The sequence below is a fragment of the Lampetra fluviatilis genome, chromosome 4, assembly GCF_964198595.1.
Source record: "Lampetra fluviatilis chromosome 4, kcLamFluv1.1, whole genome shotgun sequence".
NCBI classification, from domain to species: Eukaryota; Metazoa; Chordata; class Hyperoartia; order Petromyzontiformes; family Petromyzontidae; genus Lampetra; species Lampetra fluviatilis.
Window position 1 is genome coordinate 31,600,798 of NC_136278.1, and position 114,978 is coordinate 31,715,775.

General features: G+C 55.8%; 6 protein-coding genes across 10 annotated transcripts; 1 reads left to right on the forward strand and 5 right to left on the reverse strand.

The window, feature by feature from the left end:
* Positions 1 to 17,963: 17,963 nt before the first annotated feature.
* Positions 17,964 to 23,189, reverse strand: LOC144931359 (uncharacterized). The gene is made up of 3 exons (XM_078855163.1): positions 22,835 to 23,189; positions 18,985 to 20,170; positions 17,964 to 18,181 (listed from the first exon to the last, which is right to left on the reverse strand). The coding sequence occupies exons 1-2, from the start codon at positions 22,993 to 22,995 to the stop codon at positions 19,765 to 19,767; spliced, it is 567 nt and encodes a 188-aa protein (XP_078711289.1). The 5' UTR covers positions 22,996 to 23,189; the 3' UTR covers positions 17,964 to 18,181; positions 18,985 to 19,764.
* A 3,574-nt stretch (positions 23,190 to 26,763) lies between these two features.
* On the reverse strand, positions 26,764 to 38,557 carry LOC144931360 (retinol dehydrogenase 10-A-like). Its single transcript, XM_078855165.1, has 5 exons — positions 37,392 to 38,557; positions 35,936 to 36,034; positions 34,611 to 34,756; positions 34,130 to 34,264; positions 26,764 to 27,320 (listed from the first exon to the last, which is right to left on the reverse strand). The coding sequence occupies exons 1-5, from the start codon at positions 37,845 to 37,847 to the stop codon at positions 27,143 to 27,145; spliced, it is 1,014 nt and encodes a 337-aa protein (XP_078711291.1). The 5' UTR covers positions 37,848 to 38,557; the 3' UTR covers positions 26,764 to 27,142.
* A 12,989-nt stretch (positions 38,558 to 51,546) lies between these two features.
* On the reverse strand, positions 51,547 to 63,237 carry LOC144931776 (phospholipase ABHD3-like). Of its 2 annotated transcripts, XM_078856059.1 has the most exons (10): positions 62,964 to 63,237; positions 58,735 to 58,895; positions 58,047 to 58,229; positions 57,324 to 57,369; positions 56,439 to 56,551; positions 55,616 to 55,789; positions 54,458 to 54,506; positions 53,503 to 53,668; positions 52,137 to 52,358; positions 51,547 to 52,097 (listed from the first exon to the last, which is right to left on the reverse strand). In XM_078856059.1, the coding sequence occupies exons 1-10, from the start codon at positions 63,156 to 63,158 to the stop codon at positions 52,036 to 52,038; spliced, it is 1,371 nt and encodes a 456-aa protein (XP_078712185.1). In that variant the 5' UTR covers positions 63,159 to 63,237; the 3' UTR covers positions 51,547 to 52,035. The 2 variants fall into 2 exon arrangements, with proteins under 2 accessions (XP_078712185.1, XP_078712184.1); XM_078856058.1 differs by having other exon boundaries at positions 51,547 to 52,358; positions 62,964 to 63,236.
* A 1,994-nt stretch (positions 63,238 to 65,231) lies between these two features.
* On the reverse strand, positions 65,232 to 76,683 carry LOC144931332 (L-gulonolactone oxidase-like). Its single transcript, XM_078855134.1, has 12 exons — positions 76,675 to 76,683; positions 73,078 to 73,209; positions 72,374 to 72,499; positions 71,171 to 71,265; positions 69,448 to 69,538; positions 68,968 to 69,153; positions 68,729 to 68,836; positions 68,034 to 68,110; positions 66,672 to 66,821; positions 66,172 to 66,336; positions 65,731 to 65,821; positions 65,232 to 65,590 (listed from the first exon to the last, which is right to left on the reverse strand). Exons 1-12 carry the CDS (start codon positions 76,681 to 76,683, stop codon positions 65,402 to 65,404), a joined length of 1,419 nt encoding a protein of 472 aa, XP_078711260.1. The 3' UTR covers positions 65,232 to 65,401.
* An 897-nt stretch (positions 76,684 to 77,580) lies between these two features.
* Positions 77,581 to 96,398, reverse strand: LOC144931767 (solute carrier family 45 member 4-like). Of its 2 annotated transcripts, none has more exons than XM_078856033.1 (9): positions 96,298 to 96,398; positions 86,625 to 87,450; positions 84,706 to 84,894; positions 83,996 to 84,175; positions 82,230 to 83,250; positions 81,397 to 81,622; positions 80,227 to 80,326; positions 79,655 to 79,866; positions 77,581 to 79,319 (listed from the first exon to the last, which is right to left on the reverse strand). In XM_078856033.1, exons 2-9 carry the CDS (start codon positions 87,088 to 87,090, stop codon positions 78,867 to 78,869), a joined length of 2,847 nt encoding a protein of 948 aa, XP_078712159.1. In that variant the 5' UTR covers positions 87,091 to 87,450; positions 96,298 to 96,398; the 3' UTR covers positions 77,581 to 78,866. The 2 variants fall into 2 exon arrangements, with proteins under 2 accessions (XP_078712159.1, XP_078712160.1); XM_078856034.1 differs by lacking the exon at positions 96,298 to 96,398 and adding an exon at positions 87,947 to 88,202.
* A 10,140-nt stretch (positions 96,399 to 106,538) lies between these two features.
* On the forward strand, positions 106,539 to 114,420 carry LOC144931361 (uncharacterized). 3 transcript variants are annotated; one of them, XM_078855166.1, is made up of 3 exons: positions 106,539 to 107,040; positions 113,021 to 113,123; positions 113,638 to 114,420. In XM_078855166.1, exons 2-3 carry the CDS (start codon positions 113,037 to 113,039, stop codon positions 114,187 to 114,189), a joined length of 639 nt encoding a protein of 212 aa, XP_078711292.1. In that variant the 5' UTR covers positions 106,539 to 107,040; positions 113,021 to 113,036; the 3' UTR covers positions 114,190 to 114,420. The 3 variants fall into 3 exon arrangements, 1 of the variants encoding a protein (XP_078711292.1); XR_013636563.1 differs by lacking the exons at positions 113,021 to 113,123; positions 113,638 to 114,420 and adding an exon at positions 112,404 to 113,012; XR_013636564.1 differs by lacking the exons at positions 106,539 to 107,040; positions 113,021 to 113,123; positions 113,638 to 114,420 and adding exons at positions 108,990 to 109,084; positions 112,404 to 113,012.
* Positions 114,421 to 114,978: the final 558 nt, after the last annotated feature.

Genomic DNA, 114,978 nt, shown 5'->3' on the forward strand with positions numbered 1-114,978 from the left:
CCACTGCCCCCCCTCCCGCAGGGGTCATGAGCTGCTTGACTGCTGCCGCTCTGACTCTCTCAGGGATGATGATGGTGGTGATGTTGGTGGTGATGTTGGTGATGTTGTTGGTGATGTTGTTGGTGATGTTGTTGGCGATGTTCGTGATCAAGACGGTCAGCCCTGATTCTCATCCCCTCGTGAAGATGACGGCGGTGACAATGATGGTGGTTGTGATGATGATGATGGTGGTGGTGCCTGTGGTTATGGAGCCAGTGGTGATGATGATGATGATGGTGACAATGGTGGTGAACGAGATGATGAAGATGCCGGCGAGGAAGAGGCTCACGCCTGCTCCTCAATCCACCCGTGAAGATGCAGCTGGTGACGACGATGATGACGACGATGAAGACGACCATGAAAATGATAATGTTGGTGGTGATGGGACCCCAAAAAGAGAGAGGGGGGAGGAGGGTGTAGCTTGCAGAGCCGAGGGCAGCATGGAGGACTCGTGGACAATCAGCCTCCTGCCCCCCCTCCACCTCACCACCTTGACACGGCCTTCATGTTCACTGTAGAGGGACTGAGGTCACTGTGAATTCCACTGCCCCTCCCCATGGACATATTCTTCACTGTCACTCCGCTACACAGATGTCCCCCGTGTAGCCCACACGCGCTGTCGGCGCAAGGGCAGTCTGCGAGCACCTATTAAGGCCCGAAGGGCACACAGAGGGAGATGTGTCCAGTGTCTGGCGATCTGACGTCTGTGTTCGATTAATATGATATCAGTTGGTGAGTGATAACTGAACCGGTCCTCGGGCCTCCCCTAGGTCGACTCAGCCTTACATGGGTACCCGGAGTCGTGTTTAAGCGTCAGAAATAGGGGAGACAAAGGCGGCCTGGGATTGGTGTTGGCCACACCACTGCCATCGAGAAGGTGCTCGCGAACAGCACTTGCCTCAACAGGCTGTGTCGGCTACACGGGGGATCTTTGTCTTACATGTTTTTCTGTGTGTATAAATGTATGTGGGTGTTTATACGGTATGAATGCTCGTGTGGATCCTCGTGGGGAGCGGTGGCGCAGTGGTTAGCACCCCGAGTTCGTTTCCCGCTCTCGGCCAACATCGGTGACGATCATTTCAACCGGTCCTGGGCCTCCCCTAGGTTGATTCAGCCTCGAATGAGTAGCTGGTGCGGTGTGTGAGCATCGCCACTGCAGAGACAAAGGCGGCCGGGCGTGGTGTTGGCCACCCACCCCCTCGTGCCCCAAAAGTCTGTTGAGGCTACATGCGGAGTCTTTGTAGTTTCCTATCAACTTTCTCAGCAAACTATTTCAGGTCTGTATCGTTTTATGCCGGTTGTTCCGATTCAATTCAACGTCCCTTATTCAGCCAGGTGAGATCCCCTTTTGAGACATACGCTCACTGCAAGGGGGACCTGGGATCCAAAGGGCAGACGCCCTGGTGGCTAGGAGATGTTAACTACCTCGCCTGGTATGCAGGAGGTCGTGGGTTCTATTCCGACACTGACGCCTGCTGCTGCTGCTGTATATTTGGAGTTTGCATTTCTCTCCCTCTCCTGTGGTCGCGTGGATTTGATTCCCTCCACATTTAGAAGCACGCCTTTCGAGTACTCGCCTGCTATAAATGTCAACGTGACGATAAGCCACTTCACTTGTGGCCAGGTCGCTTCTGAAAAAAATGAGCTACGTGGCTCAGTGGGCCTTACCCGGTAAAACAAACATCGTTTATAGTTTTAGTTTTAATTTAGGCAGGGATTGAGATGCCTAACCACGACACGTAAATTAAGTGCCGTTGCCGAATCGTTGCTGATGATTGATTTGTCTTCTCTTAATGCCATAACACACAGACGCCTTGTTGTTGTTGACGATTGTGTTGCGCCGTGTGTGTGTCGTGTGTGTGTGTGCGTCGTGTGTGTGTCGTGTGTGTCGTGTGTGTGATGTGTTTTATACCCAACCCGAGTCGGATTTTGCTTCGCAGTGGAAAATCGTCGTCATGTTTTTTTTATGTTGCAGGCGCCGCCAATGTAATGTGCACGTTATACATTTAATAATAAAAAAAACTTTTCAGAATAAACCATCAAAAAGTCAGATTTTTGTCAGCGACGCAAATGTTGCGAGTTTTTATTCGCCAGCGGTTCTCTGATTGAAACAGAAACGCGAAGCATCACGACGGGGGAGAAACAAAGGCGTCCGGGTGTTGTGCTAACCCACAACACTCCCTAGTAGTGCGCCCTACCGCCCTTAATAGGCGCTCGCAAACAGCATTTACCCCAACAGTCTGTTAAAGCTGTGGAGGTGGCGCTTGCCTATGTGTCCGTCTGGAATAATGTGTGTCGATAATTGGGTGCGTGTGTGTGTGTGGTGAGGAATGTGTGTGTGTGTACGGAGGTTCGTGAAGGACGCTGCTGCTGCTGCTGGGCAGTTGGAGGCAGTCGCCCTCCAACAACAACAGCGGAGGGCAGAAGAGCGACGGTCACAACAACGAGCGGAGCGCGGGGCGGTTAAAACGCAGCGAGTTGGCACATTTGGGGGTACAGTTGGTGCATCTGCCAGTCGTCTTAGTCAGTCACCTCATGGCACCTGCTGGGTCTGATCCGTAGCCGCCTGCCGGAGAGTCTTCGACACGTCACGTGGCCTCAAAGTGCACCTAGCCGGGCACAACCACTGTAGTGACATCACCGCTACTTCGTGGAGAATGGCGGCTGTTTTTGTCGTGTGTGGGGAGCGGTGGTGGAGCGATCAGCGCGCTCCGATTTTGATTCCCGATCACGCCAACACCAAGGACGATTATTATCTGGACCAGCCTTAAAACGAGTCTCTGGCGCGGTGGGTAATCACCAGCTTTGAGGAGACAAAGGCGGGCGGGACGTGGTTCTGACCACCCACTCCTTTGTGAACAATGCGAGCCTTAATAGGCGCTCGCTAACAGTACTTGCCCCGAAGGCTATAAGGGGGACCTTTGTCTTTGTCCAAGAATGTGTGTAGGTGTGTATCGGGGGTGGGTGGGTGTGTGTGCTGTACGTTTATATTTGAGAAGCCGATAGCATCAGTACCAAGCAATATCTGATCCGGTCCTGGGCATCCGCCAGGTCTACTCGGCCTTAAATGAGTACCTCGTGCGGTGTGACAAGTACCGGCAGTGTGCGTGGCCATACCGCCCACTCGTGTGACGTGTTGGCTTTAATAGGTGCTCGCTAACAGCACTTGCCCTACTTTCTACGTGTCTATATGGGGGATCTTTATCTTTGTGTGTGCAGTGTTGCGTGTGCGGTGTGGGTGAGATGGGTGAGGTGTGGGTGGTGGGGGAGGGGTGTGTGGTGGGGGAGGGGTGAGTGGATGGGTGAGGTGTGGATGGATGGGTGAGGTGTGAGTGGTGGGGGAGGGGTTAGTGGATGGGTGAGGTGTGGATGGATGGGTGAGGTGTGGGTGGTGGGGGAGGGGTGAGTGGTGGGGGAGGGGTGAGTGGATGGGTGAGGTGTGGATGGATGGGTGAGGTGTGGATGGATGGGTGAGGTGTGAGTGGTGGGGGAGGGGTTAGTGGATGGGTGAGGTGTGGATGGATGGGTGAGGTGTGGGTGGTGGGGGAGGGGTGAGTGGTGGGGGAGGGGTGAGTGGATGGGTGAGGTGTGGATGGATGGGTGAGGTGTGGATGGATGGGTGAGGTGTGAGTGGTGGGGGAGGGGTTAGTGGATGGGTGAGGTGTGGATGGATGGGTGAGGTGTGGGTGGTGGGGGAGGGGTGAGTGGTGGGGGAGGGGTTAGTGGATGGGTGAGGTGTGGATGGATGGGTGAGGTGTGAGTGGTGGGGGAGGGGTGAGTGGTGGGGGAGGGGTTAGTGGATGGGTGAGGTGTGGATGGATGGGTGAGGTGTGAGTGGTGGGGGAGGGGTTAGTGGATGGGTGAGGTGTGGTTGGATGGGTGAGGTGTGAGTGGTGGGGGAGGGGTGAGTGGTGGGGGAGGGGTTAGTGGATGGGTGAGGTGTGGATGGATGGGTGAGATGTGAGTGGTGGGGGAGGGGTGAGTGGTGGGGGAGGGGTGAGTGGATGGGTGAGGTGTGGATGGATGGGTGAGGTGTGGATGGATGGGTGAGGTGTGAGTGGTGGGGGAGGGGTTAGTGGATGGGTGAGGTGTGGATGGATGGGTGAGGTGTGAGTGGTGGGGGAGGGGTGAGTGGATGGCTGAGGGGTTAGTGGATGGGTGAGGTGTGGTTGGATGGGTGAGGTGTGAGTGGTGGGGGAGGGGTGAGTGGTGGGGGAGGGGTTAGTGGATGGGTGAGGTGTGGATGGATGGGTGAGGTGTGAGTGGTGGGGGAGGGGTGAGTGGTGGGGGAGGGGTTAGTGGATGGGTGAGGTGTGAGTGGTGGGGGAGGGGTGAGTGGATGGCTGAGGGGTGGATGGGGGCGAGTTGGACCCCCTCCCCTCGCATTCCTGTGACGTCACTAATTGCACTCTCAGATCGGATCTCGAACTGCGCGAGAAATTTCAAAGTAAATGAGGCGCGTGGCGCGCCTTCACCACACGCGACTCAAGCCCCATCAAAGACAAAGATCCCCCGTGTAGCCTTAGCAGACTGTTGGGGCAAGTGCTGTTAGCGAGCAGCAATGAAGGCCGGAACGGTACACGAGGGGGTGGGTGGCCAACACCACGCCCGGCCGCCTTTGTCTCCCCAGTGGCGATGCTTACACACCCACCAGGTACTCATTTGAGGCTGAGTCGACCTAGGGGAGGCCCAGGACCGGTTCAAATATTTGCCGCTGTTTATTTGTCGTGAGCGGGAATCGAACTCGGGTGTCGCAGTGCAGCGCTCACCACGACCCCAAAACACTGTAACGTCAACGGCTCGTCTCGAACCATTCTCCAACGAGAACCACGCGCATGGAAAGGCAGAGTCACGCGTATGGAGAGTCAGAGGTGCAGAGATCTAGATCATGAAAAATAGGAATAGAGGTTTTACCCTTTATGGCACTAAAACATAGTTGTTAAGATGTTCGAACACCAAACAGATACCTTTTGCAAAGAATTACGTCTGCATTAACCACTTATGGCAAAACATGATACTGGCATAATTTTTTTTACCATCAAGATCTCGATTGAAACTTCATTTCTTTAGAGCTGATCCGAGTGTTTCGTTTGTTGCACCCCCCCCCACACCTCCGATTAGCACGGTTTGGCTACGTACGGTGCGAAATAAGTTCAACATGCAGCACATACATAGATGGAAAGGTCACCTTTCAAAGGTGACTACCAGATTTGCTACTGCAGTGAGATTTCAGCGAGGTGAGTTCAAGTATCGGCCCGAATAGACAGCCATCCAACACCGAGGTTCAAGTAAACATCTTTGCGTTTTAGTTTGAGCCGAGCTCGAGGAAGTGCACGTTGAGAGGCCCAGACGGGCAACTGAGGAACGAGGCGGTCTTGATTTTACCGGACAAATCCCACACCGCCAGGACTCTCGGCGCGACGAGCGAAGCGTCCCTTGACAGCTGCACGCGTGGACAACACGCGACCTCTGACCCCAAATGCCAGTGGGAGTGCGGGGTGGGGGGTCGTGGAGAGGGTGTAGAGGCGAGTAGGTCTCGAGCAGAGGTCGGCAAGCAACATGACAAGAAGAGTCGCCCCCTTTTTGTTTGTTTCGAATTCGGTAATAAAGTCAACATTGGCAAGGGCCGCAGTGCAACGTGAATATCGTCACGAAGCCGCAGTCCTTAAAGAGCCGCAGGGTGCCGACCCCTGGTCTAGAGGGGGTTACGGATGGAGGAGGCATATCGGGGGTAAAGAAGGGAGTGGATTTATAGGGGAGTGGGGGTCGGGGGTAGAGGGAGCAGGGGGTAAATCGGTCCTCTCGGTCACGGGAATACCCCTCCCCCCTTCTTTTAGAGTGACCGAATTCCGGGCATTGATGGGGCGACTCGAGTCGCGTGCCGCACTCTATCGACCGTGATTGATGATGAGGCGGGGGGAGCAGGAGGTGTGTGGCGAGACGGGGCCGCGTGGACTTCGTGGCAGGGCTCCCACCGACTGACTCGCCGAGCGCTGCCCTGGGACACGGACTCCGCAGGCCGCCGACGACTTTGTTGATAGATTTGAGTTGGGATCACGCGCGCACAGCAGCAGCAGCGAACCTCGCCCACTCCCTGCTACTGGCGGCAGACTGACGCCGCGGGAGTGACTCACCTCGTGCATGGTGTCTTGAGTCCTCACCGCCAACTGGTGAAAGAAAAATCAACGTGGAATTTATCATCGTTCGAAAAAGGTCAACTGTTCCTTGGAGCAGTCATCAGCCATTGTTTTTCCACTGCTGGATTAAGGAAGGCCGCCTCCCCCCCCCCCTCTCTCCCCTTGCCCCTCTCACCCTCTCCACTACTGCCCCTGCCTGATCACGTTCTTGCCAATAAATATCTGGAAAATTCCCCGTTGCAGAAGCGTTGAGACAAGCAAGGGAGCCCGACTCTGCTGTCTGAACGTCGAAACCATTCTGGAGTGGTGCACGTGTTGAACCAATGCTGCTGAAATTACAGCACTCCGAGAAAGAGCCGCGTGGCTGATGGGATACGTCAAAAACATAGTTTCACATTCGTGTTACGTGGAGGAAGCGATGATGGGATGGAGGCGCGGTGTCTGCTGACGTAGGCGTGTGCAGGTGTGTCCCGTGCGGGTTTTGGAGAGTCGGGGGGTTCGTGACCTCTCTCTCTCTCTCTCGGGGGCTGGAATTCGCGGCGAGGGTTGTGAGATGCGGAGAGCGCGCGTGGATCGAGCGGCCTCGGTGCGGTTTCAGAGCGGATTGAGGCCAGCTTCGGACGAGACGCGAAACGTGGAGGAGCGAGTGTGAGAGTGTGTGTGTGTGAGACTGTGTGTGTGTGAGACTGTGTGTGTGTGAGACTGTGTGTGTGTGAGACTGTGTGAGAGACTGTGTGTGAGAGCGTGTGTGTGTGAGACTGTGTTTAAGAGAGTGTGTGTGACAGTGTGTGAGAGCGTGTGTGTGAGAGAGTGTGTGTGTGTGAGACTGTGTGTGTGTGAGAGTGTGTGAGAGACTGTGTGTGTGAGAGTGTGTGTGTGAGAGTGTGTTTAAGAGAGTGTGTGTAAGAGTGTGTGAGAGCGTGTGTGTGTGTGAGAGTGTGTGCGAGTGTGAGAGACTTTGTGTGAGTGTGCGTGAACCGGTCCTGGGCCTCCCCTAGGTCGACTCAACCTCAAATGAGTAGCTGGTGCGGTGTGTGAACATCGCCACTGGGGAGACAAAGGCGGCCGGACGTGGTGCTGGCCACCCACCCCCTCGTGTGCCGTGCCGGCCTCCATAGGCGTTACTCGCTAACAGCACTTGCCGCAAAAGTCTGTGAGGGCTATCCGGAGGATCTTTGTCTTGTCTGTGAGATGGTCAGGGGAGCCCAAGTCACATTGATCCATGAGGTCACACAGGTGGTGGGCGGGGTGGGGGGCCCCCACCGTGGCCTCCCTTGCCCCGAGAGCCGCAGAGTCCGGGTTGGACCGGGACGGCGCTGAGTCTGGTTCGGTCCGGGTCTGTACCACCTGCTCCACCTCTCCCAACATCAACAAAAGTCCGGCTCCACCTGGGCCAAGCCAGCCCCCCCACCCTCCTCACCCCCCTCCCTCACCTGGCCCCGCCCCCCCTGGGCCCACACTCTCTCTGTCTGTCGCTCGTGTTTTGGCAACAGGATTGGGAGGCTCTGGCACGCGACGGGGAGATGTTATCTGTCGACGGGCGGGGAGATAAGAGAGACGAGCTACCCGCTCCGCAGAGGCATCCGTCACCCAACCCCCAGTCGCACAGCTCCCTTTAATCATCACTCATCACGCATCGGCCATTACGCATCACCCTTCACATGTCTTCGGGTGAGTCTCCAGATTTCTCCAAGTGAGTGTCTCCAGGTGAGTGTCTCCAGGTATTGATGTGTACACACCTCACCAGGTACTCATTTGAGGTTGAGTCGACGCAACCACACGCACTCACGACCACCACGAGGCCCGTACGCCGCTGCGTTGTGATCCCTCCCGCCTTGCCCCCACCTCCAGTACCCCCCCACCCCCCATCCCCCACTCCCCCTGCTCCCACCCCGCTTGGCTTCACATCTCAGTCCAGGATTCGAGTACGAGTACAGCACTCACCTGCTCGGGCGGGTGCGGGGTTGAGCTCTGATAGTGAAATGACAGAACGTCAACCACCACAACCACCACCACAACAACAACCACCACAACAACCACCACCACAACAACCACCACAACCACCACCACCACAACAACCACCACCATAACCACCATCACCATCACAACAACCACCACCACAACAACCACCACAACCACCACCACAACAACAACCACCACCACAACAACCACCACCACAACCACCACAACCACCACCACAACAACCACAACAACAACCACCACAACCACCACAACAACCACCACCACAACCACCACAACAACCACAACAACTACCACCCGAACCACCACAACAACCACCACCACAACCACCACGCCAACTCGTAGCATTAGTGGCGGCGGCTTTTTGGCTCAACCGTCGGACAAAGACGGCGGTCACCGCATCGCGCTGCGCTTTCGGATGCGCTTATGCGGCCGTCTGGAACGCTCTTCCCTTCCGATATTAGAGAGCCACTGGAGCTACGCACTTTTATATCATCTAGGATGACATACGCATTTCTTTAAACCAGTTTTTTTGTGTTCAGTGTTGTTGTCTTTCCCCCGCACCTCCGCTTAGCACGGTTTGGCTACGTACGGTGCGAAAGAAGTTCAACGTGCGTACTTAAATACCCGGGCCGATGCACGTTGAACTTCTTTTGCACCGCACGTAGCCAGCCGTGCTCATCGGAGGTGCGATGGCGGTGGGCACGCTGCTGCTGCTGCGCTCTGATCCAGCGCCGTGGAGGCAGCAGCGAGGGTTGGTGGATCACGCACAGACACACACAGCCACACAGACACACACACAGACACACAGACACACACAGCCACACAGACACACACACAGACACACACAGACACACACACAGACACACACAGCCACACAGACACACACAGCCACACAGACACACACAGCCACACAGACACACACAGCCACACAGACACACACAGCCACACAGACACACACAGCCACACAGACACACACAGCCACACAGACACACACAGACACACACACAGACACACACACTCACACAGACACACAGACACACACACGCAGACACACACACGCAGACACACACACGCAGACACACACACGCAGACACACACACAGACACACACACAGACACATACACAGACACATACACAGACAGACACACACAGACACACACAGACACACACAGACACGCAGACACACACACAGACACACACAGACACACAGCCACACACACAGACACAGACACACACAGACACACATACACACACAGACACACACACAGACACACACACAGACACGCACAGACACACAGACACACACAAACGTGTTGCGAAACTCCCTTCCCATAGGCACCTCGGATTCGCGCGGTTAGCCACGTGCGGTCCTCTCTCTCTCCGAGAGCATCGGATACCGTGCTGCGGTGGCGGAGCAGCGTTACGAGTCGTCATCATCATCGTCATTATAACTCGTCTCAATATTCTCATGATTTCCGCATTCTCATGTTGCTATTTGTTTGAGACCTGTGGCTCACTCGTCCGTCTGAGTTTACCATCCGCACGAGGGGGATTGAAGATTCTAGAGATGGGAGGGTGGTGCTGGCGGATTGGAGTGTGTGTGGGAGTGTGTGTGTGGGAGTGTGTGTGTGGGTGTGTGTGTGTGTGGGTGTGTGTGTGTGTGTGGGAGTGTGTGTGTGGGTGTGTGGGAGTGTGTGTGTGGGAGTGTGTGTGTGGGAGTGTGTGTGTGGGAGTGTGTGTGTGGGAGTGTGTGTGTGTGTGGGTGTGTGTTTGTGGGAGTGTGTGTGTGTGTGGGAGTGTGTGTGTGGGAGTGTGTGTGTGGGTGTGTGGGAGTGTGTGTGTGGGAGTGTGTGTGTGGGTGTGTGGGAGTGTGTGTGTGGGAGTGTGTGTGTGGGAGTGTGTGTGTGGGAGTGTGTGTGTGGGAGTGTGTGTGTGGGAGTGTGTGTGGGAGTGTGTGTGTGGGTGTGGGTGTGTGTGTGTGGGAGTGTGTGTGTGGGTGTGTGTGTGTGGGAGTGTGTGTGTGGGAGTGTGTGTGTGGGTGTGTGGGAGTGTGTGTGTGGGAGTGTGTGTGTGGGAGTGTGTGTGTGGGAGTGTGTTTGTGGGAGTGTGTGGGTGTGTGTGTGGGAGTGTGTGTGGGAGTGTGTGTGTGGGAGTGTGTGTGTGGGTGTGTGTAGGAGTGTGTGGGTGGGTGTGTGTGGGAGTGTGATTGTGGGAGTGTGTGGGAGTGTGTGTGTGTGTGTGTTAGTGTGGGTGTGGGTGTGTGTGTGGGAGTGTGTGTGTGGGAGTGTGTTTGTGGGAGTGTGTGTGTGGGAGTGTGTGTGTGGGAGTGTGTGTGTGGGTGTGTGTGTGGGTGTGTGTGTGTGTGGGAGTGTGTGTGTGGGAGTGTGTGTGTGGGTGTGTGTTTGTGGGAGTGTGTGTGTGTGTGGGAGTGTGTGTGGAAGTGTGTGTGTGGGAGTGTGTGTGTGGGTGTGTGTAGGAGTGTGTGGGTGTGTGTGGGAGTGTGATTGTGGGAGTGTGTGGGAGTGTGTGTGTGTGGGAGTGTGTGTGTGGGAGTGTGTTTGTGGGAGTGTGTGTGTGGGAGTGTGTGTGTGGGTGTGTGTGTGGGTGTGTGTGTGTGGGAGTGTGTGTGTGTGTGGGTGTGTGTGTGTGGGAGTGTGTGGGTGGGGAGTTCATAATGACCATGTTGTGGAAGACCCTAACCCGGTACAGCTCGGTTCGAATCCGGGTTCCAGCAGTCGAGCCAAATGAAAACCGGTGTTCTTAACCGGGTGTGGCGAGTTGGTGCTATTTGCCGCTGGCCGTTTGACGTTTTGGGGCCTTGAGGCCTGTGTTCAACAGTTGTTTTAAAATAAAAAATAGACAGGTCAAAAGTGGCTCACATAGAGACCCATAGACTCACACAGAGACACACATACTCACATAAAGATAGATTCACATAGAGACACATACACACAAATACACGTAGACTCACACAGAGACACGTAGACTCACACAGAGACACACAGACTCACACATAGACACATAGACTCACATAGAGATACATGCATTCACACAGAGACCCACCGACTCACACAGAGACACATAGACTCACAGAGATACACATACACACAGAGACACGTAGACTCACATAGAGACACGTAGACTCACACAGAGACACATAGACTCACATATAACTCCATAGGCTCACACAGAGACGCACAGACTCACAAAGAGAAAAATACATTCACATAGAGACACATACACACAGAGACACGTAGACTCACATCGAGCTCCATAGGCTCACACACAGAGACGTTCATGGGGGGGTGGAGCAGGGGGAGGGTGGGAGTCGCGGGGGAGGCCGCGCGCGATGGGAGAGTGGTGGCAGCAGCTGCAGCAACAGCTGCCGCGTCACTGCGTGAGTGTGCACGCACGCGCCTGGTGTAAGGGCGAGTGCGTTAAAGTTTGTGTGTAAGCGTGAGTGTGCACGCGTGCCTGTGTAAGCGTGGGTGTGATCTGCATGCATAACAGTTGGGAGCGGTGGCGCAGTGGTTAGCGTGCCGCGCTACGAACCCAGCGATCCGAGTTTGATTCCTCCTTACGACAGTGATGATTATCTGAACCAGTCCTGGGCCTCCCCTAGGCCGACTCGGCCTAAAATGAGTACCTGGTGCGGTGTGTAAAGATCACCACTGGTGGAGACAAATGCGTGGTGCTGGCCACCCACTCCCTCGTGTGCCGTGTCATCCTTCATAGGTGCTACTCGCCAACAACACTTTCCCCAAAAGTATGTCAAGGCTATACGGGGGATTATTTATCTTTGTTGCGTAAGAGTGAGTGTGCATTTACATTCACCTTCCCACCGCTCCACTCACGACTCTGCTCCAAACTGAGACAGAGAGACAGAGGAGAGACTTTTTTTGACTTTTTAACAACTTTTATTGCCACCAGCAGCAAAAGCACTGGAGGCGATTTCAAAATGAAATACACAAAGTCACCAGCAAACAAAAGAAAATAAACGCTACAAATCGACGCGCTGTGGCGCTGAAAGCACCGCGCACAATACAAGAGAAAAGTCACGTGGTTGTGGTGTCATCGCGCACGCCACGGTGACGAGCGAGCGCTTCAGAGGAGAGAGACAGAGACATGGAGAGACAGAGAGAGACAGAGACATGGAGAGACGCGCGCGGAGGCTGGAGGAGACACGGGGAGACAGGGGAAAAGGCACGGGGAGAATTAATTCCGCTCACAGATCCTGATCATGTGAAGTTTACACAGAACGTCGGCAGGTTGTTTGGTCGTGTGCAGATGCACACGTGGGCGTGTGTGATTGTGTGTAGGTGATTGTTTGGGTAGATACGCGTATGTGGGTATGCGATTGTGTGGCTGTTTATGTGGGTATGTGTGTAGATATGTGTGTGTGTGGATCGGTATGTGATTATTCCCGTGTCTTGCTTGAGCAGTGTACCCATAACCTACTCCGGTTTGGCAGCGGAGGTCTCACTCCGAATCTTTTCATCGGCTGCGTAACGCTGCGTGGAATCCGCCTTTCTTTCCCTACCTCCGTCCACACGAAGGCTGCGGGTTTTCTCCAACTCTCGTTGCCCTCCGTCTCCTCCCTACGCTTGCGAAACGTGATGCCATTTACATAACCGTCTGCGCCCGTCAACGATCTCCATCCTGCATGTTTTATTTTTTCACCACCAGACTGCACTGATACAGCCGGAGGAGCGCGCGTGCCCTTGAAAGTTCTGGACGGGGCCCCGTCGTAAGTGAGCTCCTCCGGCAGGCGAGGAGGCTGCGCTTGGCTTGGGCCATGCAGCCCGCATGCCGCCAGACAACAACCCGGTGCCAAAGCAGATTTTTTTGTGTTTGGCCGGATAGACGGGGGGGGGGGGGGGCTAAACGGGCCCGGCAAGGGGCTAGAGGAGAGATGGGGCTGGAGGTTCTCGCACGTGCGCACATCCAGGTATCATTCATAATCATCATCGTCAGTCATGAACTGTCTGTCTAGCCACTGCTGGATGAATGTGTCCGCAATCTTTCAGCAGTCACTCGCGGTCTCGCGAGGGTCTGTCATTGTGTATGGGTGACACTACTGTGTGTTGAACTTCTTTCAAACCGTACGCAGCCTATATCCACAGTGGACGTTCCTCTTCTCACCTCGGGCGGGGTTCCGTAACATTTTTGGATATCAACTCTATCCACATCGCCACTTTCCTTACCGGTCGAGGTGATGTCCCCTCGTCACTTGGGTACAAAGTATCTGGTGATGCGGCTACCGCTGCTGCTAATGCTGCTGCTACTACTGCTACTACTGCTGCTGCTGCTGTTGCTGCCATTACTGCTGCTACTACTGCTGCTTCTGCTGCTGCTACTACTGCTGCTGCTACTACTGCAGCTACCGCTGCTGCTACTACTACTGCTGCTACTGCTGCTACTACTGCTGCTACTGCTGCTGCTACTACTGCTACTACTGCTGCTGTTGCTGCCATTACTGCTGCTACTACTGCTGCTGCTTCTGCTGCTGCTGCTACTACTGCTGCTACTGCTGCTGCTACTACTGCCGCTACCGCTGCTGCTACTACTACTGCTGCTACTGCTGCTACTACTGCTGCTGCTACTGCTGCTGCTACTACTGCTGCCACTGCTACTACTGCTGCCACTGCTACTACTGCTGCTACTACTGCTGCCACTGCTACTACTGCTACTACTACTGCTGCCACTGCTAGGGGCGAGGTGGGTTGCTAGGGGCGAGATGGGTTGCTAAGGGGCGAGTTGGGTTGCTAGGGGCGAGTTGGGTTGCTAAGGGGCGAGGTGGGTTGCTAGGGGGCGAGATGGGTTGCTAGGGGCGAGGTGGATTGCTAAGGGGCGAGGCGGGTTGCTAGGGGGCGAGATGGGTTGCTAGGGGCGAGGTGGGTTGCTAGGGGCGAGGTGGGTTGCTACGGGGCGAGATGGGTTGCTAGGGGGCGAAGTGGGTTGCTACGGGGCGAGGTGGGTTGCTAAGGGGCGAGGTGGGTTGCTACGGGGCGAGGTGGGTTGCTAATGGGCGAGGTGGGTTTCTACGGCGCGAGGTGGGTTGCTAGGGGCGAGGTGGGTTGCTAGGGGGCGAGATGGGTTGCTAGGGGCGATGTGGGTTGCTAGGGGCGAGGTGGGTTGCTAAGGGGCGAGGTGGGTTGCTAGGGGCGGGGTGGGTTGCTAACGGACGAGGTGGGTTGCTAAGGGGCGAGATGGGTTGCTAAGGGCGAGGTGGGTTGCTAAGGGGCGAGGTGGGTTGCTAAGGGGCGAGGTGGGTTGCTAGGGGCGAGGTGGGTTGCTAGGGGCGAGATGGGTTGCTAGGGGCGAGATGGGTTGCTAGGGGCGAGGCGGGTTGCTAGAGACGAGGTGGGTTGCTAGGGGCGAGATGGGTTGCTAAGGGGCGAGATGGGTTGCTAGAGGGCGAGATGGATTGCTAAGGGGCGAGATGGGTTGCTAGGGGCGAGGCGCGTTGCTAGGGACGGCAGGGCAATGTCAACACGAGTTGGTGTTCCACTCAGCTGGGCGCGATTCCGGCAGGAAGCGAAGTAATTGGATCACGGGCGGGGGGAGGGGGTTGGGGGGGGCGGGGGGAGGGGGTTGGGGGGGGCGGGGGGAGGGGGTTTGGGGGGTGCGGGGGATAACTCACCTCGACCCCCTCCCCCCCGCCTCTCTCGTCGGCGGTGAGAGGTGACGTGAGCCACGCATCGCCGTCTTCGGTTTTTAGTCTCAATCGGTTACCGGTTTTCCGCGCGTTCGTCCCGGGGGTTTTGCCGGCCACGCGTCGCGAGCGCCACCGCGTGGCCAGGACCGCCTCGTCACGCGCATCGCCACGGCATCGAGACCGAGGGGCTGTTCCCACTTCTCTACCACCCCACCGAGTCGCAAGACTCATCCAGCAGGTGGTGTGTTCACGTGTAGGTGTGTTCATGTGTAGGTGTGTTCACGTGTAGGTGTGTTCACGTGTAGGTGTGTTCACGTGTAATTGTGTTCACGTGTACCTGTGTTCACGTGTAGGTGTGTTCACGTGTAGATGTGTTCACGTGTAATTGTGTTCACGTGTAACTGTGTTCACGTGGAGGTGTGTTCACGTGTAATTGTGTTCACGTGTAACTGTGTTCACGTGGAGGTGTGTTCACGTGTATCTATGTTCACCTGTAGGTGTGTTCACGTGTAGGTGTGTTCACGTGTAACTGTGTTCACGTGTTACTGTGTTCACGTGTACATCAAGTGTCGAGTTTTCGTTGTTCAATATAAACCCGTCCAGCAGGAGGTGGGAGAGTCGCAGCCGAGACTCAAACTCCCCCCCCGTGCCCCTCCCCTCTTCCCCCTCCCCCACCACCCATCAATGGCATTGCTCATCGCTGCTATTAAACAATTACATCGCATCGACCCCCGATGAATACAGTGGGGAGGAGGGGAGGAGGGGGGGAGGTGGAGGAGGGGGGAGAAGGGAGGAGGAGGGAGGGGGGAGGAGAAGGGGGGAGGAGGAGGGGGGAGAAGGGGGGAGTAAGGGGGATGAGGGAGACCACTGGGAGGGATTGAAGAGGGGAGCGGATTGGAGGCAGGAGGAGGAGAGTGGAGGGAGAGGTGAGATGTTGGTGAAAGCGGAGAGAGAGAAGTACAGAGGCCGTGCAGGGAGACATGGCGACTCACAGAGACTCACGGAGACTCACAGAGACTCACGGCGACTCACGGAGACTCAGGGTCTTGAGCCTCCGGGCTGGGACCATGGCTCAGAGCAGTGCCGGATTAAGCTAGCGCGAGGCCTGTAGCATATGTTATAAAGGAGCCTTAAATAAATAAATAAACACATAAATATTAAAACACAAATTCTTAACTTGCAAAGTAAAGTAATTGTGTTTTTTTCATTTGCTATACAGCCAGATAATACGATAAATCGCTAACTTTAAACACCCAGTCGTTCATAAAAGTTGAAGGCGGTATAGTACTATAGTAAATAGTAGTAGCTACTACACATGTAGTATTTACTACACATGTAGTAGCTACTACACGTGTAGCAGCTACTACACATGTGTAGCTACACATGTGTAGTAGCTACTACACATGTGTAGCTACACATGTGTAGTAGCTGCTACACATGTGTAGCTACTTGTGCTACTAGGATCATCCGGCACCAGCTCAGAGCTTTGAGCCACGGCTCACTTGAGCCAGAGCCGAGCCTGAGTCGAGTCGTGACTGAGGACCTCAGGGAGAGAGGAGAGCGACGGCAGGTGACGAGGTGAGCCGCTCGTTATTTCACAAACTATCTCATCAGTCACGACTCCCCTAACACACCCTTCCCTCTCCGTTAACAAACAAAAGGTGTCTTTTTACGCGTCCCATCAACCGCACCACTTGGGCGTGCATGAGTGCAGCATCATTGACTCAATACAAGCAAAACTCTGGACCGGTTTTGACACACAGTGACTCATCAGCAGTGTCAGGGTTTCTTGAAACCAATGCCTGTAAACATCTGCAAGGACTGGTTTTGACACACACAGTGGACTCATCGGCAGCGTCTATCTCGCTTGAATAAATGCTTGGCAACAACCGCCGCCCGCTGTGTACAGGCAAGCACGTGCCTGTGGCGAGTTTGCGTTCATGTCGAATGATCCCGCGGGCTGTGTTCGAGAGCCGGAGAGCGAGAGAGTGTTTATTTGAAGGTCCAAATTGTATTGTCAGGTGAGACAAAGCTCCCCGCTCGTGGCGTGAAGCCACCACAGCTGCGGCGTGCGCCTTGTTTATATTTCTATGGGGAGCGGTGGCGCAATGGTGAGCGCACTGCGCTACGAACTCGGCGACGATTCCCGCTCACCACCAATAACAGTGGCGAATATTTGAACCGGCCGTGGGCCTCCCCGTAGATCGACTCGGCCTCAAATGAGTGGCTGGCGCGGTGTGTGGTAAACATCGGCACTGGTGCTGGTCACCCGCTCTCCGTCGTGTGTCCAGTCGGCCTTGAACGTGAGGCTCTCGCTCACGGCACTTGTCCCGAGAGGCTGTGGAAGGCAGCTATACGGGGCATCTTTGTATTTTCGTCTATGTAGAGAGTACGGGATGTATTTAAGCAGAAACCTTGATTTGATCGACACTTAAAATAGTCACGGACGCGCGGATAACGAGACCCTGTGTGACCTTGGGGTCTGTGACCAAACCAAGGGCACCCCCCCTCCACCCCTCCCTCCATCCCCCCCAACACCCCCTCCTCCCCAACCCCTCCCCCTGCCTCTCCCAGCATCATCATCAGCTTCTCTCGCGCCTTCCCCAGCCCCCCAGCATCGCCATCATCCATCCACAGTTGTTGCTGACCCCGTGCCCCTAATGGACATCTGTGACAAAGCGCTTCATAGCTCATCGGATTCCTCCTCCAGTCTTCGTCGATATTCCCATTCTGACATCCTCATCACCGAGCCTCCCCACATCCCATGATCGTCATAGTTTCAACAATTATCATTCTACTATCCCCTCTTCTCTCGCTCTGACGAGCATCATCATCACCACCACCGCCACCATCATCGCATATTCTATGATCACCAAGCCTCCTCACTCCTCTTCTTACCGGCATTCCATCAGAATTTTTATTTAGGCTGGAATCCGATGAGCTATGCAGCTCTTTTTCACAGATATCTGTCACCGTCATCCCAACATTTCCCCTCGTTCTAACCCCATCATCACCACCACCTCCTCCTCTCCTTCTCGCTCTTTTCACCTCATTACATCTTCGCCCATCTTCTACTTCCTGGAGGGGTTTAAGATGAAGGTGGAGCCGGTGGGAGTGCTGTGTCATAAATGAAATCGACAATGAGACACGGTCTGTAAAACACAAAACTTTATTTAGCTGAGGTCCATTCAATCCCTGCACGTGCTGCGTGTGTCTCAGATGCCATCTGGTGCCACCCCACGTGATGCGGTGTGTGTCCGATGTCAACTCCTGCCACACCACGTGATGCGGTGTGTGTGTCTCCGATGTCATCTGGTGCCACACCATCATCAGAAGCCCGGTGTCATGCTTGGTCCACGCTCACCTGCCGTTTGCACAACACAGGTGCGCGCGTGAACACAAAGACAAATATCCTCCGAATAGCCTTAACAGGCTGTTGGGGCAAGTGCTGTTAGCGAGTGGTAGCACCTATGTTAGCCGGCCCGGCACACGAGTGGGTGGGTGGTCAGCACCACGCCCGGCCACCTTTGTCTCCCCAGTGGCGATGTTTTACACACCGCAGCAGATACTCATTTGAGGCTGAGTCGACCTAGGGGAGGCCCAGGACCGGCTAAAATAATCGTCACTGGTGATGGCGGTGAGCGGGAATCAAACTCGGGTTGCCGGGTTCGCAGCTCAGCACGCTAACGGCAGCACTACCGCTCTCCACATGCACACATAGACACACACCTAGACACACACCTTCACACACACACCTTCACACACACACCTTCACACACACAAAGACAAAAGTCCCACTTATAACTTTTTATAGACTGTTAGGGCAAGTGCTGTTAGCGAGCACCTATGAAGGCCGTCTAGGCGCGCGAGGTTGTGGGTGGAAAAAACCCCACGCTCAGACCCACACACGCACACACGCGCGCACCCACACACGCACCCACACACGCACCCACACACGCACCCACACACACACACGCGCACACAAACACACGCACACACACACACACACGCGCACACACGCACGCACACACGCACGCACACACGCACACACGCACCCACACACACACGCGCACACAAACACACGCACACACACACACACACACGCGCACGCACACACGCACACACACATACACACGCACACACACCCACACACACGCACACACACACCTGTCTGTGCGGTGGTTCTGTAACCGCAGCTGCTTCTGCTGCTGGAGTTGCATCAGCTGCTGCTGCTGCTGCTCTTGTTGCTGTAGATACTGGTCCTGCTGCTGCTGTTGTTGCTGCTGCTGCTGGTTCTGCTGACGGTGCTGAAGCTGCTGCTGTTGCAAGGGCTGCTGCTGCTACAGGTGCTGTGGCTGGTTCTGTTGAGGCTTCTGCTGATGGTGCTGACGCTGCTACTGGCGCTGCTGCTGCTGCTGCTGTTGCTGGTGCAGTGACTGCTGCTGCTTCTGGATGTGCTGCTCCTGGTGCTGATGCTGTTACTACAGGTGCTGCTGCTGCTGTTGGTGCTGGTCAGGCTCCTGCTGTTAGCAGGTGCTCCTGCTGCTGCTGATCCTGCTACTGCTGCTGCTGTTGATGCTGCTGCTACTGCTGCTACTGCTGCTGTTGCTACTGCTGCTGATGCTGCTGATCCTGCTGCTGCTGGTGCTGCTGTTGCTGGTGCGGCTGTTGATGCTGCCGGTGCTGCTGATGCTGCTGATGTTGGTGCTGCTGCTGCTGGTGCTGATGCTGGTGCTAATGCTGCTGCTGTTGATGCTGCTGCTGCTGGTGCTGATGCTGGTGCTGATGCTGCTGATGCTGTTGCTGCTGCTGCTGCTGGTGCTGGTGCTGATGCTGGTGCTAATGCTGCTGCTGCTGTTGATGCTGCTGCTGCTGGTGCTGATGCTGGTGCTGATGCTGCTGATGCTGTTGATGCTGCTGCTGCTGGTGCTGGTGTTGATGCTGGTGCTAATGCTGCTGCTGCTGTTGATGCTGCTGCTGGTGCTGATGCTGGTGCTGATGCTGCTGCTGGTGCTGATGCTGGTGCTGATGCTGCTGCTGCTGTTGCTGCTGCTCTGGCTCGCCGTGCAGCGCCAGCTGCAGCGCCGCGATGTGGTCGATCACGCGGCGCAGGAGCTCCGCCTCGCCCAGCAGCTGCTCCCGCGAGATGCCGGGCAGCAGCTGCCGCAGGCGGCTGTAGCAGCAGCCCACGCTGCCCAGCTGGTGCAGCGGCAGCACAGGGCTCTCCTCGCTCGGGGTCTCGGGGGCCTCCTCGGGGGTCAAAGGGTTCCCCGCCGGACCCAGCGCCTCCCCAGCCGCTCGCATCGTTGCTTCGCCCACAGCGCCCGTCCCGCCGTGTTCCACCAACCCCTGGCTGGAGCGATGAAGAGAGGAGAGACGGGGGAGAGAGTGGAGCGCGTGTGTCTCTCTCTGTCTGTGTATCTGTGTCCCCTCTCTCGGTGTCTCTGTGTCTCTCTGTGTCTCCTCTCTCGGTGTCTCCTCTGTCTGTGTCTCTCTGTGTCTCCTGTGTCTCCAGGAGACTGACCGCCTCTGTGAGGGATGGGGCTTTTACAATGAGGGGGGAGGGGGCTGACCGTGGGGGGCCAGGGACCCCCCCCTCCCCCCGCCACCAGCTGTGGGTGGTGACGTCACGAGAAGGTGGGGGGAAGAGGCGGGGCGGGGGGAGGGAGGCAGTACCGAGGGTGCGTGTGTTAGGAGTGGTGGTGCAGTGGTTAGCGCACTGCCCTACGAACCCCGGTGAGCAGAGTTCAATTCCCGACTCACGGCCAGAATTACAAACAAATATCTGAACGAACCGGTCTTAATTGGACCACCCCCTAGGTTGACTCAGCCTTAAAATGAGCACCTGGTGCGGTGTAAAAAAAAACATGAGCACTGGGAAGACAAAAGCGGCCGTGCGTGGTTTGACCCCACCACGCACCCCCTCTTGAACCCTTCTGACCTTAAGAGGAGCTCCACTAACAACACTCGCGGGTGGGGGGGGGGTACAACCCCCCATCTTAAGAGCATGAGAGGGGTGAGTGGGCGAGACGCAGTGGGCGAGCGCTGGCAGGGTGGGTGGTGACCTCGTTAACCCCGCACGGTGCAGACCCCGCGAAGGTCAGCCGGGGTTGGAGGGGGGGGGGGCGAGCCCCCCACCTGCTTAGCCCCCCACCTGCTTAACCCCCCACCTGCTGAATGATTACAATCACCAACAGCAATGTTCTGCAACGGTTGGGGACAGATCATTCAAACGCAGATAAGCAGATCTCCCCCTTCCCACAGCTGTCCCTCCACATACAAAGTAAGAATATTGATTTTGATTTACACATCCCATCAGCCGACCTTCTGGGAGTCGCATCGTGTCAGCAGTTGGTTCAACACCAGCCGAGAGGACTCTGGACCGGTTTCGACATCCGGTGTTTCACCAGCAGTCGGGACATTATTGAAATCAATGGTGGTGAGCAGCCAGATGTTCAGAATCAGCATCTTTATTTAGACCAGAGGAGGAATCCCGTGAGCTCTGGAGGTGTTTTCCACAGATGTACAGTAGGGGCGGGTCAGCAAGTTACACCAACAACAACAACAGCATGCAATACAAACACACGACAGGGAGTACAACATAGAGAAAAGGTAAGTCACAAAAAATAAAAGAATAAAATCAGTATACATTGTATTTTTTTCGATTTAAAGCTTTCGTGACTGCAGGGATTCATATTCTTGGTTCTTTCGGTAAAGTCACGTAGAAGGGAAATAATACAATAATAAAACATAATAAAAGATAAATTAAATAAAAGTATACATTGCGTAAGTACGTAGAGTCCTGTCGATTTTTTTACAAGGCTACACTAAATGCAAGCTTGGGGGAGGCAGCAACACAACAAAACCAGTCCCCGACCCCAGCAAGAGAACAACGCAGCAGTCCCTCGGCTGGGCAGGACCGACCCACCACCACCCCACCACCACCACCACCCCACCACCACCCCACCACCACCCCAACACCACCCCACCCCACCACCACCACCCCACCACCACCACCACACCACCACCACCCCACCACCACCACCCCACCACCACCACCCCAACACCACCACCCCAACACCACCACCCCACCACCCCACCACCACCACCACCCCAACACCACCACCCCAACACCACCACCCCAACACCACCACCACCACCACCCCCACCACCACCCCACCACCACCACCCCACCACCACCCCCACCACCCCACCACCACCACCACCCCACCACCACCACCACCCCACCACCACCACCCCACCACCACCCCACCACCACCACCACCCCACCACCACCACCCCACCACCACCACCACCCCACCACCCCCACCCCACCACCACCCCACCACCACCACACCACCACCCCACCACCACCACACCACCACCACCCCACCACCACCCCCACCACCCCACCACCACCCCCACCACCCCACCACCACCCCCACCACCCCACCACCACCCCCACCACCCCACCACCACCACCACCCCACCACCACCACCCCACCACCACCACCCCACCACCACCACCACCCCACCACCCCCACCCCACCACCACTACACCACCTCACTACCACCACCCCACCACCACCACCTCACCACCACCACCACCTCACCACCACCCCACCACCACCACCTCACCACCACCACCTCACCACCACCTCACCACCACCCCACCACCACCCCACCTCGCCCTTTCTCTTTGCCAGATATCGTGACGTTGTGTTCATGCTGGAGCAATCCGATGAGCTCCAAAGCGCTTTTTCACAGATGCTCAGTATGGGCACGGAGTCAGAACGTCGCCACGACAATTCAAACAACGCGATAGGAGTGCAAAGTGTAATAAAGGTAAACAAATTACTTTAATAAATATATACACATAAAACTAAGCAATTTGTTTAATCTTAGCAGGCTAAGCACAGCACGGTGATACACAGCACGGAATAAACAGGCCCCGTGTCTGTCCATGCCGTCAGCTGCGATTCAATTCGAGGTGCCGGGCGTGGTGCTGGCCACCCACCGGCCCCCTCGTGCGCCACACGCAGCGCCGGCTTTCTTCGTAGGCGCAGCTCGCTCACAGCAACTTGGCCCCAACACTCTGGCGAGGCTACCCGGGTGGGTGGGGGCCCTTTGTCTTTGTGTGCGCGCGGAGTCGTTCGCGGTGGAGCTGCCTCGGCGCATCAGCAGCAGGAGGAGGAGGCCGGCGTCGCTGGCCCTGCCCGGCCTGCCCGGCCTGCAGGGCCCAGCCCGGCCAGGCCTGCCCAGCCTTCGTCGCCACCCCAACAACGACGCCGCCGGTGAGAGGAAGCCGTGGCAACGGCGCACTGGCGCCACTCCACGTTCCCGTGGCAGCGCCCTGGCCGAGGCCCCGTGAAGGTGCAGCACCGCGATTGGTCACTCGTGCTGCTGCTGCTGCTGGCGGGAGAGGCCGCCACCAGAGGGAGCTCTACGCTGTATACGAGTCTGTGGGTCTCTCTGTGTGAGTCTCCCGGTCTCTGTGTGAGTCTATGGGTCTCTGTGTGTCTCTGGGTGTCTGTGTGAGTCTCTGCGTATCTGTGTGTGTCTATGGGTCTCTCTGTCTGAGTCTATGGATCTCTCTGTGTGAGTCTCTGGGTCTCTGTGCGTGTCTCTGGGTCTCTGTGTGTGTCTATGGGTCTCTCTGTGAATCTCTAGATCTCTCTGTGTGTCTATGAGTCTCTCTGTGTCTATGGGTCTCTCTCTCTCTGTGTCTATTGGTCTCTGTGTCTATGGGTCTCTCTGTGTGAGCCTGGTTCTCTCTATGTGTGTCTCTGGGTCTCTCTGTGAGTCTCTGGATCTCTGTGTATGTCTCTGGGTTTCTGTGTCATGGGTCTTTGTGTGTGTCTATGGGTCTCTCTGTCTATGGGTCTCTGTGTGTGAGTCTGGTTCTGTTAAGGCTATACGGGGGATCTTTGTCTTTGGAGTTTGTATGTCCCCCCACCACAGTTTTGCAGTGTGTGTGTGCGTTCACATATCCCATATACACAAATCCTATATACACATTAACATGTACACAAAATGTTATTTGGGTCTTTCGGTAAAGTCACGTAGATAGGTTTAAAGGAAATAACAAAAAATAACAAAGAACTACGACGTTTCGATCGCAACACAAGCGTTCGTCATCAGGAAGAGGGGGTTAGCTTCTAAATATAAACTGTTGATAAAGGTTTAAAATAGGCATATCCCAAGTGTCAGCAGCCAATGATAATGTGAGTGGTGGGCAGTGACCGCGACGGTGGTGGGTTTCCCACCAATCAAAGGGCTGCCCAGTAAAAATTAGCACGATAATGTAAGATCGTTGAGCGGCCTCCACATGGTCGCCCTGAGGTGGCTATGTTAATGTGAGAGATTAGCATGTTAATGGGACATCGCAAAGCAAAAAAAACCTCGAGCTTGTTGAGCAAGGTGGCTGTGAGGGTGAGAATGTTTACCTGTTAATGTAACATCAGAGAGCCGAAAATAACAACGTCGGAAGGTGGTAGGATGGACACATCACAGCCAGTTATGACTTAAACTAGTTGATAACGTACTTCCAATGATTTCTCAGTTTATAACCATCTTCTCGATTGAAATTGTGTCTGTGTCAATATGGATGGCTTCATGAAGAATCTTTGTTGATAGCCGGTGGGTTTGCAAAGTACCTTCGTCTTAGAGAAATCTATTTCGTGTGAGCCCACCGCATTAAAACAATGATCAGCTACGGCCGAGGTATTGGTCCTACCGTGTTTTAGATCTGCCTTGTGTTCACGAACACAGTCCGAGACATGTTGCTTAGTTTCCTCAATGTAAATACTGCCGCAGACACAGCTTAGTTTGTAGACGCCGGGGTATTGCATGTCAGGGATCACATCCTTCACAGATGGGTACAGATCACGAATTTTATGTACTGTGTTGAATCGAACTTGGATCTTGTGCTTGCTCATGATTTTGGAAATATTTTTAGTGACCCCTGCTATGTATGGCAAGGTGATGGTTTTGATTGGGTCCTCAGATGGTTGTTTCCCAACTGTTGTGGTGATAGCTTTACGGATTGTGTAGTCTGAATATCCATTCATCTTGAGGGCGTGGTGTACGTGCTGCAGTTCACTGGCTAGGTGGTGATGGTCGGAAATACATCGAGCTCGGTGGTGTAGAGTTTTGATGAGGGAATTCTTCTGGGAAGGACAGTGGTGGGAGTCAGGTTTTAGATATGCATCCATATGGGTGGCTTTCCTGTAGACAGTGTCCCATTAAGCCATCTGGTCTCCTCTCGATTAAAACATCCAAGAATGGTAGCTTGCCATCCTTTTCCATCTCCATGGTGAATATGATGGATGTACACAAAACCCATCCACGTAATATATATATATTTTTTTTTTATTCAGAGAACCACGCTACTGAGTCACATGACTCACTGCCAGGAGGGTCATGCCGCTGCTGCTGCTCCATTGAGGTGTTTGTTTGTAAGATGTTGTCAGCCGATTACCGACGAGTCGTGAGTATTAATCACGTGGGGAGGAGGAGGAGCCCGGAGCACGCGGAGACAACCCACGCTCTATCCCAACCCCCATACAGATGGACACGGATGGAGATTAGTCCACTTACTGTACTGCCTTCTCCTGGCGAGCCAGGGTACGGCTCCTCCACGACGCCTCCATCCAAGGGAAGGGAGTTTCGAAACAATATTTAAGCGATTAACCAACCCTTGCTGCTGCTGCTGCTGCCTCCACACAGCGCTGGGTCACACTCGGACACACGTGCATCAGGTGTGGCCATCCACGGGGGCGGGGGAGGAGTGGGGGTGGAGGAGGGGGAGGAGGAGCGGGGGTGGAGGAGTGGGGGTGGAGGAGTGGGGGTGGAGGAGGGGGAAGAGTGGGGGTGGAGGAGTGGGGGTGGAGGAGTGGGGGTGGAGGAGGGGGAAGAGTGGGGGTGGAGGAGTGGGGGTGGAGGAGTGGGGGTGGAGGAGTGGGGGTGGAGGAGTGGGGGTGGAGGAGGGGGGTGGAGAGGGAGAGGGGCCAACATGTTGTGAGTACCCACGAGGCAGTCTGCACGCACGTGAGTTTACTCGCAGTGATACTGAAGGGGCGTATCTGGTACTCAGTGCAACTCCTCAAAAGGCAGCGTAACACGTGGTCGTCAGACGAGGCGTGTGTCATCTTAACTCTCTCGTCAGCCCCCCCACCCCCATCAAGGTGCGTGCGAGGCGCAGTCTCCAACTGCGACCATCCTCTCCGTCTCTCCCCCGGGCGCTCTACGTACGCGTCCTGAACAAGGGCCATCGTCCGAAACGTCACCTATTACATCCTTCACCGTTCAAGGCTACAAAGACAAAGATTCCCCCATATAGCCTCAACATACTGTTGAGGAAAGTGCTTTTCGCGAGTAGCACCGGTGAAGACCGACACGGCACACGAGGGGCTGGCTGGGTGGGTGGCCACAGCACCACGCCCGGCCGCCTTTGTCTCTCGAGTGGTGACGTGTACACACCGCACCAGCTACTCATGTGTCAAGGCTACACACACACACACACAGACACACACAGACACACACACACACAGACACAGACACACACAGACAGACACACAGACACACACAGACACAGACAGACACACACACAAACACAGACACAGACAGACAGACAGACACACAGACACACACAAACACACACAGACACACACACACAGACACACACACAGACACAGACACACACACATACACAGACAGACACACACAAACACACACAGACAGACACAGACACACAGACACACACATACAGACACACAGACACACACAGACAGACAGACACACACACAGACACACACAGACAGACACACAGACACAGACAGACACACACACAAACACACACACACACACAGACACACACACACAGACACACACACACACAGACACACACACATACACAGACAGACACACACAAACACACACAGACAGACACAGACACACAGACACACACATACAGACACACAGACACACACAGACAGACAGACAGACACACACACAGACACACACAGACAGACACACAGACACAGACAGACACACACGCAAACACACACACACAGACAGACACACACACACACAGCCACACACGTGCGGCGTCATTGGCGCGACGCGCTGCAGCTCGCTTGGCGTGAGTAAGACACAGCGACTAAACTTGGCACTGGGGGGGGGCAGGAGGGGGTGGCCGAGCCTGGCGAGTGTTCGTGTTGGGGCTACAGCTGTCCTCGCTCTCCGATTCGCCGTCACTCTGGAACGGCGACGGCGTTGGACAGCGCGCACGATCTCTTCACAGGCGCGGTGGGGGTGCTGGGCTTCACTTCTGCTCGCTCGCTGGCGCGGGATTTGCTCCACCGCCGCCGCCGCCGCCGCTCTCGTTGTCGTCGCTTCCCTGGCTGCTCTGCAGCTGCCTCTGCGCCTCGAGGAAGGGGTACATGCAGCGGTCGGCGCCCAGGAAGCGGTAGAGCGACGAGAGGGCTTCCGAGGGCAGGAAGCTGGCGCGGTGGTGCGTGGCGGGAGGGAGAGGGGGGGCAGCGTGGTGATGTTATTCGTGGTCCACGGTTCGTGCTATCAGCATCATCGTGGCCATCATCGTGGTCACCGTCATCACGGTTGTCATCATCATCGTGGTCATCATCATGGTCAGCATCATGGTTATGATTATCATGTCACCATCGTGGTCATAATCATCATCGTCGTGGTCATTATCTGGGTCATCATCATCACGGTCATCATCATGGTCACCTCATTCCTGCTGACATCATCCTGACCGTGATAGATAAGCGGCCAACGCGCCTGCTGCTGCTGCTGCTCAGCTCCGTCTCTCCACACGAAGCTACAACAGCGTCCTCGACACAGCCCATAGGCCCCACGCTTCTCCACACAACCCATAGGCCCCACGCTTCTCTACACAACCCATAGGCCCCACACTTCTCTACACAACCCATAGGCCCCACACTTCTCTACACAGCCCATAGGCCCCACGCTTCTCTACACAGCCCATAGGCCCCACGCTTCTCTACACAGCCCATAGGCCCCACGCTTCTCTACACAGCCCATAGGCCCCACGCTTCTCCACACAACCCATAGGCCCCACGCTTCTCTACACAGCCCATAGGCCCCACACTTCTCTACACAGCCCATAGGCCCCACACTTCTCTACACAACCCATAGGCCCCACACATCTCTACACAGCCCATAGGCCCCACACATCTCTACACAGCCCATAGGCCCCACACTTCTCTACACAACCCATAGGCCCCACACATCTCTACACAGCCCATAGGCCCCACACATCTCTACACAGCCCATAGGCCCCACACTTCTCCACACAACCCATAGGCCCCACACATCTCTACACAGCCCATAGGCCCCACACATCTCTACACAGCCCATAGGCCCCACACTTCTCTACACAGCCCATAGGCCCCACACTTCTCTACACAACCCATAGGCCCCACGCTTCTCTACACAACCCATAGGCTCCACACTTCTCTACACAGCCCATAGGCCCCACACATCTCTACACAACCCATAGGCCCCACACATCTCTACACAGCCCATAGGCCCCACACATCTCTACACAACCCATAGGCCCCACACTTCTCTACACAGCCCATAGGCCCCACACATCTCTACACAGCCCATAGGCCCCACACATCTCTACACAGCCCATAGGCCCCACACTTCTCTACACAGCCCATAGGCCCCACACTCCTCTACACAGCCCATAGGTTCTACACAGCCCATAGGCCCCACACTTCTCTACACAGCACATAGGCCCCACACATCTCTACACAGCCCATAGGCCCCACACTCCTCTACACAGCCCATAGGTTCTACACAGCCCATAGGCCCCACACTTCTCTACACAGCCCATAGGCCCCACACTTCTCTACACAGCACATAGGCCCCACACTTCTCTACACAGCCCATAGGCCCCACGCTTCTCTACACAGCCCATAGGCCCCACACTTCTCTACACAACCCATAGGCCCCACACATCTCTACACAGCCCATAGGCCCCACACATCTCTACACAGCCCATAGGCCCCACACTTCTCTACACAGCCCATAGGCCCCACACTTCTCTACACAACCCATAGGCCCCACACTTCTCTACACAGCCCATAGGCCCCACACATCTCTACACAGCCCATAGGCCCCACACATCTCTACACAACCCATAGGCCCCACACTTCTCTACATAACCCATAGGCCCCACACATCTCTACACAGCACATAGGCCCCACACTTCTCTACACAGCACATAGGCCCCACACATCTCTACACAGCCCATAGGCCCCACACTTCTCTACACAGCCCATAGGCCCCACACATCTCTACACAGCCCATAGGCCCCACACATCTCTACACAGCCCATAGGCCCCACACATCTCTACACAGCCCATAGGCCCCACACTTCTCTACACAGCCCATAGGCCCCACACTTCTCTACACAGCCCATAGGCCCCACACATCTCTACACAGCCCATAGGCCCCACACATCTCTACACAGCCCATAGGCCCCACACATCTCTACACAGCCCATAGGCCCCACACTTCTCTACACAGCCCATAGGCCCCACACATCTCTACACAGCCCATAGGCCCCACACATCTCTACACAGCCCATAGGCCCCACACATCTCTACACAGCCCATAGGCCCCACACATCTCTACACAGCCCATAGGCTCTACACATCTCTACACAGCCCATAGGCCCCACACATCTCTACACAACCCATAGGCCCCACACATCTCTACACAACCCATAGGCCCCACACATCTCTACACAGCCCATAGGCCCCACACATCTCTACACAACCCATAGGCCCCACGCTTCTCTACACAACCCATAGGCCCCACACATCTCTACACAGCCCATAGGCCCCACACATCTCTACACAACCCATAGGCCCCACGCTTCTCCACACAGCCCATAGGCCCCACGCTTCTCTACACAACCCATAGGCCCCACGCTTCTCCACACAACCCATAGGCCCCACGCTTCTCTACACAACCCATAGGCCCCACGCTTCTCCACACAACCCATAGGCCCCACGCTTCTCTACACAACCCATAGGCCCCACGCTTCTCCACACAACCCATAGGCCCCACGCTTCTCTACACAACCCATAGGCCCCACGCTTCTCTACACAACCCATAGGCCCCACACATCTCTACACAGCCCATAGGCCCCACACATCTCTACACAACCCATAGGCCCCACGCTTCTCCACACAGCCCATAGGCCCCACGCTTCTCTACACAACCCATAGGCCCCACGCTTCTCCACACAGCCCATAGGCCCCACGCTTCTCTACACAACCCATAGGCCCCACGCTTCTCTACACAACCCATAGGCCCCACGCTTCTCCACACAACCCATAGGCCCCACGCTTCTCTACACAACCCATAGGCCCCACGCTTCTCCACACAACCCATAGGCCCCACGCTTCTCTACACAACCCATAGGCCCCACACATCTCTACACAGCCCATAGGCCCCACACATCTCTACACAACCCATAGGCCCCACGCTTCTCTACACAACCCATAGGCCCCACGCTTCTCCACACAACCCATAGGCCCCACGCTTCTCTACACAACCCATAGGCCCCACGCTTCTCTACACAACCCATAGGCCCCACGCTTCTCTACACAACCCATAGGCCCCACGGCCGTCTGGGAGTCTTTACCGTCAGCAGCATTGGTTCAGGACAAGCAAAGCTCTGGCGCGGTGTTGACATGCATTGCTTGCTTGAGTCAATGCTGGTGAACTGCCAGATGTTTATCAGCAAGGACCCGCTCTGCTACATGTGGGTCCTAATTGACGACCAGCGTTACCATGGTGATCGCCATGATTGCGATGATCGGAATAGACTGTGTGGGGGGGGGGGGTTAAAGGTTAGAAATGTTGCATTGGAGGCATGCAGTGGAGGGTACAAAGGGGTGGAGGGATGGTGGGATGGGTGATTGGGATCGTGGAGGGATGGTGGGATGGGTGATTGGGATCGTGGAGGGATGGTGGGATGGGTGATTGGGATCGTGGAGGGATGGTGGGATGGGTGATTGGGATCGTGGAGGGATGGTGGGATGGGTGATTGGGATCGTGGAGGGACGGTGGGATGGGTGATTGGGATCGTGGAGGGATGGTGGGATGGGTGATTGGGATCGTGGAGGGATGGTGGGATGGGTGATTGGGATCGTGGAGGGATGGTGGGATGGGTGATTGGGATCGTGGAGGGATGGTGGGATGGGTGATTGGGATCGTGGAGGGATGGTGGGATGGGTGGTTGGGATCGTGGAGGGATGGTGGGATGGGTGATTGGGATCGTGGAGGGATGGTGGGATGGGTGGTTGGGATCGTGGAGGGATGGTGGGATGGGTGGTTGGGATCGTGGAGGGATGGTGGGATGGGTGATTGGGATCGTGGAGGGATGGTGGGATGGGTGATTGGGATCGTGGAGGGATGGTGGGATGGGTGGTTGGGATCGTGGAGGGATGGTGGGATGGGTGATTGGGATCGTGGAGGGATGGTGGGATGGGTGATTGGGATCGTGGAGGGATGGTGGGATGGGTGGTTGGGATCGTGGAGGGATGGTGGGATGGGTGATTGGGATCGTGGAGGGATGGTGGGATGGGTGGTTGGGATCGTGGAGGGATGGTGGGATGGGTGGTTGGGATCGTGGAGGGATGGTGGGATGGGTGATTGGGATCGTGGAGGGATGGTGGGATGGGTGATTGGGATCGTGGAGGGATGGTGGGATGGGTGGTTGGGATCGTGGAGGGATGGTGGGATGGGTGGTTGGGATCGTGGAGGGATGGTGGGATGGGTGATTGGGATCGTGGAGGGATGGTGGGATGGGTGATTGGGATCGTGGAGGGATGGTGGGATGGGTGGTTGGGATCGTGGAGGGATGGTGGGATGGGTGATTGGGATCGTGGAGGGATGGTGGGATGGGTGATTGGGATCGTGGAGGGATGGTGGGATGGGTGGTTGGGATCGTGGAGGGATGGTGGGATGGGTGATTGGGATCGTGGAGGGATGGTGGGATGGGTGGTTGGGATCGTGGAGGGATGGTGGGATGGGTGGTTGGGATCGTGGAGGGATGGTGGGATGGGTGATTGGGATCGTGGAGGGATGGTGGGATGGGTGATTGGGATCGTGGAGGGATGGTGGGATGGGTGGTTGGGATCGTGGAGGGATGGTGGGATGGGTGATTGGGATCGTGGAGGGATGGTGGGATGGGTGGTTGGGATCGTGGAGGGATGGTGGGATGGGTGGTTGGGATCGTGGAGGGATGGTGGGATGGGTGGTTGGGATCGTGGAGGGATGGTGGGATGGGTGATTGGGATCGTGGAGGGATGGTGGGATGGGTGATTGGGATCGTGGAGGGATGGTGGGATGGGTGGTTGGGATCGTGGAGGGATGGTGGGATGGGTGATTGGGATCGTGGAGGGATGGTGGGATGGGTGGTTGGGATCGTGGAGGGATGGTGGGATGGGTGGTTGGGATCGTGGAGGGATGGTGGGATGGGTGGTTGGGATCGTGGAGGGATGGTGGGATGGGTGATTGGGATCGTGGAGGGATGGTGGGATGGGTGGTTGGGATCGTGGAGGGATGGTGGGATGGGTGGTTGGGATCGTGGAGGGATGGTGGGATGGGTGATTGGGATCGTGGAGGGATGGTGGGATGGGTGGTTGGGATCGTGGAGGGATGGTGGGATGGGTGATTGGGATCGTGGAGGGATGGTGGGATGGGTGATTGGGATCGTGGAGGGATGGTGGGATGGGTGATTGGGATCGTGGAGGGATGGTGGGATGGGTGATTGGGATCGTGGAGGGATGGTGGGATGGGTGATTGGGATCGTGGAGGGATGGTGGGATGGGTGGTTGGGATCGTGGAGGGATGGTGGGATGGGTGGTTGGGATCGTGGAGGGATGGTGGGATGGGTGATTGGGATCGTGGAGGGATGGTGGGATGGGTGATTGGGATCGTGGAGGGATGGTGGGATGGGTGGTTGGGATCGTGGAGGGATGGTGGGATGGGTGATTGGGATCGTGGAGGGATGGTGGGATGGGTGATTGGGATCGTGGAGGGATGGTGGGATGGGTGGTTGGGATCGTGGAGGGATGGTGGGATGGGTGATTGGGATCGTGGAGGGATGGTGGGATGGGTGGTTGGGATCGTGGAGGGATGGTGGGATGGGTGGTTGGGATCGTGGAGGGATGGTGGGATGGGTGATTGGGATCGTGGAGGGATGGTGGGATGGGTGATTGGGATCGTGGAGGGATGGTGGGATGGGTGGTTGGGATCGTGGAGGGATGGTGGGATGGGTGATTGGGATCGTGGAGGGATGGTGGGATGGGTGATTGGGATCGTGGAGGGATGGTGGGATGGGTGGTTGGGATCGTGGAGGGATGGTGGGATGGGTGATTGGGATCGTGGAGGGATGGTGGGATGGGTGATTGGGATCGTGGAGGGATGGTGGGATGGGTGATTGGGATTGTGGAGGGATGGTGGGATGGGTGATTGGGATCGTGGAGGGATGGTGGGATGGGTGATTGGGATCGTGGAGGGATGGTGGGATGGGTGGTTGGGATCGTGGAGGGATGGTGGGATGGGTGATTGGGATCGTGGAGGGATGTACGGGTTAGGGATGGGAGGATGCGGTGCCTCGAAAAGATGAGCTGGGTGGAGGATGAGGAGAGGGTGGAGGATGAGGAGGAGGGTGGAGGATGAGGAGGAGGGTGGAGGATGGGGTGGAGGATGAGGAGGAGGGTGGAGGATGAGGGTGGAGGATGAGGATAGAGGATGGAGAGGGTGGAGGATGAGGAGGAGGGTGGAGGATGAGGGTGGAGGGTGGAGGATGGGGGTGGAGGGTGAGGATGATAGAGGATGGAGAGGGTGGAGGTTGAGGAGGAGGGTGGAGGATGAGGAGGGTGGAGGATGGGGGTGGAGGGTGAGGATGATAGAGGATGGAGAGGGTGGAGGATGAGGAGGGGGGTGGAGGATGAGGAGGAGGGTGGAGGATGGGGGTGGAGGGTGAGGATGATAGAGGATGGAGAGGGTGGAGGGTGAGGAGGAGGGTGGAGGATGGGGTGGAGGATGAGGATGAGGGGGGAGGATGGGGTGGAGGATGAGGCTGAGGGTGGAGGATGAGGGTGGAGGGTGAGGATGGTAGAGGATGGAGAGGGTGGAGGGTGAGGATAAGGGTGGAGGATGAGAGTGGAGGATGAGGGTGGAGGATGAGGGTGGAGGATGAGGTTGGTAGAGGATGGAGAGGGTGGAGGCCCACCTCTTGAGGAACACCACGAGGTACATGAGGCGAGGGATGCAGATGAGGGGCTGGTCCGTGAGGATGGCGCGCACCGCCTCGCTCACACAGCGCTCCGGCCGCAGCGGCGGCAGCAGCAGAGACTCGATCTCACGGCTGAATCGTACGGAGACACCGTGGGGACATGAGGACACGGGGAGACACACGGGGACAAGGGGAGGCACACGGGGACACTGGTGGGCGTGGGGACACCGGGAGGCACACGTGGACACAACCGCCTCTACCTGTACACCTCCTCCCTCTATTCAACCACCTCCACCTGGAGTCAAACACCTCCTCCTGCCCGTGGCGCCGCACCCCACTCACTCCTCGCCCCCCCTCCCCGCATTTGTGTGACCAGGTGGGCCCCAAGTGGGCCCCAGGTGGGCCCCAGGTGGGCCCCAGGTGGGCCCCAGGTGGGCCCCAAGTGGGCCCCACAGTGGCCGCTGCGTTGGCCCCTCACCGGATGTGGCAGCCCCGGAACATGCCCGTGTCCACCAGGTATGGGCACACCAGCGTGGTCTTCACGCCGCCCTTGCCCATCGCTTTGATCTCGTGCGCCAGAGACTCGTGGAAGCCGACTGCCCCGAACTTACTGGCGCAGTAGTCCTGTTGGGAGCGGGCGGGACGCGTCAGTGCAACATCATCACCTGGTATGACGTCTTTGCCATCGCCATCATCACGATCATCATCATCACGGTCATCATCATCACTATCATCATCATTATCACGGTCATCATCATTATTACGGTCATCACGATCATCATCATCACGATCCTAATCGTCATCACGGTCATCATCATCATCACGGTCATCATCATCACGGTCATCATCATCATCACGATCATCATCACGATCATCATTATGACGGTCATCAGCTTCACGGTCATCATCATCACGGTCATGCTATTTCAAGACGCGTGCGCGTTCATTGTGTTGATTCTGTGTAGGCGAGGTTGAGGACTCAAGTGGCCAGGATAGGGGGTTGCCATTCGCAAGAGCGACCTGTGTTCATTTAGTGCAGGGGTCGGCAACGAGAATAATAAGATGTTTTTTTAAGTCGGTAAAAAACCCTCAATATTTCAAGAGGCGCAATGCCACTGTGTGGTGAATACGAGACGGTGGGGTCACCGATAAGCGACGTCACGAAGCAGCAGTCCTTAAAGAGCCGCAGGTTGCCAACCCCCGATTGAGTGGGTGGGTGAGTTGGTGAGTGAGTGAGTGAGTGGGTGAGTGAGTGGGTGAGTGAGTGAGTGGGTGAGTGAGTGGGTGAGTGGGTGGGTGAGTGAGTGGGTGAGTGAGTGAGTGGGTGAGTGAGTGGGTGAGTGGGTGGGTGAGTGAGTGGGTGAGTGAGTGGGTGGGTGAGTGAGTGGGTGAGTGAGTGGGTGAGCGAGTGATAAATGTTTAACGCGGTGAAAACCCAAGAGACCAGGATAGAGTAGCACTTGTCCGAATAGCTTCGAGTGGCCTATACGGTGGATCTTTGTCTTTAATGAGTGTGGGGAGCGGTGGCGAAGTGCTTAGTACACAGCCACCGTCACCAGTGACCATAAGCCGAACAGGTCCTGGGCCTCCGCTAGGTCGACTCAGCCTCAAGTGACTAGCTGGTGTAACGTGTAAAGTGTGGGCACAGTACCGGGGAGACAAAGGCAACCGGGCATGGTGCGGTTCTGACCACACCACGCCCCCCTCGTGCGCCGTGGCGGCCTTCCACAAGCAGCACTTGCCCCAACGGCCTGCCGAGGCTATACGGGGGTGGGGGGCCTTTGTCTGTGTGAGCTCGCTTGCCTCCACCCCCGCGGTGCTGAAGAGGCCGAGGGCGCTGGCGATGGTCACGATGTGTCCATGGTTCTTCTCCACCATGTCCGGCAGGAAGGCCTTGACCGTCTGAGGTCAACCGGTCAGAGAGAGGGAGAGAGGTCATTAGCTCAGGGAGAGGGGTCATTGTGTGAGAGGTCAAGGAGAGGGGTCATTGTGTGAGAGGTCAAGGAGAGGGGTCATTGTGTGAGAGCGAGAGAGGTCAATCGGTCGCGGAGAGAAGCCATTCGGTCGCCGAGCGAGGAGTTCACAGAGCCGCGTGATTTCGGGATCTTGCATCGTCGTCCCAACAGCCCCTCGCGGTCACGTGCGCGGTACCAATTCACTCTCGCGCGCACGCTCGCCTCGCTTGATTAAGCGACGAGGTGGAGGGGTGGTGGTGTATGGGGGTGGATGGGGCTGGTGGTGGATGGGGGTGGTGGTGGATGGGGGTGGTGGGGGTGGTGGGCCAATTAGCGAGCACCACGAGTGAGGGGATAAGCCGGTCCACGTCGATCCGAGTCACGATGCGAGCTGATCCCCGTCACGAGGGCGCGCTCAGGAGGAGGATTAGCGCCTCGCCTGCGGCTCGCCTCCTCCTCCACAACTTCGACTAAGAGCAACGCAACCCTCGCCGTGGTCGGTGGTAGTTGGAGTGTGCCCTTGTTTCAACCCAGGAAGGCATCGCCGAGAAGTCTCACGACCCCTTATCAGGAGGATCCGGCTACGCTGGGATGATTGGCCATGGATTTTGTGATGGGTGGTGGGTCTCTGTGTGAGTCTGTAAGACTGGGTGGGTCTCTGTGTGAGTCTGTAAGACTGTGTGGTTCTGTGGGTCTCTGTGTGAGTCTGTAAGACTGCGGTGGTCTGTGGGTATCTATGTGAGTCTGTAAGATTTTGTGGGTCTTTGGTTCTCTGTGTGAGTCGATCCGTCTCTGTTCCATGGTCAGTGTCAGTGTGCCACTACAAGTGTGCCAGTGAGTGTGCCTCTGTCGGTGTGTGCATGTCATTGTCACAGTGTGTCACTACGTGCGTGCCACAGCGTGTCACTGTCAATGTGTGTCACTGCCCACCATGTGTTACTACGAGTGTGCCAGTGAGCACGTGCCACTGGCACACACTCTCACACACTCTCACACACGCACGCACACACTCTCTCACACACACACACACTCTGTCACTCTCACACATACACAGGCACACACACTCTCTCACACACGCACACTCTCACACTCTCACACACACTCTCTCACACACGCACACTCTCTCTCACACTCTCTCACACACGCACACTTTCACGCACGCACACTCTCACACACGCACGCACACACTCTCTCACACACGCACACTCTGTCACTCTCACACACATACACAGGCACACACACACACACCCTCACCCACGCGCGCACGGACCCATCATCCTCCACGCGCCGTGCACCCCACGCACCCAGAAGTGCGCGGTGCAGTTCACGGACAGAGTCCTCTCGATGAGGTGGTCGGGGCAGTCGAGGAGAGGTCTCCCCGACACCACCCCGGCGTTGTTGATGAGCATTGTCGGGTGGCGGCCCATCTCGTGCCGCACGCTCGCGGCCACGCGGTACACCTCGGCCCTGCGGCTCACGTCGCACGCGAACGCCACGGCGTGGGCCCCCAGCGACTCGCGAAGTTCGCGCGCCGTCACCTCGACCGCGGCGCCGTCGATGTCCCAGAGGGCCACGGCGGCCCCCCGCGAGGCGAGCTCGCGCGCGAAGAGGCGTCCCAGGCCCCCCGCGGCGCCCGTGACGACGCAGAGGTCCTGCGCCACGCTCTTGGGACGAGGGCGCATGACCCAGCGCGAGCCCGCGGCCAGGAGGGCGCGCAGTACGCGGCCCACGGTCAACACGAGGTCCAGTAACACGTGCATGGTGGGTGGAGTGGCTGGGTGGAGTGGGTGGGTTGTGGGTGGGTTGTGGGTGAGTGGGTGAGAGTGAGTGTGGAAGTGTGGGCGAGTGGCTGGGTGGTGAGTGAGTTGGCGAGAGGATGGGTGGGTGAATAGGTGGGTGGATTGTGAGTGAGTGGGTGAGAGTATGGGTGGGCGAGAGGATGGGTGGGTGAGTGGGTGGGTTGTGGGTGAGTGGGTGAGAGTGAGTGTAGAAGTGTGGGCGAGTGGCTGGGGGATGAGTGAGTGGACGAGAGGATGGGTGGGTGAGTGGGTGGGTGGATTGTGAGTGAGTGGGTGAGAGTATGGGTGGGCGAGAGGATGGGTGGGTGAGTGGGTGGGTTGTGGGTGAGTGGGTGAGAGTGAGTGTAGAAGTGTGGGCGAGTGGCTGGGGGATGAGTGAGTGGACGAGAGGATGGGTGGGTGGAGTGGGTGGGTGGATTGTGAGTGGGTGAGAGTATGGGTGGGTGGGTGGATGGGTGGAGTGGGTGGGTGGATTGTGAGTGGGTGAGAGTATGAGTGGGTGGGTGGATGGGTGGAGTGGGTGGATGGGTTGTGAGTGAGTGTGGAAGTGTGGGCGAGTGAGTCTGAGTGAGTGTTAAAGAGAGAGTGTGTGGGGTCAGTGTAATAATAGGTGCTCGCTAACAGCGGTGATCGGTCCAGCAGTGAGAGTACTGAATACGTGGTGATGGACTCTGTCTATGGAGTCTGGTGAAACAGACCCTGGGTATGACGCCTCCTCTATCACCTCCTCTATCACCTCCTCTATCACCTCCTCTATCACCTCACTGCTCCGGGAGTCGCTCTGCGCTCGAGGTCCGCGTCCCTCCACATTTAAAGGATGGGGGGGGGGGGGGTCACTCCCTCTCCCGCCCCCTCGCGCGCCACCCTCCCGGGGGGGGGGGTCACTCCCGCCCCCTCGCGCGCCACCCTCCCGGGGGGGGGGGTCACTCCCGCCCCCTCGCGCGCCACCCTCCCGGGGGGGGGGGGTCACTCCCTCCCCCGCCCCCTCGCGCGCCACCCTCCCGGGGGGGGGGGGTCACTCCCTCCCCCGCCCCCTCGCGCGCCACCCTCCCGGGGGGGGGGGGGGGGTTGAAAATCACGAGTTTCACTTCGAGATGAGAGCCGGGAAGCCAGGCTCCATCGCGAGCGACACTCAATCCCATACTCCACCTCCCTCTCTACTCCACCTCCTCACCTCCTCCCTGCTGAACCTCCGCCATCCTCCTCCCCACCCCTCTTCATTCCGCGAGTTAGCCACCGTGTTAACTCGAGTTATCGAGTTATAAAGTTATCGAGTTATCGTGATCACATCCTCTGCGTTACCCCGGCAGTGGGGTAAGGGAGTCTATGGGGGAGCGGTGGCGCAATGATTGTCACACTGTGCTACGAACCCGGCGACCCGAGTTCGATTCCGGCTCACAGCCAACGTCGGTGACGTATATCTGAACAGGTTCCGGGCTTCCCCTGGGTTGACTCAGCCTTAACAATAAGTACCAGGTGCGATGGAGAGACAAAGGCGGCCGGGCCTGACTGCCCCCCCCCCCCACCTCGTGTGCCGTGCCGGCCTTCACAGGTGCTGTTACTCGCTCACGGCACTTGCTCCGACTCTGTTGAGGCTGCACCACGGGAGATTTTCGTCTCCGAGGCATTTGGAGCAGTGTCGAGCGCAGCGCACAACAAAAGAGGCGACACGAGTTCAATTCGCGGCCGCGTCCACCGTTCTCTCCCGTCGCCGTAGGAATGTGGAATTTCCACCACTGGCTCTGCCAGGGCTGTGGAAGCATGAGATGAGCAGCAGTAGCGCCAGTGTTCACATTGAGCAGCAGGGCAATCACTGTGGAAGCGTGCGCGTGTGTTACGATCCATCAGGGCCTGGACTTGACACTTTGATATCGCGTAGCGCCCTGGCTGACACTTGACTCGGTGCAAGCTGATACGGCCATGCAAGCTCTCGCAGTGAAAGGCCTTAATGTGTTTGTACCTGTTACTTAATAGCTACTTAGAGCAACTGTTGTACCCGCGGCTACAAAGACAAAGATCCCCCGTTGTAGCCTCTAACATATTGTTGGGGCCAAGTGCTGTGGGCGAGTAGCGCCTATGAAGGCCGGCACTGTGGCACACGAGGGCGTGGGTGGCCGGCACCACGCCCGGCTCGAATCAGAATCTGTATTTTTCCTGGAGAAATCCGACGAGCCATGAAGCTCTTTTCAAGGGCACGTGAGCGCCACGGAGGCCACGGGGCGTCGTGAGACGGCACGCCGCCAACCGCGCGCTTGGACAAATGCACAAACCTGCGACGCTGCTGGTCTAGACGACGTGGCCTACCCCCCCCCCCCCCCCCGCTGGTCTACTCGAAACACCTCGGATCCCACGTAGCGGCACTAGCTAGCAACTTTCTTCACCCGAATTGCGTCAGAACGCCCCTTGCTGCCACAACATGCGGAGCACTCCCAGAGGCGGCGAAGGAGATCAACGTTGCTGGGGAGTCACCGGACCCTCTTCTCTTCTGAGCCAGTGCCGCGTTAGCCTCGTCGCACAAGTCGCTACTATCTCGTAGCTACCACATAGGTAGTTATCAAGTTATCGTGAGTAGCTACTACACATGTCGTTATCAAGTTATCGTGAGTAGCTGCTACACATGTAGTTGTCAAGTTATCGTGAGTAGCTGCTACATATGTAGTTATCAAGTTATCGTGAGTAGCTGCTACATATATAGCACTGCTCCTGAGTGCGTGCGCCCAAATCTCCTGGAGCGGTCGCCGCCGGAACGCATCTCACAGCGACCGCCTGCGACGCGCCCTGAGCGTCGCACCAGGCTGGCACTGACAACTTCGTTCGTGTGAGAACGGCACCCAGGCGACGTCTCAACGAGACGGCCTGGACCTCACTGCAGCGTGACCACGACCGGGGTCCGTGGTGCCGCACGCCGCACTTCTGCCGAAGCTGTCACGAGTCCTGCCGCATTCGCAAGTCTCGAGTTTCTTCTCAAACATCGCTGCTTCCAAGTGAACACGGACATCGACAACAACAACAACAAGAAAGTCCAACTCCTTGAAGATGCAGAACAATGGACGGTGTCTGTTCCTACCCCCGACGATCATCTACAACATCTACTTCGCAGAGCTGTAAGCCCGTACGGTTCACCCCGCATTCTTGTGCAGGGAAGGTGAGTTTTCAGGTCCATGCGGCGTTACAGCCGTTTCAACAGGAGCAACGCGCATGGTTTTGTCTATTTGTTTGTGTTTCTCCCTTGTGATGGGACTTTGTAAGATGAACGTTGAGATTTATAAGGGTCACGGGATGACCACTAAGTTCTGAGTTGGTCTGTAATAAGGTAGGGGGCACTGAGAAGGGGTTGACAGGTATTGACCAGGGTGTGCGTGCCACTGCACACGCGCACGTGGGTGGGGGCGTGCGACTGCGTGGCAGGCCGCGGTGGGCACGCGGGTCGCAGATCGCCTCCGGCTGTGAAGTCCGTCACTGGTGGTGGTGGTGGTTGTTGTTGTTGTCCTGCATGTGCTGGAGGAGGAGGAGGTTGTCACGTGGCTCTGTGCCCACGTGGGCTGACGTCCACACACATAGAACGTTGGCATGTTTATTTAATTCCTGATGCTCCTGCTGTTGTGGAGTGACCAGAGGTTGTAACCGGGTACCCGATACCCGGCTACCCGTACCCGGCCAGGTACGGGTACCTGTTTGCGACCCTGGTGCGGCCGGGTACGGGTAGGCCGTGAGTCACTGGTGAGTAACCGTTTGTCACTCATTTCGGGTAGGGAACGGGAACCCATTTGCGACCCTGGTGCGGCCGGGTACGGGTAAGGAATCAAAACCCGTTTGCGACCTCTGGGAGTGACTCATGCAGCCAGCTATGGATGCAGGGTTTTGGTAGTACATGTTGTTTATGTCGTTTATTGTGAAAATTCCGTCACAGTTCCAATGATCACTGTTTCATTGCGTTCATGGCTTTATTTTGGTGATTTCGAAAAGTGTATTGGTTTAGCCATGTTTGTTTGTTGTAGTACAGAGTTAGACTGATGGCCTTAATCTAAGTTGTCTTGTGGTTGTTGTTGTTTGACTTGCATCCCACTGGGATTTTTGCACACAGTGTTGGTGTACGGTGTTTTTCTGCAATATTTTGCTGTTTTTTCTTGGATTTCTGTTTGCACTTAGTCACATATTCACTTTAAGATGTTTTCTTGGTCATTTTTTGTTTTTTTGTTGTTGCGGTTGCACCCGATTCAAGAGCCGAATGGCTCACAGGGCTATACCTAATACATGAAACTTGAAATTCAATAGTCTAGTTTTCTTGTATATCTGCTGCTCTGCGTGAAAGTCAAAAGCATGCTGCTAAATAAATAAATCACCTCGGTTGGATACCTGGAGCAGCCGCCAACCCATCACCCCGACTAGAAATCCGCGGCAGCCGCAATCTCATCACTTCGCTTACAAACCTACAGCAGCGGCCAACCCGTACCCCGATTAGAAGTCCGCGGCAGCCGGCAAACTCGTCACCTCGGTTAGACACCTGGAGCAGTCGCCAACCCATCCCCCCCCCCCGATTAGAAGTCCGCGGCAACCGCCAACTAATCACCTCGGTTAGAAACCTTCAGCGGCCGCCAACCAACCGCCGAGATTAGAAATACGCGGCAGCCGCCAACACACCGCGCGGTGCTGCCAGATCAGAGGGTAAAGGTCCTCCCTCCCCCCCCGGCTTTGCAATCGGGGGAATGTGCAGTGAGGGACGGGGTGTAAATACAGGCTCAGATTAGTCGAACAGGGAGATTTAGATCCGGGTTTAATTGGCACTGGAGCCAGCAACACCTTATACAATGGTGTAGTGGGCCCTTTGTTAAAAAAACAAGTAATATTTAAAAAAAACTTTTTTTTTAACACGCTTTAATTAAATGTACCGTACTAGTAATGGAAGAACTCCACGACTCCAGGAAGTGGCCCCGAGGCTTGCCCATAACGTGAGGAACCGTGGTGATTTACAGCCAACGTCAGTTGAGCGTGGACATGAGACCCAAGCCGAAACATAACATAGAAAAAAGAATGTTTTAAAATATTTATTTTTTATTTTTAAAGTATTGTCATCAGTATGAGATAAGTATACCAAGTTTGCAGTCGATACCACATTGGGAAGTGGGTACAAATTGAGTTGCAAGATTTGAGGATACAACAGACAGAGTTAATGAACAGCGTGCATTAATAATAAACACACAGAGCAATCGCCGCACAGGGCAAGGCAGTACAGCAAGTGGGTTCCAGATTTCGTGCTCGGCGCGGTGAATGTTTTATTTTTCTCCAGGTTCGCCGGTTTCCTATAACGTGAAGGCAAACTCGTACACACAGACGGAGGGCAGAGGAGCGACGCTCACAACAACGGGTGGAGCGCCGGGCGGATAAAACGCAGCGAGGTGGCACAATAGGGGGTGGGGGCGCACTAGGCCTGCCTGGCATCTCAGTCAACCCATGGCGCCTGGCTCTGTCCCGTGACTTCCTACAAACCACTCGACACTTCACGTGGCCTCAAGGTGCACCTAGTCTGGCACAAACAGCGGTGGTTGTTGTGTTATGCAGTAATGCTGCGCAGGGGTTTAACGGTCATGTTGTTGAGTGTTCAAAGCTGCAACAACAACAGGTTCGTGTCTTTTAAATGCACGAATACAAATATGAATATAAATTCTAGATTAATATTCTACATTTATATTCAGCAGATTCATCAGCATCAGCCTTCTTCTGCCGTTCATGTAAATATTTTTGCAATGTTGTTAATGATTCATTGTTTCCCCCGATGATAATATTAAAACTGTTCTTGAACGCTGGCGAACATTGTTCTGTCCCTGTAAATAACACAAACGTCACGAAACACGTTCGTCAACAATGGTCCGCCTCCTTTTAAGCAAATACACAGAGAGGACAGGAGAGAGAGAGATGTGAATACGAGTTGGACACCGCAACTTTCTTTGCACAACATATTTTTATAGCAATAAATGTTTTAATATAAACACATTATGTAATGAAATCACATGCATTACATTAACAGTGCAGTTGTGCACTTCATTTGAGTTTTTTGTCAACAATTGCAAAAAAGTTAAATCTTTATTTTTAAACAATTGTAATCATTCAATCAATTCAACATTCACTTTTACAGATACTTAACTTCGAACAACGTTGCGTAAGCACCAGCGTTCTTGGCGTAGCGGTAACACGCGCAGCCCCTTCACGCACGGGTCCCGGGTTCAAATTCTGTCTCTGCTTTTATTTCTCTCCGCTTGATGACGACCGCTTGTGTTGCAATTAAAAAACGTCGCGGGTTTTTTTTTTCTTCTTTTTTTTTTCCACGTGACTTTACCGAAAGAACCAAAGAATATGAATTCCTGCAGTCACGAAAGTTTTAAGTCAAATTTCGTACATTACAATTTACGTGATGACGTCATCACGCACACTCATTTCCCAACTGCGGCATGCGCAGCGCGATCACTTTGAGCGCCTGCCGATGAGAAGTTTGTGCGGAGGCAGCGGTGGCTCAGCGCGCTGGGACCAGCGTCCAGCAACACGGAGGTGCTGGGTTCGAATCCAGCTCTGTGCCGGAGGAGCGCGCAATAAACACGCGCGGCAAACACAAGGTAAGTGGGACTTACATTAAGCCGTATGCTCAGTGTGTGGATGTATTAACACGTATGCTGTGTGTGTGTGTGTCTCTGTACAGATGGTAAGAGAGAGTTGCTGTGGAGGAGGCTGCACCAGGGACAGGAGGCCACCTGGAGGACACGGGAGTGGGGGTGGCAGGGGGAGGAGGAAGAAGATTCAGGGACAATTAAGGAAAATCATTTTTTTTTATTCAAAGCGTTTTGACCACTCGGGGGCGCTGTTCTACCACTAGGGGGCGCTGTTCTACCACTAGGGGGCGCTGTTCTACCACTAGGGGGCGCTGTTCTACCACTAGGGGGCGCTGTTCTACCACTAGGGGGCGCTGTTCTACCACTAGGTGGCGCTGTCCGCTATGCGTTTTGCCATTAAGACGCTCGTCTTTAAGCGCATTTCTTGATTTACAACGCATTTGAGCCGCGGGGGCCACGTTTCGACGCAAATCGCAGTGTAACTGCGCGTGGAGACCCTTACCCACCCGCGGGAAGAGGTAAATTGGTAATTCCGCGCTCCCAGAGGGGCTGTGCTTCCCCTGTTGACTCGGATTGGAACGACGACTGCGATAAGAGATCCAAACTCTTGGGTTTTTTCGGTAAAGTCACGTAGGTAAAAATAAAAGTTAATAAAAGTAAAATAAAAATCACGACGTTTCCGGAGGCAACACAAGCTTTCGTCTTCAGGTGGAACCGTCACAGCACGATAGCTGTATCAAGTAAGATAAACCCTTGTATATATATACAAGGACGGGTCTCTTAGAATTTATCTTATGTGATACAGCAAGTGTGCTGTGACGGTTCCAGCTGAAGACGGAAGCTTGTGTTGCCTCCGAAACGTCGTGATTTTTATTTTACTTTTATAAATTGTAATTTTTACCTACGTGCCTTTACCGAAAAAACCTAAGAGTATGAATCCTTGCAGTCACGAAAGCTTCAAATCTAGGATAACAAATCCACCAGTTCAGAGGTGGTCGCAAACATTACAGCCGAGGTTATGAAGTCAAACCACAGCACAGCTGAGTGCACAAGCGTCCCCAGTGCTCGGTGTCACACACAGCCCACAGTCGTGGGCTAATTCGACGACTGCGCACTGCAACAACGAGCGGAGTTTAAAGGGTGAAAAGTAAAATGAAGTGGGGGGGGGGGGGGGGCTTGGTGGTGGAAACAGCGGCCCCCTAATGGACAACGCGTTGTACAAACATCACACTCAGGCCTTCTTCGCAAGTTAAGGGCTCACAAGTGAACCATTCACATCTTACCGCAAATTTGGCTATCGCCTGATGATGCTAGTTGTAATTACTGGCGAAATGTCGTACTCAGATTGTAAATGTTCTGGATTTGCTCTCCAACACACCAGTGTGCTGTACTGCTCACGTGACAAACCTTACTAATTGGCTGTGTCGGGTGGTGGCGAGTTTAACGACACATTTATATTTACACGATCTAACCCCAAAAAAACGGTATCATGGAGCATGCTTAGGCTTTGCAACCCGTGCACGTGAATTACATTCTGACGCTGCTTGGCTGTGTAATTTGCAAACGCATCCCAAGCAATGCAGCCGCCCTCCACGGGAATGATCCAGAACAAAGTCACTCGCGGAGATCACCACGGACTCTTTCCTCGGCAAACGCGAGCACAGCTGGACTTGAAGCACAAACAGGAGGCAAATCATTTGGGGGAGTCAGTTTAACACGTGTAGGCTTTCGCGACCAATATTATTCATAATAAACATTTTTGGGTCAGATCGCGTTATTTATGAATGTGTCGTAACCCTCCACCACCAGACACGGCCAATCAGCAAAAAAGTGTCACGTTCACAAAAGACAAATAGTTCACTACATTAGCCCACCGGTGTGTTGAAGAGTGGATCCACAGTACTCAGGCGCGGGCTCTCCTCCAGGCACGGGCTCTCCACCAGGCGAGGAGTTTCCAAACCCCCGAAGCTGCCGCCCCTCTGCCTCCACTGAGTGGCCGAGGTCAGCACCTTGACCTCGGGTCGCTGAAACCCGGAGTCGAACCGTCTTCACCGATTTAGAGTCGGCGCTGCCAGTGTAGGGATGTGTGTCTCTGTGTGTGTGCTGTGGGGATCGTTGTTTACGAGGTGGCCGGTGATGAGGGCCGGTGAGGTGGTGGTTGGGGGTGTGAGGGAGTGTGAGAGGGAGGGTGAGAGGGAGTGTGTGTGGGGAGAGAGGGAGTGTGTGGATGTTGTACACGGAGCGGTGGCGCAGTGGTTGACGCACTCCGCTACGAAACCTGCCTTCCCCAGTTCGATTCCCGCTCACGGTTAACATCAGCGTCAATTATCTGAACTGGTCTTGGGCATCCCCTAGGTAGACTGTGCCTTAAATAAGTAGGCTACGTATCATATGTACGATACGTATCGTTGTACCGTGTAGGCCTCGTTTCAGAATCAGAATTTCGTATCACACTCCCAAGTATACAGCGGCAGGCGTCAGGGTCGGTATCGAACCCACGCCCTCCTGTAGACCAGGCGAGGTAGTTAACATCTCAGAGCCACGCGGCACCCACACGCCACCCAGCCACCGCACGTGACGGGGAGTGGGGCAGGGTGTAATGAACACTTACCCACATTGTCTCGACTGAATGTCACGCGGGGAGATGGACGACCTCTTCTGGGTCGCAGGTTCTAGTGTGCAATTCACACATCTCGAATTATTACATCTGCGGTATAATATCATGACTACTATCACCATCGTGATGCATTATGGCAGAGAATACAGAACGCGTGAGGACACTCCCACCCCATCATCGTCATCGTGCTGCTCTCAAGCCCCAATGGTTTCAAATGTGGCGGCCATCACACTGGTGATGTCTTATTGGGGAAAGTGGGCCCCGCCCTCTGTAAATGAGTGCAGAACACTGGTCTACAAACTCACCTGGGGCCCATAGACTCACCTGGTCGACAGTGAAGAACACACTGGTCTAGACTCACCTGGTGCCCAGACTCACCTGGTCTACATTGAAGAACACTGATCTACATGCTCACCTGGGGCCCATAGACTCACCTGGTCTACAGTGAAGAACACTGGTCTAGACTCACCTGGGGCCCATAGACTCACCTGGTCTACAGTGCAGGCGAGTGGAGACCACTGAGTAGCGTGCTGGGAGGATTTACACTTTGGGATGTGTTCCACAACTAAGTGGGGTGTGTGGTGGGGTTGGTACCCCACGTAACAAGAACAAGGCAGTACAGCAACTAGTTCCACTCTCTTAAATTTTATGCTCATATTATCTAAAAGACAAATACACCTTAAATTAAAACATGTTCTTAAGTGCTCGTATAAAACCGCAACTCGAACACGGCTTACTTCTCAGGCGCATAAGCAATGTTACAGGTCAATCGGCTGCTAGATGGAGGACGTGACTACTTGTGATTTGACCATACTTCACCACGCAGGTTGCTGGGAAGCATCCGCTGTAAGGAAGCAAGCATGAGTACAGAACAATTGATTCTACTGCCATGCCCTCCACTAACAACCTACAGTCCCCGGAACAGCCCATCACACCCGTTGTGTGTGTGTGTGGTGGTCGCCTCTCCGGCCCTAGCAATGCCCAGGCTGAAAAGCCTGCTTAGCTTGGGAGGTGCGAAGCGTGGTTTGTGGTGGCAGACTTGACGCATCTATCGAGGGCTCGGTCTAGCAGACAGTTTCATCTCCTCTGTGCTGTTGTTAGACCACCACACTGCAGGTGGCAAGCACACTCACCTACTTGCTCACCCACCCAGCCACTCACCCACTCAGCCACTCGCTCACTTACCCACCCACCACACTGCAGGTGACAACACTCACCCACTCGCTCAACCACCCAGCCACTCTCCCACTCACTCGCCACACTGCAGGTCACCTCGCTGCGCTTTGTGCTTCTTCCTCGCACTGCCCCACTCTGGAATCCCCTCCCATCGTCGTCGTCTTTTGAGTCTCCAACAACCTCTTAACAAGCTCAGACAAGAGAGTGCGACACGCTCTTGTCGGGCACATCTGTGATAGGTGCTGTTTGTTGCTGGCCGGTTGGCGTTCTGGGCCTTTTGGACCTAAACACACGATGTATATAACGCTCAGCCTTCACTAGGAGGGCACCACATTTTATAGCGACGATGCTACTACAGCTGCTGCTGCTACGTTGGCAGCGGTACAAAATCACAAATTAGAAATAAAAACTAAAACAATCAATCAACAACACCGTGTGGCCTTACACACACACACATATCAGTTGACGTTTCGGGCAATGGCCCTTCTTAAGAGCACGATAAGTATGGTCAAGCCACGCTTATGACTCCCAACACGGTGGTGATGAGTGGGTTTCATCCAGCAATGGAATGACAAAAGCGTTGATCATTCTTAGCAACGGTTATATGTGGTCTACAAACGGGTCCACACGTACATAACAGTACTGTGTGTGTGTAGGGTTACCGATACAAACGAGGGTTAATAACTCGCCGACTCCGAGCGCTCTTGCCAGCGGAGGACTGTGCGTGATTGGTGATTAAAAAGGGCAAGGCGAGCGATAATGCACACACGTGTTGTGATGAACACGGAGGTAACACGTGTCGACAAAGCTGTGCCTCCTCCCAGTTCACTTGGAGTGTGCAGGCACACACGAAGACAAAGATCAAAGATCCCCCGTGTAGCCTGTAACAGACTGCTCGGGGCAAGTGCTTGTTCTAAAGCGAGTAGCAGCACCTACGAAGGCCGGCACGGCGCACGAGGGGGCGGGTGGCCAGCACCACGCCCGGGCGCCTTTGTCTCCCGAGTGGCGATGTTTACACACCGCACCAGGTACTTATTTGAGGCCGAGTCGACCTAGGAGAGGCCCAAGACGGCAAGACCGGTTCAGATATTCGTCACTGGCGTTTGCCGTGAGTGGAAAACGAACTCGGGTCGCCGGGTCCGTAGCGCAGCGCGCTAACCTCTGCGCCACCGCTCACACACAAAACACACAGACACAAATCCCCCTGTTGGGGAAAATGCCGTTAGCAAGCACCTATTAAGGGCCGTAACATCTCATCGCCCAGTAAATGTAACTTTCTTTTGATCTCACAGTGCTGGGTTTTTTTCACAGCTGCACAACGTGTTTGTTTAAGGCCGAGTCGATCTAAGGAAGTCCCGGAACCCGTTCAGATATTAGTCCGTGGGCCCAGGTGAGCATATGTTTTGCGCAGTCAGTAACCGCCTGAGCTGGCGTGACTTTAGCCGTTTCCAATGTCTCAAAGTGGTCAACGACAGTGAACCACGCGACACCCACTGGATAATGAGTCGGGCTTTCGACGAATTCACTCTCATTGGCCATGTGAAGAAGTCTGTAGGACTAACGTCTTGCCCCCTTAGGCGGGTACCAGTTTCCATGAACGATATCAACTCGCCAGCGATACGTCGTTAGCCGCGGCCGGGAATCGAACCCAGGTTGGTCGGGTCCGGAGCGCAGTGCGCCAACCTCTGCAGCTCCACTCCCCGCACGCTCCCACGCTCACTCGCATCCTCGAAAACACCGGGCTCGTTCAGGAGTGGTGTACGGCAACTCCTTGCTTAACGCTGCAGATGTGTTCCTGAAAAGGAACATTTATGGGAAAATAGCGAAAACTATTTCCCCATAAATAATGTAATAACGAGATAAGATGTACTACCACTTAGCACACCACGCAGCGAGATGGCACAAACAACTGCGGGTACGCCAACGCGTTACTCAACGACTCCGCGTACTGTATCGCTGCACCGCTCAGCCGCGCGGCTCAAGAAAGTGGCTAGTAGTCCACTGCTCGGAACCCGCGTTTTCACGGTGCGTGCGTGCGTTCTGCCAAGTATTCCCTAACGTAGCGAAGACGCGTTGCAAAGTGCGATCACGGCCGCGCGCTGAGCGGGGGCTCGTCCTAACACTGCACCTCCCGGTCCCTCTTAGCAACACCCCGTTCGGTTCCGTGGAAGCCCAAACTCGGGCCGCTTTGCAGCTTATTTGTAAAAGAAGGAAATGCGACGAGCAATGGCGGAACCGCGGCCGAAGGAGGGAATCGTAGTCCCGGCGTGCTGAGTGCGGAATCCTGCACCACAGTCGACGATGCACAATACGGTGATGCGCGGGTGACGTACGACCACAGGGCTGGACCGGGAAACGCAGCTGGAATGGACTCACGAATCCGCTTGCTGCCAATGTCGTCACCATGGCCAACTCGCAGCGACTGCGCGGGGCCAAAACCGGGACGGGTGGCAAGCCCCGTCACAACAACAACAACATCACTGCACACACACACGCACATGGGCGTAGGCACATGTGCGTCAAGCTTGATCCACGGGATCACACAAAGCTCTCCTCTCCCTCTTTCCGGCACTGCCGTCGGGAAGGCCGACTGAGAGCAGAAAGACATTTACAGCAGTAAGGCCAAAGATTCAGGAGGCATCGAGTGGTATTCGCGTCAAAGGGCTTGAAATGGAAGTCCTCTGCCCAACGGCAGGTTCTTGGCTCCAACTTCCTCTAGATCCCATCCGTACAGCTCCAAGCCACCTCCCCCCCCCCTTCCTTCCTTCCTTAAAGTAGTGCAAGCAGCTGATCCCTCTTCGTCCGTCCCTTGGCCTCATTTTGCCAACATCCTGACCGTCGAGATCCTCTCGTGATCTAAGCCGTCAACCTCTCCGTTGTCATTCCCCCGCACCTCCGATCAGCACGGTTGGCTACGTACGGTCGCGAAAGAAGTTCTACGTACACACGTACGTCGAAGGCCAATTTCTACCGATTGTTATCGCTGTTGTTAAGGCAGGTTTGTGTCGCGTGTGTGCGAGCGGCTGGACAGACGCTTCCAAACAGGAGCAGCAATAGCCGAGTGGTATCGGAGAGTTGACGGATGGAGTAGCACCGATGGAAGTATGGGGGAGCGGGCGTGGGTTCAGTGTGAGAATGCGGTACAAGGGGCGTGTAAGACCGTCAAGAGTGCGAGCGAGTGTGCGAGCGACCTTCGAAGCGAGAGTGTGCGTGTGAGCGAGTGTAGGAGTGAGGGCGTGCAAGGGGATGTGTGTGTGTGTTGGTGTGTGTTGGTGTGTGTGTGTTGGTGTGTGTGTGTTGGTGTGTGTGTGTTGGTGTGTGTGTGTTGGTGTGTGTGTGTTGGTGTGTGGGTGTTGGTGTGTGGGTGTTGGTGTATGGGTGTTGGTGTGTGGGTGTGCGTGCGAGCGTCTGCATTGTGAAGGAGTGTGCGAGTGTGAGCTTCGCAAGGGCAAGCGAGCCAGGGCGAGCTGGCGGGTGTGCAAGAGGCCGTGTGTGTGCGTGCGAGTGAGCGAGTGAGCGCGTGTGTGAGAAAATGAAGGCGTGAGAGTTGTGAGCGTCTGTCAGCAAGTGAGCGTGCGAGCTTGCGTGCAACCGAGCGAGTGCGTGGGTGCGGGGAGTCTGTGCGAGTGAGCGAGCGCAGGAGTGTGCGTGTGCGAGCGAGTCTGCGCGAGCGTCTGTGCGAGCCTTGAGTGTCTGTGCGCGTGAGCGAGTACGTGCGTGTGCATGCGTCCGAGCGGGCGAGACTGCGAGCGACTCAGTGGACGAGACTCCTCCGTCGCCATACGTCGTCTTCAACTCCTTCACATCCTCCTTCAACTCCTTCACATCCTCCTTCACCTCCTTCAACTCCTTCACCTCCTTCAACTCCTTCACATCCTGCTCCTGCTCCCCTTTGGCCCGTGAGCTCTTCCAGCTCGCCGGCGTGCTCCAGGGCGGCGCGCGTGAACTCGGCAAACACGCGGTCCATGTAGCTGCGCCCGCGTGGCACCAGCCCCTCCAGGAAGCCGATGTGGCCGCCGCTCGACGTCACCAGCAGCGCCACGCGCGGGTTCGACCGCGCCGCCTCCACCGGGATCGCTGCGCGCCCGCGGGTCGGGGGGGCACAAGCGGCCAGGAGCCACCGTCGTTAAGAGTCAAGCTCTCCACGTTAAGAGTCAAGCTCTCCACGGTTCACTTCGTTTAAGGGCGCCGCGGTGGTGAAATGTTCCCTGCCTCTTACTCTTAGGTTTTTTCGGTAAAGTCACGTAGGTAAAAAATAAAATTAATAAAAGTAAAATAAAAAGCACGACGTTTCGGATGCAACACAAGCTTCCGTCTGTTGCCTCCGAAACGTCGTGATTTTTATTTTACTTTTATTAATTTTATTTTTTACCTACGTGACTTTACCGAAAAAAACCTAAGAGTATGACTCCTTGCAGTCACGAAAGCTTCAAATCTAGAATCACTGCCTCTTGCCTGGTATACAGGGGGTCGCGGGTTCGATCCCGAGTCTGCGTGTCTCTCTCCCCGTGGTCGCGCGGATTTTTCTCCGGCTTTTCCCTCCACATTTAGAAACATGCGTTTAAGAGTATTTGGCTGCTATAGATGTCCACGTGATAAGCCACTTCGTTAAGCTATTGTTTGTGGCCAGGTCGCTTCTGAAAAGGAGCGAAATAGCTCAGTGGGCCTTACCTAGTAAAATAAAAACAAGTTTAGTTTAGTTTTAGTAACCAGGTGAGAGCTTGGGAGGCTAGGTTAGGAGTCATTTTGCAAGAGTGATTTGGCTGGATGAGTGGGTGGGCGAGTGAATGAATGAGTGAGTGAATGAGTGAGTGAATGAGTGAATGAATGAGCGAGTGAATGAGTGGGTGAGTGAGTCGGTGAGTTTGTTTAACCAGGTCAACACCAGTGATGATTATCCGAACCACTCACGGTCAAAACTTGTTACGATTATCGGAACCGGTCCTGGGCCCTAGGTCGGCCTCAAATAGTACCTGGTGCAGTGTGTAAACAATAGGTCGTGCCGGCCTTCATAGGTGCCACTCGCTAACAGCACTTGCCCCAGCAGTCTGTTGAGGCCATACTGAGGCATCTTCGTCTACGTAGGTGCGCGCGCGCGTGTGTTCGCACGTGCGTGTGTGCGCACGTGTGTGTGTACGTGCGTGTGTGCGCACGTGCGTGTGTGCGCACGTGCGTGTGTACGTGCGCGCGTGTGTGCGTGTTTGCGTGCGCGAGCGGTCACCGTGCATGGGTGAGAAGGGGTCGTCAGCGGCGTTGAGGCACAGCACGGGGATGCGGATGGCCGCGACGGCGTGCGCCGGGCTCGCCGCGCGGTAGTAGTCGTCTATGGTCGCGAAGCCGAACATGGGAGCGGTGAAGCGCTGGTCGAACTCACGGATTGTGCGCGCCTGGGGGGGGTGGGGGCGGCGGCCAGGGTCAGGACAGAGCCAGGTGATTGGATAAATAATAAAATAAAAGCCGACAAAGATTCCCTCCCGCTGCCTTGCAGGAGTGCGGTAGAATGCGCTCGCGAGTGCGGTGCGTCGTACCGAGATTGCATTCAGATTTTCTGCATCTGGAATATCGTGGTGATTATTGTGGGGGCTGCTACACATTCCCACGTGATAAGCCACTCTGTTGAGCTGTCATGTGTGTCCAGGTCGCTTCTACAAAATAAGTTAATACCTCAGTGCGCTTTAGCTGATACGATAAAACAACTATTGTAGTTTAATTTGTAGATATTTTTAAGAGATTTGTTTACCTTTCCTGTACTTTGAACTCCTATTGTGAGTTTGTATTGTTTGTTGTTGTAACTTTCTGACCCGCCGCCTACTGGACATGTGTGAAAAAGAGCTTAATAGCTCATCAGATTCCTCCAGTATAAATAAATATTGATTCTGACAGTACATCATACTTCCTGATTATAATACATAATTTGTATTCATGAAACTACGTTCACCATCTGTGTTATTATTGTTTGCACTATTCCCGATACCCCCAATGAAGCCCTCGTACATTGCTGATACAAAATAAATAACGCTGTCGGGAACGCATCCCCCACATGTACAATGGTACAAGGACCCCTTCTGCAGGAACGCACCGATGGCCGCGTTAAACGAGCAGCCTCAGCAGAGGGAAGTGTGAGTGACGGCATTCATTACAACAACGGTTACAGCATTCGGGTTTGAAACTCTCACCTTCATAATGTGCTCGATGTCAAACTTGGAGGCCAGCACATCGCGGTGCCTGGACACAGGGGGAGATGCGGTCTCAACGCAGGCACCACACGCACGCTCCTGCTGTGCTCAGGCAAACACACGGGGGGCTGTGTGTGTGCGCGCGAGCTGGAAAGTGGTGGCACCGTGGTCGATGCACCGCGCTACGAGCACAGCAACCCGGGTTCTGTTCCCGCTCACGACCAATATCAGTGTGGAACATCTGAACCGGTCCTGGGCCTCCACGAGGTCGACTCGGCCTTAAATGAATAGCTGGTGCGTGTAAACATCAGTGCCAGGAAGACAAAGGTGGCTGGGCGTAGCCCGAGCCTCCCACTCCCACACCTCCCTCTCGTGTGACCTGTCGGCATGCAGCGGTGCATGCAGACAGCACTTGCCCCAACAGTCTGTTAAAGGCTATAGGAGGTGGGGGGGGGGGTAACTTTGTCTTTGTTTGTGCTGTGCGTAGACGTGCGGGTTTGGAATTACAGAGGAAGAGAGGGGGAGGAGAGGTCACATGCACTTTTAAATCATCTGGTTTGAAAAGTTCTTTTTTTTTTTTAAACTGCGTCTTGTGTTTAGTTGGTTGTGCTTCCCCCTCACCTCCGATCAGCACGGTTGGCAATGTACGGTGCGAAAGAAGTTCAACACGCAGACACACACACACACACGCATGCACACACAGACACAAAGCTTCCCCGTATAGCCTTAACAGACTGTTGGGGCAAGTGCTGTTAGCGAGCACCTATAAAGGCCGGCACGGCACACGAGGGGGTGGGTGGCCAACACCACGCCCGGCCGCCTTTGTCTCCCTGTGACGATGTTTACACATCGCACCAGGTACTCATTTTAGGCTGAGTCGACCTAGGGGAGGCCCAGGACCGGTTCAGATAATCGTCACTGGGTGTTTGCCGCGAGCGGGAATCGAACCCGGGTCGCCAGGTTCGTAGAGCAGCGCGCTAACCGCTACACCACCGCTCCACACACACAGACACACACACATGTATGTGCTCGTATGTGAATGGAGTTCGGAGGGGCACCGCTCGTCACTTGTGTTGACCCGGTTAAACGACCACCTCACCGACTCGCTCATTTCACTCGCGGAGTTCGTGGGTGGGGGGGGGGGTAGTCAGCGCTCACCTGTGCACGGTCCTGCGCAGGTTGCCGGTGAGGAAGCGGTTGAAGAGGAGCCAGTGGAGCGGGCGCTCGAGCGAGTCGCAGCTGGCGAAGGTGTCCCACGCCGCCGACAGCGTGAGCACGGCGCTCAGCCGGCACTCGCTGCCCGAGCGCGACACGTAGTTCAGCAGCAGCATTCTGTCGGTCGGGGAGGGGGGAGGGGTGGAGGGCACGGGGGGCGGGGGTGGAGATAGGATGGGAAGAGATGGGATAAGGACAGGGGATTGGAGAGATGGGAAGGGAGGAGGAGGGATAGGAGGAAAGGGAAGGATACGAGAAGGAGGGGGGGGATTGGAGGGAGAGAGGGAATGGGAGGAGAATGGGGCTGCGAACCTCCCACACTTCACGCGATAGCCTCAAGGTGCACCTAGCTTGGCACGAATGCCGTGGAGACGTCACCGTCGCAATCGTGGCGAATGGCGGCTGTTGTTAGCGTCGTTGTGTGTGCGTGCGAGTCTCATCCTCCCAGTAGGGAGCGGTAGTGTAGCGTTTCGCACGCTGCGATATTAACCCGGCGACCCGAGTTCAATTCCCACTCACAGCCAACATCGGTGACGATTATCTGAAATGGTCCTGGGCCTCCCCTAGGTCGACTCGGCCTCAAATAAGTACCTGGTGCAGTGTGTAAATATCGCCACTAGGGGGACAAAGGCGGCCGGGCGTGGCCCTGGCCACCCATCCCCTCGTGTGCCGTGCCGGCCTTCATAGGTGCTCGTTAACTGCACTTTCCCCAAAAGTCGTTGAAGGCTGTATGGGGGATCTTTGTTTTTGTCTTTGCTTGTCTCACCCTCCCAGCGAGACCCCGGTGCCCACGAGGGGGGCGTCGGGCAGGAGGGAGCGCACGTGGTCCAGCACCGCCTCCAGGTCCTCCGTGTCGGCAGCGCAGAACGTACGCGGAGTCTGGGTGGTGGTGGGGGGGGGGAGAGCGACAGCCTCGCTGCAACGTGGCCACAGCCCACCAGGTGGACAGCCCCAGGATGCACAATCTCGTCGGGGACGCTCGCCACCCACCCGCCCAATAAACACAGCGCACACTGCACCACGCGTACAGCCAACACTCTCATCACACCGCACACACTCGCAACACACACCACACCAGAAACACAATGCGTGCTCATCTCCATACACACGCGCGCACGCCAAGTAAACACAAAGGAGCTCACATTCGTCAATAACGCCCGCCCCTGAAGGAAAAATGTACAATAAGCGACGCTTGGGGCAATGGTCCAAATCCACAACAAAGACGCAGATCCCCCGCATAGTCTTAACAGACTTTCGAGGCAAGTGCTGTTAGCGAGGAGCACTTGTGAAGTCTGGCGAGGAGGCACACGAGGGGGTGGGTGGCCAGCACCACGCCTGGCCACCTTTGTCTCCCTAGTGGCGATGTTTACACACCGCACCGGGTACTCATTTGAGGTTTAGGCGACCAAGGGGAGGCCCAGGACCACTTCAGATAATCGTCACCGGTTTTCACGGTGAGCGGGGTTCACAGCGCAGCGCACTAATCCACAACACACACTTCATCCAACACACGCCACAGACACACACCATGTACACACATACACCAAACTACACACTTAGACCTAACACACACCACACCACATACACACAAACTACACAAACACGCCTCTCATCACGCACAATACACACACCGCTCGTCACGCTCACTCACCAGAAGCGCCTCCCCGCCGAAGCCTCTGTTGTTAAAGACGACGCACCTGCACACACAGGGGGAGCGGCCACACGTACAATCTCACAAATGCACTGTGATACGGGGACGTGAATGATAATAACAACGGCAACGCAGTACGTTTTGGCACACGTGCCATCCTTACAGCGCAAGGATTATCGCAGGAACAAGTCTGCCTTAGTTTCGCAGCAGAAGGGGTGGCGATATTGCTGTGTGTAATCCCCGTGAGAGAATTTGAGCAAGTTATTCAATTTGCCAAATTTGAACCATGACACCAGCACACAAAAGGATCTTTCACAACAATTAGGAGTCTATTTGGCGTTCGAACATCGCCTCCTGTATTACTGCCGGAAAGGTCACGAGGCCATTTCTTTTCACATCATCTTGAATCAAGAAGTAGGAGCAGTCGCTAGGCCATCGATGGGCCCCTCTGGATTGCTAGGCCAGGTGTCGCCGTGATCCGGCCCGCACCGTCGTGCCGCCCCCACCCCGGGTCGCCACGACCGCTCGGCTTTCGTTCCGGATCTATCGTCGGCGAGCTGGACCGCCGGGTCTGCTCAACGACAAGCCACGCGCCCCCCAAACGGGCCGCGCGGTGGCGTCGGACGAGGGCGAAGTCCTCTACGTCGGGGGTAGACCGGCACGGCGACGTCTTGGGGGGACTCCCCCCCACCTCCCCGCCCCTCCCCCGCCCCTCCCCCTCACCTGTATCCCATGGAGAGGACGGTGCGCACCATGTAGAGCATGTAGCTCTCCCTGCTGCTGCCCGTCAGGCCCGGCAGCAGCAGCAGCGTGGGCCGCGTGGCCCCGTCCGGGTGCCGCTCACTCGCGTCGTTGTCCGCCCAGTCGAGGGAGATGTGACCGCCGTCAGCCGTGCGGATCAGCTCGCTGGTGCCGTGGGGAAGGTGGTGGGGGGGGGGGCGAGGGAGGTAGAGATGGGGTGGGGAGGCAGCAGCAGTGGGTGATGCTTCCTCACAGACAGCGCTGATAATCAAACAAACTAAACTATTTTTTATTTTACCACGGAAGGCGCCACTGAGCTGAACAGCTCTTTTTCTAGTTGTTTATTTATTTTATTTCACCTTTATTTAACCAGGTACAACACCCTTGAGGTTAAACACCTCTTGGACCTGGCAAGAAGTCCGCAAAAAGAAATCACCACACACACACACACAACACGAAATAGTACAACACAAAACATTAAAAACAATTACAAGCGTTTGTGATTCATTCCAGGACCAAGGTAGGGATGGAAGCCACGACATCCTGTATACCAGGCAAGGTAGTTAGCATCTCGCCAGCCCCTCCCACCCCATCTGAGTGAAGTTCACCAGCGCGGCGCGGTGCGAACGATCGGCGTGCTGCCGGCACGAGCGGTGCGAGCGGCGCTCACTTGCGGTAGTGCACGGGCACCGGCGTCTTGAGCAGGACGCGGACGACAGTCTGGGCGCGCCCGTCGGTGCACCAAAAGGTGGGGTAGAACTTCTCGTGCACCATGGGGCAGTGGTCGTCCAGGAAGCGGCGGAACCCGGCGCTTGCCACCAGCATGGGGCGCTGGCAACGGCACAGCGGGGGGCACACGCGCAGGGCGGTGAGCACACGCGCAAAGATAAAGATCCGCGTATAGCCTGAACAAACCGATGGGGTAAGCGGCGAGGAGTCAACACCCACGAAGGGCGACACGGCACACGAGGTGGATGTCCAGCACCATACCCGGCCGCCGCCTTTGTCTCCCGAGTGGCGATGTTTACACATTGCACCAAGTACTCATTTGGGGCTGTGCGAACCTAGGGGAGGCCCAGGCGTGGTGCAGATAATCGTCACTGGCGTTGGCCGTGAGCGGGAATGGATCTCGGGTCACCAGGGCTCGTAGCGTAGCGAGCTAACCGCTGCGCCACCGCTCCCCACAAAGACTCCTTTGCTCACATACTCACGCTCGCTCGACTTGCTGTCACGGTCGCCAAGGGAAGTGTATTTTGGCACAGAGAGAAAGAGGAGAGAAACCCGAGGGAACACAAGGCGTGGCAGAGATGGAGCGGAGGGCGAAAAGAGCAAAGAAGATGCCATGTGGCATCTTCTTCAAATTCATGGGACCCTGCCACATTGGTCAGCTCAATGGATTTGCAATCCAGGTCACCCACACCCCCCCGCCCCCTCCTCCACCCCCCCCCCCCAACACCTTTGTCCACCCAGCAGCATGAACGGGTTAAACGCCACAGTTATAGTCGATCGGCAGAGACGCGTGTGGTGGCGTACATACGTGTGTACGTAGGATTTATTTCGCACCATACGTAGCCAACCGTGCTAATCGGGAGGTACAGGTGGGGTGTGGGTGCTCCCAAATCGACCGACGCGGCTGTCTGGTTCACGTTCAAGAGCAGACCAAGAACGCCACCTTAGAGTTTCTGCCCACGATTCGAAGGGCCCCCCCTCCCCACATCCGCCCGCAGTGGTGCCAGCGGGCACTTGCAGGGCGACGGAGCCGCCGGTGTGAGCGAAGTGGAACGTCACGTTTCCCCGAAGGTTCGTTCCCCGGGAAACAAACACCAAACTCGGCGGGCATTTAATTAATTCATTACGTTCCCTAATTAGCTGCAACCCCTGGGGAAATCCGTGTCGTTTCCGTCAGCCTACATTTTTGTAAGTGTTAGGGTTGGTTATATTCGGGTTATATTTCGCGTTAGGTTAGGTTCATGGTTTTGTTAGCATTATGGTGAGGTTATGGATGAGGGTTAGTTTAGGATTAGGGTTGTATTAGGGTTGGGTTAGGTTAGGGTTTAGTGTAAGATTTTAGGCTTAGTTTATGGAAGGGTTAAGTTAAGGCTAGGTTGGGGTTTGGCTATGGTTAGTTAGGGTTAAGTAGGGTAAGGTTGGGGTTTGGCTTTGGTTAGTTAGGGTTAAGTTAAGGCTAGGTTGGGGTTTGGCTTTGGTTAGTTAGGGTTAAGTTAGGGTAAGGTTGGGGTTTGGCTCTGGTTAGTTAGGGTTAAGTTAGGGTAAGGTTAGGCTCAGGTGACGTTGCTTTTGTCTGTCGTAAAAGTACATGCGAGTTGAGCAACTGTGCCAGAGATACGTTTCAAAAGTGGTTTCAAGTTCAGGTTTCAATTGAAAACGCGCAGATGTACAGCGGACTCGTACGCAAAGCAACAATACATACTTTGTTAAAATATATTGATTGGGTATTCTAAATATTCAGAAATGTCAACCAATACTCGGGAATATTGGGTCCTTGGAGTAAACGCATTTGAACTCCTGGGGTAACAATATCAAGTCAATTATAAATATTAAACAATATAATTCAACTATCTGACAGTGGCTACTTAAGGGGCGTTGGAATTATAACGGTGTAACTCCCCCAGCGCATTAGCACAACTTAAATAATTAACTAGGTTTTGTTTAATTTCATCGTCTCGTTTACTTTGCTACCCCCTGCCCTGTCCTATGTGGTGAATTATGAGTATCATTCGCATATATGACTTGCCTACATTACAAACCAAGTGATTCACACAGACAAGCGCGCGCACACGATTTTAAGCAATGCATTATTACGAGTGTAGCCATCTCTTGCGATGACTAACGGAGCAGCAGCAGCAACATCAACAACAGCAATGCAGCCAGTTCCAATCTTCCTCGACGTGCCGAGTCTTCTCTAAAAAAAAAATCCCCGGTGATCGTGGCCTCCCCCCATGTGCCCCTGGCCCGTGATATCACCCAAATAACTTCCCATCTCGCGCAATTAACTGCGCAATTATTCTACCGTGATCCGATTAATCGAGTGGTAGAACCCACAAGTCTTGATTTGAAGCTTTAGTGACTGCAGGAATCCATGCTCTTTGGTTCTTTCCGTAAAGTCACGTGGGTATTTTATTTTATTTCTAACTACGTGACTTTACCGAAAGAACCAAAGTGTATGGAACCCATAAGTCGTCGATTACTTTATTTAAATAACCTGATATGGCCACGCTATTCAGAAATGATGTGCGATGTATAAGCACAAATGAATCGTTCATGTGACATACATTCACGATAACGGTTGTAAAGAAGCTAAAAAAAATACGTGTCATTAAAAAAATATCTTAAAATTCCAACAGCAATAAAATATGTGACACAATATCGATCCCCACGTGGCGTCGTGACCTCGCAAACATCTTGGAACCCGTCTTTGGCAAACTCTGGGCAAGGGTCCAGAGTGACCACAGAGACGCGGCGGCGGTGCTGAAGGTCGCAGCGAGTTGCCACGACGCGGCACACGACACACAGCAAGGAAGGACGCGGCACGGTACAGCACGTGGCACGGCACAGCCCACGCGGCACGGCACAGCCCACGCGGCACGGCACAGCCCACGCGGCACGGCACAGCCCACGCGGCACGGCACAGCCCACGCGGCACGGCACAGCCCACGCGGCACGGCACAGCCCACGTGACACGAGGAACGAGTGACAAACGGCCCGGCTGCTCCCGGCCAATGAGAGAGCGCAGCACGACGAGTCAGCCAGGCAGCCTGTGTGGACGTCAATGTCACGGCCTCCCTCCGCTTCGTCAATGACTGACGACGCAGCGGCTTCCTCTGTCGCGGATACAGCCTCCATCTACCACGACATGGCACAGCCTGCTGCTGGCAGCATTTCAGTGACAGTCTCCTCCCCCCCCCTGTGTCAATGACATGGTCAGTGACGCAGTCACCCCCAGATCAGTGACGCAGTCACCCCTAGGTGACCCCCCCCCCAGGTGAGTGACACAGCGAGAGAGCGGTGAGTGACAGAGTGAGAGAGCGGTGAGTGACACAGAGCGAGAGAGCAGTGAGTGACACAGTGAGAGAGCGGTGGGTGACACAGCGAGAGGGCGGTGAGTGACACAGCGAGTCACCCCTAGGTGACCCCCCCCCAGGTGGGTGACACATTCAGAGGGCGGTGAGTGACACAGCGAGTCACCCCTAGGTGACCCCCCCCCCAGGTCGGTGACACAGCGAGAGGGCGGCCCTCGTGTATCAGTCGTGCGCAGTGGCACTCAACAGGGTTGCTGCTTCGCGCTACCGCCGCCACTTCCTCGTCACTGGGTCAAAGGTGACGCCGGCCGGGCCCAGTGGAGTCCCGAACAGCCCCCCAGGCAAAGATCCCCCGGGTAGCCTTCAAAGGACTGTAGGGGCAAGTGCTGTTAGCGAGCACCTATGAAGGCCGGCACGACACACGAGGGGGTGGGGTGGGCAGCACCACGCCCGGCCGCCTTTGTCTCTCTAGCGGTGATGTTCACACACCGCACCAGGGACTCATTTGAGGCTGAGTCGACCTAGGGGAGGCCCAGGAACGGTTCAGGCAATCGTCACCGGTGTTGGTCGTGAGTGGGAATGGAACTCACGTGGCCGGGATCGTAGCGCGGCGCGCTAACCACTGCGCCACCGCTCCCTGGACAACATCCACGCACACCACCACCCTCACAACCACCACCCTCACCACCACCACCCTCACCACCACCACCCTCACCACCACCACCCTCACCACCACCACCCTCACCACCCTCACCACCACCACCCTCACCACCACCCTCACCACCACCACCCTCACCACCACCACCCTCACCACCACCCTCACCACCACCACCACCCTCACCACCACCACCACTCTCACCTGAGCTGCGCGCCGCAGGTAAAACCCCGCGAACGCCGCCGCCGCCGCCGCGGCCCCCATCACCAGCAGCGGCAGCAGCGGCGACGCCGCCGCGGGCTTCTCGCCGCCGGGAGCCGCGCGGGCCTCGCTCGGCAGCAGCAGCAGCAGCTCCCCCGCGCGCCTTAGCAGTCCCTGGGCACACGCTTCGCTCGCCATGGCGAGGCACGGACACGACGACGAGAGCGACGAGGAGGAGGATGGTGGTGGTGGCTGCGAAGCCGTCACAGCTTTAGCCGGTCACCACCTCCCCCCCATTGACCCCACGCGCGGCATAGCCCCGCCCCCCCAGCCCCCAAAGCTTCCACTCGTCCCCTAGCCCCGCCCCCAGCCCCATAACCCCAGTCTCATAGCCCCACCTCCAGTTTCATCACCCCAGTCTCATAGCCCCACCTCCAGTCAAACTCCTCCCCCCCAGTACTATAGCCCCGCCCCCAGTCTCATAGCCCCACCTCCAGTCTCATAGCCCCAGTCTCATAGCCCCACCTCCAGTCTCATAGCCCCAGTCTCATAGCCCCACCTCCAGTCTCATAGCCCCAGTCTCATAGCCCCACCTCCAGTCTCATAGCCCCAGTCTCATAGCCCCACCTCCAGTCAACCCCCCCCCGTACCATAGCCCCGCCCCCAGTTTCATAGCCCCGCCCCCAGTCTCATAACTCCGCCCCCAGTCTCATAGCCCCGCCCCCAGTCTCATAGCCCCGCCCCCAGTCTCATAGCCCCGCCTTCCCCCCGCCCCCCTGTCCCTTAGCCCCTCCCTCCCCGCCGCCTCGTGTTCACCACACACACACAGAGTGCATTGAACAAAAAGTGTCTCTTCGTGTTTGTTTGTTTGGCGACCCATGGCACGTGTAGGAGGTGGTTGTGAGGGCATCGTCCCTCCTGCGGGCAGCTCGCTCCGTGCAGGTCGTTCGCATCACAACTCAACACGCGGTCTTCGCGTTCGACCCATTCTCAATCCACAGCTGGATGAAGGCTTCCCAACGAATGCCCGTGGCAAGTGCGATGAAGTATGGCCATGGCGCTGCGATAAGAAACAACAACAACAAACGACAAACAAACAGGGCGGATGAAATATGTATTTTTTTTATTGAGGGAAGCCAGGGCCTCAAGTAGGGGTCGGCACGGTTTGAACCGACTCAAACTGGTTTCAAATTGAGCAATCCAAACCAAACCAGCGACGACTGAACCAAACCAAACCAAAACCAAACCAAACTAAGCTAAACCAAACCTCTTAAGTTGGCTTGAACCAAACTAGTTTGAGCCGGTTCCACCCTGTCCGAGCCAAACCGAGTCGGTTTTCGTAGCCCCAAACCAAACCGAACCAGTTCAAACAGAGCCAAACCAAACCGATTTGGTTCGGTTCAAACCGCGGTTTGGTGGTTTGAGCCAAACCGTGCCGACCCCTAGCCTCAAGCGACAACCACGAGCAGATGAGAGTGAGACCAGGGGAATGCGTGCTGAGGGTGGCAGATCAGTGTGAGCGTGGGACCATCTGTCCATGGGTCAAAGGATTGAATTCTCGATTTGAATCAGCAGGACATATATCTTTGACAAAACACACATCGGACTAACATTTCTCGGATCTCTCACTTCTTCCTCTGACAAAAAAGAAACGTGAGTGAAAGTCTCATCGACTCTACTTCTCGTTTCGTCCCATATCCGAACTGGACCTACTGCTTCAGCTCGCACCGATGGAGACATCGTGGTCCACGGGAGGAGGCGAGTTGACTGCGTTCCCACTTGTCGATGTGGCAGATCCCGTCTAGAAAGCCCTCGCCCACATTTTCAGCCTCTCACTTACCAAAGGTACATTAACCACAAATCTGGCTGTCGCCTGATGAAGCTAGTTGTAATTACTGGCGAAACGTCGTACTCAGATTGTAGATGGTGTGGCTTGGCTCTCCAACATACAACCGGTGTGCTGTACTAGTGACGAATTGGCATGTTCTGTTTACGTGACAACCCTTACTAGTTGGCTGTGTCGGGTGGTGGCGGGTTTTAACGACACATTTATATATTTACGCGATCGAACCCAAAAAAACCTCTACCATGTCTCTTCAGTGACCTGGAGAAAAGTCCTCTACTGCAGTGCACTATTCCTCGACTCGTCATTGTCACTTTATGACTCGCCCCGACCGGACATCTGTGAAAAAGAGCTTTATAGTTTGTCGGATTTCTCCAATCTCAATGAAAATTCTGATTCTGATCCGTGTCAGGGTGGGATGAGTGTGCGGGTGGGATCAGTGGAAGGGTGGGATCAGTTAGAGGGTGGGATCAGTTGGAGTGCAAGACCAGGGGGATCCGTGTGAGGATGTGATAAGGGGGATCAGCCACTATGAAGGTGGGATCAATGGGAGGATGGGAGAGGGGAGAGTGATAGCTGGGTTACGATGAGGCTGGGATCAGTGGGCAGGCTGCCTTCCTTCCCGCACGTCCCCCTGCTCCCCCTCTTCACCCCCCGCCCCCGGAAACACGCGCTGCAGGTAGGGGTTGAGGAAGAGGCCGTGGGGATCCAGGCGAGAGCGGAGTCGAGCGAATTCCTCTAGGCCCGGGTACATGCGTGACAGATCCTCTGCGGTGCAGCCATGCGCCTGGGGGCGTGGTGGGGCAGAGAGGGGGCCCTGTTAGCCCCCCAGTACGCCACTCACAAGGGAACTCACTCGCATGAGACCCCGTTACATGACACTCAGGGGACCCCACTCACAGGGGGGGGGGGGGGGGGGTCCTGTACCTTAGCCCAGTGAGGGCGCCCCCCTGCCCGGCGCATGATGTCCTCGTAGGCCGCCCAGTACGCACCACGCTCGGCCTCGCGGTTATAGGGCCTGGGTTCACACGCAGGCACACACACAGAACCCCCATGTAGCCCGAACAGGCTGTTGGGGCAAGGGCTGCTAGCGAGTAACACCTATGAAGGCCGGCACGACACACGAGGGGGTGGGTGGTCAGCACCTCGCCCGGCCACCTTCGTCTCGCTAGTGGCGATGTTCACACACCGCACCAGGTACTCATTTGAGGCTGAGTCGACTTAGAGGAGGCCCCCACAGGATCGCTGAAGATAATCGTCGCCGGTGTTGATGGCCGTGAGCGGGAATCGAATTCGTAGCGCAGCGCGCTAAGCACTGCGCCACCGCTCGCTCGCAGGCGCTCCCACCCGCGCACGACACGCACACACCTGTAGGTGATGATGTTGATGTAGCACGAGTCTCGCCCGCTACAGGGGCTCATCAGGATGTCATCGGCGCGCGCGAAGCGGACCTCGACGGGGACGTGGGCGGGGAGGCCCGGCGTCGCCTGCACCCAGCGCGACAGCTGGGTGAGCGCCCAGCCGGCTCGCTCGCTGGGACGCGGGGTCACGGGGTCACACGGAGGAACAAGGAGGTCATAGGGGAACACGGGGTGACAGGGGATCACGGCGTCACAAGAGGACACGGGGTCACGGGGTAAACACGTGGACATGGGGACACAGAGACAACGGAACGTGAGGGGACAGGGACAAGCGTTACAGGGACAGGAGGACATGGGGATACAGCGGTAGGTAGATCAGGGAAGGCAGGGACAAACAGGAACACGGGGTCATCGGGGCACGGGGTCATCGGGGCACGGGGTCATCGGGGCACAGATCATTTGTCTTTGTGTGTGGGGGGGGGGGGGAGCGCCTCGGGGGCATCTCACCGGGGCAGGGCCCAGTCCTGCACGTGCTGCAGGAAGAGGCAGTCGAAGTTGAAGATGCGGTCGCTGCGGTCCACGCGCTCCGTGCGCCCCGAGAAGAGCGCGCGGAACGCCACGCGGTTGATCCACGGGACGAGGCGCGGCACGAGGACGCTGCCGTGAGACACGGGGGAGGGCAGGGGGGAGGAGGCAGGGGGGCAGGGGGGGAGGCGGGGGGGGGGTGGGCAGTAGAGGCAGCCACCGAAATTCACCGCAACACCCTCACCAATCAGAACACCCTCGCAGAGCTGTCGGAAAGACCGACAGACCTGTTCTTCACTTGAGGACGGCTGCTTGCGTTGTGGCCGAAACGTCGTGAGAATTGTATTTTATTATGTTTTATTTTTATTATTTTATTATTTCCCTTCTACGTGATTTTACCGAAAGAACCAAGAAGATGAATCCCTGCAGTCACGAAAGCTTTAAATCGAAATCTATGGGTAGTGTTTAATCTATGGGCAGTGTTTAATCTATGGGCAGTTTTGAGTCTATAGGCAGTGTTGAGCCTATGGGCGGTGTTGAGCCTATGTATGTGTATATATATGTGTTGAACTTCATTTGCGTCGTGCGTAGCCAACCACTTACAGTATATGGGATGTGGTCATTATATATAATTCATGAACAGCGGTTGTGAGATGCTGTCAGTATTAATGGCGCGATATAAAATGAAAATAACATTTTTATTATAATTATTCTGAACGATCTTCATCTCGTGTCCATTAGCCGGGCGGCGGTGACGGTGGCTACGCTGCTGCACGTGGCTGTATGCGTGTATGTGGAACTTCTTTCGCACCGTACGTAGCCAACCGTGCTAACCGGAGGTGCGGCTGCCTGTAACCCAGCGCGGTGTGGGGACAGCAGCAGCGGCAGCAGCGAGGGTTGGTGGATCACACACAGATGGCTGTGGAACCCCCTTCCAAACCCAAGGGTGGGCGACGAGGGGGAGCCGGACCCTTTGCTCGCCAGGAGATGGCGCGATGTGGACTCCACCTGCACTCCACCTGCTCTGTCTGCAATGGGGATAGAGTGTTGCCCCCTCGCACTTGGGTGGTTTCTCCGGGTGCTTCGGTTTCCTCCCACGTGTAAGCACTCCCTACTTGGCCGAGAACACTTGAAACGATAGAGGACCGCAGAGCTTGGGCAATTGATGGTACTGGCTTATCGCATGGCTGCTGCTGCTGCCTTCCCGCTCCTGGTCTGTGATTCCCCCTCCTGTCACCTCTGAGGCTTTCCCCTCTCTCTCGACGAGAGCGTTACACGTTTCCATGAAACATATCGTATTCGGTGGTCCGGCAAGGAGCGTGGTGGTGAGTACCACACAAGTACCTGAGCCACAGCAGGAACTCGAACAGGTAGTAGCCGACCAAACGGTCCCAGAACCAGCTGCGGGGGTTCTTGATGGGCTGAGGGTCACGGGAGCGGGGGGGGGGGGGTCAACGTGAGCACCACTCACAGGTACAACATCATTTATAAAGCTCTCCCGCAGGGGACCATATTTCTGGTATGCACGTGTCACTTTTATCATCTGCAGAGCGATTTTACTTAGTTTTTTAAGATACAATTTTACGTATTTTAAAATATTGTTGCCGCTGTTTACATTGTTGTTCATTTGCACAAGCTGAGAGAGAGAGCGACACTGGAACAAAAAATATCACTGCCATGTAGCTCACGTGTGCATGGGTATGTGATCAATAAAGCTGACTGACTTACTGACTGACTTACCTGACCCACACCTTAGCCGCACCTCAACGCTCACAAATGTCTGGGAGGGCTCAACTGGGACACTTCTGAACCAGCCGCCCCTCCCTCCATCACCCCCCCCCCCCCACACTAATTTATCATAACCCCGCTCACCACCCAGGTAGCTCCCCACACTGCTCCGATAGCCCCGCCCACCACCCAGGTAGCCCCCGCCCACTCCGCAGGTAGCGCTGTGACATCCTCGCTGGCCTGACGGGAACTGTCACAACCTAACGGGGGCGTTTGGTGGCCTCGGCTGCCCTGGCCTCGGCTGCCCTCACCTGGTCGGTGCGGTCGATGTAGCACACGGTCACGTGGTCGGTGTAGGGGAACCAGAAGAACTTGAAGAACTCGGAGCGCGAGAGGTGAGTGTCCAGCTCACCCAGCACCTAGTGGGCAGGGAGACAGGGGGCGACTCGCTCACTCACCCGCGCTCGCGTGACGCTCACCTGTGCACCTATGTTGAACTTCTTTCGCACCGTACGTAGCCAACATGCAGCGGTGCGTGCGTGACGCTCACCTCGGCGAGCGTGCTGGGGAAGGTGCGCTGCGCGAGGCGGAACGCGGCCACGCACTGCAGCGAGACGGTGAGCACCACGCCGAGCGCGCCCAGGTGCACGCGCGCCGCACTCAGTAGGTCCCGGTTGGACTCGGCGCTCACGCTCACCACCTCGCCAGACGCCAGCATCAGAGACAGCGCACACACCTGCACGGCGGGGCCACGACACACGCGGTGAGCACGCGGTGAGCACGCCGCAGCACAGTGAGCGGACACAAGGCTGTCCCTCACTGCTATAGGTGAGTGAGAGGGTGTCCCTCACTGCTATAGGTGAGTGAGAGGGTGAGGAGAGGGAGGGTGAGGAGTGGGAGGGTGAGGAGTGGGAGGGTGAGGAGTGGGAGGATGAGGAGTGGGAGGGTGAGGAGTGGGAGGGTGAGGAGTGGGAGGGTGAGGAGTGGGAGGGTGAGGAGGGTGAGGAGTGGGAGGGTGAGGCGCCCTCACCTGAGTGGGTAGGATGCCGTGCGCTGCCCCAGTGTTGTGGGTCCCGGTGCCAATCACCCCGCCCACCGTGACGTCAGACACCGCCCCGATACTGGGGGGAGGGGGTGTGGGGGGGTCATGGGGGGAGGGGGTGTGGGGGTCATGGGGGGAGGAGGTGTGGGGGTCATGGGGGGAGGGGGTGTGGGGGTCATGGGGGAGGGGATGGAGGGTCATGGGGGGAGGGGGTGTGGGGGTCATGGGGGGAGGGGGTGTGGGGGTCATAGGGGGAGGGTGTGTGGGGGTCATAGGGGGAGGGGGTGTGGGGGTCATGGGGGGAGGGGGTTTGGGTCATGGGGGGAGGGGATGGAGGGTCATGGGGGGAGGGGGTGTGGGGGTCATGGGGGGAGGGGGTTTGGGTCATGGGGGGAAGGGATGGAGGGTCATGGGGGGAGGGTGTGTGGGGGTCATAGGGGGAGGGGGTGTGGGGGTCATGGGTGGAGGGGACAGAGGTGTCGACTCGAGTCATGTGACTTGGACTCGAGTCAGACTCGAGTCATGAATTTGATGACTTGCGACTCGACTTGGACTTGCATAACAATGACTTTGTCCCACCTATGAGATGTGGACTCGAGTCATGTGACTTGGACTCGAGTCAGACTCGAGTCATGAATTTGATGACTTGCGACTCGACTTGGACTTGCATAACAATTACTTTGTCCCACCTCTGGGAGGGGGTGTGGGGGTCATGGGGGGAGGAAGTTTGGGTCATGGGGGGAGGGGGTGGGGGGGTCATGGGGGGGTGGGGGTCAAGGAGGGGGTTGGGCTACCTGGCCTGTCACTCCACACGATGCCCCGGTGTCTTCCCGACCACGCGCGTGCTAAGCACGGTTTGTCGACGTACGGCGCTAAAGAAGTTCGACCCACATGCTGCCCGACGTTCTCTCAGCTTGCGCAACGTGGACCCCTCTGAAGGAGGATGACCACCTGCGCTGGTTTGAGAACGTTCAGGCTGCCCTGCCTACGATCCACGTTGGGTTTAACCTGGTTGGGTTGTGTGCGCAGCTCACAGATTCTTGAGAATATCTCCAGTGTGGTGTGTATGGTGGGTGTGGTGTGAGTGGTGTGGTGTTTGTGTATGGTGTGGTGTGTGTGGTGGGTGTGAGTGGTGTGTATGGTGTGTGTGGTGTTTGTGTATGGTGTGGTGTGTATGGTATGAGTAGTATGAGTGGTATGAGTGGTGTGTATGGTGTGAGTGGGGTGAGTGGTGTGGTGTGTATGATGTGGTTTAGTGTGGTGGTCGTGGTGTGTATGGTTTGAGTTTTGTGTGTGGTGTGTGTGGTATGGGTGGTGTGTATGGTGTGTGTGGTGTGAGTGGTGTGTGTGGGGTGTATGGTGTGGTGTGTATGGTGTGAGTGATGTGTGAGTGGTGCGTGTGGTGTGTGTGATGTGTGTGGTGTGTGTGTGGTGTGTATGGTGTGAGTGATGTGTGAGTGGTGCGTGTGGAGTGTGTGTGGTGTGTGTGGTGTGTGTGGTGTGTGTGGTGTGTGTGGTGTGTGTGTATGGTGTGAGTGATGTGTGAGTGGTGCGTGTGGAGTGTGTGTGGTGTGTGTGGTGTGTGTGTGTGTGGTGTGTATGGTGTGGTGTGAGTGGTGTGGTGTGTGTGGTGTGTATGGTGTGGTGTGTGTGGTGTGTGTGGTGTGAGTGGTGTGAGTGATGTGTGAGTGGGGCGCGTGGTTGTGGCTACTTGGAGAGGGCGAGTCCGTGTTTCGCGAGTTCCTCGTTCAGGTCACTCAGCATCGCCCCGGCCTGGACGGTGACGCGCCGAGACTCCCGGTCCACCTGCCAACCCAACCACGTCAACCACACCAACCACACACCACACCACATCAAATACACCACACACACCACACACCAACCACACACACACCACACACCAACCACACACACCACACACACCACATCAAATACACCACACACATCACACACCAACCACACACACCACACACACCACACACCAACCACACACACCAACCACACACCAATAACAGACACTACACACACCACACACCACACCAACCACACACCACACACACCACATCAAATACACCAATCACACACCACACACACCACATCAAATACCCCAATCACACACCACACAAACCACACACACCACACACACCACACCAACCACGTCAACCACACCAATCACACCACACCACACACACCACACACACCATCCACACCATCCACACCATCCACACCACACACACCAACCACACACACCACAAACACCACATCAAATACAGCAACCACACACCACAGCAACCACCGCCAGCAACAACATACACCACACCAACCACAACAACCACAACAACCACACACCCCACACCAACACACACCACGCATTGACACTGGATCATCGGTCACAAGGCTTAAGTGTCCCCCTGCTGGAAGGGGTAACCTGCAGCTCCCTGCTGGATGGGGTAACCTGCTGCTCCCTGCTGGAAGGGGTAACCTGCTGCACCCTGCTGGAAGGGGTAACTTGCTGCACCCTGCTGGAAGGGGTAACCTGCTGCACCCTGCTGGAAGGGGTAACCTGCTGCACTCTGCTGGAAGGGGTAACCTGCAGCTCCCTGCTGGATGGGGTAACCTGCTGCTCCCTGCTGGAAGGGGTAACCTGCTGCACCCTGCTGGAAGGGGTAACCTGCTGCACCCTGCTGGAAGGGGTAACCTGCTGCTCCCTGCTGGAAGGGGTAACCTGCTGCACTCTGCTGGAAGGGGTAACCTGCAGCTCCCTGCTGGAAGGGGTAACCTGCAGCACCCTGCTGGAAGGGGTAACCTGCAGCTCTCTGCTGGAAGGGGTAACCTGCAGCTCCCTGTTGGAAGGGGTAACCTGCTGCATTCTGCTGGAAGGGGTAACCTGCTGCACCCTGCTGGAAGGGGTTACCTGCAGGACCCTGTTGAAGCGCTCCAGGCTGACCATGAAGTCCTCGGTGCAGGCGATGTCAGAGGGGGAGTGCCCGGCCCCAACCACCTTCACGTGGCGCCCGGCACCACGCGCCTGGGCCAGCACCTACAACAGCCAACAACCACCACAACCACAATCAATCACCACAACCACAATCACCACAACCACAATCAATCACCACAACCACAATCACCACAACCACAATCACCACAACCACAATCACCACAATCACAACCACCACAACCACAATCAATCACCACAACCACAATCACCACAACCACAATCACCACAATCACAACCACCACAACCACAATCAATCACCACAACCACAATCACCACAATCACTACAACCACAACCACAACCACCACAACCACAATCACCACAACCACAATCACCACAACCACAACCACCACAATCACAACCACCACAACCACAATCACCACAACCACCACCGCCACGCGTGCTGCATGCGTGCTGTATATGCGTGTTGTAACGGCGTGCTGTATATGCGTGCTTCATCCGTGCTGCATGCGTGCTGTATATCCGTGCTGTATATGCGTGCCACATATGGGTGCTGCATGCGTGCTGTATATGCGTGCTGCATGCGTGCTGTATATCCGTGCTGCATATGCGTGCTGTATATGCGTGCTGTATATCCGTGCTGCATGCGTGCTGTTCACACGTCTCGGATCTCGGCCTCGCTGCTGGGCGTGAAGAAGAGCTCTGGGCGACACGTGAAGGTTCGCGCCCAGTTGCTGAAGCGGTGGCCTCGTTCACCCTGCGCACAAAGACAAAGGTCCCCCCTCCGTGTAGCCTTCGCACGCTGGTGGGGCAAGTGCTGTTAGCGAGTAGTCCGTATGAAGGCCGCAACGTCTCAACGATGGCGTGGTTAGGTAGCCAACAACCACGGCCGGACAGCCGCCTTTGTCTCCCCAGTGCCAATGTGTACACGCAGAAACGTGTACTGTGCTGTACTCAATTAAGGCAGAGTCGACCTAGGGGAGGTCCGGGACCGCGTTAAAATATTCGCTGCCGAATGTTGGCCGTGAGAGGGAATTGAACTCGGGCTGGCCCGGTTAGTAGCCACCGCTCACCAATGCGTTGTCTCTAATTTGCGTTGTACACCCCTCCGCCACCCGACGACACAGCCCAGTACACAAGGGTCATTTAATGGCGCGTTTGTTCGTCGCGTGGCTACTTTATTCGGCTGCGTCGGGTGGTGCTCTAATAAAACAAACATCTGCATATGATTCGGCAGCGTAGTTTAAATCTTATCTTATCTCATATTTATATAACGCCTTTATTCAAGGTGCTTTACAAGGGGTACGAGTGGTACAATGACGGTAGCTAAAAGTGATAGGGTGAACAGGGTTTGGGGTATGGGGAGGGAGGTTCGTGGGTATGGGGAGAAAGGTTCGTGGGTACGGGAATTACGGTGGGTACCTGGGGATGTAGTGGGTGGCTGTAGTGGGTGGCTGTCGTGGGTGGCTGTAGTGGGTGGCTGTCGTGGGTGGCTGTAGTGAGTGGCTGTAGTGGGTGGCTGTAGTGGGTGGCTGTCGTGGGTGGCTGTCGTGGGTGGCTGTAGTGAGTGGCTGTAGTGAGTGGCTGTAGTGGGTGGCTGTCGTGGGTGGCTGTAGTGGGTGGCGTGGGGGGCTGTAGTGGGTGGCTGTAGTGGGTGGGCAGCAGACACGAGGGAGACTTTGAGGACTCATCTGAATCTTTATTGATTTTTCTTGGAGAAATCCGATGAGCCGTGAAGCTCTTTGTTTTCGACAGATGTCCAGGAGACTCTTGGGGGGCAGGCGGCTCGTTGTCGGATCGCGTCAACAACAACAACCGCCGTTCACGGCTAAGTGGCCGTGACGTCACCACGGCGCTTGTGCCAGGCTAGGTGCACTGAGGTGCACCGAGCCTGGTTCAAGCGCCGTGGCGACGTCGCCGCTACTTCGTGGTGAACGGCGGCGGTTGTTGTTGTTGCACTTTGAGACCGTCACGCGTGAAGTGTTGAAGTCTCGCTGTTGGCAGCAGCGAGTCACGAGGCAGACCCCAGCTGGGATGACCGACTGAGACGACGGGCAGTTGCTCCACCTGAGCTCCCCCACTGTGCCAGGCTAGGTGCAGGGGGAGCTCACGGGACAGACCCTGGGTGTGCCATGGGACGACCGACTGAGACGACGGGAAGATGCCCCACCGGAGCCCCCCCACTGCGCCATCTCTGCGGCTCGCCCCTGCGGCTCGCGTCGCCACGCCACGCGGGGTCGCGTCGGACCCGAACGTCGCTCGCCTGAGTGGAGGAAGTTTCACGCGGAGGCTTTCGCGACTCGATGTGCCGTGGCTGGGCTCCCCAACACACCGCCGCTGTGTGCTGTGCTCGTGACGAATTGGCACCTTCCGTTTACGTGACAAACCTTGCCAATTGGTCGCGTCGGGTGGTGGCGGGTTTAACGACACATTTATATTTTTGCGTGATCTACCCCCCCCCCCCTAAAAAACACCTGTATTATAAGTGTAGGAATGCGCCTATTGTGATTAAATACTTAAAACTCGACGCTGTGTCGTGTGCGTCTCGTGTGGCAGTGCAGCGGGGAGCGCGCTGCCGCTCCGGACCGAGCCGCCCGAGTTCGATCCCCGCTCACGGCCACCCAACAGCGGTGAGGGTCGCAGTGAATCCCCGGTTCACGTCGGGGATGCGTTCCGACGAAAAGTTCCGACGACCAATGTCGAAGCGACGTCAAATCAAAGCAATTAACAGCGCAGGTGGAGGCGGAGCCCGAGGCGACAGCTGCGAGAAAGGACAGATTACGGTGTCCGCGCCGTTCGTGCGGTTTGAGACGACGCTAATCAGGTAGCGGTCTTAATTAAGTGACGACGTATTTGCGAAACAACTTACAAGGGGGGCGGGAGGCGACGTTTATGGTTATCTGAACCGTTCAGATGATGATGATGATTATATCTGAAGCGCTCTTGCCATGATAATCCATTTTGCAAGAGTGATCTGGCTGGATGAGTGGGTGGGCGAGTGAGTGAGTGAATGAGTGGGTGGGCGAGTGAGTGAATGAGTGAGTGGGCGAGTGAGTGAATGAGTGAGTGGGCGAGTGAGTGAATGAGTGAGTGGGCGAGTGGGTGGGTGGGCGGGCGAGTGAGTCGGTGAGTTAATTTAACCAGGTCAACACCAGTGATGATTATCTGCACCACTCACGGTCAAGGCTTGTTACGATTATCTGAAGCGGTCCTGGGACTCCTCTAGGTCCACTCGGCCTCAATTGAGTACCTGGTGCGGTGTATAAACATCGCCACTGGGGAGACAAAGGCGGCCGGGCGTGGCCACCCACCCCCTCGTGCCGGCCTTCATGGGTGCTGCTCGCTAACAGCGCTTGCCCAGCACGCTGCGAGTGGTGATGTCACGGGTGACGACGAACTCACAAACCCTCCACATTGCAACAAATCTCGTGTTTAACTAAATGTAGTCAAGTACACGTACGTACATTTATAATCGAGGTTTTCACGAGTGCACAATATCCATACATTCTGAGCTCTGTTAAAGGTCTGTCTTGCATTTTCTATTGAACTCGCTACATTCCTGAGACGTCTCGATCACCATGCAGCCAGTTGCAGGCCGATCGACTGCCGAGTAGGTGGGTGAGTGGGTGAGGTGAGTAGGTGAGTAAGTAGGTGAGTGGGTGGGTGAGGTGAGTAGGTGAGTGAGTAGGTGAGTGGGTGGGTGAGGTGAGTAGGTGAGTGAGTAGGTGAGTGGGTGAGGTGAGTAGGTGAGTGAGGTGAGTAGGTAAGTAGGTGGGTGAGTTGAGTAGGTGGGTGAGTGGGTGTCGGTGAGTAGGTGAGCGAGTGGGTGACTTGTTGACACTTTTCTCTATTTTGCACCGTCGTGTTGTTGTTGTTTGTTGTTGACGTCTGTGACCAAGAGCTTCACAGCTCACCGGATTCCTCCTCCAGTCTCAATAAATATTCCCATTCCGATGCTGCAAAAGGTGCCCAAAGTAAACTATTCACCACCCCTGCCTGCAACTTGTCATCGGGGTGATGTTCAAAAGCGCGACATTGGCAGATGAAAGCGAATCCAAGCAGACGTCAGAGAAATCATCCAGAAGCACAGACGGAGCAGGAGACGTGACGTTGAGCGATCATCAACCACAGCCGCCATTCTCGGGTTCCCCACTGCTGGGTCACTGGGGTCCGCACGTCAGAATCAGAGACCCGAGATCTCTGGATACAGATCACGGATCGCTGGTCCCATGTCCCAGTACCAGCTCAGTCGACTCACCTGCACCATGGCTCCGAGCTGACAGACGTGGCGAGGAGCAGGAGACTGGGTTCCTGGAGGAGACACTGCCTGGCTGGGGAGATGGATGGAGATGGCTGGAGATGGCTGGATAGATGGATGGAGAGCGAGAGAGGGGGGTCCCGGAGTGATATACGAGACAGATGGGTGGAGAGATGAAGCGATGGATGGATGGGACGCTGGCGAAATGGATGGAGATGGTGGATGGAGAGACCGGCTAGAGAGACAACTCAAGAGAGAGAGAGAGACGCTTGGGAGAGCGCAGTGTTGGACTCTGTCCCCTGCGCGTTATTAATTGACCAGGATTCTATTGAAACGATATTAAGTTCCAATTACCAATTAGGGCGCCCGCAATGGCCCCTGACCCCGGATTCTCAGAGGGCGGCGAGGGGAGCCAGGATCCTTTGGGGTCCCCACAAACAACCAGCGTCCTTGACTCGGAGTCGTGGTGAGACAAAGTCGCGCTTCACAAAGACTCCATGCAGACAGCACTCGCATACACGACAGCCAAGACATTCACACAACCACCACTCGCCATACAGCCGCTCTCACCACAAGCACGCGCCACCTATCGGCACTACAACCGCTCACATCAACCACTCTGAATGAGCAAACTACACTCACCAACACAACAATCACGTTACACCCTCTGGAACAGGACTCGCACGGCGTCCATTCTCAACACCCGCAATCGCAACATCCGTTTCTCTTTGACGAGACAAAACAAGTATAGAATGGGTGACGTTTCGGGCAATGGACCTTCTTCATAGGACATACACGGAAAGGCCAGAGAGGTAGTTATCACATGACACCCACCTCACACCACACCCCCCGCTCTCGCACGACGCCGCCCTCTCTCCGCGTGACAAACGGAGGCACACGCGGAGCGATTGGCCCACGCTTTAATTGCACCGTGACCACAGCCACCCACGCGGACGTCCGGAAACGACGTCGGCCTCGGGCACCCGCGGTCAGAGTTCCACGGAATGACGCAGAGATTCGGTTTTCAAAAATCACGATCAAGAGTACAAATAAAATAAAAACAACACAGACCAGACAGGGCCTTCAACGGGGGAATGCTCGGCCCCCTCCGGAGGCTCGGGGCCTCGCAGAGGGGGGCCTCAGTAGGCCCCGGCACAACCATCGACTGACACGCGCACAAAGACAAAGCAGCCTTCACAGACTGTTGGGGCAAGTGCTGTTAGCGAATAGCACCTATGAAGGCCGGCACGGCACACGAGGGGTGAGTGGCCAACGCCACGCCCGGCCGCCTTTGTCTCCCCCAGTGGCGATGTTTACACACCGCACCAGGTACTCATTTGAGGCCGAGTCGGCTTAGGGGAAGCCCAGGACCAGTTCAGAGAATCGCCACTGGTGTTGGCCGTGAGCGGGTGTCGAACTCTGGTAGCCGGATTCGTAGTGCAGAGCGCTAACCATTACACCGCCGCTCTCCCCACACACACATACACACACGTACACACACGTACAAAGATAAAAGTCCCCCTCTAGCCTCCACAGGCTGTTGGGGGCAAGTTCTGTTCATGACCTCCGATAAAAGGTGTATAGACACACACGGTTATCCACATACACACACACACGTGTTAGGCATTAAACGAGCATCAAATTAGAAATTAAAATCGATACGACTAGCATCGTGAGAGACCCAAGGGGTCAATTATGCAATGTTGACGAAACTTACAGCATTATGCAAATTATACACCAGAGCTCCACGTCGGCGATAACGGTGCAAACCGAGGAGGGGACAGGCGTCTAAGGACACAAGCATGTACGACACGAGCGGGGCGGTAGAAACGAGAGCGGCTTCGATTGGAACCCCTTCACCCCCCAGTCAACCGTCACCCAGTGGCATGGGTCGCTCCTTCTCCTCTGCAGGCCGCCACAGTCTGGAAGTCACTCTCAACACCGTCACAGTCAAGCACTCACACTCTCACACTCTCTCTCACTCTCACACACACTCACACACACTCTTTCTCTCAATCTCACACAGACACACTCTCTCTCTCAATCTCACACAGACACACTCTCTCTCTCAATCTCACACACACACACTCTCTCTCACACACACACACATACTCTCTCTCTCTCACACACACACACTCTCACACTCTCACAGACACACACTCTTTCTCTCTCACACACTCACACACACTATCTCACACACAAGTCTCCAGCTGCAGCGCCGCCGCCGATGCTGCCGTCGGCGCCACCGCCGCCTCCTCCTCCCCCCCCTTGCCAGGCTTGCGCCGCAGCTGCAGCGTGGCCGGCGCCCTCTCGCCCCGCTCTTCCTGCGCACGGCCGCCTCCCTCCCCTCCTCCCGTGCCGTCCTGGGCCCTTCCGTCCTTCCCCTCCTCCTTCCCCCCCTCCTTCCCTCCCCCCTCCTCCTCGTCGTCGTCGTCCGGGTAGATGAGGATGAAGGTGGCGGCGAGAAAGGCGAGGAATGCGGCGGCGGAGGCGACGACGGGCACGGAGCGCACCGTGTCGAACGCGTCGATCACCACGCTGATGCCGGCCGCCACCAGGATCTGGGAGATGTACACCTGGCACGACAGGATGGCGCAGTCGATGCCCAGCCCGCGCCGCGTGCCGCCGGGGCTGTGCCGTACGTACTGGGGGGGGGGGGGGGGCGGGCGGAGAGGTACGCAGAGGTAAATATATAGGGAGAGAGAGAGAAAGGACGTGTGCCAGGTCAGTGTGAATGGGAATCGAACGCGGGTCACCGCAGTGTGCTAACCACTGCGTCACACACACACACACAAAGACACACGCACGCACAATGCACAGAGACACAACGACACACGCGCGTGCTGTTGTGTCTCATTAGGGGGTCGAGGCATCATGTAGGAGTTAGACCGCAGCGTTGTTGTTGTTGTGGTGTTGTTGTTGTTGCAGCATTGTTGTTGCGGTGCTGTTGCAGGGGGGTGAGGGTGGGTGTTGCACGCACCTCATCGTCCTCGTGGTAGAAGCCCAGCATGGCGTAGGGGCAGTAGGAGAGCACCACGTAGAGCAGCCCCATGGTGCCGATCATCGTCATGGACACGGCCAGGTTGGGCACTGCGGCCATCACGGCCATGCCGAGCGAGAAGCCCAGCGTGCCGACGCTGTACAGCAGCTTGAGGCTCACGTCCCGGTGCACCGTGTATCGCTGCAGCAGGCCTGCACACACGCACGAGCGCACGGGTCACTCTCACAGACGGTAACCATGGAGACGGTAAAGGGAGGATACGGTGACCGTGGAGATGGTGGCCATGGAGACTGTAACGGAGGATACGGTCGCTCATTCCTCGGCCCTTGCACTGGGGCCCCCGCCCCCCACCATCTAATCCACTCTTATATTTGTTTCCGCTTTTTAAGTTCCGTGAGAGAGAGAGGACCTTGGAGCTCAGGCGCTTCTCTCTGTATGTAAATATAATCTGAGATAAGACGTGGCAACACACGCCAGAGGCGGCCGCCGGGAGTGGAGTCGCCGAGAGAAAGAGAGAGAGACAGAGCGACCGTGCGGGAGGGCGGCCTCACCGGAGAGCAGGGCGGCCGTGGCGGCGTAGATGACGAGGCCCCAGCAGCCGTACTGCACCCCCTTGTTGTAGTTCTCCAGCTCCGTCGAGTTGTGGGGGGCCTGCACCGACAAAGACCCCCACCCCCCACCCGCCGCGTAGCATTAACAGACTGTTGGGGTGCCACGGTGGATAGGAGATGTTCGCTACCTCGCCTGGTATGCAGGAGGTCATGGGTTCGATCCCCACCCTGACTCCTGCTGTATATTTGGAGTTTGCGTGTTCTCCCCGTGGTCGTGTGGATTTTTCTCCGGGTCCTCTGGTTTTTCTCCCCACATTTAGAATCAGCATCACGCGTTTAGAGTATCTGGGTGCTATACATTTTAACACGATAAGCCACTTCGTCTGGGCTATCATTTATGGGCAAGTCGCTTCTGAAAGAGAGTTATGAAGCTCAGTAGGCCTCACATGGTAAATAAAAATAATTGAGTTTAGCTGTTAGTTTGGGGCAAGCGCTGTTTCGGAGTAGCGCTGACGAAGGCCGGCACTGTGGCCCAAGAGGGCGGAGGGCTTCGTGGCCAGCGCCACGGCCCTCTGCGTCAACAGTGGCGATGTTTACACGCCACGCCGGCGGAGGCCAGTTCAGGTGGGAAGAGACCAGGATAAGAGTCTCATCTGCCAGTGACCTCGGGGTAAACCACAATTATGTGTTGATCTTTCCTAAACTTTGCACTCCTATCGTGATTTTGCATTGTTTGTTGATGTAACGTTCTGACTTGCCCTCTACTGGACATCTGTGAAAAACAAGAGCTTTATAGCTCATCAGATTCCTCCTGCAGTATAAATATTCCGATTCGGACAACGTGCAACACAAACACAGCACAGCAATCAAGCAAATAGAAATCGGTGCAACAATAACAACAAAAACTGCATCACGTGATAAATCGAAAACATCCGACAGAGGCACATCAAAGATAAGCATTACGTTCCTTGCCACGCGTACCGTGCGCGTGTGCGTCGCCATGCGTGTGTGGCACCTGGGTCTGCCCCGTGACCTCCTGCCAGCGGGCGTTCGACACTTCACGTGGCCTCAACATGCACATGGCCTGGCACAAGCGTCGTGGTGACGTCACCGCCACTTAGTGGCGAACGGCGGTTATTGTTGTTGTTGTGCGTGCATTGCCACACGTACCGTAGGCTCGCCTTGGAAGACCACCTGGCCCATGAAGTCGGTGTAGAAGACGGACATGGCGATGATGGACACCCAGGTGATGAGGTGGCACAGGCAGAGACGCAGGAGCTGCCGCGGCATCTTGAACATGGAGAGCCACAGCAGCCGCACGGACATCTCCATCTCCACCTCGTCGCTCGACTCGCTGCCCTCGCTCTCCTCCGTCGCGCTGCTCGCGTGCCGCAGCCTGGAACAGCGGTCACGGGGGGAGGTCGGAGTTCGGGGGAGGATCAGCGGGCAAGTGACGATGGGGGTCAGGTGACGATCGGGGGTCAGGTGACGACCGGGGGTCAGGTGACGACCGGGGGTCAGGTGAGGATCGGGGGTCAGGTGACGATGGGGGTCAGGTGACGATGGGGGTCAGGTGACGATGGGGGTCAGGTGACGATGGGGGTCAGGTGACGATGGGGGTCAGGTGACGATCGAGGGGTCAGGTGACGATCGAGGGGTCAGGTGACGATGTGTGCCATGCCAGCCTTCATAGGTGCTCGCTAACAGCACTTGTCTCAAAAACCTGTTGAGGTTACATGGGGGATTTTTGCCTTTGTGCTTGCAATGGGGATCAGGAGGACACCGGGATCATCTGCACTCGTTAACCATTACGAGTTTGGACCCCAGGGTCAAACCAGCGGAAACATTTTAATTAGGGCTGGAAATGTGGGAGATAATTGGGGATGCGTTTTTCACTTGGCTGGGCGGTGTGCGTGTTCACGGCGCGTGTTCACGGCGCGTGTTCACGGCGCGTGTTCACGGCGCTTGTTCACGGCGCTTGTTCACGGCGCTTGTGCAGTCACCTCGTGCGCTGCTGCATCCTCATGCGCTGGCGCCGCTGCAGCTCGTAGAGGTCGTTGAGGCTGCGCGACGCCTTGATGAGCAGGAAGGCGTTGGCGCGCCGGTGCCGGTAGCGGTGCGACCCCAGCCGCCCCGAGTAGGCGTAGAAGTCGTACGTCGCCTGCCGCTGGTAGAACTGCTGGTGCCGCCGGCGCATGGAGGCCGAGCGGGGCCTCAGCCCCACGCCGTGCTGCTGCTGCTGCTGGAGCCTTCCCTTCGCCTTGGTCCCATTGGCCAGGCGGCGCCCGTCCCCCGCTCCTCCTCCTCCATCCGCCGCGACCTCCGGGAGCTCGCCGCCGGCGCCCGCGTCGTCCAGCGGCGGCAGCAGGAACGGCGCGTCGCTCCCCCCCCGGTCTCTCGCGGCGCCGGCCAGGCTGTCGGCGCTGCGGGCGGCCTCGGCCGCGGCGTGCGTGGGCGTCATGAAGGGGCCGTCGAACTCGGAGGGCTCCATGCAGCCGAGGTAGAGCAGCTCGGAGCCCACGTCGCCCATGTGCAGCACCGAGTCGCTCTGCGATCGCAGCAGCTCAGCCTCGTGGACGTCGTCGTCGTCGTCGCGGCCCATGTACACCTCGTGGTTCGAGCGCACCTCGTCGGCGAACAGGCACGACAGCGCCTGCGAGCGCCCGCCGTCGCCCGCCTCGTCGTCCAGGTCGTGGTCGTCGAGGCCGCGCTCCGGGTCGCGCGACGACGACGACGCCGCGTCGGCGGCGGCGGCGACGACGGCCGCCCCCTCCCCCTCTTCGAGGTTCGGCCGCGGCAAGGAGTTGGCGCGGGCCGAGTTGATGGCGCGCGACGAGCCCTCGTCGCCGACGGGCCCCGTGTACACCTCCTCGGGGATGCTGAAGAGGTGGAGCAGCAGCGAGGCGGTGAACACGAGCGACGTGAAGAAGAAGAGCACCTGCTGCTGCGAGCGGAAGGCGAGGCCCAGCGGCGTGTGCGTCCAGTCGATGCCACCCATCATGTAGCCCAGCGCGCCGCCCAGGCCTGTGGCGGGGCACACGCGCGGGGTCACCGTGGGGCCGGCTCCCTCTCTCCCTGCGAGCCCGTGGCTCTCCCTGTGGCTGATGGGATGTCATATTTTTTTTATTACGCGAAAGGCGAATTATCATCCGCTCATCAATAAAGTTTGGATTCAATAATGGCGGGTGGTGGGAGGGATGGTCGTCTCTGTGCCGTCGTCTCTGTGCCGTCGTCTCTGTGCCGTCGTCTCTGTGCAGTCGTCTCTGTGCAGTCGTCTCTGTGCAGTCGTCTCTGTGCAGTCGTCTCTGTGCAGTCGTCTCTGTGCAGTCGTCTCTGTGCAGTCGTCTCTGTGCAGTCGTCTCTGTGCAGTCGTCTCTGTGCAGTCGTCTCTGTGCAGTCGTCTCTGTGCAGTCGTCTCTGTGCAGTCGTCTCTGTGCAGTCGTCTCTGTGCAGTCGTCTCTGTGCAGTCGTCTCTGTGCAGTCGTCTCTGTGCAGTCGTCTCTGTGCAGTCGTCTCTGTGCAGTCGTCTCTGTGCAGTCGTCTCTGTGCAGTCGTCTCTGTGCAGTCGTCTCTGTGCAGTCGTCTCTGTGCAGTCGTCTCTGTGCAGTCGTCTCTGTGCAGTCGTCTCTGTGCAGTCGTCTCTGTGCAGTCGTCTCTGTGCAGTCGTCTCTGTGCAGTCGTCTCTGTGCAGTCGTCTCTGTGCAGTCGTCTCTGTGCAGTCGTCTCTGTGCAGTCGTCTCTGTGCAGTCGTCTCTGTGCGTGCGCATACTGCCGGCGAGCGAGTGGATGCTAAGCGCGCGGTCCTGCTCCTCCGTGTCGGCGTTGTCCAGGAGGTACGCATGCACCGGGCCGTCCGCCGCGTCCGCACAAAAGTCCAGGAGCACCACCCCGAGCACCGTCACCACGATCCCCACGAGCTGCTCGCCCGGCACGTCGCCCACTGCCAGCCCTGCAACAGGCGTCACCGTGGCAGCGAGTCAGAAGCAATCATCACCACCAGGGGGTGGTATGTGTGTACGTGTGTGTGTGCGGGGAGCGGCAGTGTCGCGGTTGGCGCTACGCTGCACTACGAACCCGGCGACCCCAATTCGATTCCCGCTCACGGCCGCCAGCACCAGTGATAATTATCTTAACTGGTCCTGGGCCTCACCTAGGTCGACTCAGTCTCAAGTGAGTGCCTGGTACGGTGTGTAAATATCGCCACGAGGGACAGAAAGGTGGCTATGTGGGGGATCTTTGTCTGTGCGTGTGCAGTGCAGTGCCCGCGCGTGGAGGGCGGTGCGCGCGTGTGCGTGCGTAAAGCGTGGTGCGCGCGTGTGTGTGCAGGGCATGTGTGTGTGCAGGGCATGTGTGTGTGCAGGGCATGTGTGTGTGCAGGGCATGTGTGTGTGCAGGGCATGTGTGTGTGCGGGGCATGTGTGTGTGTGTGTGGAGCGTTGCCCGCGTGTGTGTGTAGGGTGGCGCGTGACGGGCGGGCACCGATGTTGGCGCCGTTGAGGAAGAGCATGATGCCGATGAGCGTGCCGATGCTGAGCACGAGGATGAACGGGCGGCGCCGGCCCCAGCGCAGGGTGCAGCGGTCGCTCGCCGAGCCGATGAGCGGCGTGAAGATGAGACCCAGCACGGGGCTGAGGAACCACGTGAGCGAGTAGTACTGCTCAGGCAGGCCTGCTCCAAACAAACACACACCAAAAGACAACGATCCCCCGTATAGCCTTGAACAGATTGTTGGGGCAGGTGCTGTTAGCGAGTATTATCTGTGAAGGCCGGCACAGCGCACGAAGGGGGTGGGTGGCCAGCACCATGCCCGACCGACTTCGTCTCCCCAGAGCTGATGTTTACACACCGTGACCTCGGGGAGGCCCAGGTCCGGTGCAGATATTCACCACTGATGAAGGCCGTGAGTGGGAATTGAGTCTCAGACCACCAGGTGCACAGAGCAGCACGCCAACCACGACACTACTGTTTCCAACCATAACGTTGCGCCAGTCTCGCACCTTGAGGCCACGTGAGGGCCCACTCACCATCATGAAGGTCCTTAATGATCGTGAGCAGCGGGTCAGGGACTCGGAAAGCATGAAGAACAACCCAGAGCCCAGACCTACTGATGGTATCATAGGCCTTGACCAGGTCAATAAAGCAGTGATGTAGGTCTTGTTGGAATTCCCTACACTTCTGGTGTAACAGACGGACAGAAAATATGGCATCTGTGCAGGACCGCCCTTTCCTGAAACCACAATAGGGCTCCGCAAGCCTCTCCTCAGCGTGGCTGGCAAGGCCATGTTGAATAATCCTTGCCAGGACCTTTCCCGGCACACTGAGGAGTGAGATGCCCCTGTAGTTGTTACAGTCTGTGCGGTCCCCTTTCTTAAAGAGGGGGACCACCAGCGCATCCTTCCAATCCTGCGGAACCCGTCCAGTGGTCCAGACTGTTGTTATGATGTCATGTAGGGCAGTCTGTGCACAAACGCCACCCTCCTTCAGCATTTTGCTTGGGACATCATCTTTGCCTGGTGCCTTTCCTGGTCTCAGGCTCTGGATCGCTTTCAGTACTTCCTCAACAGATGGCACCTCAGTCAACCACTCACAGGGGGTGACTTCTTCCAATATTTGAGGCACCGCAGCCTCAACATGGTCATCTCATCCCCACTTTGTCCCACGTTGTTTTCCAGGTTGAGGAATTTTCTCCTCCCCCAGAACCTCACAGAAATGCTCAGCAAATCTGCAAACCTGTTCCTGGGGGTCGGAGATTGGATCACCGTTGTTTCCCCTAATGATGGTAATAGGTGTGGCGCTGCAAGTTACTTTTTGATGGAATTAAAGAGCGATTTGTGATCGCGGGCCAATGATGCAGACTCCATTTCCTCATCAACCCATGACCACCAATCATCCTTGCAGCGCCACACGGCTCTCCGTACCTCCGAGCGAAGGCTGCGGTAAAAGCCTCCTCATTCTCTGACGTGGGATGCTGTAGACGATGAGAGTGGGCCTGTCGCTTTTTCTCAGCCAGCCTGAACACCTCCTGTCAGCCAGGGTCTCTGAGGAGGTCTGGACCGTGTATCCAAAGCAGCCATTGCAGCTGCATGAACCACAGTCCTAAACCTCGCCCATTTCCCCTCGACATCAGGGGAAGTGGGGGACGATGCCAACCCCAGCCGCAAGCTCACACGCACCCACATGCAGGTATGTAATGGCAAGGGGTGGTGGCTCAATCTGGTATGTGTTTGTATACATGCCAGTGTGTGTGTGTGTGCCAATGTGCCTTTGCCAATGTGTGTGTGTACGCCCCGCTATGCGTGTGTGTGCGTGTTGGCACACACATACATAGCGTGTAGCCCTAACAAGCTGTTGGGTCAAGTGTTGTTAGCACACGCGCGCACACACACACACACACGCACCGATGGTGAGCAGCACGGGCGTGACGAGCGCAGTGTCCACCGCGTAGCAGAACTCCCGTCCGAAGGTGATGGCGCCGTTCATCACCCACTGGCGCAGGGGCAGCTCCTCCACCGAGCTGTCCCCGTCGCTCTCAGACTCGTCCCCGTCGCCGCCGGACACGGCGGCCACGCCGCTGCCGCTCTCCTTGCCGGGCCACGGCTCCACCGCTTTCCCCGCCTCGTCCCCACCACCACCACCACCTCCTCCTCCTCTTCTTCCCAACAACGCCGTCGTCGCGTCTCCTTCAGACGGCGAGCGGGCGGCGCCGTCCTGCACGCGACCGTTGCCTCTGGCTTCATCATCACCGCCGCCGCCGCCGCCGCCGTGGTTGTTGTTGTTGCGGCCGTTGCGGTTAACGCTCGCGGGCGGCTCCGGGTTGCGCCGATGCTTGCGGCTGGACGCCCCGTCAAGGAGGGCTTCTTCCATCTTGTCGCCCCCCCCCCCTCTGGCCCCCCCTTCCACCAAACTCCGCTTTACTCGCGCTTCCTTCCAAGCAAACCCGGCGGATACCTCGGCCGCTCGCCCTAGCGACGTAAGATTCTCGCTCTCGACGAACGAGCGTTTTAAAAAGAATGCTAAGCTTGGCTTGGTGCGGAAGCTTAAAGGCTTAACTCGAATTAAAATTACTTCTCTTAGTGTTTATTAAAAATCCATATACATAACCATTCAGTCAATTCCAGTATGAGGATCTTGTTGGAGGCGATGTCGGGCTGGTTGCTGAACTTGGCGCAGGAAGGCACGGGGAGCGGCACAAGCTTGACTCGCCCCATCGAGGGAGCCTGGCTTCTGCAGGCCCGGCATGCAGTGCCACACGCAGCATCGCACACGCGGAGAAACACGCGCACAGCGTCACGCACACACAGAGACACGTGCGGAGACACAGGCACAGTGTCACACACGCGGAGACACGCACACAGCGTCACGCGCGTAAGGGCCACGCGCGCGCAGAGACACACGCAGAGACACGCGCACACAGAGACACGTGCGGAGACAAGAGCATAGACACGTGCACAGCGTCGCACACACAGACGCGCAGAGACACGCACACCATGTCACGCGCAGAGAGACACGCACAGAGACACGCGTGCACAGCGTCACACGCATACAGAAACATGCATAGTGTCACGCACACACAGACACGCGCAGCACCGCACACGCCGACACACGCTGGCACAGCGTCAAACACAAGCAACAAGACAAAGCATCACAGAGGTGCAATGAGAGCAACACACTGAGAGACACCCGGCATCATCATCGCACACAGGCGTCACGCACGGCTCACGGATCAAGGAGCGCGGCGCACAGCCGGAAACGCCATTTCTCACGGGTGACGGGAAGACACACAAACACAGGACTGCCTCCCGAGAGACCCCGAGAGCCTCGCTGTACACAAGTCGTTACACAACACTCGCGGGGAGCCACAGGCAGACTTGGCACTCCCACGCGCACGGCCTCACCTACACGTACACACAACACACACACACCAACACACCTACACGTACACACACGTAGCCTCATACTTGCACAAAGGCAAAGATCCCCTTCCAATGCTCACCAATGAGCCCACCCATATCTCACCAATGAGCTCAACCATCAACGTTTAAGGCCGAGTCGACCTAGGAGAGCATCAGGAAGCAGCTATGAGATCCCTCACTGCTGACATTAGCCACAGCAGGGAATTGAACTCGGGTGCGCCGGCGTTTAAACGCAGTTTGTTAAGCAAAGTGCCACCGCTCCCCATAACACATGCATCCACACACACACGCACACCTCGCACACTACCCACACCTAAAAAAATACAAAGATCCCCCGTATAGCCTTAACAAACTGTTGGGGCAAGTGCTGTTAGAAAGCACCTATGAAGGCCGGCACGGTACACGAGGGAGTGGGCGGCCAACATCACGCCCGGCCGCTTGTCTCCCTAGCGGTGATCTTTACACACCGCACCAGGTACTCATTTGAGGCCGAGTCGACCTAGGGGAGGCCCAAGACCGGTTCAGATATTCGACACTGGTGTTTGTCGTGAGCGGAAATCGAACTCTGGTCGCTGGATTTGTAGCAGTGCGCCAACCACTGTGCCACCGCTCCCCACACACACACCAACACACACACACCAACACACACACACCCACCAACACACACACACCAACACACTAACACACCAACACACACCCACACAGTTGTACTCATTGGGGTGCCTTGCACCATCACCTGGACCCTGCTAAGGAAAAGCGGCAGCTTTAATGCGATGGGATCGATAGCCGGGGACTGTGCGTTCACATGTATCTGCTCTAGAGCAAGAGCAAGCATTCTGGCGTGGCGGTCATGAGCAGCAGACTTTGGAAGCAATAAAACGCCAAGTGCTGGTCCGTGTGTGAACATGTTTACGTAAGTGTACATGTACGTGCGTGTGTGCGTGTGTGCCTGTGTGCGTGTGTGCGTGTGTGCGTGTGTGTTCGTGCAGCGGTTACTACGCGGCGCTATGAATCCGGCGACCCGATTTAGATTCCTGCTCACGGCAACACCAGTGATGGTTATCTGAACGGGTCCAAGGTCTCCCCTAGGTCGATTCAGCCTCAAATGAGCACCCGGTGCAGTGTGCAAACATCTCTTCTAGTGAGACAAATGTGGCCGGGCGTGGCGCTGGCTAACAACACTTGCCTCAGCAGCCTCTTCAAGCTCCAAGGGGGATCTGTCTTTGTGTGTGTGCATGCCTCGAGGAGCAGCGATGTGGGAAGAGGCATTCATGCCTGAAGCTAACAAACATGGCCGCTTGCCAATACAAAAAATATAGATTTACATCCACCACTCACTCCGTGGCCTCTTTAGACCAGCAATATTTATTTATTTATTTACGATCCTTGTTTACCGAGGAAAGCCTCACCGAGTCTCAAGACTCTTTTTCAAGAGAGTCCTGCCAGGATGTCAAAGCGGCAGGGGGGTGATATTGGTGTTGCTGCTGCTGCCGCAGCTGTGTGTAGTATCAATTTAAAAAACAAATCAGCATTGTGATATTTGCCCAGAAACATTTCGTGGTGTTTTGTTCGTTGTTTAGCCATGATTTCCAGCAGCATTTGGTACAGCACGGTGGAACGGTGGCACGCAGGTTAGCGCACTGCGCCATGAACCCCGAGTCCCGCGTTCGATTCCTGGCCACGTCGAACGCCAATGGCACCGAGTGATATCTGAACCGGGACTGGCGCCTCTCCTCCTCCCCCCCTTCCACAAACTTAAACTAACGCTAAACTATTTTTTATTCTACCAGGTAAGGCCCACTGAGCTATGAAGCTCTATTTCAGAACCGACCGACCTGGCCACAAATGATAGCTCAACGAAGTCGCTTATCACGTGGACATTTATAGCAGCCCAATTCTCTAACAGCACGTTTCTAAACTTTCACTGACCAGCGTAGTGACGTATGGTCAAACAACCTCCTTCACTGCATGGAGATTTCTTTCACCAACGCTGTGCAGAGGTCCATGGCTTGAATCCAGCGGCCAGCCACCCTGGTTAAGGCCGCAGGTGTAATGACCACAAAAGTAGCTCGTGTAGTCTGCTTCAAGTGCCCGTTAAAGATCCGTGAGGTCATCCGTGAGGGTCGGCCCCATCGTGTGCCAGCGTCACGGTCCGATTTAGCCAAATAAAAAAAATTACTCACAAATTGCCTTACTTGGAATCTGCACAACGATCGTCACCCCCTCCCTCCTACTCTGAAAAACTTTGCCAGGGCCCTTCTGAAAAAGCTTCACGAGATTCAAACAAGCATCATGTTGATGAACAAAAAATATTATAATGCGTGAGGCACATGGATTACTGTTTCAACCAGTTGTCTTTCCCGCGGTTACCCTAGTGGCGATGTGTACACACCACAAGATATACAGTGCATGTATTTTAACTGCCATGCGATTATCCCTGCCGCCGAGATGCATGCTTATTGGGTGCAGAGTTACTGCACATTCTGTTGCACAACCCAGCGGAACATTCCAGAGCTGCTCACCACACACTTACATAACAAAGCCATCGCCCAGGTCTCAAACCCTAAAAAACACACAAACACCACCTTCCGCTGGCATTGGACACGATCCCAAAACTGCGGGCCCCAGGCAGGCCTCCTCCCTTCCCCAAACCTGACGCACACAAAGAAAATGATTCACAAGGAAGTGACCGTGAGGACTCGGGTGTTAAAGCGCCGCTGACAAGCCAGGTTTTTTGAGGCCAGGCCCTCGACCGCCCGTGATTTAAACGGTGCGCTCAAGTGTGGCGGTGCTTTTTTGATGGTCAGCGCAGCCGACAGCGAGTTACATTATTTAGTATCGATGGGACCATTTTTTTCCCGGTATCAAAATGATGAAAAAATAATAGGCTTTAGCCTTTCCGGCAACAATACAGGAGGCGTTAAGATGTTTAAACAGCAAAGAGACGCCCATCGCCTTGTTTTGGTGTTCTCTAGTCGAGCACCGGTGATACACAACCATCAAGGAGGCCGTCGTCTCTGGTGCAGGCCAAATCGGTATGAAAGACAATGCACGCAGTATCATCGAAGCGTGTTTTTGTTTGGTTGTTTTACCACAAGCGTGTGTGGTTAACGCAGATTTGATGCACTTACAATAGGTGTCTCTTTGATTTTTGAACATCTTAAGAGATGTGTTATTGCCATTATTTCGTGTTATTATTGGTATTATTAATACTAAGCTATTTAACTCCGGGAAGCCTCACTGAGTCTCAAGACTCGTTTTCAAGAGGGTCGTGCCATATGTTTGCAGTAGGGGGCGATGTTGCTGTTGAGATCCAAAAGTCTTAGTGTCGGGATGCTTGGTTCGTACCGGTTGCAGTGTGCGTACTTTTTGTTCGCGATGGCAAAAAACTGGAGAATTCGGGAGAACAGGGTGAGAACAAAAAACAACTCCACACACTCACTCCATCATACTGACAAGACAAAGATTCCCCGGATAGCCTGGAGCAGACTGTTGGGGCAAGTGCTGTTCGTGATCACCTAAGAAGGCTGGCATGGTACACGAGGGGGTGGGTGGTCAGCACGACACCTGACCGCCCCTCGTCTCCCTAGTGGCAATGTTTACACATTGCACGAGGTAGTTATTTGAGGCCGAGTCAACCTTGGGGAGGCCCACGACCGGGTCAGATGATCGTCACTGGTGTTGGCCGTGAGCGGTAATCGAACTCGGGTCGCCGGGTTCATAGCGCAGCGCGCTAACCGCTGCACCGTCGCTCCCCTTATCCCACACTGGCTCTCACTCACACATACAATCTCTACACAGAGAAGCCATGACTACAAAGAAAGCCACACTTTGTTGACACTGATCTGTGTGTGTGGTTAAACCGGGTTCTCAAGTGCAGTGAGTTCATGGTCAACCCAGGTCACCAGTGAATTACACAGAGACCCGTGGGGTCACACAGAGACCCGTGGGGTCACACAGACACCCAGGGGGTCACACAGACACCCGTGGGGTCACACAGAGACCCGTGGACACAGAGACTAACACAGAGACCCATAGACCCACACAGAGACCCATAGACCCACACAGAGACCCATAGACCCACACAGAGACCCATAGACCCACACAGAGACCCATAGACCCACACAGAGACCCATAGACCCACACAGAGACCCATAGACCCACACAGAGACCCATAGACTCACACAGAGACCCATAGACCCACACAGAGACCCATAGACCCACACAGAGACCCATAGACCCACACAGAGACCCATAGACCCACACAGAGACCCATAGACCCACACAGAGACCCATAGACTCACACAGAGACCCATAGACCCACACAGAGACCCATAGACCCACACAGAGACCCATAGACCCACACAGAGACCCATAGACTCACACAGAGACCAATAGACTCACACAGAGACCAATAGACTCACATAGAGACCCATAGACTCACACAGAGACCCGGTGGATCACACAGAGACCTGAATACAGTAATGATTTAGACTGGGCTGTAATTAAACCGGGTTTTCAAGTATAGCGAGTCGATGGTGCTAGCCCAGTCACAAATGATTGCACGCAAAAAAAACACCATCAACTTAGATTCGGCGTTTTACTTCCTGTGGCTCAATTCTGGCTTTACAGTTCTGAGAACGAAAACAGTTTTCAGTTTGACTGTCACGCTTCGAACATCTCAAGGAGCAGATAACAGGCGATGCAGCCTCGCTACGAGCGGCGAATAAGCCGCATTGCCCGAAACGTCGCCTATTACAGTCATATACCTTTTATTTTTAAGGTCCCAAGCAGTGTTGCTATTGACGAGGGTGTCGAGGTGTAGTTAATTGTCCTTAGCGTACCACTGCCAAAGCTGTTAATAACGTATTAATAACCTACTACAGGACTTACTACACTTGTGTATGCAGGAAAGCCTCGCCGAGTCACAGGAGGACCCCGACAAATTTTGATGATGATGATGATGCTCCCATGTGTCATTCCGATTGAGTCATCTGCAGGTAATTATATTTCAGCAACGGGGTGTTTGGTTAATGCCAGTTAAATTATGTGTTTTTGCAATGGAGCTGAGAGGAAGTGTGGAAAGAGGGGGAAGCCGGGAGTTAGGGTAGGATTTTTGGAGTGAGGACATGGGTGGGATATGGCGAGTGGGGAATTAAGAGCTGGGACCTGGGATTGCAATCTGAGAGTGGAGAGTTCGGATGGGGCAGCTGTGAGGGGAGAGTGGGACTCTGGGATTCGGGGAGATTAAACTCTTTACCCGTGGCACGCCCCGGGGGAAGGGAAGTTCGTGAAATTGGGAAGAGCGAAGAGAAAAATTGGGAATTCTGAGAAGGATGGAAAGAAAACTGAGAAGCGGCAGCCACGGGCCAGGAGAGGTCAGGGGACGACACATCAGTGCTGCTGTACGACGCGGCGTCTGTTTTCCCAAGGGGCGGCGGGCAGAGGGGATGGGTCCTAAGTGGGGGCGGGACACACAGACGTCACGTGATTTAGATGCGTGGATGCGAGGGGGGAAAGTGGGAGCAGAAGCTAAACAAATGGAAATTTCTTCACCCAGGAAAACCTCACCATCTCAAAGAGTTTTGATCAGGAGGGCCCTGCAACTCCAGTGGGATGTCTGACCACGTCCACGTTTGCCGAACTTCACGTGGAAAGACAATCGGTTAACCCAGACAAAAAAACACCCCATGGACACTGGAGGAAAACACTCAACCCTGCACCCAAATTCATAAATCCACTTATGCTAACCCTCTCTTGACCACCTTCCATCCCAAGCCTACAACACCCGGTATTCCTAGACAACCTCCCCTCCACGTACTAACCGGGCATAGTCCTGCTTAGCTTCCGAGATCTGATGAGACCAGGCACCTCTCCGACTGATCCCAGGACAACTCCACGGAGCTGCTGCCCACCAGCTCCTATGGCTGGCAAGCCCGACGGTACAGGTGACTGGCCCTGAACAGGGACACTTTATTGAGCTGAACAGACACGACTAGGCACATGGTGGCGAGCTGTTGGTGACAGCAAGGACCTCCATACACCCCAATGGGCTCACCCACTCACCAATGGGCTCACCCATACACACCAATAGGCCCACCCATACACGCCAATGGGCTCACCTATACACACCAAGACTCACCCATACACGCCAATGGGCTCACCCATACACACCAAGACTCACCCATACACACCAAGACTCACCCATACACACCAAGACTCAACCCATACACACCAAGACTCACCCATACACACCAAGACTCACCCATACACACCAATGGGCTCACCCATACACACCAAGACTCACCAATGGGCTCACCCATACACACCAATGGGCTCACCCATACACACCAATGGGCTCACCCATACACACCAAGACTCACCCATACACACCAAGACTCACCCATACACACCAAGACTCACCCATACACACCAAGACTCACCAATAGGCTCACCCACTCACCAATAGGCTCACCCATACACACCAAGACTCACCCATACACACCAAGACTCACCCATACACATCAAGACTCACCAATAGGCTCACCCACTCACCAATAGGCTCACCCATACACACCAATGGGCTCACCCATACACACCAATGGGCTCACCCATACACACCAATGGGCTCACCCATAGGATCACCCACTCACCAATGGGCTTCACCCATACACACCAATGGGCTCACCCATACACACCAAGACTCACCCATACACACCAAGACTCACCAATAGGCTCACCCACTCACCAATAGGCTCACCCACTCACCAATGGGCTCACCCACACACACCAAGACTCACCCATACACACCAAGACTCACCAATAGGCTCACCCACTCACCAATAGGCTCACCCACTCACCAATGGGCTCACCCATACACGCCAATGGGCTCACCCATACACACCAAGACTCACCCATACACACTAAGACTCACCAATAGGCTCACCCACTCATCAATAGGCTCACCCATACACACCAATGGGCTCATCCATACACACCAAGACTCACCAATAGGATCACCCACTCACCAATGAGCTCACCCATACACACCAAGACTCACCAATGAGCTCATCCACACTGACCAATGCACCTCTGCATACTGCAGTGTGTACTGTAGTGAGTAATGTATGCAGCGTGTAGTCTCATGTGTACCGTGTGTAGCACATACTCTGTGTCTAGTTCGTGTAGATGCAGTACGTTGTTTATAGCGTAAACTGTAGGCAGCGTATACTGTACACAGTGTGTACTGTACCACGTATATACTGTACTCAGTGTGTACTGTATTCCGTATATACTGTACTCAGTGTGTACTGTATTCCGTATATACTGTACTCAGTGTGTACTGTATGACATGTATACTGTACTCAGTATATACTGTACCCCGTCTGTACTGTACCCCTGTATACTGTACGCGATGAACACGACTGTAGCGTGCACTGCACTGTACACTATATTATACTGTACACCGTACCTTGTCTACCATATATTAACTGAATAATATAGTTGTTTATATATATTGAGTGTATACTGCCGTGTGTACGATATCTACTGTGTATACAGCAACACAGTATATTGTATAGGGTGTATGACGCAGTAAACGCAACGTATAACACACAAGAGTGTGCGCCATGTGTAGCGTATGTTGTATCATACCCGACACTGCACGCCGTGTACACGGCGTGTGTACTCTCTGTGGCGTACACACGATGTGTGTGCTGCATGTGTAGTGTGAGTATTGTGAGCGGTGGTTGTACAGCGTTGTGTGTAGTCAATGTAACGCGATTACTGCACACAAATCGTGCACACTGCGAAACGTGAATATACTGCGTGTGTGTGTGGTGGTGTGTGTGTGGTGGTGTGTGTGGTGTATGTGTGTGTGGTGTGTGTGGTGTGCGTGTGTTGTGTCCCCTGTACACGTGCGGTGTGTCTGTGTACACGTGCGGTGTGTCCCGTGCAGTGTGCCCGTGTACACGTGTAGTCGTACACGTGCAGTGTGTCTGTGTACACGTGCAGTGTGTACACTTGAGGGTCTGTGTACGTGTGTTTGTGTACACGTGCAGTGTGTCTGTGTACACGTGCAGTGTGTACACGTGAGGGTCTGTGTACACGTGCCCCGTGTACATGTGTCTGTGTGTACACGTGTGAGTGTGGCACTTACCGCATGCGGCCTCCCGTGTCCTCTGGTCGCCTGGCTCTGGGCAGCGAGTCGAGGGGGGGCCCCGCTCCGGGGTCTCTTACGGGGTGGGGGGGGGAGGGCCCAGAGACAACGGGGGGGGCGGGGAGCCACGGGGGGGCGGGGCTTATGGTGGGGGGGCGGGGCTGGTGGGGGGGGGGGCGGGGCCGGAAACAACGTCACGGGGCCCGCCCTCACGGCTCCGCACAACAACAGCAGCAGCGGGGGGTGGGGCCCTCCTCGGCATTCCCCCCGTTAGACGGGATACAGAGACCATAGACTCACACAGAGACCCATAGACTCACACAGAGACCCATAGACCCACACAGAGACCCATAGACCCACACAGAGACCCATATACTCACACAGAGACCCATTGGCTCACACAGAGACCCATAGACTCACACAGAGACCCATATACTCACACAGAGACCCATAGACCCACACAGAGACCCATAGACTCACACAGAGACCCATAGACCCACACAGAGACCCATAGACCCACACATAGACCCATAGACTCACACAGAGACCCATAGACCCAGACAGAGACCCATATACTCACACAGAGACCCATAGACTCACACAGAGACCCATAGACTCACACAGAGACCCATAGACTCACACAGAGACCCATAGACTCACACAGAGACCATAGACTCACACAGAGACCCATAGACTCACACAGAGACCCATAGACTCACACAGAGACCCATAGACCCACACAGAGACCCATATACTCACACAGAGACCCATTGGCTCACACAGAGACCCATAGACTCACACAGAGACCCATATACTCACACAGAGACCCATAGACCCACACAGAGACCCATAGACTCACACAGAGACCCATAGACCCACACAGAGACCCATAGACCCACACATAGACCCATAGACTCACACAGAGACCCATAGACCCAGACAGAGACCCATATACTCACACAGAGACCCATAGACTCACACAGAGACCCATAGACTCACACAGAGACCCATAGACTCACACAGAGACCCATAGACTCACACAGAGACCCATAGACTCACAGAGAGACCCATAGCCTCATAGAGAGACCAATAGACTCACACAGAGACCCATAGACCCACACAGAGACCCATAGACTCACACAGAGACCCATAGACTCACACAGAGACCCATTGGCTCACACAGAGACCCATAGACCCACACAGAGACCCATTGACCCACACAGAGACCCATAGACTCACACATAGACCCATAGACTCACACATAGACCCATAGACTCACACATAGACCCATAGACACAGAGACTAACACAGAGACCCACAGACTAACACAGAGACTCATAGACCCACAAATAGACCCATAGACTCACACAAAGACCCATAGACCCACACATAGACCCATACACTCACACAGATACCCACAGACTCACACCTATACCCATAGACCCACAGAGACCCATAGTCTCACACAGATCCACAGACTCACAGAGAGACCCCATAGACCCACACAGAGACCAATAGACTCACACAGAGACCCGGAGACTCACTTAGGCTAAGTTGTAATTAAACTGGGTTCTAAGTTTTAGTGAGTTCACGGTCTCAGTCAGGTTACCAATGACCGCACAACATAATAAAAGAACATCAAATAACAAAATGTGTTTTTTCTATGACTGTAATCTTTGGATAAATTCCAACTCTGAGAATTATTAAAAAAAACTGCATCAGCTTGTCACGCGACAAACGCATAGTATTTTATAGCGGAGTATGGGAAAGCATGCCACCTTCTGGAGAGAGAATACAAATGCCACTTAAAGGATTTGTGGGGGGGGGGGGGTGAAGTTACGTGAGAATCCTCTTGCTCAGCTATTCCCAGACACGTGGTGATTATTTATCAGTAAACACGGAACGTTGGAGCAACGTTGATCCAACGTTGATCCATAATAACAGCCTTGGTGAATTTAAGAAGCACGGTTAACTCTGATCTGTTATGAATTTGATAGCAGTGCCATGTGTTGCTGACCGCTTTACTCTGTTGGGGGGCCTTTGGGTCTTTGGCTCAGCAAGTGAGAAAACGAGAAAAACAAGGCTCGTTAATCTGAAGGCGATGCGATTATTGTAACCAAGTGATCTTTGAAACCTGCTGAGATAACGTGGCCGCAATGAACCACCCAAGGGGTCTGACCTTGCGGGAAATGGGACAGCTTTGATAGTTCAGGACAAGCAAACTCTGGACCTGTTTCACAATTTAGTGTCCCATCAGAAACCTCACAGAGATCAAGCAACACGACGGAATACTTGGCTCCCCAACACAAACACTCCTCCTCCAACTACCTTGTCACCCGCCTTGTCACCCGCCTGTCACCCGCCCGTCACCCGTCGGGCTGGGAGTAATTCACCCTTTGCCCGGCTTAAGTTTGCCAAGTTCTCTCTTTTCGTCACGAGTTTCAACTCAACGCACACAAAAACATGCGGAAGGTCATTATCATCGTCACCATCGGCGAAGAAGAAGAAGAAACACACTGACTCAGCCTCTTGTGCATTGATGCAACGAAACAAATAAAAGCTGCCGGTAGTTCCTGGAGAACTGTACCGCCGGTGATTTCCGTCTGAGGCCACCAAATCAAGAGTTGAGCAGATGTGACGGAGCTCCCTGGCAAGGCAGCAGGCAGTGAGACGCACAGACGTTGCAACGGAGCCCGGGTTAGTCCTCGGCCGAGCGTCAGCGTTGTGTAGTCATCCCCATGACTGCTCACTGCTGCAAAGCCTTGACTCTGGGTGACCTTTTACCAACTTCCATGCTATTCTGGAGGTCCCCCGCTATTGTCCCGGATCACGCCGACAACACGATCCGAGGTGTCGATGACGAGACAGCCTCCAATCACCGCGACCAGAATGATGTCCCGCGATCGCGAACTCGCGCGGGGTTTAGCGGCCCCCGCGGTGTTTCGGCTACGCGCGACTTGGTCGTCATTTCAACAGATTTCGTTCCCCGCTCCCCCTTCCTCGCGTTCTATGTACGTTACGTTGAACTTCTTTCGCACCGTACGTAGCCAACGGTGCTAATCTGAGGTGCGGGAGGACAACAAACTAAACGCAAAAAAAGCTGTTATAAAGAAATGAGTTTGTCAATCGAGATGATATGAAAGTGCATAGCTCCAGCGGCTTCTTAGTATCGAAAGGGAAGAGCGTTCCAGACGGCCGCAGAAGCGCATCCGATGGCCTCGCCAGACAGCCGCCGCTGCCGCTGCTGCTGCCAGGATGAGTGGAGTTGGTGTGACGATGTTTGTTTATAGCTCCAAGACGAGCTCAGCGTGGTGTCATTGTCGTTCATTTGTGGCGAGCGCGTCGTGTGAGCCCTGCTCCTCCTGAGACGCACCTCGTGATGTGTGTTGCCTGCTGGGGGTATCCCAACTTCCCTTTCCGCCTTCCTCTTCCCGATTTATTTATTTCTGCCCCTCCCGTCAACCCCCCTCCCCACCCCGTGTATTGTTGTTGTTGGTTTAAGTTTATTTGTGTTTGTTCAAAGGTGAGTTCGGCTGCGTGGCTAACCGAGTAGAAGCTTTCGGGAGGTCGTGAGTCCAAGTCCTGGTCGAAGGTGTAGTGGGTGGGGTGGGTGGGTTCAGCCCACCCTCGCTGCCTCCCCCCCTACCGTCCATACAATAGATCCCGCTTCGCGAGAGGGAAATCAACAGTGGTTGTGCTATGGATACACTTTCCCCGCCACACGAACTTGGAGTTTCCACCACTGGCACTGCAGAGCTTGTAAACGGGAGAAAATCACCAATGCCTCAATGCTCATTGGAGCAGGGAACTCAAATCCACTTTTAATAATTATCAACATCGACCGTGATGGTTAGTTAGAGAAAAGCAAGAAAATGATTATCTCTTGGTAACAACAAATACAAATACCCCTCGACACATTAGTCAATAATAACACTTAAAGAAGGGCCATTCCCCGACGTTTCGGGGAATGGCCCTTCTTGATGGCACGTCGTGTTCCAGTGTATTTACGATCGGTGGCTCGCTTGCCACGCGTGTTCCCATAAGCCACAGCAGACAGTATCTAATTTGAATAAACGTTGATTATTTTTTTGGATGGTTAGGTCGCTATGTCCAGGGATGATGTGGCCAAGATTCGTGTCGTTAAGAACCCTCCACCACCCGACTTGCCACGCTCGCGACCACATTTTATTCGGCGACTCGAGCACACCACAAAAAGGTATGTACGATCCTTCGGAACCATTCGGAACCCAGCTTGAATACCGACGACTCCCACACTCGCCGATGAAAGCGACTCGTCCGATATCCGAAGAAACGGCCCAAAGCGTGCTGGTGTGCTGCCTTGTTTAAATTCGGGGTACCCCCCCCTCGCCCCCCCCTGACCTCCAGCTGCGTGGACCCCCCTTTACCCATCAGCCAACAGGGAGGGATTATGTCACCTGATATTGACCACGGCAAAGGGGACCCAGGCTGGGTTAATGATTGCCCGCGCACGTGACCCATGCAGGGGTAAATATTAACCCAAATGGGACCCCGCATGACCCCGCGAACTAGCGGGCCTCAGAGTGGAACGGGGACAGGATTGGAGTGGGTTCAAGGTTCGTCTGGGTCCACGATCGGTGTGGGTCCAGGATTGGTGTGGGTTCCAGGACGAGCGAATTATTCGCCTCGCACATGGTTTAATCCACAAGCTGGCACATGGTTTAATCCACAACCTGGCATATGGATTAATCCACAAACTCGCACATGGTTTAATCCATAAACTCGCACATAGTTTAATCCACAAGCTCGCATGTGGTTTAATCCACAACCTGGCACGTGGTTTAATCCACAACCTCACATGCACGAACGACAGAGACAGCCTCCCCCATCTGTATTGGTTTAACGCAAAACTCCGACATGCGGGTGTCTCGTCAGCAGGGTCGTTCCATTCACGCCTCGTACACCGATCGCGATCGCCGCGCAGCTCACCTGAAGACGTAGGAGGAGGGGGGGGTGAAGGAGTGGTGGAGGAGGAGGGCAGAGGAGCGAAGTCCGAGAGAGCGAGGAGAGGGATGGGGGGAGATGATGTACCATGAATCAGGGAGCACGGTACCGGACGCTGGGAGCAGAAAGCTGGGAGCAAGAGCGGTGGGGGGGGGGGGTTACCTGGGATTTGTAAACATGGATCGGGGAATTGGGAGCAGTAATCAGGGAGCTGGGATGAGGAGGAAGGAGCAGGGAGGTTGCAGCCGAGGACTGAGCTGAGAACGGGGAGCAGCTACAGGGGAACAGCGGGGGGGGGGACAGGGGGGGGGGCAGGGGGGGGAACAGGGGGTGGGCACGGAGAGGACAACGCAGCGGCTGACGTCAGGGATCAACCATCGGGGATCAGAGATCGGGGGAGCAGGGACCAGCCAGCAGAGGGGGCGGCAGGGATGCGGGGAGCAGCGATTGGGGACTTTGGAGCAAGGATCGAGGGAAGTGGGATCAGGGAGCTGGGATCAGGCAGCAGGGTGGAGGGGGAAGGTGGTGGGAGGAGGTGGGGGCGGGGGGGCTGGTGACCGGGGTCACGCGGAATCGGCGTGCACAGCTGATGCGATCTGGGCTCCCACGTGGCCGCGTTCACAAAGGGTGGCCGTGGTGTGCCTGACACGGCGCTGTTCGTCACCCCCACCCCCCTCCTCCCCAAGGGCGAGCGGCAGGTGTCCAGGCGTACCTGTCCGCGTCTCATCTGTCACCTGTGTCAATACGCGGGCATGAACTCTGCTAGCGCGGGTTGGTGTTTGTTTCTGTTTGTGTGTCGGGAGCGGTAGTGTGACGCGGTTAGCGCGCTGCGCTACCAACCGAGTTTGATTCCCGCTCACGGCCGACACCAGTGACGATTATTTGAATCGGTCCTGGGCCTCAGCCTCACATGACTACTTGGTGCGGTGTGTAGTAAACATCGCCACTAGGGAGACAAAAGCGGCCGGGCGTGGTGCTGGCCACACACCCCCTCGTGTGCCGTGCCGGCCTTCATAGGTGCTCGCTAACAGCACTTGCCTCAACGGTCTGTTAAGGCTATACGGGGGATCTTTATCTGCGAGAATAGCGGTGGCGCAGTGGTTAGAGCGGACATCTGAGAGAGAGGAAAGGGGGTGGTGGGGATGGTGTCAGAGGTCGCGAGAGGGAATCGAACTCGGGTCGTCGGGTTCGTAGCGTGCTAACCACTGGGCCACCGCTCTTCGCATTCAAATACAAAGACCCCCCGGGTTAGACTTTTAACAGACTGGTCGTTAGCGAGCACCTGTTAAAGCAGTCATTGAATCCTAAGGGGTGGTGTTGTCAGCACCATGGCCGGCTGCCTTTGTCTCCCCAGTGCTGATAATCACATGCCACACCCAGTACTCATTTAAGGCCGAGTCGACCTAGGGGTGGCCCAGTACCGGGTCGTCCATAATCACTCGTCCACCGATGTTAGGCGGTGCCGGGCACCGGACACCTGGTTTGTCATTCGAGTGTGGTCAGCACAAACACAGAAACACACGAAGACAAAGGTATCCGCCATAGCCTCTACAGACGTGGGACAAGTACTGTTACGAAAACAGCCTATGAAGGCCGGCGTGACACATGGAGGGAAAAACCGGAGGACCCCGAGAAAAATCGACGCGACCACGGGGTGAGAGAGAGAGACACGCAAACTACAAGTATACAGCAGCAGGCGTCAGGGTCGATATCGAACCCCCGACCTCCTGTATACTCAGCGAGGTAGTTAACATCTCCCAGCCACCGCGTCGCCCCATCCAAGCAACGCGTTCACTCGAATCAATTCCACACTGTGATGGTGCTGTTTGTTGCAGGCCGCAATAATGAGTCTAGTTTGTCAGAACCAAAGTGCAACATCGCCCCCTACTGCGACACTACCGCAGCCCTGTAACCCGTCCGTGAAACAGCAGCAGCAGCGGCGGCGGCGGCGGCGGCTTCCTTCGCGATGATCGTCATGAGCCATGCAAAATGACAGCGCCAATACCAAATGTACTTATACGCTTGATTGGTTGAATGGTTGATTCGATCATTGATTGGTTGCTAGGTTTATTGCTTAATTGGTTGCTAGATTGTTTGATTTCTAACTTGGTCTATTTTGATTGGCTAATTGTTTGATTGGAATATGCATTGGTTGATTAATTTATTTGGTTATGTATTGCTTTGTTGATTGATTTATTTATTGGTAGGATGATCGGTCGGTAGGCTGGTTGATTGCTAAATTGGCTGAGGTGACGCGTGAAAGGAATGTTTCTCTTGTGTCGGTGAGTTAATTTGGGAGGGGCGTGCACATTCACAGCAGGTGGCTCGCTCCAGGCGTTGGCACCTATTGTGTAGATACATATTTAAAGCGGGATCGTGAGAGGCAGCCTAGGAAGGGGGCCATCTGTTCAGTAGCGCACGCTAAGCGTGTGCAGCAGCAACAACACCACAACAACACCACAACAAACACCACCACCAACAACAACACCACCACCACAACAACACCACAACAACACAACAACAACAACACCACAACAACACCACCACCACCAACACCACCACCACCACAACAGCCCGGCCGAGTCTGTTGAGGGCTTCAGCCCCGAGCTGGGAGAAGCGTGGTGGAAGAGACGGGCCAATGGAGCCGGGAAGTGAGACGAGGGGACATCTGCTCAGCCCGATCACGTTGAGCTTCAAACTGCTGCTGCGTCGACTGTGGTGCCCCTGCTGCTGTGTGGTGCACACATGCCGCTAGTGCTGCTGCTGCTGCCCTAGCAGGGGGCTACGAGTGTGCGGGGGGGGGGGGGTGCTGGACACTCGGCGAGCGTGGAGAAGTTGGCCACGAGTATACAGCGAGCGAAGGAGGAGGGGGGGGGGTGTCTGATGGAAGGTGGACCATGAGCTAGCCACTCACTGCTTGTCACATCTTGTGTGCGACCCTGACCAGACCATGACGGACCCAAGTCTCTGGGTGCTCGTTTTCCACTGCCTGGGCAAAGGGTGTGTGTGTGTCATGGTGTAAGGCAAGGCATGGTGTTTCTTTGGAGGATGTGGCAGTGACCACTAAACTACCCCACATCCCTTCGCCTGGATGAACAGATAATAAATTGCTCAAACCCTTCGTACTGCCTGGTTTGGTTTTTTTTTGTGATCGCCCGCGAAGTGCAGTCTGACACCCTGGGCTCTAGCTCACCCTGGTGGACTCTGTTAGTTAGTGACGCCAATATTGGTGACCCACCGTTAAGTTTGCTTGGTTGAATGGCAGATAGAGTGGTTGATTGAAGTATTGATTGATTTGGTTATTTATTGCTTTATTGATTGGTCGATTGATGTGATGGTTGCCAATCACTGTCGGGGCCAAGGAGAGCGGGCACGCAGTTAAGAGAGGCACAAACACAAAGGCCCCCCGTATAGCCTGCGACACAGTTGTGGACAAGTGTTAGCGAGCGCCTATCAATGCCAGTAAGACGCGAGTGGGTGGGTGGCTGGGACCAGGGCCACGCCTGGCCGCCTTCGTCTCCTAAGTGGCGATGTAGACACACCGCGCCAGGGACTCCTTTAATGCGGAGTCAACCGAGGGGTAGCCCAGGACACGAGCAGCCGCCGTTCGCCGCGAGGTGGCGGTGATTTCACTACAGCTCAAGTGGCCCCAGACGTGGTGCAGTTTTTGAGGCCCACGTGGTTTTGGGTTGACTTGCTAAAACGACTGGCAGACGCACGACCTGGACAAGTGCTGTTAGCGAACACCTATTAAAGTTTACGGTGCACGAGAGTGGGTGACCAGCAGCCACATTTGTCTCCAATATTTAAGGCCGAGTCGACCTAGGGGAGGCCAAGGAACTGTTCAGATATTTCGCCACTGACCTTGGCCGTGAGCCGGAACTGACCTCTGGTCTCCGCCGGGTTCGTAGCGCAGTGCGCTGATTACTGCAATACCGCTCCCCACACACATGTACTCGTGTACAAAGACAAAGACCCCCCGTGTAGCATAAACATACTCTAAGGGCAAGTGCTGTTAGCGAACACCTATAAAGTCCGGCACGGCACACGAGGGGGTGGGTGGCCAAGACCACGCCCGACCGCCTTTGTCTCTATAGTGGCGATACAGTATTTACACACCGCACCAGGCACTCATTTGAGACTGAGTCGACCTAGGGGAGGCCCAGGACCGGTTTAGATATTTGTCATCGGTGTTGGGAATTGAACCCGGGTTGCCAGGCTCCCCCTAACGCACACACACGAATGTACACACACACGCATGTACACACACACACACCCCCCTAAGTCGACTCAGCCTTACATGCGTATCTAAATGATCAGCTCGGGAGGAACGAAGGCGATCGGGCGAGGTTCTGACCACACCGACCCTTTCTGTCGTACCTAATAGGTGCTTGCTAACAGCACTTGCCTGGCCAGCTATACGGGGATCTTTGTCTTCGTGTGGAGGTTCGGGAAAGAGATCCCTGGCGGAGCGCGCGCGCCCCCTGGTGACGCCCATCGATGTGAACTGTCCCTGCAGCTGGTCACTGCCCTGCCCCCTCCTGCTCCCTCCTGCTCCCTCCTGCCCCCTCCTGCTCCCTCCTGCTCCCTCTCCCTCCTGCTCTACTGTCCTCCTGCTCCCACCACCACCATCACCATGACTACCATCACTACCATTACTACCATTACCATCACTACCATCACCATCACTACCATCACCACCACTGCAACCACCATGGTCACGACTACCAACATCAACCATTACCACCATAGTTATCATCACCATCACCACTACCACCACAACCACCATCGCCGTCACTGCCATCAACTACACCAAAGACAAAGCTCTGTATCAGGCAAGTGGTGTTCGCGAGCACCTATTAAGACCGCAACACCAGGCCGCCTACGTCTCCGACGTTTAAGGCTGAGTCGACCTAGGGGAGGTCCAAGACCGGTTCAGACATGACTACTATATTATTCTGGTTTACCCACAACTCTTCTTCGTCAGGAGGGTCCTACCAAGTTTTGAGCAGTAGAGAGGGTGAGGGGTGGGGGCGATGATTGCCATATGCGGTTTTCCAATCGAGTACAGTACTCTCATTTTGCGCAGTGTTAATCAGCGCGGCCGCTGGATGCCAACCGCGAACCTCTGTCACGTGCGGGAAGTCGCCTCGCCGCGTTCGAAGCGCAATGCGCTAACCGTTGCGCCACCGCTCCACTTCCCCCCCCCCACCACCCACGGCCCCCCACCCCCCACAGCCCTCCTCCCCTTCCCCCCCATCGCTGTTTCCTGCCGGGAACCGTGGAACGGCAACTGCGCAACTCTTTGAGTGAATACGACACGAGCAGGGGACTCACTCACTCACTCACTGGCTCACACACTCACGAGTCGTGACTGGCTCACACACTCACACACCGACTGATCCTGGCTCACACACTGGCTCACACACTGGCTCACACACACTCACACACCGGCTGATACTGACTCACACACACTCACACACCGACTGATACTGGCTCACACTCTGACTCACACACTCACTCACGAGTCGTGACTGGCTCACACTCTGACACTGACTCACACTCTGACTCACTACTGCCGGGACTGGCTCACACACTGGCTCACACTCGGACTCACACCGACTGATACTGGCTCACACACACTGGCTCACACCGGCCGATACTGACTCACACTCTGGCTCACACACTGGCTCACTCGTCGTGACCGGCTCACTGGAGGGGCGCCCGGCTCACACCGACTGTGTCGCGCGCCAATCGCAGGTAACGGGAAATGAACGGCCGGGTTCCTGAGCCTCACGCACAACACCACAGGCAAAGATGCCCCGTACAGCCTTCGCAGAATATAGGGGCAAGTGCTGTTAGCGAGTAGCACCTACGAAGGCCGGAACGACACACGAGGGAGTGTGCGTGGCCAGCAACCACGCTCGACCGCCTTTGTCTCCCCAGCGGCGATGTTTACTACACCGCACCAGGTACTCATTTGAGACCGAGTCAACCTAGGGGAGGCCCAGGACCGGTTCAGATAATCGTCACCGGTGGTTGTCGGTGGCCGCGACCGGGAGTCGAACTCGGGTCGCCGGGTTCGTAGCGCAGCGTAGCGCTCACCGCGACCCTAGTACCACTCTAACTCGCTAACACACCCTACACGGGGTGTTAGCGAGCACCTATTAAGGCCGACACGGCGCACGAAGTGGCTGGTTTTTTTACACACCGCACGTAGGCACCCGTTTAAGGCTGAGTCGACCTAGGACCGGTCCGGAGTGTTACTCGGTCGACACTGATATGTTGGCCGCGAGCGGGAATCGAGTCCCAGGCTCGCCGGGTTGGTGGCGCAGCGCGCTAACCACTGCGCCACCGCTCCCCACACACACAGGTCAGTGGCCGTACTGGTATCATCATCATCGTCGCCGTTACTTTCGCCACCATGGCCATCGTACTGTACTTGTGTCAGGTTCCTGAACTCACTTTCCTCACGCGGGGTGGAGGCGTCCCGTGAAGAATCCCCTCGGCTACCCCCCCCCCCCCGGACTCCACAGTCATCGCCTCGAGTGGCCAACCCGCCCTGATTGACTTTGGGACCAAACTGCCGCTCGGACGCATCGGTGCCTGCCGACTGCCGAGCGCGTTGTCTGTCACGACGGCCCACGATGGCCGATGGCTGATTCGGGAAGACTCAGACACTGCGCATTCATCAAGATCACAAAGCGCGTACATCGCGAAGTCTGAAGAAGGGACATTGCCCGAAACGTCGCCTATTATATACCGTTATGTTTAAGGCCACACACAGGGTTGTTGTTGACGAGTGTGCTGAGTTGTTTGTGCTCACGCAGCACTATTAAAGCAGCTGTAGCAGCATCATCGTCAGCAGCATCTGTGTGGTTGATGATGATGATTATCGGGGTTGTTATTCAATCATCGGTAAACCGGTAACCGTTTTCCGAATCGATTACCGGTTCAGAAAGTTGACGGTCGATCAGTCTCCCGATGGAATCGTTTGTGGAATGGTTTTGAGTGATGGAGGAGGCGGAGGAGGCAGTTTGAGTGGATGGGGAGGAGGCAGTTTGAGTGGATGGGGAGGAGGAGGCAGTTTGAGTGGATGGGGAGGAGGCAGTTTGAGTGGATGGGGAGGAGGAGGCAGTTTGAGTGGAGGAGGAAGCAGTTTGAATGGATGAGGAGGAGGAGGCAGTTTGAGTGGAGGAGGAAGCAGTTTGAATGGATGAGGAGGAGGAGGCAGTTTGAGTGGATGGGGAGGAGGAGGCAGTTTGAGTGGATGGGGAGGAGGCAGTTTGAGTGGATGGGGAGGAGGAGGCAGTTTGAGTGGATGAGGAGGAGGCAGTTTGAGTGGATGGGGAGGAGGCAGTTTGAGTGGAGGAGGAGAAGGAGGCAGTTTGAGTGGAGGAGGAAGCAGTTTGAATGGATGAGGAGGAGGAGGCAGTTTGAGTGGATGAGGAGGAGGCAGTTTGAGTGGATGGGGAGGAGGCAGTTTGAGTGGATGAGGAGGAGGCAGTTTGAGTGGATGGGGAGGAGGCAGTTTTAGTGGAGGAGGAGGCAGTTTGAATGGATGAGGAGGAGGCAGTTTGAGTGGATGAGGAGGAGGCAGTTTGAGTGGATGGGGAGGAGGAGGCAGTTTTCTGGCTTCGGTCGATGCGGCTCCGCCACTGCGCCCCAGGCGTCACGCGGGAAATCTCAGATCTGAGATTTCCCGCGTGATATTTTTGACTCGCAGAGCCCCACGGAGAGTCACGGAGGAGGAGGGAGGAGCGGTGTGACAACGAGGAACGAGGAGGAGCGGTGGGATAACGAGGTGTGATAACGAGGTGTGATGACGAGGTGTGATGACGAGGAGTGTGCGCACAGCTCCCCCCTACGCTCTGGCAGGGGAGCGAGCGAGCCCCGTAACCGGCGTGATTCCCGACCTGATGCAACAACTCCGTCAGTGTTGAGAGTGGTTGTGTGTGTGTACGTGTGTGTAGGCGTGTGTGTGTGTACGCGTGTGTGTGTGTAGGCGTGTGTGTGTGTACGCGTGTGTGTGTACGTGTGTGTAGGCGTGTGTGTGTAGGCGTGTGTACGTGTGTGTGTGTACGTGTGTGTGTGTACTTTTGTGTGTGTACGTGTGTGTAGGCGTGTGTGTACGTGTGTGTGTACGTGTGTGTACGTGTGTGTGTGTGGGGGAGCGGTGGTGTCGCGGTTAGCGCGCTGCATTACAAACCTGGGGACCCCGGTTCGATTCCTGCTTACGCCAACACCGTTAACGATGATCTGAACCGGTCCTGGGCCTACCCTAGGTCGGCTCAGCCTCAAATGATTATCTGGTGTAGTGTGTAAACATCGCCACTGGGGAGACAAATGCGGCCGGGCGTGGTGCTGACCCCCCACCCCATTTTGTACCGTTCAGGCCTTCATAGGTGCTCGCTAACAGCACTTGCCCCGACAGCCTTTTGCAGGCTATATGTGTGTGATTGTCTTTATTCAATATGTCGCTTATTGTACGTGTGTATGCGTGTGTATCCGTGTGTATGTGGAATGGTGTGCTACTAAGAGGTGGGGATCTTACCATCAGCCCAACCACAACAATGCACCTGACTGGGTATTTTATATTATCATTACCACAAGCTCAACCCCCCACGAGTGACGGGGCAAGTTGTGGAGTGATTGGAGGAGTTCCTGACATGGGCAGCGTGCTCATGAGCGGCTCCGCGTGGCAGCGGAGATCTCAGTCCGAACCAGTCGAGTGACATCTTCCCATGGGCTGCGGGAACGCTGCGTGGAATGTCCACATCCTGTCGCTCCGTACAAATCTCCGGAGTTGTTCCGCAACAGTTGTGCCCTCTCTTCTCTTCTCTTGCAAAAAACTGCTGTGTGGGCTTAAAACAATCAGGCTGGCCTCTGCCTGTCACCCATCCTGGGTTTAAACAGACTGGATTGTGTGAGGAGCTCACAGATCCTTGAAACATCTGGACACATTCCCAAGTGCACAATATTATTATCAGTGAGAGCCTACAGCAGGCAAGGCCGTGTTGGCTGGGCCATGTAGCCCCCATGCCCAGTCACCGCATGCCAAAGCAGCTTCTGTTTGACCGGAAGAGGGGGCTAAACGGGCGCGGCACGGGCTGGAGACGAGATGGGTTGATGTGGCACAGAAGGATGTGTAGCTGAGTGGATTGCTGAGATGGGCCTCTGTGGAGGAGGCTCGTGAAGGACGCTACTGGGCAGTTGGAGGCAGTCACCCTCCAGCAACAGCGGAGGGCGGAGGAGCAACGCTCACAACAACGATCTGAGCTGCGGGTGGATAAAGCACAGCAAGTTAGCGCAGTGGGGAGTACAGGTGGCGGTGCACCTGCCAGTGATCTCAGCGAGTAAACCCATATCACCTGGGTCTGTCCCGTGACCTGCCAGCGAGCCTTACACGCTGCACGTGGTCCTCAAAGTGCACCTAGCCTGGCACAAGCGCTGTGGTGATGTCAGTGGCACGCAGTGGCGAATGCCAGCGGCTGTTGTGTCGAAGAGTGTCTTTCTGTCCACTGCTCTCTCTTCTTTAGCCACTGCCGATTTGCCGAGTGCTCTCCGCACGTGTCGCCTGTGGTGGTGGTGGAGTTGTTGTGTCAAGCTCGTGGGGGTTTCCGTTGCGCACTGTTATTCTGTCCGGGCGGGATGTCTCGTCGTGATCAAAGTTGCCAGCAGTCGAGCTGCATGAGGCCCACGGTGTCGGATCGTGGAGTGCACGCGCAGCTCCCAGAGGCAGACTTTGCGGCAGTGAGCGGCGTCGTCCACGACCCCGTACTGACGAGTCGAGCGATGCGTCCATCATCGCGGTCGAGGATGGATTTCTTGAGAACCGCAGCTCTCGTTTGTTGTCCTTCCCCCGCACCTCCGTTGAGCGGGGTTGGCTACGTACGGTGCGAACGAAGGCCTACGCACCAAACCCGGCCCCTATCACTGCCTACCACGTGTCATTCGGCCTAAATTTGCGCACATTTTTAATTGATGGTGACCCAAGACGGAAAGCAGCCCCCTGCCTCGCGAGCTCGTGAAGCTGTTGGGGGGAAAAGCACAGGGGCAGAGTGCGTTTCAAAAACATAAAACATATCTCTGGCTTCTTGGTTCTTTCGGTAAAGTCACGTAGAAGGGAAATAATAAAATAATAAAAAATATTCTTATGTTTTGAACCAAGAAGATGAATCCCTGCAGTCACGAAAGCTTTAAATCGAAAAATATATCTGGCTGTGCGCCTGATGATGCTAGCTGTAATTACTGGTGAAACGTTGTAATGCTGTACTAGTAACGAATTGGCCACGTTCTTCTGTTTACTTAACAAACCTTACTAATCGGTTGGCGGTCGGTTTAACGACATTTATATTTACGCGATTTAACCCGAACAAAAACTCTTATGGAAATGTATATTTATACACGTTTGCGTCTGTGTGCAGGAAATGTGTGCAGGCATTATAGTTTCACATATCTCGCTCTCTCTCTCGCCTGTGAAGGAAGTCGTCAATCTCACAATCTGTACTTTCACAGATGCTTTTATTGCTGCGCGAGTGTGTGTGAGAGAGGCCGAGTGTGCGTGTGCGTGCAGTGATAACGTAGCGGTCAGTGCACTGCACGATGAACCTCGCGACCCGGGTTTGATTCACGCTCACGGCCAACATCGGGGGCAAGTGTTTGAATCGGTTCCTGGGTCTCGTCTACGTCGACTAAGTGTTAAATGAGTCTGGTGTCTGCTGTGGTGTTTACATGTCGAGACTGGGCTAACAAAGGCGGCCGGGCGTGGTGCTGGCCACCCACCCCCTCGTGTGCCGTTCCGGCCTTTATAGGTCTTCGCGAACAGCACTTGCCCCAAGAGTCTGTGAAGGCTATACGGGGGATCTGTGTGTGTGTGTGCGTTAGTGTGTGATTATGACGGTGGCCGTGAATATTGTCTCGGTGGCCGTGTGTCTGTGTGTGACTATGACCGTGTCTATGTCTCTGTGTGATTGTGGCCGTGTGGCTGCGTGTGTGTGACTGTGTGTGTGTGTTAGTGTGTGAATATGACTATGGCCGTGTGTGTCTATGTGACCATGTGACCGTGTGTCTGTGTGACTGTGTGTGTCTGTGTGTCTCTATCGCTGCGTGTCCGCGTGCAGTGACGAGAGGAAGCCTCCGCCCCTGGGCGTGAGGAAACGGGAAGCGCAGCACCCACGCCCCTGCTTCCTCTCCCCACCACGCTCCTGCACCCCCCCACGCACCCCCCCCCCACGCACCTGCCCCCCACGCACCCCCCACGCACCCCCCCCCCACGCACCTGCCCCCCACGCACCTGCTTCCTCCCCCCAACACGCTCCTGCACCCCCCCTCACATGCTCCCCACGCCCTTTGCTTCCTGCCCCCCACACTCATCACCCTCCTGCCCGGCACGGCCCCTCGCACTACCCGCTACTGGAGACTCTCGCCCGCTCTCTCTTCTTCTTCTTCTACCACTGCGGCTCTGGGCACTGGCTCGTGGCTCTGCTGGTAACCGAGCAGCTGGTGCCGGTGGCTATTCTCCCGCTGGCTCTCCCGCCGGTGCTCCTGGCGCCGCTGCTGCTGCTGCTGCTTGCTGCGCTCCGTCTGCTAAGAGCGCGACCCCCAAGTGCCCGCAGCGGACAGATGCTGGCGGTGCTGCTGGTGCTGAATTCTCCCTGGCCCTCCTGCCAGTGCCTCTGCTGGTCACTGCTGTAGTGCCTGCAGCCTCTCCTCCCTCCTCACCCCCCCCCCCCCCCAGCAACTCCACCTTCGCCATGGGTGAGCGTCTGCCGTGTGCGCTGCTGGAGGCGTGCGTGGTGCTGGGCGCCAGCGGTCGGCGCCTGCGTGAGCACGCCGGGCAGGTGAGGGCACCTCACCGGAGGGCGACGGAGCATTCCTTTAATCCTATCGGGGGTGCAGGCGGTTCGCTGGGGCCCAGCCACCGGGTTACAAAGAGGAGGGAGGGGTGGGCGGGGAGGCCGCTATTTAATTTATTTCATTCCAATGCCCCATGACAGCCACACCGCTGCGCCACGGGTGCTGGTGGTGGCAGAGAGAACTATTGTATATGTTGGAGCGGTGCACATTTTAGTGGTGGTTGCGGTTGTTGCTGTTGTTGTACGGGGCTCTCGGAAATGTTTATTCATTTCCTAAAGAAGCTCCGAGCACGTGGAAGCGAAACGTCGGACACCGTGCCCAACAGCAGCAGCAGCAGCAGCACGTGGTACAACCGTGAAAGCGTACAGTCGAGCTGGATTTCGATTCGACTCCCAGAGTGTGGGAAGAGATGGGGTGGTGGGGAGGGTATCCCCCCACCCTCCCAGTCAATCCCCGTGTACCTGCCACTGAACCCCTATGCCCCCCCCACCCCCACAGGACCACCAGGACGAGCTGACCCCACTCATCCTCGACGTGCTGACCCCTCCGTGTCCGGGGGAGCTGCGCGATGGTGCCGCACCCACCACCGCCTCCTCCTCCACCGCCTCCACCTCGTCGTCGTCGTCGTCGTCGAGCGGCGAGGAGGTCCCGGGGCTCCAGGGGAGCGTGGAGCTGGGCTTGAGCTCCACGCTGGACCACGCGGACGGGAGCTGGGAGCTGGAGCTTGACGGCCTCCCACAGCTGTGCTTTCCCGGTGAGGGGCGCCAGGTCACCGACGCAATCTCACCGGCTCTCGTCTCGTCTCGTCGCGGCAACGCTTCGGGACTTCCTTCGCGGTTGGGGCGCCGCGGCGGCTCAGAGATGTTAACTACCTCGCCTGGTGTGCAGCAGGTCGTGGGTTCGATCCCGACCCTGACGATGCCGGTTGTATATTTGGCGTTTGCGCGTCTCTCTCGCTCTCCGTGGTCGTGTGGATTATTGTCCGCGTCATCCGGTTTTTCCCTCCACATTCACAATCGCAATGTGATTTCGAGTATTCGGCTGCTATGAATTCCCACGTGATGATAAGCCACTTCGTTGAGCTATCAACTTGTGGCCAGGTCGCTTGTGAAAAAGAGCTACGTAGCTCAGTGGGCCTTACCCGGTAAAATTAAAATAGTTGAGTAAGCGCACACCATGCCACGGACCCGGTGACCCGAGATTGATCTCCGGTCACGGTGGTGGTGGCGACGCTGCTGCTGATGCACGCGGGGCTACCCGTGATCCAGCGGTGTGCGGAGGCAGCAGTGAGAGGGTTGGTGGATCACCGCACAGATGGGCTGTCAAACTCCCTTCCTACCCATGGGTGGGCGTCAAGGAGGAGCTGTAACCGTGGTTTTCCAGAAAGCAGAACAGCAAAATGGTGGGACTCTACCTGTTCCATCTGTATGGCATCGAGTGTTTCCCCCTCGCACGCATCTGTTATCTCCAGTTGCCGATAACGCCACAATATCTGGCGGACCGCAGAGCGTGGGCAATTGTTGGTGATGGCTCGCCACGTTACACGGGGAGGGAGGGTTGACAGGAGCTGCATGGCACAGCCGATATATGAGCGCGATGAAAGGCGGACGGACGGGCGTGGACCTAACCACACCCGCCCCCCTTCCACGCTGTGCCACGCTTCGTAGGTGCTAGACCATGGCAGCATTTGGCCAGTGTCAAAGTATGGAAATTAAGAAACGGCGTTGCCCTTTCTGGTAATAAAACAGGAGGTGTTAAGACGTTCAAACACCAAAATAGAAACATATTCTCTGGGTCTTTCTATCTACGTGGCTTTACCGAAAGGCCCATAGAATATTT

Coding starts and splice junctions, on each gene's coding strand:
- LOC144931776 (XM_078856058.1), bottom strand. CDS start 63,158: ATGGCGAGCGAAGCGTGTGCCCAGGGACTGCTAAGGCGCGCGGGGGAG. Junction 58,896..62,963: donor ACCTGCGGCGCGCAGCTCAG/GTGAGAGTGGTG, acceptor TGCCGTTGCCAG/CGCCCCATGCTGGTGGCAAG. Junction 58,230..58,734: donor GTGCCCGTGCACTACCGCAA/GTGAGCGCCGCT, acceptor CCACGGCACCAG/CGAGCTGATCCGCACGGCTG.
- LOC144931360 (XM_078855165.1), bottom strand. CDS start 37,847: ATGCACGTGTTACTGGACCTCGTGTTGACCGTGGGCCGCGTACTGCGC. Junction 34,265..34,610: donor TTCCGGGGCTGCCACATCCG/GTGAGGGGCCAA, acceptor CGTACGATTCAG/CCGTGAGATCGAGTCTCTGC. Junction 27,321..34,129: donor CTCGTGGTGTTCCTCAAGAG/GTGGGCCTCCAC, acceptor CCACCGCGCCAG/CTTCCTGCCCTCGGAAGCCC.
- LOC144931332 (XM_078855134.1), bottom strand. Junction 69,154..69,447: donor ACGGCATCCTACCCACTCAG/GTGAGGGCGCCT, acceptor CCCGCCGTGCAG/GTGTGTGCGCTGTCTCTGAT. Junction 65,822..66,171: donor ATCAACATCATCACCTACAG/GTGTGTGCGTGT, acceptor GTGTGAACCCAG/GCCCTATAACCGCGAGGCCG.
- LOC144931359 (XM_078855163.1), bottom strand. CDS start 22,995: ATGCGCCGAGGCAGCTCCACCGCGAACGACTCCGCGCGCACACAAAGA. Junction 20,171..22,834: donor TGTGGCGCACGAGGGGGCCG/GTGGGTGGCCAG, acceptor TCATCGCTCCAG/CCAGGGGTTGGTGGAACACG.
- LOC144931361 (XM_078855166.1), top strand. CDS start 113,037: ATGGGTGAGCGTCTGCCGTGTGCGCTGCTGGAGGCGTGCGTGGTGCTG. Junction 113,124..113,637: donor TGCGTGAGCACGCCGGGCAG/GTGAGGGCACCT, acceptor CCACCCCCACAG/GACCACCAGGACGAGCTGAC.
- LOC144931767 (XM_078856033.1), bottom strand. CDS start 87,090: ATGGAAGAAGCCCTCCTTGACGGGGCGTCCAGCCGCAAGCATCGGCGC. Junction 84,895..86,624: donor GCCCGTGCTGCTCACCATCG/GTGCGTGTGTGT, acceptor TGTTTGGAGCAG/GCCTGCCTGAGCAGTACTAC. Junction 79,320..79,654: donor TCTACCACGAGGACGATGAG/GTGCGTGCAACA, acceptor CCCCCCCCCCAG/TACGTACGGCACAGCCCCGG.